Here is a 144,179-nt window from a genome sequence, read left to right as displayed (position 1 = left end):
GACCGCATGGGTCCAACTGTTGGAGGCTGGCACCTGGCCAGGTGGACCAACTCACTTGCCCTCGCACCCCCCCTCCCCGGCACGGACCCCATCCTCCTCCCCGGCACGGACACCCCCCCTCCATCCTCCTCCCCGGCACGGACCCCCCAATCCCCCCTCTCCGGCACAGACCCCATCCTCCTCCCCGGCACGGACCACCCCCCATCGTCCTCCCCGGCACGGACCCCCCCCATCCTCCTCCCCGGCACGGAGCCCCCCATCCTCCTCCCCGGCACCGACCCCCCCATCCCCCCTCCCCGGCACGGACCCCCCCATCCCCCCTCCCCGGCACGGCCCCCCCCATCCCCCCTCCCCGGCACGGACCCCCCCATCCCCCCTCCCCGGCACGGACCCCACCCTCCTCCCCGGCACGGACCCCCCATCCCTCCTCCCCGGCACGGACCCCCCCCCCCATCCTCCTCCCCGGCTCGGACCCCCCCATCCTCCTCCCCGGCACGGACCCCCCCATCCCCCCTCCCGGCACGGACCCCCCATCCTCCTCCCCGGCACGGACCCCCCCTTCCTCCTCCCCGGCACGGACCCCGGCACTCCCCCAGAGCCCAGCCCACTCTAACCCCCCCCCCCCGCCGCACACACACACACAAAACCCTACACACACCTCTCCCCCACCCATTCAGACTGCGGCCATGCCATCGTCTGTCCAGCGGCCAACCCCCCAGGCCGTCACTCACCTCCACGCTGGTCGGCGTAAATCTTGAGCACAGGTTGACGCCGATTGAAAGGAGGTTTGATTTACTCCGACGTGACCCGTCATCACATCGACGGGACTTCGGCCCATCCGGACGGGAGAATATCGACAGGCCCAAAATCGATTGCCTTGCGCCCACCCGTGCCATTCTCCGAGGTCTGCGGCGCCATTGACGCCCCGCCGACTTTTCTCCCTTCGGAGACTTCGGCGAGCGGCGGGGGCGGAATTCACGGCAGCCAACGGCCATTCTCCGACCCGCTGGGGGGTCGGAGAATCTCGCCCCTGCTTCCAAAAGCATTCAGTTTAGAATATTCAGCTTGATCAATGTTAAATAATACAAGATTCTCCAAGCACTTACCTTTTTGCAATCTGTCCTCCAGCTTCTCCTCATCCATTATGAGGAAAGTTGTATTCCAGCTATGGAGAACAGGTGGCACGATAGATATGCAGCAGACAGTATCAGGTCAGAGACCAAAAGCTCCAGGATATGTAACGTTGTGGACAACAGCACCACCTATCACTGAGCCAAAGCTAGGCGACCAGATTCTCCGTACCTGAGACTAAGTGCTGACGCCAGGGCAAGATTTTTTAATTTCTACGACAGCAAAACTGGACAGTAACTGGACAGATTCAATGACCATTGATGAGCTCGCCGTAGCCCCACGTGGAACACAATCAATTCCAATGAGAAACGGTGCCGGATTTTCCAGTCTGTGCATGGCACTCAGGAGGCTGACAAGCTGCAGCCGCATATACACCCTTCTCTCCCCCCACACACCATCTCAACCAACAAGATGGCAGCAAGGCGCGTGGCCGATGTTCACATCCCTTGCACCTCCTCTTCCTCGGCCTGTTGGGTGGCTGGCTCTTCATCCTTACTGGCTGCCTCCTGATCCTGTGGCAGGCTCCGCTGCTGCAGCTTTCTCCTCTTCCTCGAGCAGCTCCAGCTCGTTCAGCCACAGTGCACCCCCAGGTCTGCAGCGACTAGGAGGAAGACCATCATTGCTGGTTGTACGCCAATATCCATTGTCTGCAGAGGGTGGAAGCTGACATGTTAGCATGGAGCGCACCCCCATTCCCAACCAGGTCCAACTGCGGATCCTGCCTATGCATGTATCCCCCCTCCTCCCATTCCCCGCACCCCTGGCATGGTCAGTGCCCAGCCCTTTGGACCTGACGCACCTCCTCGCTGGCATCCTTGGACCTGTATGGCCAGTGGAACTCTGCAGAACCAGGGGCCAAGGTGGATGGTCATTGGGGTGTGTAGTGATATCATGGTTGTGTTGGAATTCACTGCATGACCACTAGGAGTCTCACTAATATATAAGTAAATGTTAGAGTCAGGTGACCTCTCAGACTAGCTCGAGGAAGCTGGAGAGAGGTTGTTTGTGCTTGACCTTGATTCATCTGTTTTGTATATAGTTTGCCCACAGTTAATGTTAATAAATCATTTATAGCTTTAGCCACAAGTGTTCTTGTAATATAAATCAGGCCATCCAACAAGATCATTCCATGGTACCAGGGTTGGATTGTATTAAACACACAGAAAAAAAAACTTAGCAGCTTGCCATGAGGTCCACAGAGATTTGAATATTTTGCAGACTGCAAGAATGAACTACATGGAGTCCTTGAAGCCACCAATGTGTCTCAGATGTTATGGTAATGTGGATGGCAACTGGCGTGTGTTTAAACGACAATTTAAGCTGTTTCTTACTGCAGTAAATTTAGAAGATCAATCAGATTCGCGTAAGGTAGCAACGCTCCTATCAGCGGCAGAGCCCAAAGCAATTGCTGTGTTTAATACGTTTAAATTTGCAGACGGTAAAGCTAAGACCTGTATATTTTTTATGATGATTCTTCCATGTTTCGGGACTAGAATGTGTTTGGTGTGAATGAAAATAAGCTGAGGGAACGGTTGCTGAGGTAATCGGAGCTGTCTTTGGAACAAACAGTTATGATTTGTCAGGCTCACGACCTAGCAGCACAGCATTCTAAAATGTTTCTCAGTAATGGCGGCATTTTCTTGGAGGAAAACACTCCGGTTGCCGCCCTTTTTCCAAAAAGACGTGAAACTTCAAAAAAAAGGGGTGAAAGTTCCTGCAGCTCTTCGCACACTAACAAACAGGTTAAAGAGCAGGATGAAGTATTTCTGTGTAAAAGATGTGGTCAAAGGCACAAATTAAGGCAGTGTATGAGTTGAGAGTGATGAGAAGAATAACTTACCCTGGCAGGACTGAGGAGATTGTTCATCCCCTGGATGGCTGTCCTCTTCTGCAGGTCATTGGCGCAGATCACCGCTGCCACCGCCTCCTGACTTTGCTCTTGACTTTGTCTGCCCTGAGCCCAGGGAGATTATGTCACGGCTTTGAGGAGTCTCTTGAGGGAAGCATTGGAGAATTTCGGGGCAGATTTCTTGGCAGCCATCACTTTCCAGTAATCTGCGGAATGTGGCTGATGTGCTCTGTGGCGCGCAATGATTGCAGCGCTGAGGTGCTTGGTTTGCTTTTTTAATGATCTTATTAAGGTGTATTGGTACTTTAAGTGATTTATGTATTTGAACTCCCAGATACGTTGCTCCTCTGCCCCTATTTTCCAAGACCTCCTTAATTTTTTTAACCAAGATCTAATACGTCGTACTTACTATATTGTAATTCACATGGGAAAATCTTTCACCAATTGGGACATTACTCAAATTCAGTATTTCAGTTTATCGAAATAGACCTACCTCACTTGAAAATTATTAATTTCACTGAGAAATTTATTTTTCAATGAGGACGTTTTGGAGTCAGTCATTACTGCGATGAATCAGCAAAGAGTTTTTTTTTCCTGCTGTTTAATGGTCAGCCATGAAGTATAACATACACTTTACTGGTTTATGTTCTTTTCCAGCAGTAGTTACTGACCAACAGTGGGTGCTGTTGCACTTTGTAAATCACCTTTGATCAGTTCCGTGCAATCCTCTTACTTCTGTTCATTCAATCCATTTAGAAATCTTAGATTAATACATGTGGAGGACAGTGTGAATTCTGATGTTTCTGGGTTTTAATTGTTTTGAATATGCAGTACTGTCTGAATTCAAATTTAGTGACGATGGCTGATATAGGTTTCCTCATCCACCGTGCATTCAATAAAGCTACCAAAAAAAAAGACTAATGAAGTTTCTTCCAAAGCAGTTTTGTGACTGGAGGTATATCAGATGGAATTTGACCTGCCACATCATTCACATCAAGAACTGCTAAGATCAGCTCTCATTAAACTTGGCTTGATTTCCATCAAAAGAGAAGAAAATGCTGGCGCTGCAGAGATGACCAACTGTTAAAAGAGGGCAGCAATAGCACTGCTGCCTACGACGCTGAGGACCTGGGTTCGAATCCCAGCCCCGGGTCACTGTCCATGTGGAGGTTGCACATTCTCCACATGTCTACGTAGGTCTCACCCCCACAACCCAAAGATGTACAGGTTAGGTGGATTGGCCACGCTAAATTGCCTCTTAATTGGAAAAAAATAATTGGCTACTCTAAATTTATTTTAAAAAACAGGGCAGCAAATCCCAAGATAAAGAAACTAGCTTCCATTTTTTCTCTTTAAATTTTTCCAATTCGGGGGCAATTTAGCATGACCAATTCACCTACCCTGCACATCTTTGGGTTGTGGGGGTGAAACCCACAGACACAAGGAGAATGTGCAAACTCCACACTGACCTGGGGCCAGGATCAAACCCGGGTCCTCGGTGCCGTGAGGCAGCAATGCTAACCACTGTGCTTAACTCCATCCACACGCCTTGCTTCTTTTCCTTTCATACTCTTGTCACTATGTCGTCCACTGCCAGTGATTGTAAACCTCGTCAGATTTTGTTCTGATTTTGCTCCTCTGATGATTGATATCACCTCTTATCACTCATAAATTCGGAGTTGACTCTTGTTGTTTTGGTGAAACAGACTCCATACTGTACAGAGCCACTTACCAAAGTCAACCAAGAAAGAAAACTGACTGACAAATGCATTACCTTTGTTCCTTCACTTCCACACACACACTTTCTTTATTGAAAACAGACACAAACAGATTAGAAAGAAGTGGAAATATTTGAAAGCAGAAGATAAAGGTAAATAAGAAAGGTGATTTTTGGGGGGGACATTTTTATAGTCTGGGGGTTTATGGGAGACCATTTCAGAATGTGACACCAAAATAGGTGAAGGCAGCGGCAAAAGTAAAGAATAAAGGTTAGAGAGTATGAATTCAGGCAATTAGATCTCAAGGAGGTTGCTGATGTGAGAGGAGCAAGACTACAGTAGGATTCATAAACAAGATAGATGATTTTGAAATTTATGGATGGAGGAAAACAAACAAATGAAACTCGGCAAGGGATGTGCGATAGTGAAGGCCGACTTATTGCAGGATATTGTTGACCTGTGTCTAGTAGCACGTCCTGTACTCTTGGCAGTGGTATTGAGTAAGAACCAAGTTGCATAAAGTTTCAATTTATTTAATTATAAATTTAAAGTACCCAATTCATTTTTTTTTCCAACTAAGGGGCAATTTAGCGTGGTCAATCCACCTACCCTGCACATCTTTGGGTTGTGGGGATGAGGCCCGTGCAGACACAGTGAGAATGTGCAAACTCAACACAGAGAGTGACCTGGGGCCGGGATTGAACCCGGATCCTCAGCGCCAGAAGGCAGCAGTGCTAAACCACTGCGCCACCGTGCCACCTCTAAAGATTCAATATAAACAATCACAATGCTTTACTAAAGTCAGCTTAATCACTAAATATCGCAATTACATCAATCAAATATCCCCTTCTTCTGTGCGTGACTTTACCCATCTGTCTTCAGGTTAATCAAGCCTGCAGCCAGGATACGGTCACAAAGTCCAACTTCAGATCTGTTTCTGAAGTGATGGTCCCGGGTTCTCCTGCTCCACTGGGTCTTCAGCTTTTCTTTTATCCCTCTTTCTTCATGCATGACCGCAGCCACTGGGATTGATCAGTGGTATTGTACTGTTGATTAACTCATCTCTTGTGCCCTTCCTGTGGGTTGATTATTAATTTATTATCTTACTCTTCACAACAGCGTACAATAGACTCCAGCTCACCATGAGGACATCTCCAGCTCCAAATGTGATCAGTTATGGTGGAATGATGTTAATGTACAATATCACAGAAAATACCCATCCTGTGGTTAAACAGTTTCCAGGTAAGCTTATTATGTGTGATAACCCTCACAGGGACCACGGGGAACCACTTATCGATCTTCCCGTGGTGCCCGTGGCATACGAGATCCCATGGTGACGGACGGAAGCCCATCCATCTGGGACTCATTTCCAAGTCTATTAAATGCCATCCCAGATCCGGACCAGGAATTCCGACCGGGCTGGGACACTTGTGCTGTACGCCATGGGTGCAGCTTTACTTTAGAGTTCAGGATAAACCTGTTTGAACCTTCCTCTTGGTGGCTCCTGGATTACTACATTAACATTCAGGAATGTGATCTGCAGTCTCTGGTCATGCCCATCTTTCTGCAGTTGTGGTTTTCTGACATATTCTTTTTAGATTAACCCTTTACCGGGTCTCACATAGCATCCAGGCAGTGAACGTTTAGAACAGTTGTAGGTTCTGATGAGCAGAACCTCAGAGATCAGAAAGAAAATAATCTCTCCCTCAATGTCAACAAAACGAAGGAGATTATCATCGACTTCAGGAAGCGTAATGGAGAACATGCTCCTGTCTACATCAATGGGAACGAAGTAGAAAGGGTCGAGAGCTTCAAGTTTTTAGGTGTACAGATCACCAACAACCTGTCCTGGTCCCCCCATGCCGACACTTTAGTTAAGAAAGCCCACCAACGACTCTACTTTCTCAGAAGACAAAGGAAATTTGGCATGTCAGCTACGACTCTCACCAACTTCTACAGATGTGCCATAGAAAGCATTGTTTCTGGTTGTGTCACAGCTTGGGATGGAGCCAGCTCTGCCCAAGACCGCAGGAAACTACAAAAGGTTGTGAATGTAGCCCAATCCATCACGCAAACCAGCCTCCCATCCATTGACTCGCTCTATAATTCCCGCTGCCTCAGAAAGGCAGGCAGCATAATTAAGGACCCTATGCACCCTGGACATACTCTCTTCCACCTTCTTCCGTCAGGAAAAAGATACCAAAGTTTGAGGTCACGTACCAACCGACTCAAGAACACCTTCTTCCCTGCTGCCATCAGACTTTTGAATGGACCTACCTCGTATTAAGTTGATGTTTTCTCTACACCTTACTATAACTGCAAGATTATATACTGCAATCTCTCCTTCCTTCCCTATTGTTGTGAGGGCCACGAAGAATCCAGCACGAGTTGAAGCATAGAAAGAAATAGCATTTATTTACAATAACACACATATATATATATACACAACAGCAGCAGCAACTCCCTTGCTGCTCACTCCTATCTAGCTGGTCCCATACTGGCCAGCTCGATTTATGCAGGTGACTCTGCTAATGATTTCTCCGCACCCCTCATTGGGGAAGCTCATACTCCCTAAGGATTGTGCGATTGCCATTAATCCCCAGCAGTGGTAAGCAGGCAGGTTATAACATCCCTGCCCCCCAAAGTCCACGGAATCCACCGAAGACCCTGGCGAAGGAGGGCGTCGGACTCGTTTTTCTGCAGGCCGGACCCCATTTGCACAAGGCGCTGGATCGGGCGGCATGTAATAAGACGGAGAACGGCGCTTCCATGATGAACGGCATAAAGACTGTACATCCACGGCCCGTGGGCCCGAGCACTCCCCCTCTGAGGAGTCCTGTGTCTCCATCTCGAGTCGGAGTCCACCGCCTCCGTCATCTCGGCGTCTCTATCTCCACGCGGTTCTGCAATGACCAGCACAGGCTTTGAGTGCGGCACCAGAGGAAGATTGTGAGGAATACTCTCCACTGTGTCTGGTCTCTGTGGCTGTAGAAATGAGCTCCAGGGGCAGGGAATCTTTGGAAGAGATGGTCTTCGGACCGAACGTCATCTACATGCTTGCGCTGAAGACGACCCTGGGCTTGCACCTGGTAAGAGATAGGGCTCGTTCAGCGAAAGATAACGGCAGGGACCCACTGGGCACCACCAGCAAAATTTTGAACGAACACTGGGTTACCGGGCGCAAACTGCTGAATCAGCCGATGCCAAGAAAAACCATGTCCCTGCCATTCTTGAGTGCGGCGTACTTATGCGTTGATGTCCGGGAAAACCATGCTAAGGCAGGTGCGAAGTCTCCAGCCAATTAGGAATTCCGCGGGAGCTACCCCAGTCACCGCATGTGGAGTGGTCCTGCATGAAAACAAAAAACGAGCCAGTCTCGTGTCCATAGACCTGGAAGACTGCTTCTTTAGGCCCCGTTTGAATGTCTGCACTGCGCGCTCCGCAAACCCATTGGAAGCTGGGTGGTATGGAGTGGTGCGGATATGGCATACGCCGTTCATCTTCATGAACCTTGCAAACTCCTCACTTGTTAATGAAGTGCCGTTGTCCGTGACCAGCACCTCGGAGAGGCCATGCGTACTGAAAGACAAACGCATCTTCTCAATTGTAGCGCAGGACATTGTGCCTACCATCTTATGCACCTCTAACCATTTAGACTGGGCATCGATTAATAGAAGGAACATGGATCCTTGAAAAGGGCCGGCGAAATTCTCATGCAAGCGCGCCCAAGGTCGTCCTGGCCATTCCCAGTGATGTAGGGGCACGGCCGGCGGAAGCTTCTGATGCTCCTGGCAAATGGAGTAGTTTTGGGCCACTTTGTCAAGGTCGGTGTCGAGGCCTGGCCACCAGACATAACCCCTGGCCAACATTTTCATTTTGCTCACACCCGGATGCCCATTGTGCAAGTCCCTTAGCATCAGCTCCTGTCCTTTTTCCAGGACAATCACATGCGTCCCCCACAAGAGGATACCGTCTTCAATGCTAAATTCTGACAGCTTAGAGGAAAATGCCCGCAACTCGCCTGACGGCTGTCTATGCTGTCCACTATACAGGACTATTTGCCGAACCTTTGACAGGACTGGCTCCTTTTGGGTCCACTCACGGATCTGTGATGCCGTGACAGGCAAGGAGTCCATAAAATTTAGGGTTGCAACCACCTCACCGGTCGTGGGGGTCGACATGGGGCCGGTCGATAAAGGCAATCGGCTCAGTGTGTCGGCATTCGCTATCTGGGTTCCAGAGAATACTTGCAGGCAGTGGGCAACAAAACCCAGTGCTGGATCCGTGCGGAAGCAATGGGCGGTAGTGGCTTATCCTCTCGGAAAAGTCCCAGCAGAGGCTTATGATCAGTCACGATAGTGAAGTGGCGGCCATATACATACTGGTGGAAGCGTTTCACCGCAAAGACCACCGGCAGGCCCTCCTTCTCGATCTGCGCGTACATCTTTTCCGCTGCAGTCAATGTGCAGGAGGCGAAAGCTATCAGCCGCTCGGCCCCGTTCTCCATCTTGTGGGACAGGACGGTCCCAATACCATATGGGGATGCATCACACGTAATGAGCAAAGGCTTTCCAGGATCATAGTGGGTTAGTAACCCAGATGACGACAATTGTTGTTTTACCCGCTGGAAAGCGTTTCTTGCGGATGACCCCAAACCCAGGTGTGATTCTTCTTTAGCAGAAGGTGCAACGGGGCCAGCGTAGTTGCCAGATTGGGGAGGAACTTCCCGTAATAGTTTACGAGGCCGAGAAAAGAACGAAGATGCGAAGTGTCAGTCGGGGCGGGGCTTGTTGAATTGCGCGCACCTTCTCTGCGACGGGGCACAAACCTTCACGGTCCACTCGATAACCCAGATATACGACTTCCTTCACCTGAAAGACGCATATTGTACGTCGTAAACGGACTCCAGCCTCTGAAAAGCATCTAAGGACAGCCTCCAAAGTTTCCAAATGTTGCTGCTCCGACGTCCCTGTGATCAAAACGTCGTCTAAGTAGACAGCGACACGTGGTATACCTCTCAGAATGCCCTCCATGACGCGTTGAAAGATAGCGCAGGCAGAGGATATCCCAAAGGGGTATTCATACAGGCTCCGGTGTGTATCAATAGTTACGTATGGCTGGGAGGCAGAGTCCAACTCCAATTGTAGGTAGGTGTGACTCATATCTAATTTCGTGAACGAGAGTCCACCTGCAAGCTTCGCTTAGAGATCCTCTATGTGAGGCATTCGATATCGGTCGAGCCGGGAAGCCGTATTCACTGTAAGTTTATAGTCAGCGCACAAGCGAACTGTGGCATCTGGCTTCATTACAGGTACAATTGGTGCTGCCCAGTCAGCAAAACGGACGGGACTGATAATACCCAAGGACTCCAAACGAGTGAGCTCCCTTTCTACCTTCTCAAGCAAGGCGTAAGGCACCGGGCGTGCTTGGAAATAGCGCGGCATGGTTCCTGGTTCAACTTGGATATGGGCTACGGCCCCTTTTATTTTCCCCAAACCGGGCTGGAATACATCTGGGTACCGTCCTAGTACCTCCGTCAACCCTCCAGAACCTGTTTGGAGGACGTGCTGCCACTGCAGCCACAAATGGCGCAACCAGTCCCAACCCAACAGGCTGGGCCCATGGCCGCGCACCACGATAAGTGAGAAACGCCCCTCCTGGCGTCCATGAACAACAGGGGACATCGTAGTTCCTGCAATGTCCAATGGTTCCCCCCTGTAGGTGGCCAACCTGGCCTGTGTGTCGGTTAATGTAAGGGTCTGTATACCCTGTTTGATGCAGTCGAATGTCCTCTGGGTGATCACGGAGACCGCTGCGCCAGTGTCCAACTCCATCTCAAGCGGGTGACCATTGACCCGTACTGTCACCTTAATGGGGGCCACACGGGGAGCTGCCACACAATGCAGCTGCAGGCAGTCGTCCTCCGTCTCCACGTCCTCAGGAGTAGTCTCCGCAGGTTCATCCACATGGAAGGTACAGCCCCTGGGCTGGCCCCAGTTTATGTCGGAACGACGGCGCATTTGGCACCCCCAGGAACGGCGTCCGCAATGGGGTCGGTGCCCACAAGTCCGACACTGACATGGCTCCTCATCCATTGGTTCTGGAGAAGGCTCCCTTTGGGGAGGAACGTCCGGTGGCCACTGGCGTAAATCCGACCGCCGCCCTGTCCAAGGTACCGCAGGTGTGCGGGGAGACACTTTTGGATGGAAGGGGTTGCACCCCAAGACATGCACCTCCATTCCCTGTAGCTCCTGCACTCCCTGTTCTGCGCTCTCTCGGGACAATGCTATTTGAATGGCCTGTTGAAAAGTCAATGTTGGCTCAGCTAATAACTTTCTCTGGGTGGCCGCATTGTTAATACCGCAAACCAAACGGTCGCGTAACATTTCTGACAAGTTCTCACCATAGTCACAGTACTCCGCAATCCTGCGTAGCCTGGATAGAAACTCTGCAAGGGATTCTCCTGGGGTCTTCTCAGCGGTATTAAACCGGTAACGCTGAACTATCGTGGATGGGGTTGGGTTAAAATGTTGCCCCACTAAGTTCACAAGTTCATCAAACGCCTTGGTGTCCGGCGCAGCTGGATACGTAAGGCTCCTAATCACCCCAAATGTATGCGGGCCGCAGACAGTGAGCAAAATGACCACCTGGTGCTCATTTTCGGTGATGTTCTTTGCCCGGAAATAGTAACGCATCCGTTGTGCGTACCGGTTCCAACTTTCCAGCGCAGCATCAAAGACATCCAAACGTCCATACAGAGGCAAGAAACAATACTTTTCACTGTATACTAATACATGTGACAATAATAAATCAAATCAAATCAAATCAAAAAGACCAAATTCAATCTATAAGTTCCAAATGTTCAGTGACAGTGGAGCATGATTGAGAGACATTTTAAAAAGGGCCTACACTGCAAAACATTTAAAGCATCCACCTGATTCAGGTGATGAGCCACTTCTGATTTGGAAATCAGGGTCCAATTACATACATTTATCATCATTCCTTCACTGTTACTGGGTCAAAGTTCTGGAACTCAACAGCACTGTGGATATACTTGCACCAGATTGCCAGAAGCAGTCTTAAGAAGGTGACTCACCACCATATTGTCAAGGGCAATCAGGAATGGGCAGCAAAAGAAAAGGACTGTAATTGCCCTTTGAAGTAGGATGGCACAGTCTCCAATCAGTTTCATGAGCAATGGAACAGTAAAGGCCCTTGAAAGGTCCCTCGCCAACAGCTACAACACTGGTATCTAACGCACAACGTGGAAAATAGCCTAGTATGTCTGCCCACTAAAAGCAAGAAAAATCCAACCTGACCAATTACTCCCCCAACAGTTTATTCTCAATCATCAGCGAAGTGATGGAAGACGATGTCAATAGTGCCATCAAGTGATACTTACACAGAAAGCCTGCACACTTATGCAACGCTTGGGTTCCATCAGGGACACTCAGTTCATGGCCCCGTTAGAGCCTTGCTTTCATTCATGCGCAAAACAGCTGAACTCAAGAAGTGACTTAAGACACATACCATCCTGAGTTGGAATTATATTGCCGTTCCTTGCTGTCACTGGGTCAAAATCCTGGAACTTCATTCCGAACAGCACTGTGGGTGTAGCCACATCACATGGACTGCAGCACTTCTGGAAGTTAGCTCACCACCACCTTCTCAAGTGCAGCTGGAGATGAGCATCAAATGCTGACCTAGCAGTGATATGCACAAGGTAAGTGTTCAATAAATGTTGTGGGCTTTAGAAAAAGAGGAATGCTACACTGAGAACCCATCGAACTAATTTGGGCCATTGACAGATCCCTCACCCCACCCCCCCCCCCCCCCCCCCAACAATAGTGACCCCAATCGCAACTTATCTGGCTGCCATTAAGTCCGACTCAGTTTGTATAGTTCAGTCTGGTGAACTGCGATCGGAGGACTGTTTGGTGCCATGCAGCTCAGCTGACAATTTAAATACGGCCAATTTCTTTTCATTTGTGCAGTATTTGACTTGTGAATAAATGTTATCAGTCATTATTCTTTACAATTACAGAATTTGACTAATCATTTTTAATTCCCAGTTTCAACGATCTCTCTGAGTTCTATATCATCTGTGGATTTGACAGGCCTCTGAATTCAATTTGCTTATTTAAATTAGAAACAAGGAAGGCCACTATAATGATGCCTCAATTTACCCCATTTCTGCTATCAAGTCCCCTCCTATGTTTTATAAATGGCAAGCAAAGGCATAATTAAAGACATTTCCTCAGACGTTCTCCCAATTAGCTATAATGACTTTGTCAGAAGATCAGTGTAAATGGGGTTCTGCCAATTTACCACCTGGCCCTTCACATTATCTGTCCCATTTCCTACATTTCTGCTTTTCCCTTCCTCTCAGAACCATAACAGGGTTTGTCTTGTCCTCACCTCCCATCCCACCAACCTCCAAGTTCAATGGTCCATCCTCTACTTATCAGCCATCTCCAAAGTAAAGCCACCACCAAACACATCTTCCATCCCTCTCTCCTTCTAAAGACCATTCCCTCTGTGAAACCCTGGTTCACTCTCCAACCACTCCCAAAATCCTCTTCCTTACTATAGAACCTTTCCATGCATGTGCAAGAAATACAATGAATGCCCTTTAACTTCTCCCTTCGCAATATCCAATGTTCCAAACACTCCTTTCAAGTGGAACAGTGATTTACTTGCATTCTTTTCAAATTGAGCACACTGCTGCATCTCAGCTTCGAGCAACTTGCCATCACAAAATTTTGGGATGAAGTCCCAATCCAGGACTTGAGCATAAAAATCAAGGCTGACACCCCAAACCAGTGCTGGGGTAGTTGTTGCATTGATAGGGGTGCTGCCCTCTTTGTGGAGGACGTTGGTTCAGTCTGCAGACATGACTCTGAGCTTCTGGTTTCCTGTCATATTAATTCTGCTCTCCACTCCTACTCTGACCTATCCACACTCGACCTCCTACATTGAGAGAAGCTCAGAGACTCCAGGAACAGCATTTTATTTTTTGATGAGGCTCTTTACAGCTCACGGACTCAACATTGATTTCAACTACCTAAGATCATAGCCACAGCTCCCATTTATTCAGACAACAGCCATTGGTGATGTCGCTATTTCTCGAGATTCATTTTTTTGAGTTTTAACTGATTTCATTAAAATCGCATCTTGCCTTTCATCATCATCCCTTTTATCATTTAATCTCCTACTTTGCACCCTATCAGTTCTTTCTACTCCTTTCCCAAACTTTCCCTACCTCTCTATATGCTGGAGATGTGGAATAAAAATAGAAAATGCTGGAATACTTCAGCAGGCCTGCAGCATCTCTCTGAGAGAGAATCAGAGGACTGGGCTCAGTACACGGAGCATCTGCGCCTTTTTTTAAGGTGAATGCTATCGTTGGGAATGATCGGCAGATGGTAATTCTTCTGACCGCTTGTGGGCCCCCATCTTCAATGTCATAAAGAGCCTAACATGCCCCGCAGCCCAAGACGGCAAGACATTCAAAGAGCTACTGGTGCTCATGACAAACCACTACGACCCCAAGCCATTGGTCATTGTGCAACTATACCGATTCAACATGGTCGAGAGAACCCCAGGAGAGTCCATTACCGCATTTCTGGCGCGGATGCCCAAACTGGCAGAGTATTGCAACTGTGGGCCATCCTTGCCCAAAATTCTATGCACCACCATTTGTGCGGGATAAATAATACTGCGACCCAGCTGAGCCATTGCTGGATCTAAAAAAGGCCTTCAAGATATCGCTCTCACTGGAGAGTACTGAGAAAGGAGTGCAGGAACTCAAGGGGATGTCAGGGATGGAGGCAAACAGCATTGGACACCGCCCATTCAGATACACAGCATCCCCTAGGTGTGGGACCCTGGAACCCCACCTTAGCCCGAACACTGCCAGGGTAAGTCCTGTTGGCAAAGGGCTGCTCACATCCCCAGAGTCGATAGCAGATGATCCATGGCCGTGCGGCACGGTGGCCGGTGAAGCCACAGAGATAAGGACCCTCCACCTAGAACAGCCTGATGAAGATGAATGCATGCAATGAAATTAAATTGCTGCATCATGGATTGCCCCATCCGAATAACTGTCCAGGTGAACGGCCAGCTGTTGGGTATGGAGCTGGACATGGGGGCCGTGATTTCAGTAATAGGGAGGCAGACAGTGGAGCAAATTAGGACAGGGTTCAACAGCTGGGTTTGCGGGACACTGACGCAAAACTAGCAACTACACGGGGGAACCCCTTGCTATAGCAGGCATACCTATAACCCCAGGCACCTATAGAAAGCAGTCCATTAGGCTACCATGTGGGGCCCCGGACTGAGCCTGCTGGCCCGCGATTGGCTACAACGCCTCCTGCTGGACTGGCAATGAATCTTCCAGATGGATACCTGAGGACTTTACGAAGTCTTGGGGAAGTACCGAGGTCAAGATGCATGTAGATCCTGAGGCCCAGCCAAAATTCTTCAGAGTCCGCCCGGTCCCCTATACAGTGCTGGTGAAAGTCTAGGATGATCTCAACTGATTGGAAAACCTTGGTATCATCTGGTCGGTACGTTTTGCTGATTGGGCAGCACCGGTACTAAAACCTGACAAAACTTATATGGGGATTATAAATTGACTGGAAAGATAGCGGGGAGCCATTCCTTTTCCGAACTTGATGTGAGTCACGCCTATCTCCAGTTGGAGTTGGACACCGATTCCAGACATTACGTGACCATCAATACCCATAGGAGCCTCTATGAATATACAAGGTTGCCATTTGCAGTGCCATCGAGAACATCCTCAGAGGGTTACTGCATATGGCTGTCTACTTGAACGTTATCATAGTCACCGGAGCCACGGAAAGCAGCACCTGAGCAACCTGGAGGCAGTCCTCCGCCAGTTTTCCAAGACGGACGTCCGCCTCAAAAAGGGGAATTGCATTTTCAATTGCAAGGAAGTTATGCACGTGAGGTATCAAGTTGTTCGTGACGGCCTACACCCAGTTGAGGAGATGTTGTGAGCAATAAGACAAGCCCCCACTCTGGAAAACGCAACAGAGTTTCAGTTGTTCTTTGGTCTCGTAAACTGCTGCGGGAAATTTATTCCTGGCCTGGCGACCTCCCTTTCACCGTGACACGAATTGCTGAAGAAGCACTAAGGGAGATAGTGGCAGCTTTGGACGGGAGATAGTGGCAGCTATGGACGCGGAGAAGGCCTTTGACCAAGTAGAGTGGGAGTATCTCTGGGAAGTGTTGCGGAGGTTTGGGTTTGGGGGAGGGTTTATTAGCTGGGTTAAGCTCCTATATAGAGCCCCGGTGGCGAGTGTGGTTACGAATCGGCAGAGGTTGGAGTACTTTCAGCTGTATCGAGGGACGAGGCAGGGGTGCCCCCTGTTGTTTGCATTAGCAATTGAACCTTTGGCCATGGCATTAAGGGAGTACAGGAAATGGAGGGGGTGGTCCGAGGGGGAGAGGAGCATCGAGTGTCGCTATACGCAGACCACCTGTTGCTGTATGTGGTGGATCCAGTGGAGGGGATGGCGGAGGTCATGCAGATTCTAAGGGAGTTTGGGGACTTTTCGGGCTATAAGCTTAATGTAGGGAAAAGCGAGCTCTTCGTGGTGCATCCAGGGGACCAGGGAAGAGGGATAGACGACCTACCATTGAGGAGGGCGGAAAGGAGCTTTCGATACTTGGGGATCCAGGTAGCTAGGAGCTGGGGGGCCCGGCACAAACTTAGTTTGATGCGGCTGGTGGAGCAGATGGAGGAGGACTTCAAGCAATGGGACATGTTGCTACTCTCGCTAGCGGGCAGAGTACAGTCGATTAAAATGGTGGTCCTCCCGAGGTTTCTTTTTGTATTCCAGTGCCTTCCAATTGTGATCACCAAGGCCTTTTTTAAGAGGGTAGGCAGGAGCATTATGGGTTTCGTGTGGGCAAGCAAGACCCTGAGGGTAAGGAGGGCATTCCTGGAGCGTAGTAGAGATAGAGGAGGGCTGGCTTTGCCGAATCTGGGTGGCTACTACTGGGCAGCCAATGTGGCGATGATCCGTAAGTGGGTGATGGAGGGAGAGGGGGCGGAATGGAAGAGGTTGGAGATGGCGTCCTGCAAAGGAACGAGCCTGGGGGCGCTGGTGATGGCACCGCTGCCGCTCTCGCCGACAAGGTACACCACGAGTCCGGTGGTGGCGGCAACGCTAAAGATCTGGGGGCAGTGGAAACGACACAGGGGTGCAATGGGAGCATCGGTGTGGTCCCCGATCAGAGATAACCATCGGTTTGTCCCAGGAAGGATTGACGGGGGGTTTCAGAGCTGGCATAGGGCAGGGATTAGAAGAATGGGGGACCTGTTCATTGATGGGACGTTTGCGAGTCTAGGGGCGCTGGAGGAGAAGTTTGGGCTACCCCCGGGAAACGCGTTCAAGTACATGCAAGTGAGGGCGTTTGTGAGGCGGCAGGTGAGGGAATTTCCGCTGCTCCCGGCACAAGGGATTCAAGACAGGGTGATTTTGGGCGTATGGGTAGGAGAGGGCAAGGTGTTGGCGATATACCAGGAGATGAAAGAAGAGGGGGAGGCTTTGGTAGAGGAGCTGAAGGGTAAATGGGAGGAGGAGCTGGGGGAGGAGATTGAAGAGGGTCTGTGGGCTGATGCCCTGAGTAGGGTTAATTCTTCTTCCTCGTGTGCCAGGCTTAGCCTGATACAGTTTAAGGTTATTCACAGAGCGCATATGACGGGGGCGAGGCTGAGTAGGTTCTTTGGGGTGGAGGACAGATGTCGGAGGTGCTCAGGAAGCCCGGCGAAACATGCCCATATGTTCTGGTCGTGCCCGGCACTGGATGGGTTCTGGAGGGGTGTTGCGAGAACTATATCTAAGGTTGTGAAAGTCCAGGTCAAGCCAAGTTGGGGGCTAGCACTATTTGGAGTGGCGGACGAGCCAGGAGTGCAGGAGGCGAAAGAGGCCGGCCTTCTGGCCTTTGCGTCCCTGGTAGCCCGGCGAAGGATCTTGTTAATGTGGAAAGATACAAAGCCCCCCAGTGTGGAAGCCTGGATAAATGATATGGCAGGGTTTATCAAGTTGGAGAGGATAAAGTTTGCCTTGAGAGGGTCTGTGCAGGGGTTCTCCAGGCGGTGGCAACCGTTCCTAGACTATCTCGCGGAGCGTTAGATGCAGTTCGGTCAGCAGCAGCAGCAACCTGGGGGGGGGGGGGGGGAGGGGAGGGGGGACATCTCTTTCGGGGGGGGGGAAGAAGGGTGGACGGGGGAGGTTTTTTTCCTGGGGGCACTTGAGCAAGAAAATACATAAATGTTCAGGAAAGCTGATATGTGCGGGAGGAATCCAATGTACAAAGTTCTGTATTATGTTGATTTGATATGTTTATGTCTTGCTATGCGACTTTTCTTTTCTTTTTGTTATGGGGGGGGGTTTGTATGGTTGAAAATATTTGTTGAAAAATTCTTAATGAACATATTTAAAAAAGCACTAAGAATGGGCGTAGAGAGAACCTCAAGAGGAAGCCTTCGCCAGGGTAAAGCTGCAGCTAACGTTGTCGGGGTTGTTGACCCATTACAACCCTGCCAAGCCCCTTTTGGTGACATATGACGCCTCACCTTTTGGCATCAGGACAGTATTATCCCACTACATGGAGGACTCATGGGAGAGGCTAATAGCATATATATCACGGACTTTGGCAGCGGCAGAACACAATTACATGCAAATCAAAAGTAAGGGCTGACTGTCGTCTTTGGGGTGAAGGAAGTTCATCAATATGTATATGGATGTCGATTCACCATTGTGATGGACGGCCATGGCTAGGACTTTATAAAGAGGACAAGGCGACCCCACCAATAGTGTCTGCCCAGATACAGTGATGGATCTATTGCCAGTGGCGTAAGAGTACGCATTCGAGCGTCGCCCAGGCACGCAGACCGCGAATGCAGATGCGCTGAGCTGCCTCCCATTAACAACACGCAACCCCCCCCCCCCCCACCTCCCATCCCCATCAAGGGAAGGTAGTTTCAACACAAAACTTTATGGACACATTGCCAGTCACCACCCCAGATACTGGACGCAAAAGGGCTCAGTATTGGCAAAAATACAACACATTGTCTTGCACAGGGGCCAGCAAGGGGAGAAGCCCAAAGAACTACAGGCCTTTAACACCACAATACACTTGCTCAGTGTGTAAAATGGCATCCTCCTGTGGGGGGCTCAAGTTGTGATTCCAAGCCAGGGCAGACAGACCATATTCCAGGACCTGCACAACAGACACCCAGGGGTGTTGAAAATTAAGATGCTGGCCAGAAGCTATGTGTGGTGGCCAGGTCTCAATGGCGAGATCAAATGACTGGCCCAACAATGTACCACATGTCAGAAGCATCAGAAGCTGCCGCCATTGGATGTCATCCAACACGTTGAAGTCCACCGTGGAGAAGTTACGGCTCTCCTTCAGCACCCACGGCATTCCGGAGGTGCTTGTTATGGACAATGCTACCTAGTTCACCAGCGATGAGTTTGCACACTTTATGAAGGCAAATAGGGTGAGACACATCCCACGGCCCCACACTCCTTCCTCAAATGGGCTGGCTGAACAAGTGGTGCAGACCCTCAAGGGAGGGATGAAGAAACCGATCACGGGATCTGTGGAAAGAGATTAGCACTATTTCTAACTAGTTACTGGACCATGCAACATACCACGACTGCCATAGCACTAGCTGAACTATTGATGGGCCAGAGGCTCAGTACCGCCTTAGCCACGGGTTCCCCGATATTGGCGGGAGAGTGCAACACAGTAAGAACCTGCAGATGCAAGGTCGAGATGGCAGCTACTGACCAGGAGTTAACAACTGAATACGCGGTGTACATCCAAAACTTCAGATTCCAGGGCCTGTGGTACAACAGCCCCGACCAGTCAAATACCAAGTAAAAACTCGTGAATGGACAGTGCAGAAGCACCTTGATCACCACAAGGGCAGGGAGACAATGTTAGAAAGGTACATAAGGGCGGCATGTGACGCGGTGGTTAACACTGGGACTGCGGCACTGAGGACCCGGGTTCAAATCCCGACCGAGGGCCACTGTCCGTGTGGAATTTGCACATTCTCCCTATGTCTGCATGAGCAAAGATGTGCAGGTTAGGTGAATTCGCCCCGCTAAATTGCCCCTTAATTGAAGAAAAAATAATTGGGTATTCTAAATTTAAAAAAAAAGAAAGGTATATATGGCATAAATTAGATGAAAAATCATATTAAAAACAGAAAATGGTGCGCTACCGTGCCACCCATGTATCTCTCTCCAAAGATGCTGCCAGACCTGCTGAGCTTTTCCAGCATTTTCTGTTTTTACCTTTGTATTCACTGAAACACTGTTTCATCTTTAATGTTTTTCCAATTTTAAATAAACATAATTGATCTGAAACACTGAACTGAATTATCTTCAGTGAATTCCGATCGGACAGTAGCTTCAATTCAGGAGCCTGTATGTGACCACGGCACGATGTTAGACAGAATCTTCCCGCAGGCACCTCTGGGAACCCCATCCAATTCGGGTCATCAGCCTCCTTCACAGTGTGAATGCTGTTGAGGGGCCATCGGTGGGAGCAGCAGCATAGAGATGCCTCCAGTAGGAAGACAGTAGCTGCCACCGCAGCAGGTACAACACGAGCAAATCCACATCAACCTCCATTAAATGGCTGCAATAACATGGGGCGCGATTCTCCCCCCCACACGCCGGGAGGATCGCTGGGGCACCGCGTGAATCGCGCTACGCCGCCCCGACCCCCGCACGCGATTCTCCCACCCCCCGAAACCAGCGGCGCGCGATTTGCGCCGGGCCGCTCGGAGAATCGCCGCAAACAGCGATTCTCCGGCCCGAATGGGCTGAGCGGCCGCTACGACACGACAGGTTCCCGCCGGCGCCGTCCACCCCTGGTCACTGTCGGCGGGAACTCTGTGGGAATGCTGGGGGGCGGCCTGTGGGGGGAAGAGGGGCGCTCCTTCACCGGGGGGGCCTCTGATGGGGTCTGGACCACGATCGGGGCCCACCAATTGGTGGGCCGGCCTCTCCCCCCCCCCCGGGCCTACCTCCTTCCGCGAGCGGCCCCAGAACACCGGCGCCATGTTGGTGAGGGCCCGGTGCACGTATGAAGTTCCCCGCGCATGCGCTGGATTGGGCTGCCTCAACTGCGCATGCGCGGGTTGGTGTGGCGCCCATTTGGCGCCACGTAAGGACGCTGGAGCGGCGTGAACTGCTCCAGCGCCGTGCTGGCCCCTTGTGAGGGCCAGAATAGGTCGTGCCCGGGCCCTGTTCGCGCCATCGTGAAACGCGACGGTGCGGGCACTTAGTCCCGGGAGCGAAGAATCCCGCCCATGCTTTCTGCCTTTGGGGACCTGAGCGATGTGATTCAAGACTGGAGGATTAATAAAAGGCCCCTTATGTTACGCCTCCTGGGCTTACCTCTGAGAATCCACCTCCTTTGTATTGGCAGGCTGCCCGTGGTGTGACTTCGGGAAAATATCAATCCAGTGCCAGAGAGCATGGTGCCAGTGTGCCACTGGGAAAATGTCGATCATTTGCCAGAATAGGAACTGATTGCCTTATGAAGTATTCTAATTGGATACCCAGACTTCCAGTGGAGCAGCTGTCTCCATTAGGAGCTCACTTCCAGCAAACGCCCATGGAGGCAGTCACATGTCACGGAGCTGACCCAACACATTACAATCAACATTTCCCCTAACACTCCACCCCCCCAAACCACCTCCATGGAACCAGGATAGTTCAGGCCACTACCTCTTTTTCTCTCTGCCTAACCCGCAAAGTATTTTCTCAACATTTTCTGTTTTTAATGTGGTTTTTCATCTAATTTATGCCACATATACCTTTCTAACAATAGGAACTGTACATCGACTTCTGGGGGTGGCATGTAGGTAGAGGGCGCACGTTATGTGGCTCCTGCTAGATGGTCTGTTTTTTGGACTTTATGCCCGGTTTAAGGGGTAGTTTTTGGATGAGTCGGTGTGGGAAGTCATAAGGAGGTTGGGGAATGTTGAAGCCCTAGAAGAAAGCGGCTGGAAAGAAGGGGGCAAGCGAAAGACCTCCGGCGAGTGCTGTGATGAGTCCCGCAGGAAGAAAGATGGCGGGTGTTAGACCGTCGGGGCCGCTCCCCTCATGGTGGAAACTCATACCGAGGTGATGTCGGTGGAGTTTGAAAGGCTGTTTGCCAGGCATTTGGAGGTGTTTCGGAGGGAGATGACGGCGTCGCTTTAAAAGTGGATGGAGGAAACGATTTTCCTGGTGAAGTCGGCAGTGATGAAGACGTACGTCGAGGTGCAGGAGCAAGAAGAGAGGTTGAAGGGGGTGGAGGAGGCACTTTTGCCACACAGCAACTATCTCGAGGGTGAGGAGCTGCGGAGGGTGTCGGGGTAAACAAAAGGCTCAGAGCTAAGGTGGAGAACCTGGAGAACAGGTCACGGAGACAAAATCTGAGTATTGTGGGCCTGCCTGAGGGAGTGGAGGGCCTGAGGCCGACTGAAAGCCTTGCAAATATGTTTGTTGAATTGATAGGGGAGGGGCAAGAACCCTCCCCCTATGAGTTTGACAGGGCACATCGGTCGCTCAGGCTAAAGCTGGGGTGTAGGATGGATGTGGAATTGTTGGCGAATTGAAGCTTCTGTGACAAGATATGGAAGGCGATTTCTGGCGTAAAATACTACCGTTCCCATGTCTGCGTGGGGACATAGCCCCAGAGTCGGAGAATACAGCCCGTGGGGTTTATTTGCACAGGCTGATCTCCTCGTTTGTTTGGACGGGGAAGGTGGTCAGGATTAGGAAGCTGATATTGCAGAGGGGATGCTAGGCCGGGGGGGGGGGGGGGGGGGGGGGGGGCTAGGCCTCCCAAATTTGATGTATTACTATTGGCCGGCAAATGCAGATAAGATTCAGGGATGGAATAGGGAGATGGGGGCTTTGTGGGTGAGGATGGAGGCGGGCTCCCGATGGCCCCAGGGAAGTATTCAGTGAGTGGTGGGCCTGGTGGTGGCCATGTTGAAGATTTGGAGGCTATTAGGCAGCATTTTAGGTTGGGAACTAGGTCGGAGGGATGCCGATTAGGGGGAATCATCGGTTTGAGCTGGGAAGATGGATGTGAGGTTTCGGGGTTGGGAAGAGAAGGGATCAAGGAAATTAAGGAGATGTTTTTGGGGGGTGATTTGTGAGTCTGGAGGAGGGGCGAGAAGTTTGGTCTATGTTTCAGGTATGTTCAGGTGGGGGACTTGGTGAGGAAGAACTTCCCAACCTTCCCAATAGTGCCTGACTCATCGTTGCTGGAGGGGGTGCTGTCAGCAGGAAGGTTGGAGAGGGGGGTCTTCTCAGTGATTTTCAGGAGGATTTTTGAGGAGGATGGGTTGCCATGGAGGGGATTAAGGCGAAGTGGGAGGAAGAGTTGGGGATGGTGCTGAGGGACGAATTGTGGTGTGAGTGCTACGGAGGGTAAATGCCTCAACTTTGTGCATGAGGCTAGGGTTGATACAGCTGAAGGTAGTGTACGGGGCACACCTTACAAAATGTAGAATGAGCCGGCTGTTCAAAGGGGTGGAGGATGTCTGTGAGCGATGTGGAAGGGGCCCTGCCGACCAAGTGCATTTTATTGGTCCTGCCCGAAGCTGGAAAGATTTTGGAGGATGGTGTTCAGCACCATTTTGAAGGGTCTTATATGTGGACATGGAGCCCGGTCCCCTAGAAGCCATATTTGTGCTTTTGGAAAGCTGCAGGTGGTTGGGGGTGGTTGGAGGTGGCAGATGTTTTAGCCTTCGCCTTGCTGATTGCTCGCAGGTGGGTCTCGTTGGGGTAGAGGTCAGCGTCTCCACCTTATGCCTCAGCATGGCGGGGGGACCTGCTAGAAGTTTTTGATCTTGGAAAAAGTGAAATTTGCTCCAAAGCGGGGGAAAGTGATGGGTTCTACAATTGTTGAGGTTTATTTATCTTGCATTTTGGGGAGTTGGTTACCATTGATTTCTGGGGTGGAGGCGAGGGGTTGGGGGGTTTGTGGGTTGTTGCAAATTGTAAAAATGTTGAAAATCTGTGGAATAAAAATACTTTTAAAAAATAGTAACTGTATGCCAAATAATTATTTTATGCAATTAAAGTTGAGACAGCAGACTGCCCATCGCTCTGGATTAGTCTCCAGATATATATTCAAATATTTCAAAACTTTTAACTGAGTTTGTACCGCAACTGGTACAGCTTTTTTTTTGATTGACCGTTGTCGAAAACTTTAACATAGATAAAATCTATAGAGGATAATTGTAGTTTAATCTAATCTTGCCCATCTGAAATATTCACTTGTAGAACTTTGCTAAGGAAGCGATAAATAATTATTATGATCAAGCAAAACAGTTGAACAGAAACAGATTTACATGTCCAAGCAGCCTTTCTTTCCCACTTGGCTGCAATTCCTTGTACATCACAATAGACACAATCTCCACCCACCCGAACCTGGCGGAGGCAGAAAATCCAGCCCACGTAGAGAAAGTGAACTGGAAAATTCCTCTAAGAGCACCTTAGGCAATCGAAGTTAGTGCAAGAATCACAATGACCATGATGTACATTTTAAGATAGCGACCTCTTCTGTGTGACAATCTCTATTCCAGCCAGATACAATCTTGCTTGCGACTGGAGGAATGCAGCACACCATCAGCATTCACCCCACAAGCTGGAAATCGGTTCCACAAGTCCACGACAACAACAACTTGAAATTATGCAGCACCTTTAATAGAATGAAACATCCCAAGGTGCTTCACAGAAGCATTTAAAAAAACCTTTAAAAAGAAATTTGGAGTACCCAATTTTTTTTTCAATTAGGTGGCCAATCCATCTGACATACACATCTTTGGGTTGTGGGAGTGAAACTCACGCAGACACGGGGAGAATGTGCAAACTCCACACAGACAGTGGCTCAGGGCCGGAATTCAAACCCGGGTCCTCCAGTGCTGCAGTGCTAGCCACTGTGCCACGTGCCGCCCTTCATTTAACAAAACTTGACAAGGAGCCACAGATGGGATATTAGGGTACGTGATCAAACATTTGGCTAATAATAATCTTTATTGTCACAAGTAGGCTTACATTACACTGCAATGAAGCTACTGTGAAAAGCCCCCAGTCGCCACATTCCCGCCGCCTGTTCGGGTAAAGGTGACTTAAAGGAGGAGAGTGGGGGAGGTTTAGGGACAGAATTATCATAGAATTTACAGTGCAGAAGGAGGCCATTCGGCCCATCGAGTCGGCACTGGCTCCTGGAAAGAGCAACCTACCCAACGCCCACACCTCCACCCTTTCCCCATAACCCAGTAACCTCACCCAACACTAAGGGCAATTTTGGACACTAAGGGCAATTTATCATGGCCAATCCACCTAACCTGCACATCTTTGGACTGTGGGAGGAAACCGGAGCACCCGGAGGAAACCCACGCACACACGGGGAGAATGTGCAGACTCTGCACAGACAGTGACCCAAGCCGGGAACCGAACCTGGGACCCTGGAGCTGTGAAGCTATTGTGCTAACCACTATGCTACCGTGCTGCCCGAGCTTAGGGCCTGTGCAGATGAAGACATGGTCACCAATTATTGGGGAAGCACAGGAGGTCAGAATTGGAGAAGCACAGAGGTTTTGGAAGGCTGTAGGGCTGGAGATGGTTACAGGTATATGGAGGGAGAGACCATAGAGAGATTTGAAAAAAGAGCTTTAAAATTTTGGTAATGCCAGATCAGAAACCAATACAGGTCAGCAAACAGAGGGCTGCTGGTCGAATGGGGTTTAGAAACATAGGATGATTTACGGCATGGAAGGAGACCATTTGACCCATTGTGTCCATGGTGGCAATTACAAATTCTGGGATCTTTAAACATTCCTCCAGCCCACTTGTTAACCTCTTCAGGATAGCATTGAAAAAGGAATGGTCATGCCCAGAAGAAACAACAGACTGAATGACGATTTCAACAGCAGACGAGGTGAGGCAGGGGCAGAAGTGTCGGCTGAAAATATCTCTGGGAAAAGAAGAACCACCTAACCCAGTTCTGCTTGTGCACAACTTGTAAGTGTAACCCCTCCTCCTCCCTAAGCCATTCAGTTCAAATAATTGAGACTTCAGTTCGCTGTGCCTGGGTGTAACATTTAACTAGTAAAATAAGACATTTCTTAACTGGGAAGTTTTGTTGAAACAACCTCCCGAGGCATTTTCGCATTTTTGTGAATACACTGTCTTTGCATGTAGTGATTTGTGTGCATAATTCAAGTATGCGGGTATGTGTGGGGAGGGGGGAGGTGATAGAGAGGGAAGGGAAATCTTACCTTCCATCTGGACTGCATTGGCAAACTGAAACACGAATATGCTTCAATTGCTTCTTTCCCCAAATATCTATCCCTCCTACTGTGTGAGAAACAAGAATTCAGTCAACATTAGTCCCGAAAATGTGTTTTCGTTCAACCATTAAACAGCCCTTCTCCGTCGGAGACTTGCTTTACTTTGGATTGAGAAGTGCATTTTTTTGTACACGCCACAATTTAAATCTTTGGTCAGCATAGCAAGGTTTCCACTTTGACCCTCACCCCATTCTGGTTCACAATGAATCTTTTTGGCTCTTGTGTGGGAAAATGTTGTATTTTTTAAACCAAAAATAAGTATAATCATCATTTGGCTCAAGTTCGTTTTCAGTGGGGCAGCACGGTGGCACAGTGGATAGCACTGCAGCCTCACGACACTGAGGTCCCAGGTTCAATCCTGGCTCTGGGTCACTGTCCGTGTGGAGTTTGCACATTCTCCCCGTGTTTGCGTGGGTTTCACCCCCACAACCCAAAGGTGTGCAGGGTAGGTGGATTGATCACGCTAAATTGCCCCTTAATTGGAAAAATGAATTGGGTACTCTAAATTTAATTTTTTAAAAGCTTGTTTTCAGCGAATCCACGTCAAGATTTTCAGCATCAGCATTCGGATTATTGTGTTGCTCTTTTATCTTTATTAATAATAACCACAAGATGCGATAACGTTCCATGTATTGGACAAATGACCACACAATCAGTATATTAGTTCAATTACTGTTTATTATTAGGTGAATGAAGAGGGATGTTCCAGAAACAAATATATAGACAAATTCAAAGCTGCCAGACAATGCTTGGAATGTGAGCATTAGCAGGTGATTAAATCTTTACAGATCCAGAGAATGGGTAACCCCAGGTTAAAGAGGTGTGAATTGTATCAAGCCTCAACCGGGACCTGGGATTCATGTCGCATTACATTCATCCCCCACCATCTGGCCTGCGAAATCCGACCAACTGTCCTGGCTTGACACAATTCAACTGAGGAAGGAGCAGCGCTCCAAAAGCTAGTGACATCGAAACAAACCTGTTGGACTTTAACCTGGTGTTGTAAGACTTTGTACTGTGCTCACCCCAGTCCAACGCCGGCATCTCCACATCATGTTTATTATTAAACATAGGCTTGGTTCTATGCGTAATAATCTACATGCGACTACACATTAAACTATACCTAACAGCTTAAATGACCTTAACTTTCAAGTGACCGGCTCTGTGCAGGTTAGCTAAAGCCTTTATCTGAATCCCCACGTGTGGCAGCTGGAAGTCGTCAGGTGCGGCTCGTCCTTCAGGTAGCGATCGCGGGTCCTTGAAGTTGGCTGGTCGATGTGCTGCAGTTGGTGGGGCAGAGGATGATCCCAAAAGAGACAGAATGTTGGTCGCGCAGTTCCTCTTATCCTCCAATTTTTCGCGCTCTTTTGGGCGATCCCAACTAAGGATCCAATAGATCGATAGGATTTTGATCACCCTAATCGATTCTGGCCAATTAGGGGCGGGTATCTTGATAGCTGGGCGGGTCCTAGTTGTTATGTCCAAGGCACGTATGCCCTCCCAAGTAAGGTGAATAGGCGCCCCTAAGTCCGTTACTACTATTATGTTTCAATCAGAGTCCCATTGTCCTGGGGTGATCGGTGATTGACCTTTAGCAGGTGCAAGTATCTGTGTAGGTCTCGTTTCCTCTGCACAATACACAGGGGCTGTGTATCATCTGTGTCCCAACCTGACCACAATTCCCATTATCCTTTGCGGGCGGCCATTTTAGATGGCCACAATTGGAAGGCTATATTGTTTTATTACTTACTACTTGAAAAAAATAATCCAGGGGCGGCACGGTTGTGCGGTGGTTAGCACTGCTGTCTCATGGTGCTGAGGACCCGGGTTCGATCCCAGCCCTGGATCGCTGCCCGTGTGCACATTCTCCCCATGTCTGTGTGGGTCGCACCCCCACAACCCAAAGATGTGCAGGGTAGGTGGAATGGCCACGCTAAATTGCCCCTTAATTGAAAAAACAAATTGGGTACTTTAAATATATTAAAAATAATAATCTGAAGCATCTTGAATTGCCAAGCTCTTTCTTTGGTAATTTTACTTACTTCATGATAACGTTACGTAGGTTCAGGAGGATTTTTGCAAACTTCTATTTTGCACCGTTAATGATGGTTAAGCACTATTCCTCAATGCAAAGCATCAGATATTTTTGTTGTTGCACTATTGGGTGAATTTTTATCAAGCCTGGGAATTGGAATGCTTTCCATTTTAGATGCTCATTGTAAGCATTGAGCACTTGCAAGTCAAAGTTTGCACAGCTTTACTCTTACCCATCAGTATTTCTTTAGACTCAAAAGAAAAGATAGCTCACCGCAGCTAGATACTATTTCCATACTTGGCTATCTCACAGGCTGCACACAGCAACCTGACATTGGCATCTGTGATTCTCCCCTACCCGGCAGGGGCGGGGGGTCCTGGCGGGATGGAGTGGCGTGAAACACTCCGGTGTCAGGCCGCCCCAAAGGTGCGGATTTCTCCACACCTTTAGGGGCCAAGCACTCACCGTGAGGGGCTAGGCCCATGCCGGAGTGGTTTCCGCTCCACTGGCTGGCGTGGAAGGCCTTTGGCGCCACGCTAGCCGGGGCCGAAAGGACTTTGCCGGGCGGCGGAAGTCCGCGCATGCGCGGGAGAGTCAGCAGCATGCGCAGGGGGGTGTCTCTTACATGTCAGCCATTGCGGAGGCTGTGGCCGAGGCGGAGGGAAAAGAGTGCCCCCTTGGCACAGGCCCGCCCGCGGATCGGTGGGCCCCGATTGCGGGCCAGGCCACCGTGGGGGCATCCCCCGGGGCCAGATCGCCCCGCGCCCCCCCCAGGAACCCGAAGCCCGCCCGCGCCGCCAGTCCCGCCGGGAAGGTAGGTGGTTTGATTCACGCCGGCGGGACAGGCATTCGAGCAGCGGAACCTCGGCCCATCGCGGGCCAGAGAATCGCCGGGGGGGGGGCCTGCCGACCGGCGCGATTCCCGCCCCCGCCGAATATCCGGTGCTGGAGAATTCAGCAACCAGCGGGGGCAGGGTTCACGCCAGCTCCTGGCGATTCTCCGACCCGGCGGGGGGTCGGAGAATCCAGCCCCTGATGTCTGCAATTCCTAATCAGGAGATCCATGTTATTTTGTATAATAATCAATTTGCATAATGCTAGCCCTGTTAAATGTTAGGAGAATGATGCATGTTCTCTCCGAGGATTCTGTTCAATATGGCGGCACGGTGGCGCACTGGTTAGCACTGCTGCATCACGGCTCTGAGGAACCGTGTTTGATCTTGCCCAGGGTCATTATCGATGTGGGGTTTGCACATTCTCTCTGTGCCTGCGTTGGTCTCACCCCCACAGCCCAAAGATGTGCAGGGTAGGTGGATTGGCCATGCTAAATTGCCCCTTGGAAAAATTAAAAAGATTTTTTTTTAAAAGGGATTCTGTTCAAAATCTTAGAAGTTCCCAGGAGGCTCGTAGGCTACTTGGTAATTTCTGAAAGTGAGGTTTTGCAACAGGTTGATGTTATACCCCATCAAAGTCTTGTAGAGGGTCTCACAACACTTTGAACCCTCACAAGCCTGGTTGGGACCAGATACATAATTTAAAAATAAAAAGCAGAACAGGGTGATGGATGGACGGCAATCTGTTCGACAGTGATAATTCACAGCAATCTATTTTTTGTTTCCAGCCATTTGAATCAAAATCAGATTGAAGGCTTGTGAAATTAACAGTGCAAGGATTGAGAGGAAGTATATATCAGAGTGGATGAATGTGATGTCAAATCAGATCCAGAAGGAGAATTAGTGAGAGAGAAAGACTATATTGAGAAAGCAAAAAGACAAAGGAAATGTAAAGAACATAATTCAAGTCACTGACAATTACAAACTAAAGGAATGAGAATGAAAGGTCCCAGAGAGGTTGACTAGCAACAATTAACATGCATCATGTAATTAATGGCGAAGGCAAGGACTGGGGGACACAACTTTAAGTTTTTGGGCATGGGAGATGTGAGGAAGAATCTTTAATTGTTCATGACCTGGAACTCGCTGCCCATGAGGGTGGTGGAAGAGGAGAGAGTGAATGATTTCAAAAGGAAACTGGATGGGCATTCGAGGGTAACATAGGGCTTAAAGGATAGAGCGAGGTAATGGTATTGTTGGATTGCTCTGCAGAGATACAGCAAAGACTTTGTCGGCTGAATGGCCTCCTCCTGTGCTATAATAGTTCTTTGACGATGATTAATCACAGGCAACTGAGTAGCTTATTGAGGTGTAAAATTTGGGCTGCATTGATCGGCACAGCAACACTGTGTGGAAGCACGTCCTGCACATGTGCAGATGCAGTCAGGGACACTATAGTCCTGCTTGGCTGAATTAGGAAACTGCAGAAATTCAAATTTTCCACTGTTAAAGTAATCAACGCGAGCAAACTTTTAAAAAAATATCTTCAGTTGTGTAGAGAATTGGCTACATTTGCATATAGTGTGGTTATTATGGATGTGGCTCTATGTTCAGTCTTGCAGATTTATGTTGGTGCTCTGCATTATAAACAATAGTTTGCACTTGGATCACTTACAACAGGGTCGGAGTCTGGAAGATACCTTTTGGTTAAAGTGCAACAGCAACTTACATTTATGAAGCACTTTTAATGCACTGCTGCCTCATGCCGCCGAGGACCCGGTTTCGATCCCCGCCCCGGGTCACTGTCCGTGTGGAGTTCGCACATTCTCCCAGTGTCTGCGTGGGTCTCACCCCCACAACCCAAAGATGTGCAGGGTACGTGGATTGGCCACGCTAAATTGCCCCTTAATTGGGGAAAAAAATAAAGCAACTTTAAAGTGGAAAAACATCTCAATGTACTTCAGAGAAAAATGCAAAAAGGCAAAAATGGACAATTAAGGAGCTATGAAGAGGGGTGAGCAAAAACCTTGGACTAAAGAGGGATTTAAAGAGAGGCTTAAAGGAGGAGTTAATAAATAATAGTCGTCAATCAGCAAAGGGCAGCACGGTAGCACAAGTGATTAGCACTGTGGCTTCACAGCGCCAGGGCCCCAGGTTCGATTCCCCGCTGGGTCACTGTCTGTGCGGAGTTTGCACGTTCTCCCCGTGTGTGCGTGGGTTTTCTCCGGGTGCTCCGGTTTCCTCCCACAGTCCAAAGACGTGCAGGTTAGGTGGATTGGCCATGCTAAATTACCCGTAGTGTCCATAAGGGTTGGGAGGGGTTATTGGGTTGCGGGGAAAAGGTGGAAGTGAGGGATTAATGTGGGTCGGTGCAGACTCGATGGGCCGAATGGCCTCCTTCTGCACTGTATGTTCTATGTAATCTATGTAATCATGGCACTCCTTAGTAATCATCCTTCAAGCAGCCAGTAGACTAATTATATAGTCTTTGTGTCAAAATGTTTGGCAGTTTAGCCTTGGGATGTGCAACTTTGGAGGGAAATGACTTCACAAAGATTGCAAAAAACAATGAGATGAGCTGTTTCACAGCTGAAAGCCAGAATGCAGTGTGCCTCCAGAAGTTGTAAGATGTATGGACATTAGTGACATATTTAATTTTGTAAAGGAGGCTTTAGGACCAAGTATCCATGCCTGTACTGCGCTGTAATGTTCTATGTTCTATGTTAAGAGGCTTTTACTTCTACATACGTAATGCTGTAAGATGGCATGGTTAGGTTGGACTAACAGTTATCTTGAGCACAGTTTGTCATGAAATACATTGCAACAACAGTGGTATCTGCAATTTTCTACTCACCTCCACAGGCTACAGGCACAGTGGAAACATCCATTAGGAAAGCTACTATGGGGAGGCGGTGGCATATTGGTATTGCTGGTAATCCGGAGACTCAGCATAATGCTCTGGAGACCTGGGTTCAAATTCCCTCCATTGCAGATGGTGAAATTTGAATTCACTAAAAATAGAGAATCAAAATAGGTCTAATAATGACCATGAAACTATTATAAACTGATGTTTAAAAATCCATCTGGTTCACTAATGCCCTTTAGGGAAAGAAACGTGCCATCCTGACTTGGTCTGGCTAGATCCACAACTTTTCACAGTAACTTCATCTGAAGCCTACTTGTGACAATAAACGATTTTCATTTCATTTCATTTCATTACATGTGGCTGACTCATAACTGCCCCTTCAAGGGCAACCAGGGATGGGCAATGATTTCAAACCCGGCCAGCAACTTCCACATCCCATAAACAAATTATTTAAAAGCTGATCATGTTTTTTTTTATTTGTTCGCGGGATATGGGCGCCACTGGTCGGGCCAAGATTTATTGCCCATTCTTTTCTTTTTAAATTTAGAGAACCCAATTTTTTTTTTCCCCAATTAAGGGGGCCAAATCCACCTAACATACACATCTTTGGGTTGTGGGGGTGAAACCCACGCAGGCATGGGGAGTTTATTGCCCATCCTGAAGTCATTTAAGAGACAACCACCGCCAAGGACCCGAGTTCAAGTCCGGCCCTGGGTCACTGTCCGTGTGGAGTTTGCACATTCTCCCCGTGTCTGCAGGAGTCTCACCCCCAAAGGTGTGCAGGTTAGGTGGATTGGCCCTGCTAAATTGCCCCTTAATTGAAAAAAATAAATAATTGGGTACTCTAAACTTATAGTTTTTAAAAGAGTCAACCATATTGCTGTGGGTCTGGAGTCACATGGAGGCCAAATCAGGTAAGGACGACAGATTTCCTTCCCTAAAGGCCACTAACGAACCAGATGGGTTTTTACAACAATCAACAAAGATTGACTTTTAATTCCAGATTTTCATTGAATTCAAATTTCACCATCTGCCATGGCAGGATTTGAACCCTGGGCCTCCAGGTGCATAACCCTGGGTCTCTGGATTATTAGTCCAGTGACAATACTTCTACACCACTGCCTCCCCAATGTAAGAAATTTCACTCCTCAACTGTGTCTCCAAATTGTTTGCCATTCCATCCAGAATCTTATCACTATGGTAGTCACGCTTTGACAAGGTAAGAGGAGATGACTGAAGCAGTTTGAAGACCCAATTTTGCTGAAATCAGTTGAGCCTTTTTTAAAAAAATAATTTTTATTAAGGTTTTCAGAAAATATTAATAACAAAATGAAAAAAGACCCCAACAGGGTGAAGTACAAAACACAGTCTAGAAAAGCAACCCTCCATACCCCCTCCCCCCTGCACATAAATAATAAATTAACATTAACACCCCGACTTAACACAACAGGTCATATACACCCCCTCAGACCCTTCAACAATAAACAACAACAATAACAAAAACAAAAATAAAGCAAACCCCCCCCCCCCCCCCCCCACCCCCCGAGCTGCTGCTGCCATTGACCAATGTCTACCGTTCTGCCAGGAAGTCGAAGAACGGTTGCCACCGCCTAAAGAACCCTTGTACCGACCCTCTCAAGGCGAATTTCACCCTCTCCAATTTAATAAACCCCGCCATATCGTTGATCCAGGATTCCACGCTTGGGGGCCTCGCATCCTTCCACTGAAGAAGAATCCTTTGGCAGGCTACCAGGGACGTAAAGGCCAGAATACCGGCCTCTTTCGCCTCCTGCACTCCCGGCTCCTCTGCCACCCCAAATATTGCGAGCCCCCAGCCCGGTTTGACCCTGGATCCTACCACCCTCGACACCATCCTCGCTACGACCTTCCAAAATTCCTCCAACGCTGGGCATGCCCAGAACATATGGGTGTGGTTTGCTGGGCTCCCTGAGCACCTAACACACCTGTCCTCACCCCAAAAACCAGCTCATCCTTGTCCCGGTCATGTGTGCCCTGTGCAGCACTTTAAACTGTATGAGGCTGAGCCTCGCGCACGATGAAGAAGAGTTCACCCTCCCTGGGGCATCTGCCCACGTCCCTTCCTCAATCTTCTCTCCCAACTCCTCCTCCCACTTACCTTTCACCTCCACCACCGAGGCCTCCACCTCCTCCTGCATCACCTGGTAAGTTTCCGAGATCTTCCCCACTCCCACCGACCCCCCCCGAGATTACCCTGTCCACTGTGTGTGGCAGTAGCCGCGGGAATTCCACCACCTGCCGTCTGGCAAACGCCCTTACCTGTAAGTACTTGAAGGTGTTCCCCGGGGGGAGCACATACTTCTCTTCCAGCTCACCCAGGCTCGCGAACTTCCCGTCCACAAACAGGTCCCCCAACTTTCGTATTCCTGCCCTGTGCCACCCCAAAAACCCTCCACCTGTTCTCCCTGGGGCGAACCGGTGGTTCCCCCGTATTCGGGTCCACGCCGAGGTCCCAACTTTCCCCCTATGCCGCCTCCACTGCCCCCACATTTTGAGGGCAGCTGCCACCACCGGGCTCATAGTACTGGAGGGAGCAGCAGCGGCGCCGTTGCCAGCGACCCCAGACTCGTACCCACACAAGACGCCGTCTCCAGCCTCTTCCAGGCAGCCCTCTCCTCCTCCATCACCCACTTACGCACCATCGTCGCATTGGCGGCCCAGTAGTACCCACAGAGATTGGGCAGCGCCAGCCCCCCCATCTCTACTCCGCTCCAGGAACACCCTTCTCACCCTCGGAGTCCCTCGCGCCCACACAAACCCCATTATACTCCTGTTAACCCGCCTAAAAAAAACCTTCGGGATAAACACGGGGAGGCACTGGAACAGGAACAAAAACCTTGGGAGCACCGTCATTTTTATTGACTGCAGCCTACCCGCCAGGAGGAGGTCCGAATACTTTCAGTTGCACCGAGGGACGAGGCAGGGGTGTCCCCTGTCCCCCCTGCTCTTCGCACTGGCGATTGAACCCCTGGCTATGGCACTGAAGGACAGCGGCAATGCGTCCCACCTTTTGAACTCCTCCTCCATTTGCTCCACCAGCCTTGTAAAATTAAGCCTAAGCAGGGCCCCCCAGCTCCTGGCCACCTGGACACCCAAATACCTGAAGCTCCTCTCCACCCTTTTTAGTGGGAGCTCGCCAATCCCCCTCTCCTGGTCCCTTGGGTGAACCACGAACAACTCGCTCTTCCCCATGTTGAGCTTGTACCCCAAAAAGTCCCCGAATTCCTTAAGAATACTCATTACCTCCGGCATTCTCCCCACCGGGTCCGCCACATACAGCAGCAGGTCGTCCACATAGAGCGACACCCTATGCTCCTCCCCACCCCGCACCAACCCCCTCCAGTTCCTTGACTCCCCCAGTGCCATAGCCAGGGGTTCAATCGCCAGTGCGAAGAGCAGGGGGGACAGGGGACACCCCTGCCTCGTCCCTCGGTGCAACTAAAAGTATTCGGACCTCCTCCTGTTTGTGGCCACACTCGCCATCGGGACCTCATACAACAGCCTAACCCACCTGACAAACCCCTCCCCATACCCGAACCTCTTCAGCACCTCCCACAGGTACCCCCACTCTACCCTATCGAAGGCTTTCTCAGTGTCCATCGTCACCACTATCTCAGCTTCCCCCTCCCTCGCCGGCATCATGATCACGTTAAAAAGCTTCTGCACATTCGCGTTCAACTGCCTCCCCTTCACAACATCCGTCTGGTCTTCATGGATGATCTGCGGCACACAATCCTCAATCCTCGTGGCTAAGACCTTTGCCAGCACCTTGGCATCTACATTTAGCAAGGAAATCGGTCCCCACACTGCAGGGGATCCTTGTCCCGCTTCAGGATCAAGGAGATCAGTGCCCGGGACATCGTCGGGGGCAAAGCCCCTCCCCTCCCTTGCCTCATTGAAGGTCCTGACGAGCAACGGGCCCAACAGGTCCATATATTTTTAATAGAATTCGACTCGGAATCCATCCGGCCCCGGTGCCTTCCCCGCCTGCATGCTTCCTATCCCTTTGGTGAGCTCCTCCAGCCCAATCGGGGCCCCCAATCCCGCCACCAGTCCCTCTTCCACCTTTGGAAACCTCAATTGGCCCAGGAAGCGGCCCATCCCTCCCTCCTCCCGTGGGGGCTTGGATCGGTACAATTCGTCGTAAAGATCCCTGAAGACCCCATTGATGCCAACCCCACTCCACACCACACTCCCTTCCCTGTCCTTAACTCCCCCGATCTCCCTAGCTGCGTCCCGCTTCCGAAGCTGATGCGCCAGCATCCGGCTTGTCTTTTCCCCATACTCGTAAATCGCCCCCTGGGCCTTCCTCCACTGCACCTCCGCCTTCCTGGTGGTCACCAGGTCGAATTCAGCCTGGAGGTTACGCCTCTTCCTCAAAAGTCCTTCCTCGGGCTCCTCCGCATACATCCTGTCTACACTCACCATCTCCCCCACCAGCCTCTCCCTCTCCCCCCGCTCCCTCCGCTCCTTGTGGGCCCGAATGGAGATCAGCTCTCCCCTCATCACCGCCTTCAGTGCCTCCCATACCATCCCCACTCGGACCTCCCCGTTGTCGTTGGTCTCCAAGTACCTCTCTATACTTCCTCGGACCCGCTCGCTCACCTCCTTGTCCGCCAACAGCCCCACCTCCAAGCGCCACAGCGGGCGCTGGTCCCTCTCCTCCCCCATCTCCAAGTCCACTCAATGCGGGGCGTGGTCCGAAATGTCTATTGCCGTTTGCTCAGTATCCTCTACTCTCGCTATCAGCGCCCTACTCAAAATGAAAAAGTTGATTTGGGAATAAGCTTTATGGACACGTGAGAAGAATGAAAATTCCCTAGCCCCGGGCCTTGCAAATCTCCAAGGTCCACCCCTCCCATCTGGTCTCTCAACCCCCTCAGCACTCTAGCCGCCGCCGGCTTCCTACCTGTCCTAGACCTGGAGCGATCCAGTGCAGGATCCAACACCGTGTTAAAGTCTCCCCCCCATTATCAGGCCTCCCACTTCCAAGTCTGGGATCCGACGCACCATACCCCGCATAAAACCCGCATCGTCCCAATTCGGGGCATACACATTGACCAGTACCACCCTCTCTCCCTGCAACTTACCACTTACCATTATGTACCTACCGCCATTATCTGCCACAATGCTCGACGCCTCGAATGACACCTTCTTTCCCACCAAGATCGCCACCCCTCGATTGTTGGCATCCAGCCCCGAGTGAAACACCTAACCTACCCACCCTTTCCTTAATCTTACCCCACACCCGGACCGTTCCCCACAGCGGCATACCCCCATCTCGACCGCCTCCCCCTTGACCATAGCAGCAGCAACTCGATTCCCCCCCCCGGCTAGGACCCACCCTAGCTGATTTACTCCCCCCATTGCACTTCTGCAAGTCAGCTGACTTCTGCTGACCCCGGCCACTCCCGCCTCTCCTTGACTCCTCCGATTGTGTGACACACCCTCCTCTCCCGTTCCCCATCCATAGGTTCTCCCCCTCCCCCTTCCATTCTAAGCGCGGGAAACAACCCTCGCTTCCCCCGCCCCGGCCCCGCCCCTCCAGTCTTCAGCGCGGGAAAAAGCCCGCGCCTTCCACCTACCCGGTCCCGCCACCTCTGACGCAGCTCCTTTTACAGGCCCAGTCCTCTCACCCCCGACTCAGGCCTCCCCCTCCCCCGTGGGGCCCTATCCCACCGCCGTCCACCACCCCTGTTCCGTTTACCTACCCCCCTCCAAGAGCCCCCCCGACCTACCCAACCAAATCAGTGCCCAACCCGCCCCAACCACCCTCACCGACCCGAAAGAGAAAAATACAGAGAAAAAGAAACCAGGAGCAAAGCAAAGGCCCCCCTCAAAAACAAAACAAAAACATATCAACCGCAGTCCCCAATCGCCCATCCCGACCCTTAATCTGCGTCCAACTTCTCGGCCTGAACAAAGCCCCATGCCTCCTCCGGAGACTCAAAATAATGGTGCCGGTCCTTGTAGGTGACCCACAGTTGCACCGGCTGTAACATGCCAAACTTCACCCCCTTCCTGTGCAGCACCGCCTTCGCTTGATTGTACCCGGCCCTCCTCTTCACCACCTCCACACTCCAGTCCAGGTATATTCGAACCTCCGCATTCTCCCACCTGCTGCTCCTCTACTTCTTGGTCCACCTGAGCACACACTCCCGATCGACGAACTGATGGAACCTCACCAGCACCGCCCGGGGAGGCTCGTTAGCCTTGGGCCTCCTCGCCAGCACTTTATGGGCCCCTTCCAGCTCCAGGGGCCCCTGGAAGGACCCCACTCCCATCAGCGAGTTCAACATGTTGACCACATAGGCCCCCACGTCCGGCCCTTCAGCCCCTCCGGGAGGCCCAGAATCCGCAGATTCTTCCGCCTCGACCGATTCTCCATCTCCTCGAACCGCTCCTGCCATTTCTTGTGGAGTGCCTCGCAGATCGCCACCCCCTGGGCCGTCTGTGTCTCCAACAGCTTATCAATAGAAGCCTTCATCGGCTCGAGCAGGTCCGCTTTAATCTCTCTGAAGCAGCGCTGGATACCCTCCTGCTGCTCCTCCATCCACTGCATCCACGCTGCCTGGTCTCTGCCCGCCGCCATTTTGTTCTTCTTCCCTCGCACCTTCTTTGGGTCCACCACCACCTTTTTAGTCGCCCCGCTCCTAGTAGAAGCCATATACTATCGGGGAGCTGTTATAATCTCCTTCCCACACTGGGAAACGTCGAAAAAGTGCCCTGAAAAGGGGACCCTGAAAAGAGCCCAAAAGTCCGTTTTTGCGGGAGCCGCCAAATGTGCGACTTAGCTCCGCATAGCCGCAACCGGAAGTCTCAGTTGAGCCTTTTAAGTGGGTCATATTGCCAAGCTGCCTAAAATAGCCAGGAACTTTCCAATTGTCTCTTACAGTGATTGTAAATGTGTTATATTGACACGAACACCATGACAACCGTTTGCAAACATCACAACAATGACAATGTGAATATGCAGCCTGAAGAGAACAGGATTGCCAGATCACCAAAACACACTAATAACACACCAAAAACACACTGACTTGGCACGTCAGGCAGCATCTGTGGAGAAAGAGCATTAACAATTCCAGTGAAAGGTCAGCTACCTGAAATATCCGGCAGGATTTGGTGGGCTTATTAGCCGTGCGTGCAAATCCTGTCAGGGCTGCAAAATATTATGAGGGGCAAAAACAGGATTTGTGCCAGCAAGATTTCCTGTTGCGATCTTCTCCGGCTATCCAAGAGTCTTAAACATAAAAGCCTGATAGCAGAGATATTGGGATGATGCAGCCTGAGTAAGAAGGGTGCCCATTAATCTTGCCTATCCCTGATGCAGAAAGTAACTGTGCCCTCTAACATTCCTTAGACTCATACCCATCAAACTAATTGTGGGCAGCACGGTAGCATTGTGGATAGCACAAATGCTTCACAGCTCCAGGGTCCCAGGTTCGATTCCGGCTTGGGTCACTGTCTGTGCGGAGTCTGCACATCCTCCCCGTGTGTGCGTGGGTTTCCTCCGGGTGCTCCGGTTTCCTCCCACAGTCCAAAGATGTGCAGGTTAGGTGGATTGGCCATGCTAAATTGCCCATAGTGTCCAAAAATTGCCCTTAGTGTTGGGTGGGGTTACTGGGTTACTGGGTTATGGGGTTAGGGTGGAGGTGTTGACCTTGGGTAGGGTGCTCTTTCCAAGAGCCGGTGCAGACTCGATGGGCCGAATGGCCTCCTTCTGCACTGTAAATTCTATGATTCTATGATAATTGGCCCTCATGAGTAGTTAACCCTTAACAATGTCAGCTGCCCACATTCTCAAAATCAAAGAGCCCTCGATATAAGCATGATAACTCATGGTTCAAGGATAAATGCTTGAGTGCACAGGACAGAGGGACTGTGGGCGTGATTTAACAAAAAACAGTCTTGCTGTCCTTGTGGTGTTTGCACATTCTCCCTGCGTTTGCTTGGGTTTCGCCCCCACAACCCAAAGATGTGCAGGGTAGGTGGATTGGCCACGCTAAATTGTCCCTTAATTGGAAATAATGAATTGGGTACTCTAAATTTATTTTTAAAAAGAATCTTTTTGGGGGCAAGAATGACCCTACTGTCAAATGGGATTTTGTGTCTTTTCTTGGGCCTCGGTGAGGAATGCCCCGCTGAGACTGTACTTATCTCAGCTCGTCAGAGCAGGAACTGATCGGGCTTCCATTTTTAAATGGTCTATTTTCCTGTCTGTCACGCCCAACCTTCCAAATCATGCAAGGTGAGATCGAAGCAGTGTAGCACATCCCCGGGGCCCAGCGGCGAAGTCCAGGAAAGTTGGAGTGAATGAGGCCAAGCCCCTTTTTTATAGTAATAGCTGTGGTAAACCCTGTTGAAAGGTCCATTGTAATTTAAAGGTCATTGATAGGCCAAGGAGAAGGTAAGTGGATAGGATTTGGGGATTGGGGGAAATTGGAGGTCAGGTGGGAAATCTAAAGTCATCAACTTGGAGGTCAGGAGGAATCAGAGGTTGGCGGAGATTGGAGGCTGGGGATCGGAGGTCAGTGGAGATCAGAAGTTGGGGTAGGATCAGAGGTCAGGTCACTTTGGGCCTGTGGGGGTGGTTGGGGAATGGTCTGGGGGGGAGGGGGGCGAGGGCATCATGTAGGATTGGGTTAGGTGTGGTGGAGTTAGGGGGAGGGAGCTAGGCAAGAGGTAAGGCCTTTGTGGGTAGGGGTGCCTGATCTCCAGGTCGGGTTCAGGACTTGGACAAGCTTGGGACGGGGTGAGGCAAAGCGAGGGAGGTGTGGTGGAGACGGTGTCAGGTCTCAGATTAGGGGATTGGGGATCTGTACAATAGCTACGCAGAAGTTAGATGTGTTTTAATTATTCTCTCCTTTCCAGGGTAACTATTAGTGCAACCCAGTCGGAACCATCTGAACGTTAAGATTTCAATCACATCTTCAGATGGTTTCCAGTGCAGTGTAATTACTCTGGGGAAGTTTATATTTCTGGGCAATTGCCATGCAAAACTCAAGTGGGAATGTCTGAAGGGGATTTCCCAGTACATCTTTGGGGTACCCAGCCCTCAATATGACACTGAGGAGCTCGGAGGTTAAGTGGCCATATTTCAGAAACGCTGTAAGGCCTTAGGAAGGGTACACAGAAGATTTACCAGGATGTTACTTGGGGGAAGGACTTTAATTATGAGGAGAGGCTGGAAAAAGTACTTAAAACTAATCACCTTGGAACAGAGAAGATTAAGAGCTAACATAATAGAGCTTTCCAAGGTGAAGAGAGATTTTAATAGAGTAAGTATTGTTTAAAAACATCCCTCTGATGAATAACTCAAGATCATGGATTTAAAATCATTAGAAAAAGATTTGGAGGAGATATCTTTCACTTTGAGTTGCCTGGATCGGGAACCCTCGACCTGAAAATGTGGTGGAAGCTGATTTCATAAACTGTGTTAAAAGAGAGTTGTACAGAACTTAATCATGAGGAACCTATAGATTTATGGCAAAGAAGCGGAGATTTGGAATTAGGTAATGACCACTCTTTCTAAGAGCCAGCATAGGTACGATGAGCTGAATGGCCTCTTTTTGTGCTGTAAGTTTCTATAATTGAATGAAATGGTGCACCAATCATCCAGGTTGACATGAAAGGCCTGTACCTCACTCTGCCCAGGTGTCTGGCTCTGAGGCAAACCTCGTTTGACAACATTCCTGCAAAGTGCCATTTTACAATGACAAAGGTGCTATGTAAATACGCATTGGTGCTGGGGATCTGTTGCATGCTTTTCTTCCAGTTTCATGCAATATTTTTGGCAATGGTCATAGGTCTCATATTCTTGGACAAAGCACCTCTTTGCACCATTTCTTAACCCAGTCCCGCCGGGAAGGTAGGTGGTTTGATTCACGTCGGCGGGACAGGCATTCCAGCAGCGGGACTTCGGCCCATTGCGGGCCGGAGAATCGCCGTGGGGGGGCCCGCCGACCGGTAGTGGCAGTTCAAAACCTTCTTTTCCCAAGCTCACTTATGACAGGTCAACAGAATGAAAAAAAAACCCTCACTTTATTAGTACTGTGAGGAATGCTGTGTGTGTTCCTTAATGATGAACTTTAACCCCTCCTAACATGTAATTGGCAATTTTCTTACTTCCAAGTCCTTGCTTCTACATTTGCTCAGAATAGCACTAAACAGCACTCCACCAAATCCAGCAAACATACTTTTTACTGCAATAATTGAACACAGGAATGTATTTATTTTTACAAACGGGTGTTACAGGTATCGTCTTCAAAAGGGCTTCTGACATAAAACATGATCTCATTCTTCTCCTTTTTCGGGTTCTCTTATTTCTAAAGCTAGCCTGGACTGGTTATGCCCTGAAAGTCAGTACTCTAATTTCCCTGTAATACTTTTCCTCATACCCTGTAAGATGTTTTTTGATGCAATAATTATCATTAAGGTGGACTTTATCTCATTTATCTTTTTGTAAGATTATCAACAAGTCCTAGTGTTGCTGTAAAAATACATAATTATTATTTTTCTTCCCTCTATTTTTCATTTTGTAATCTAATGTACACTATTGTCAATTCAAAGGACAGGGAGAACAAGCCAAGGGTTTCAGTCACCTGTCCTTAAACCAAATGCTTGAGCCTGCCTAAGGGGCAGCTGACAATACTTTCTTCCTCTCAGGTTTCTCGCTTGTCTTCCATTTGATGTCTTCCTTAAATGGTATGATTGCTAAAACTCACTCTGCAGGGGAAAATGGCTGGTGACAGCAAGCCAAATAGCAGCTAAGTCAGTGCATTGTACAATCATAATCGTAGGATTTTTAAAAAATGAAGACTATTGTGAAACCTTTGTGAAAATCACTACATCTGACAAACCAACTGAAAAACGAGACACAGTCAGACGAAAAATGGGATGAAGCAGAAATAAAACGGTAAAAAAGAAATCAAATGCTGGAAGTCTGAAAAAAACCAGAGCTCTGGAACTAAATAGCAGGTCAGTACCTGTCAAGAAAAGGGAATACACCTCGTGTAATTTTCTTTACAGTTGCTGACTGAACTGCAACTCTCTATCATTTGCTGGTTTTAAACTTTAAATAAGATAGTTTGCGATTTTATGGCTGAAGAGGAGTGAATTTTTAGGTAGTAAACTTTATTTTTGAGTAACTACAATATATGTAGGAATTTTTCCAAACGAGATGAAGATGTGGCTTAACTGCACGCATGGGGGTGACTGGGTTGTTATTGAACATTTTTTGATAAGTAACTGTGATCTGTCTTTTTACTTGTTTTATCAGATTACCTTTACAAGCTCCTCTTTGTTGTTAGCACTATTTAAAAGGTATCTAACCATTTTCCTTTAAAACCACCACTCCAATTCTTTATCTTTTTAGCGCACACAATTAACTGAGTGTTATTTAAGTGACCCATTTTAAGCCTGTTACTCTTAGGCCAAATGATATATGTCAGTATGGGGAATGGTTCCTGATATTTTTCCTCCTTCCCACCAGGAAGTGCTTTGCCTTTTTTTTTCTTGTTCCCTCCAGTAAAATACAAATTCACACAGGGTCATCAACTGCAAGCCCATAATTCCTGGGCTGCAAAACAAATGACTATCTATAGCATTTTTAACTACAATGTTTTCCACTTGACAAAACAGTATCAATTCAAATGAAAGACCCTTAGGGAGTGCAGTTAAGTAAATCATTGTGTGTCATTCACTTACCCTGAATAAAACACACCCATAAGGCGGAGCATAACAATGTGTTAAAACAACCTCAGATGTGCAGGAATTTTCAGACAAGATCTGCTGAATGAAAGGTAAACCGTTGAACTGTTTGTATGGAGCTTGACTTTGTGGTGTTAGCGTGTGAGTGTGGCCATGATAGTTACTTCTGTTGCTCAGTAGTATGTAAGACTAGGAATTGATTTTGCTTTTATAGCGAGGGAAAGCTTTCAATGTAATTATAGTCAAATTGTTATGAGATGGGCTGTTAAATAGATGGCTATCTACTCGTAGCCATTTCTACTTTTCAGTTAACAAATTAACATGAATTTACATTTAAAAAACCATTGAGGAGTGTAATTAGACCAAACCAGATAATCCACATAAAGCATTCCCATAACGAGATATAAAATTGACAGCCTCAGATCTGCAGGAGCTCTCCTTTCAGAGAAGATCCCCTGAATGTTGGTTGATAAAGGTAAGATCTGAAAACGTTTGAATTGTATGAATGTAGACTTAGACTTCAGTTGCTGACAGATCATACAGAAAAGCTAATTTTGTGTTGTTGAGAAGTAAACTTGTTTTATCACAATGCAGTGTTCATTGTAACTGCGGTCAAATCAACACTAATTTGAGATTTGACTGTGGTGGTGAGATCAACTGGTACAGATTGTCTCAAATCAGTTTAAAAAAATAAATTTAGAGTACCCAATTATTTTTTTTTCCAATTAAGGGGCAATTTAACGTGGCCAATCCACCTAACCTGCACATCTTTGGGTTGTGGGGGTGAAACCCACTCAGACATGGGGAAAATGTGCAAACTCCACACGGACAGTGACCCAGGGCCAGGATCGAACCCGGGTCCTCAGCGCCGTGGGCAGCAATGCTAACCACTGTGCCACCGTGCTGCCCTAACTAAGATACAAATATGATGAGTTGCTGGTTGTCTGTCCCATCTGTACGCTCAAACAGAACTTACAATGCAACTGGGATATTAGGCAACTAAAACTAGAAACATGCATGTTGACCAGTAAAATTACACAACTTTATTTAAACAGTTAAAATGTTACTGACTATAATATTAAGGTTGAGATTATTGAATTGGATATTCAGGAACAATTGAAGCCACCAATACATTTATGAACTGCAGTGGCCATCACCTTGAAGGCAATTGAGGATGAGCAGTAAATGCTGGTCTAGCCAATAACACTCATAAAGGAATGTCCTTTTCCCTATTTGCTTGTATGGAATAGACATGCAGAGGCAAAGGCAATAGTGATGTTCAGACATACCAGGGCTAAAAAGTGGCCAAAATACAGATTTGTGTAACTAGCAAACCCTATTTTAGGCAGGGCTTTTCGATATGTCTTGGAAGATAGCATGCAAGAAGATCTTTTTGCCTGCAAATTGATTTCCTCACTTTATTTGCACAATCAGATAAGGCAAATAGAAAATCCGTGAGTTAGGTTTCTAGGGAAGAAAGTTGTAAAAAGAATTGAAGTTACCAAAGCCGAAGGGGACAAAATAAACTTGTGAACTTGTTTTAAATTGCTGCAATTACTGTTTTATAAAGTCAGTGAAAAATGTTTTTTTAATGCGATTTCTGATTCTTTTGTAACTGGAGCCCTTGATTCCCTCTCAGTTTCCCTTCCCCTTGCTTGCCAATATTTTCTGCCAATTTGCTCCCCTCTACTCCCTGAAGGTTTTAACTCCTTCTCGATCTGACTGGTGCCAATCATCCTTTGGTTAAATGGTCATTATTCATGTGAAAGTCTTCACAGTGAACCATGAAGGGTGATTTGGTCATGGTGACAATCACAGCCAAACAGATTCTGTCCTGGAATTTACATCTGTGCTTCGAGCAGGTCTGATAGAAATGCACAGGAGTTGCAGCATGCATGCAGGCCATTCAGCACAATTTGTCCCCGTTGGTCGCCAGCAAAAAACTCCGAGTCACATTTATCTGCCATGCTCCCTTTATCTTAATTAATCTACCCAATTTAAATCCATAAGACCCACAGCAATGTGATTGACTAACTGTCCTCTGAAATATCCTAGCAAGCCACTCAGTTGTCAACAGGAACATACAAAATAGAAACAGGAGTAGGCCATTTGACCCCTCGAAGCTGCTCCGACATTCAATAAGAACATGGCTGACCTGTTTGTGTTTTTGAATTTCATTTTCTCATCTACCCCCGATAACATTGTCTAACAAGAATCTATCTACCTTGGCCTTTAAAATATTGAATAATTCCACCTCCACCGCCTTATGAGGCAGAGAGTTCCAAAGTTACACAACCTTCTGACAGAAAATAAATCCTCAGTTTTGCCCTAAAACGGCAACCAATAATTTTAAAACCGTGTTCCCCTAGTTCTGTGCTCACCCATCACCTTCTCAAGGGTATTTAGATTGGTAATTGATACTGCACTGATCCATGGCAGCATGATGGCGCAGTGGTTAGCATTGCTGCTTCACAGCTGTAAGGTCCCAGGTTCGATCCTGACTCTGGGTCACTGTCCGTGTGGCGTTTGCACATTCTCCCTGTGTTTGCGTGGGTTTCGCCCCTGCAACCCAAAGATGTGCAAAGTAGGTGGATTGGCCAAGCTAAATTGCCCCTTAATTGGAAAAAAAATCAACTGGGTACACTAAATTAAAAAAAAAAAAAATACTGCACTGATCAGAAATGTCCACCTCCTGTGATTTCATTTTAATGTCCTGAAAGCTGATCTTTCTGCCTCAAACATGAACCCTGGAAGTGAATTTCACAGCCTCAACTTTGCTTGCAAAGGGGTTTCTCTTGTTCTCTATGAAAATTCTCTTACATTAAATCTTCTTCCTATGGCACCTATAAAACTAAACTATTCCTATATACCTGATTCCAATTTTGAACTTTATCAACATATAACCCTATAATCTGGACTGTCCTAAGGGAAAGATCTCAAATTTACTCGTCTTTCGTCTAATGTGTAGGTTCTCACACCAGCATCCTAATAAATAAGGGCCACCCTCTCACACTAGTGACGGGTGAGTGGACTTGGTGTGAGTTTGTTCTTTTCATTTCTCCTCTGTAGTGATCTCTGTATGTGTTAATACATGTTCAGTTAATGTAAAGTCAGTACAGACAGATGATCACTTGATGGCAACACGAACAGGACCTATAAAAGGGGTTTCCCGCTCTTTCTTAGTGTGTGTGTGTGGGTGTGTGGAGAACAGCTAGAGTGAAGATGTGATCAGATCAGAGTGCAGGGGCAGCACGGTGGCACAGTGGTTAGCACTGCTGCCTCAGGGCTCCAAGGAACCAGGTTCGATCCCGGCTCTGGGTCACTGCCCGTGTAGAGTTTTCACATTCTCCCTGTGTCTGTGAAGGTTTCACCCCACAACCGAAAGATGTGCAGGGTAGGTGGATTGGCCACGCTAAATTGCCCCTTAATTGGAAAAATGAATTGGACACTCTAAATTAATAAAAACTTTTTAAAAAAGATCAGAGTGCAGTGTAATTTTATAATTGTTAATTTAATATACATTTACTTATTTGTTTTACTAGTTTAGTATTGAAGTGAAAGAACTCACTAGTTTATTATATATTACTCAATAAATAGTTTTGTCATCATCTGGAAGATTTCGACTATTTCTCATCAGAATTCAACACAATTCGGCAAGACAAAAATAGTAATATTTATATTACAATATAGTAATATAACATCCTCCATTTCAAAATTACAATTTCCAAACTTAACGCTATACTCCTAAAGCATACAAACCACAAAATTAGACATTGGTAACAATATGTTATGTCCATTGCTTCTAGAAGACATAAAACTGTGTCCCGCTATTTCCTGTTAATGGTGAGGGTTCTGCCAGCAACACATAGTTACTATTTGGCAAGTAAGTTTAATGCTTGCCTTAATGTTGGCAGGAGTTTGGTGCAAGTCTTGTACTGGGAATTTTCTCTCAGACAAAAAGAGCTAGCCAATTCACATGTTCTGGAAATGGTATTGCGTAAGATCGTGGACAAACAACCAGATCTGCCAGGTACAGCAACTGCCGTGCGTAGAATTTATTCCAGTGATCAACAGTTTTTCCTTTTTTGCCAATTCCCTTGATGACCTTATTAAAATTCTAAATGCACACAAGCACATGCTTAAGAAAAATGACCTAAAGCGCTTTGTAGCCAATTGATTCATGTTTAGGTGGCATGTGGTGCAGTGGTTAGCACTGGGACTACAGCGCTGAGGACCCGGGATTCGAATCCCGGCTCTGGATCACTGTCCGTGTGGAGTTTGCACATTCTCCCCGTGTCTGCGTGGGTTTCACCCCCACAACATAAAGATTGCTGGTTAGGTGGATTGACCACACTAAATTGCCCCTTAAATGGGGAGGGGGGAAAAATTGGGTGCTCTAAATTTATTTTAAAATTGTTTGAAGTGCAGGAACTGTTGCCTTGTGGGAAATATGCCAACTTGCGAACCGCATGCTCCCACAGACAGCGATGTGCTAATGACCTGATAGCTTGTTTTCTTTTAATGATTTTTATTGAGGGATAAATATTGGGAGGAGACAGGGGAGTGCACCCTTGCTTTTCTTCAGAATAGTGCAGTGGCATCTCTTCGGGCCACATGAAAGGGTGGACTGGGCATTGACTTTAATGTCTCATCTGAAAGCCAGCACTCTAAAAATGCAACATCCACGCCACTCCATTGTGGTATCAATTTAAGTTACGTGCATTCTGGAATAGGATTTGAACCCACAATCTCTCACTCAGAGAAATTAACGCTACCGACTGAACCACTTTATATATGACTTTATATGAGCAATTATACATTCTTCAAAATAAATTTAGAGTGCCCAATTCATTTTTTTAAATTAAGGGGCAATTTAGCGTGGCCAATCCATCTACCCTGCACATCTTTGGGTTTTGGGGGTGAGACCCACGAAAACACGGGGAGAATGTGCAAACTCCACAAGGACAGTGACCCAGAGCCAGGATCGAACGTGGGACCTCGGTGCCGTGCGACAGCAGTGCTAATCACTGCGCCACCGTGCTGCCCTAATAATTATACATTAGAGATAGCAATAACTAAGCTCATGAATTTAATCCTTGCTTTTTTTAATCCTATAATTATCAAGGAAATGTAGGAAACCATATATAGTAGTCAGCAACAGTTATTGTTAGCAGATCATTTTTGTTAACATTTGGATATTTAGGTTTACCAGATTTGCCATTTTGTTTTTGCATTCATCATCCCTTTCTCTATTTTCCTCATTTTTTCCTTATTCTTATAATTTCTTCTTTCCTTCTGCGTATTCTTGTCCTTGCCCCTTGAATAGTTTATGGTTAGTACTGTTGCCTCACCGCGCCAGGGACCCGGGTTTAATTCTGGTCTTGGGTGACTGTCTTTGTGGAGGCTGTATGCTCTCCCTGCCTGGTTTTCCTCCGGGTGCTCCTGCTTCCTTCCACAGTCCAAAGATGTGCAGGTTAGTGGATTGGCCATAATAAATTGTCCCTTAGTGTTCAAAGATGTGGGGTTACGGGGATAGGGCGGGGCAGTGGGCCTTGCGAGGATGTTCTTTCAGAGGGTTGGTGCAGACCTGATGGGCTGAAAGGCCTCCTTCTGCACTGTAGGGAATCTATGTATTTAGAGAATGCCATTCATGGAATTTCTTTGGTTTTGGACAATTCTGAAATTCTGTTATAAAACTTATAGCAGGGGCAGCACGGTGGCGCAGTGGTTAGCACTGCTGCTTCACGTCTCCGAGGTCCCAGGTTCAATCCCGGCTCTGGGTCACTAGCCGTGTGGAGTTTGCACATTCTCCCCAAGTTTGCGTGGATTTTGCCACCACAACCCAAAGATGTGCAGGGTAGCTGGATTGGACACACTAAATTGCCCCTTAATTGTAAAAAATGAATTGTGTAGTCTAAATTTATGTTAAAAAATGAAACTTATGGTAATCCATCTGTAATAAAGTCCCGCTGAGTGAAAGAAGGCCAAAATGTCCAGAATTCTATGGTTGTGGCTAAACCCTTGAAAATTATCCTTCTTGTGCAACATTCTGGCCGGGATTCTCCGCTATCCGGCGGGCACCTCCCGGCGGGTACTGGGGACGAGGAGTGGCATGAACCACTCCGGCGTTGGGCCGCCTGGGAGGTGCGAACCTCCGCACCTTCAGGGGCTAGTCCGGCGCCGGCAGGGTTGGCGCCGCACCAGCTGGCGCGGAAGAGCTTGGCGCCGCGCAACCGGCGCCGAAGGGCCTTCGCCGGGCGGCGTGAGTTGGCGCATGCGCGGAAGCGTCAGCGTGTTCTGGCGTGATCCCAGCGCATGCGCAGGGAGGTTCTTCTCCAGACCAGCCATGGCAGACCGGCCAGCACGGAGGGAATGAGTGCCCCCACGACACAGGCCCGCCCGCAGATCGGTTGGCCCCAATCATGGACCAGGCCACTGTGGGGTACCCCCCCTGGGGCCAGATCCACCCCCCCCCCGCCCCCCTTAGGACTCCGCAGGCTGTCCGCAGAGCCAGGTCCCGCCGGTAAGGATCTTATTTGATTAACGCCGGCAGGACTGACCAAAAACGGGCGGCCTCTCGGCCCATCGGGGAGAGGAGAATCGCCGGGGGGGGGGGGGCCACTGCCAACGTCCCCCGACAGGCGGGACGCGATTCCCGCCCCCGCCGAAAAACCTTGTTCAAATTAATCATCTTCAATGTTTTCCTCTTTTGAGAACAACCAAAATATTAATGACTATTATCATTATTGAATAATAAAAAGGGCACCTTGCAAATGCTGTTTTCAGGAACAGGCAAAATGATCACATTTGATAGATGGAATCTGTAATATCCCGCATGCGACCTAGCGGCTGGGAATGCTGCTCTTCTCCGTGCTCCTCGCAGAGCTCCCCCGCAGGGAGTGGGGGTATCTCGTTAATCACTGTATGTAAGGTCGGCCAGCAAGGCACCGACCAGAGGAGAACCCTATAGGCATCTACCGGGCATTGTACATATTGTTTTGGTAAATAAATGCTGTTTCTTATTCTACACTATGGTGTGGACTATCTTGTTCTTGTTAAAGAATCTAACCCTGTAAATAGACACGTCTCATCTCGGTTGTGCCTTGCATTCTTCTCCTGGTTATTTATAGCCATGTAGCAAACAGTCTAGAAGTCATTGCTATTAATTTAGCATTTGCCATGAACGTACAAATTACAAGCAGGAGTAGGCCACTCGGCCCCTCGAGCCTACTTCACCATTCAATAAGATCTGACTGTAATTTCAACCTCACATTCCTGCCCACCATTGATGATCTTTCTCCCTGCCCTTGTTAATCAAGAATCCTATTGAGCTCGGCCTTAAAAAATATTCAAAGACTCTGCTTCCACTGCTTTTTGAGGAAGGGAGTTCCAGAGACTCATGGCCCTCCGAGAAATAATTTCTCCTCACCTCTGTTTTAAATGAGTGCTCCCTTATTTTTAAAAAAGTGCTTGATTTAATCTCTACTCTTTTCACTCTGGCTGGTGACATGCATTACAAACACTGTCTCTTTAATCTGGCTTTCACAATTAATTATGGCAGATACAATGTAACAATTTACATACGTAGTCATGGGTTTGCTAGCAGTGCACCCACTATTTCCTGTCAGAGTGAGGGACCCCACCATGCAGTTTGCTATTTGGTAATCATAAACGAAGTTATACCTTGCTTAATGCTTTAAAATTTTTTTTAGAGTAGCCAATTATTTTTCTTTTCCAATTAAGGGGAAATTGAGCATGGCCAATCCACCTAACCAGCACATATTTGGGTTGTGGGGGTGAAACCCACGCAGACATGGGGAGAATGTGCAAACTCCACACAGACAGTGACCCAGGGCTGGGATTCGAACCCAGGTCCTTAGCATCGCAGTCCCAGTGCTAACCACTGCGCCACATGCTGCCCACCTACCTTAATGTTGGCAAGAGTTTGATATTTGAGTCTGTGCTGGAACATTTCGCTTATATAGGATGAGAAAATGTAGCTCGTTACTGTGATTTGCATATATTTGCAGAGTGGAGCAGGTCAGATTCTTTCATTGTCAATGCTGCTTCAAAAAAGATGTATCAAACCATACCTGCCCAAGAAAAAAAAGATAACACAGTCACTGATTAATGATTGAAAAGTGGAAATTGCAACAGAAATTTTCCTTGGGTCAAATACAATGGAGCATAGACTATCAGATTGTTTATAGAAAGTAGCTCATGCACCTCTCTCATGTAAAATGTTCCCAAACATGATGCCAAGGCTAAAAGCAATTGGCACTGTTGTTCTGTTTCCCGAGGCATTCAAATTATACCAGTTGAACTCAGAAGAAAACTGATGTTGGAAGGGCCTGATTTTTATTTTAGCTTTGGGTATTGTTAATTACCTGAGGGAGGGATGAATGATGTCATCCATCCAGTCCTTTCCTAGTTATTTTGTCCTCTGGCTCCAAACAGAAGAACATGTAACCAATGATTCAGAATTCTGAGGCCTCCTTGTGGAAATGATACAAACCTCTGGCGACAGATGCCACTGAGCACTCAAAAACATATGACCTGCTCTATCACCTCAGTCTTCAATCTACTGTCAGTATTCAGGCAATCTGTGGGTAACTTAAATGCGCGGCTGTCCTTGCTCCATGCCTAGATAGAAAATAAAAACTAGCATCTGCTGTAATTTAAAGACAGCCGTACTCAAAGAAGATCAAATTCTCCTTAAAAAAAAAAATCAAGCCTTGGCAGCACGGTGGCACAGTGGTTAGCACTGCTTCCTCACGATGCCGAGGTCTCAGGATCAATCCCGGCTCTGGGTGACTGTCCATGTGGAGTTTGCACACTCTCCCCGTGTTTGCGTGGGCTTTGCCCCCACAACCAAAAAGATGTGCAGGCTAGGCAGATTGGCCACGCTAAATTGCCCCTTAATTGAAAAAAATGAATTGGGAATTTAAAAAAACAATCGAGCTGTTTTCCCCTCCTGAAAATCCAAAGATGCAGAAAATTAACATCTGTGGCAACAGCAATCACACATGCAATGTGTGGATATCTCCCAAATCCGAAGTTTGTTAAGAGAATCAGCTGAAAATTGGTAAAAGCTTATTTTAGAAATCTAGGGCGAAATTCTCCCCCAACGGCGGGATGCCCGCCGACTGGCGCCAAAGCCGGCGCAAATCAGACGGGCATCGCGCCGGCAAAAAGGTGCGGAAGTCTCCGCATCTTTGGCGGCCTAGCCCCAACATTGAGGGGCTAGGCCGACGCCGGAGGGATTTCCGCCCCGCCAGCTGGCGGAAATGGCGTTTGTTGCCCCGCCAGCTGGCGCGGAAATGCGGCGCATGCGCGGGAGCGTCAGCGGCCGCTGTCAGTTTCCCAGCGCATGCGCGGGAGCGTCAGCGGCCGCTGTCAGTTTCCCGCGCATGCGCAGTGGGGAGAGTCACTTCCGCCTCCGCCATGGTGGAGACCGTGGCGGAGGCGGAAGGGAAAGAGTGCCCCCACGGCACAGGCCCGCCCGCGGATCGGTGGGCCCCGATCGTGGGCCAGGCGATCCCGGGACCCCGGAGCCCGCCCACGCCGCCTGGTCCCGCCGGTAAATACCAGGTTTGATTTACGCCGGCGGGACAGGCAATTCCTGGGCAGAACTTCGGCCCATCCGGGCCGGAGAATCCAGCGGGGGGGTCCCGCCAACCGGCGCGGCCGGATTCCCGCCCCCGCCCAATCTCCGGGAGCGGAGACTTCGGCAGGGGCGGGATTCACGGCGGCCAATGGCCATTCTCCGACCCGGCGGGGGGGTCGGAGAATGACGCCCCAAATCTCAAAACAGAAAGTATTAAATTATTCATAGAATTTGCAGTGCAGAAGGAGGCCACTCGGCCCATCAAGTCTGCACCAGATGATGGAAAGAGCACCCCATTTAAGTCCTCACCCCCACCCTATCCCGCTAACCCCACCTAATCCTTTTGGACACGAAGGACAATTTATCATGGCCAGTCCACCTAACCTGCACTATTTTGGATTGTGGGAGGAAACCGGAGCACCCGGAGGAACCCCAAGCAGACACTGGGAGATCGTGCAGACTCCACACACCAAAGCCGGGAATCGAACCTGGGACCCTGGAGCTGTCAAGAAACAGTGCTAACCACTGTGCTACCGTGCCGCCCGCACCAGGGGGGATTGGCGGAATCTGAGGAGAAGCAGAACGTTTTGCGTCCAGTATGACTCTTCTTAGTTTTTGCAGCACTTATTGTTTATATTTCGGATCTCCAGAATACGCATAACTTACTTTTATTTCAGAAGGCTCTGCACATAAATGCAAGGTAGCAGGAAGCCAAAGTATAAAATAGCAACACAGCAGAATAATCCTGATCTGACAACCAATGCTCCAATAGTCTTCACCTTTGGCATAATATTTTCTGTGTTCATGTTTAGGTGGTGCCTCTTAATTGGCTCTGAACACTAGCAATTATACCAAAACTATTTTCCCACAGATACTTTGTGTTTTCTTCCACAAGTGATTTGCCCAGTCTTTGGTATATCTTTCTTGCAATAGGTGGGAAATATTAATAATTAACGATTCTTCCAAAAATGGTCGAGGTTAAGGCATAGCATCCCATTTTACACTTTCTGAAATTAACTTCTTCCATGTACACTATGGTAATCGTCTCTTTAAGGGCAACACAGAAAATTAACGGTTCCCTTGCCTGGGGGGAATCAATTACTATTCAGAGTGCGTAATCACCCCATGGGTTGGAGCCCGCCTAGGCAAGAGAGACTTTAAGGGACTAGCTTCAGCCATGCGCCGGCTGAGCAATTCTTATCAACAAATACCTTTTTGTGTTCATTAATGGAGTCTGTGAAAGTGCATCTGGAGATGAGGATGAATTACCTTGATATGCTTCTGGCCCAACACCTGTGAGTATCTTGCTTTAATTTTTAAAATTAATTTACGGGTTGTGGGCGTCGCTGGCTAGACCAGCATTTATCCCCATCTCCAGTTGCCCTTGAGAAGGTGGTGAGCTGCCTTCTTCAATCACTGCTGTTCCTGAGGTGTGTGTCCACCCATAGTGCTGTCAGGAAGGGAATTCCAGGATTTTGATCCAGCGACAGTAAAATATTTCTAAATGAGGATGGTGACTGACTTGGATGAAAACCTCCATGTGGTGTTCTCAGGTATTTGCTGCTCTTGACATTCTAGATAATAGTGCTCGTGGTTTTGGAAGGTGCTGCCTAAGGAACCTCGGTGAGGTCCTGACATGCATCTTGTAGATGGTACACATGGATGCCACTGTGCATTGGTGGTAGGTGTTTGTGGAAGAGGGAGCAATTGAGTGGGCTACTTTGTCCTGGATGGTGTCAAGCTTCTTGAGGGTTGTTGGAACTGTACTCATCCAGGCAAGTGGAGAATATTCCATTATGCTCCTGACTTGTGCCTTTTTAAAAATAAATTTAGAGTACCAATTATTTTTTTTTCCAATTAAGGGGCAATTTAGCATGGCCAATCTACCCAACCTTGGGTTGTGGGGGTGAAACACACGCAGAATGTGGAGGATGTGCAAACTCCACACGGACAGTGACCCAGGGCCAGGATTCGAACCCGGGACCTCAGCGCCATAGTCCCAATGCTAACCACTGCGCCACATGCCACCTCTTGAGTTGTGCCTTGTTGATGGTGGACAGACTTTTGGGGGTCAGGAGGTGAGCTACCCGTTGCATGATTCCTAGCCTTTGACTTGCTCTGATAGCCAGATATTTATATGGCAAGCCCAGTTCAGTTTCTGATCAATGGTAACCCCCATGATGTTGATTCAGTGATGGTAATGACATTGAATATCATGGGGCGATGGTTAGATCCTCTTTTGTTGGAGATGGATATTGTCTGGCACTTGTGTGGTGCGAATGTCAGTTGTCACTCATCAGTCCAAGCCTGGATATTGGCCAGATTTTGCTGTATTTCGACATGGGCTGCTTCAGTATCTGCAGAGTTGTGAATGATGCTGAACATTATGTAGTCATCTAGGAACATCGCCGCTTCTGCCCTTACAATGGAATGGAAGTCTGAAGAACAAATACTTACCAGAATGCCTCTCTTTGGGCAAATAGACCCATTTGGGACATTGAAGTATTGATAGATCCTGAGCAATGTAGAATCAGAAAACATGGGCAGTTACAAGATGGGTGAGCAAAGAAGAGAACACGTCAAGACCTCATGGGACAGAATCCACTAAAAGTGTAAACAAAATGCAGAAATGTGCCTTCACTCACAGTGTAGACGAGGAGGTGGTACGAGAAGCTCAGTGCATTGGAGAGGCTGAGGGACAAATGCAGAAGAAACATGAATTGGCCGGCAGAGCTAAAGTTTAGAAAGAAATGTGGAGAGAAAAAAAAGAGAAAATAGCGCTGCGAAGCAAGAGCATTGGCTTTAAGCTTTTTTTAAAAAAAACGAAGTTAACAAAACAGAGAGTTGCTGCAAAGTTTCTTTTTTTTAAAAACAAGCGCACAGAAAGCAGTGCTTTAAGTAAAAGAACCATGCCGTAAGTGAGCTGCAGCGATGTCTCCCGAAGCTGAAATTGAGTGACGCGCTCCCGATTTACAATAAGCTTTATTATCTTTATTAATTATAATAATTAATAATCTGGCCAGGGGACCTGTCAGCGCCCTATGGCGATATTGGACACTTTCTGTACCCCGTCTCTCTCCCTCATCAGCCATTTTTGTTTCATTTAGAATACACAATTACTTAAATTTTTTTTCCAATTAAGGGGCAATTTTAGCGTGGCCACTCCACCTAACTTGCACATAGAACATAGAAAATACAGCACAGAACAGGCCCTTCGGCCCACGATGTTGTGCCGAACCTTTGTCCTAGATTAATCAGCTTTGGGTTGTGGGGGTGAAACCCACACAGACATGGGGAGAATGTGCAAACTCCACATGGACAGCGACCCAGGGCCGGGATTCAAACCCGGGTCCTCAGCGCCCTAGTCCCAGTGCTAATCACTGCGCCATGGAGCAGCACGGTGGCACAGTGGGTAAGCCCTGCTGCCTCACGGCGCCGAGATCCCAGGTTCGATCCTGGCTCTGGGTCACGGTCCATGTGGAGTTTGCACATTCTTCCTGTGTTTGCATGGGTTTCGCCCTCACAACCCAAAGATGTGCAGGCTAGGTGGATTGGCCACACTAAATTGCCCCTTAATTGGAAAAAATGAATTGGATACTCTAAAATAAAAGTTTTTTTTAAATCACTGCGCCACCATGCTGCCCTGCCTCATCAGCCATGATGCCTGTTTCCCGATTTTTGAAAGCACAAGTGAATCTCGCCATCGGGAATTCCGCCTGGTGAAGGAAGAGGATAGCATACGCTCTGGAGAATACCGGGTCAAGCCTGCTAATGATATGCCAATGGCATTTACTGTACGTGCAGAGTGGAATGCATTGATGCCGCGCATGCGCACAGCGGCAGCCTCCAGTGGCTACAATGAGTGCCATGGCACCCTCGGATCGTGGAGGCAACGTAGAATTGAGATTTGGCATAAATCCGGCACTGGCCCAATCGCCTGTCCTGAGTTCGGCGTCGGCCGACGGAGAATCCCACCCTTAATGTTCAGTTAGAATTTAGTATTGAATAACTTAGTTATTGAAGATTGTATAAAGGAGTTAAACAGGAAGGGTGTAGTGATTGCCCCTTTAAGGGTAACACAGCAGAGTAAGGGTCACCTCACCTGGGGACCACTTGGAACTCAGAGTAGGTAATCATACCAGGGGGTGGAGTCCTCCTCGGCAAAAGATACATGTCGGGTCTTGCTGTAGCGGCTGCTGAACAATTTTTATTAATAGACCATCTTTTGCGTTCATTAATGAGGTGTATGAAAGTGCATCTTTACACACACCATTTTTAAAGTGTAGTGATCTTTGAAATTATGCTTCAAAGGTTATTCTTCTGCTTGGCATTAAGACTTCAACTTTAGTAGTGAAGATGCAGACCTACTAAAACATGTGTCGAAGTCTTCTTCTGGAGATGAAAAATTTGTCATTTCCAGTTGTTCATTGATCAGCTGACAATATTAAGATAACTTTTAAAATAGAATAGTAAATAGAATTAATGAATACTAGAGATACATGTGGAGTGAAAAGGTAAAATAAAATATAAACAGGACCTCCAAAGTTAGGTGTAAAAGGCTTGGTTTTACTTTCTGAATACTGTATCCTTGTACACAGAGAACCATAGAACAGTTAGGTTGCAGACTAGGGCTATTCAGCCCATTGTGTCTGCACTGGCCAAAAACGAGAAAAAAATAAACAAGCCGCTCATTTTAATGCCACTTTCCAACACCTACTCCTTGCAACTTCCAGCACTTCAGATGCAGATCCTGGTGCCTTTTAAATGAGTTTAGTGTTTTAGCTTCAACCACCAACTTAGGCAGTGAATTCCAAATGCCCACTTGAAAAGACTTTTCCTCATGTCCCCCCTAAACTCCAAACACCTTAAATCTAGGCCCCTCAGTCCATGGCCGCCCTGGTGGGCGGTAGGGGAATCGGGCACCGGGTGGGGCCTTATGGGTGGCCGAGGGAGAGATCAGGCCAGACGGATCCTCGGGAGCGCGGCTGATCGGGGGGGGGGGGGGCTACATTTTCCACATGCCTCCGCGATCCGAGGATGCCATGGCGCTCATTGTAGCCGCTGGAGGCCGCCGCTGTGCGCATGCGCGGACTCGAAACCGGAAGTGCATGGGCCTGTATTCGCAGCTAAAGCTGCGCGAAGCACCCTGCTAGCCCCCTGAAGGTAAGTGAATCGGCTTGTATTTTTTTCTGGAAACTTGGGAGTGCAACGCCTGCATTTTTACGCCGGCGTGGAGACATTGCCCCATTTTGGGAGGATCCAGCCCATGGTGTCCGGCCTGCTAAGTGGATGCAAATATGTCTTAATGACTTATCCTCCTGCTGGTGTGGGTCATGAACCTTGACCCCGTCACCAGTGGGAAGCTGGAGCATTGGAAATGGATCTGCACCCCATTTTTTTCACTACCGTGGGATTCTCTGCCTCACCGGGAACTCCACTACCGGCGACACGAGAAGGAGAATTTCACCCAAGGTCCATTTCAAGAGGTCCAAAACAGAGACGGAGGTGAAAGTGAGCAGCCAATTTGTTTGTGTGATTAAACAGGACTTTCTAAAAGCTGTCAACATGTCTGGGTGATCAACAAGGAATTTTCAGTACATAGCAAGATGTTGAGCAAGAAATATATTTTATTTGTGCACCGATTTTATTTATTTTTAAAACTTCAACAAGTTCAGTTTTTTTACCATTTCTTGGGATAAGTAACAGATGTGCCTTAGACACACTTTGGGTGCTTGCATGGTGCAGTACGAGGGGTGATCAGATTGAGTCGGAAACTATGTGGAGAGGTGAGTGGTCAGATTGAGCTGAATAATTTCCACTGTGGGTTTCAAGGTAGCTACATTCCTCCACCACTTTGGTCATGTTACTCAACCTTCCTTTTATGGTGTCATTGGAGCATTTTTGGAGATGATCACAACATATTTGTGATCACTGTGCAAATGGCATGGTAGCACAGTGGTTAGCACTGTTGCTTCACAGTGCCAGGGTTCTAGGTTCGATTCCCGGTTTGGGTCACTGCCTGTGCGGCATCTGCACGTTCTCCCTGTGTCTGCACGGGTTTCCTCCGGGTGTTCCGGTTTCCTCCCATAAGTCCTGACATTCTGAATTCTCCCTCAGTGTACCCGAACAGGCACCAGTGTGTGGCGACTAGGGGATTTTCACAGTAACTTCATTGCAGTGTTAATGTAAGCCTACTTGCAACAATAATAAAGATTGTTGTTATTATTATTATATAAGGCATCAGGAAAGGAGTCCAGGTTGCCTGGTATGTCATTTAATCCTATCATCATATTTCCCAAAGGTATCTTGTCTGGCTATTTATTTTGGAAAATGTTGACTTTCACCAGAGCAGAGGAATGCATATTCTGAGTGCCAACAGTGAGAATTCTCTTTCTTGGAAAACGGCTAAGCAAATATCAGGCTGTGTCTCCGGGTTTATGAATTTAGATATGATCTTTGTATCTTCCCTTTGTAATTTAAATTTACCCGACAGCAGATTAGTATGTTACATGCTCCTTGTAACTTCAGTGTTTTTGTCACAATTTAATTATGTGTGCATTTTTTCTATTCTTTAAGTTATTCAATTTAATCGCTCTGATTGTCACACATCTTTAACTTCCGCCTGCCTGCCCTAGGCCAGCATCAGATAAGGCACAAACCTGGAAATAGTGTGATGTTCTTTGATTTCTTTTTAAAAAATTTAGAGTACCCAATTCATTTTTTCCAATTAAGGGGCAATTTGGCATGGCCAATCCACCTACCCTGCACATCTTTGGGTTGTGGGGGCGAAACCCACGCAAGCACGGGGACAATGTGCAAACTCCTCACGGACAGTGACCCAGAGCCGGGATCGAACCTGGGACCTTAGCCCCGTGAGGCATCAGGGCTAACCCACTGTGCCACCATGCTGCCCCTTGTTCTTTGATTTCTTAATGAGGATGGCTTCGAACTGTAGTGTCTCACGAAGAACATCACGCTATGTTTTGAACAAAACGAATTTATTTACTCTACAAAATAGATAGATTAGTCTTGGTTGCTAAGATATAAAAGATGTCTAAAACTATGATTGACTAAAATTATGATACTAACTACAGAGCTCCTGATAACACGACTATTCACTATCTCGCCTAACAACCTACTCCCCGAATCAAGAGTATCACATGATCCATGTATATGCGTTTAATCGCCATCTAGTGGTTGGATGTAGTTACAGTAAATTGTTAACTCTTCATTATTCTTGCAATACACATATTGTCACAAATAGCATCAGCGACGTGAAGCTGAATATTCAACTTGACAGGTTGGGCCTGGGAAGGAGATGATCCAGGTGGAGGTACATGCATAGTTTAGCAATAAATCTAAGTTTTCCATGGCTCCACACAGAGCACTCTTGGTCCTCCTGGTGTTACAAAGATAAAAATGAAACCTTTCTTTGATCATTTCTCATGAGCGACCTGTTAATGTTAAAATTGTGCTGCAATAGAGTACAGACTTTAAATAGGAAATTAAGAGCAGTTTGGCTCAACTGGGAAAAGATTAGGGGATCATCACAAGAGTATAAAAAACAGTTCACATTGGGTATTGGAGGAAATTAGATTCTGCGCCTTGACTTTGGAGTCCGGGAAATAAACCTGGCTTAGGGAAAAATATTTGGTTTAGATTCATTCCGTTCCTCAATATCTGCCATTCTCCAGAGATCTAATTAAGTGACATCCAGTGAGACCACTCATCGTCTGGTAGAAAATTTTAATCAGTGCTGGACCCTGATTTACATATTTAAGCTATGTTACATTTGAAACTAGGTTAAAACCAGGTTACTGCGGATGCTGGAATCTGAAACAAAAACAGAAAATACTGGACAATTTCAGCAGGTCTGACAGCATCTGTGGAGAGAGGAGAAGCAAACGTTTTGAGTCTGGATGTCTTTTTGTCCACAACATCTTTGTCAATTTCCACCTATTGCTGGTCCTCTCTCCCGCCCCACTGCTCCACGCACCCCCCACACAACAGTATAAATCTGACGCCATTCCCAGTTCTCCTAGCTTTGACAAAGAGTCATCCAGAGTCGAAACGTTAGCTCCCTCCACAGATGCTGTCAGACCTGCTGAGATTGTCCAGTATTTTCTGTTTTTGTTACATTTGAAATGGATGGGTGTGATTCTCGCGCATTTACAGGCTTGCCTGAAAGTTGCACGCAGGCCTTGGGCAGTAGTGGGCTGAATGAGTCTCTACTCTCCCTTCCTGCATATCATAACCTGCTAGCTTCATGATTTTCTGGTGTTACGACCATGCGAGGAATGGTGAAATGACTCCCACTTCACATTTAACCGACACAGGGGGCGGGATTCTCCGTGAATCAGCACGATGGCCCGAACCCGGCGCCAAAAATGGCGGGAATCACTCCGAAGTCGGGCCCCCTGAAACGTCGCGAACGCTCCGGCCGGGAATGGGCTAGAAGCGGCATGATGCCATTCATGATGGCGTCACCCGTTACGGAGCGTGCGGCGTCATTTCACGAAAGATGCCCCCCCCCCCAGAGACCCGGCAAAATGGCCGCCCGCCACGCAGCGCCAAATGAGACCCCCACTGCCTTTTCCCTTCCCCATCCCCCCTTCCCCCATATCTCACCCTTCCCCCATATCCCACCCTTCCCCCATATGCCCCCTTCCCCCATATCCCCCCTTCACCCATATCCCTGGGGATATGGGGGAAGGGGGGACAGACCCGGCCAATCAGGAATACGACGCCCCCAGGACATTCCAGGATGGCCACGAGCCAGCGACAGACCCGGAGCACCAGGCGGACGCCGCCCACATCTAGTGCGAGTGCGGCGACGCTGGCGGGCCACACCCAGCGACGAGAAGGGCAGCCATAGCAACAGGTCCCCGTCGCAGCCGACCCAGGACACTGATGCACAGGACACTGACGCACAGGACACCAACACACAGGACACCGATGCCCAGGACACTGATGCACACGACACCCACACACAGGGGACGGATGGAACAGGAATCACCATTCCAGGGGACCCCAGACTTCGGGTCGGATGAGGAGAACACCACTGCTATCTCCTACACCCTCCACCATCGCTGAGACACTCACCTTGGTTGGGCATTTTAGCGATGAGGCATCTGGGACACTAACTGGTGCGCACACACAGCCGTCCTGGTACAGCAGGTGGAGGCAGGAGCAGCCGAGGGGCCGGGCGGTCGGAGGGCAACCCAGCGTAGGCAACCATCTGCCGCCCAGTCGGGTCCCGGGTTCCTGAGTTACCACACCCACCCATAGACCCGATAGAGTGACGGACCAAGGGACGACCAAAGGAGGTGATGGCCGGCTTGCAACAGCTGCAGACGATGGTGGAGGAGTCCATGCGCGTGCATGAGCAGGTAGTGGTGCCGGCCATGCATGCCACCCAGGCTGACACCGCACGGGTGGCGTCCACGGTGGAGGCAATGGGTGCGACGGTGTCAGATATGGGTCGCAGTATGCAAGGTGTGGGGCTTTCCGTGCAGGCCAGGACATGGACTGCTCTCTCACAGGCAGCCATGAGCCAGAGCCAACAGCAGATCGCAGAGGCGCTCAACGCCGTGGCCCAGTCTTAGCAGGCAATGGCCCAGTCTCTGCAGGCCATCGCTGAGGGCATCGGTGCCATTGCCCAGGTGCTGGCTGGCGTCGCCCAGACACAGACAGGGATGGTCAACTCCTTGAGCTGCATGGCTGCAAACTTGTTGATACCAGGGAGGGCCTCCCAGACTGGCAGCGCCAGGTGTCATGGGGGCGTCAGGTGCTTGGTCCGTTCGCATCCCCCACCCATGTAGAGGCCTGGGGGCCATCGGGCACCCTGAGGGAGGAGGAGGTGCTGGGGCCCGTTCCGGTTCCGGACCTGTAAGAGAGGTCCCGGAACACCGCGACACCTCAGACTTCCCCCCCCCCCCCCCCCACCCCTTCCGTCCCAGGTGCATCTGGTGGGCAACGGGCAGGACAGGCTGGCAGCTCGCCGCCCCAGGAAATGGCCGCCAAAGGGGTCCCTAGACACAGGGCAGGAATCACAGGGGTCCACCTCCAGTTCTGCTGTACTGTCTGGGGAACCACCTAGACGTAGTCATAGGGCCCGTAAGGCCAAAAAATTAGATACTGAGTAAGTTGGCATGGGTGCAGGGCACAGATTAGTTCTGGGGCTAGGGCACGTGTATGAACTGTTTGTTATTAAAATCACTTCCACACGTACAGAAGCTGCCTTTGAGCTCTGTCCGATGCGTGCGGGGGTGTGGTGTGAGGTGAGCGCCAGTATGTGTGTGAGGGGTGATAGAACGTCGGCCTCAGGTGAGTGTGCCCCCCTCCCCCTGGGTCGCCCTCGCCATCCCCCCGGGCAGTCGACGGGACCGGACACTGCAGTGTCACGGCCGCATGCAGGGAAGGTCTGGGTGGAGGGTGGAACTGTGGCCATGAGTCAGACATTGTCCAACGATGTAGAGCCCAGAGCTCATCGCAGTGCGGATTGTCATCATCCTCCATGGCCTGCAATAGACACGCTTCCATCAGCGACCGTGTGAGCCCGGCCCATTGTGCCGCAGGTGTATGTGCAATGGAGGGGTGGTGTGCGTGCGGGTGGGGTGAGGGTGGTTGGTGTTGGGTGGGTGGGGTGAGGGTGGTAGGCTGGTGCCGTAGTGTGCAGTCTGTGCCCATTCTTGGCGATTCCCTTGCCTGTGAACCGGGCGGCTATCAGCCTGTCCCGTGCCCGTTGGCCCAGCCGGTAATGGTGGGCAGCCTCCTGTCCATGTCCAGCCCGTCTGTCCTGACCATTGCCCCCATCCTCCTCATCTGGGGAGGTCTGCGCCTCGTCTTGCTGCTCCTCCTCTTCCCCCTCCTCTGCCTGCAGCACATCGCCCCTCTGCTGGGCTACGTTGTGCAGGACGCAGCAGACCACAACTATGCGGCCGACCCTATCTGACGGGTACTAGAGGGCCCCTCCAGAGCGGCACCTGAACCGCATCTTCAGCAACCCAAAGCACCTCTCCCCAAAGCACCTCTCCCCAAAGCACCTCTCCCCAAAGCACCTCTCTATCAAACCCCTGGTCGCTGCATGGGAACGTTGTAGCGGTTCTCCATGTCAGTCCGTATAGGCGTCATCAGCCACGACCGCAACGGGTAACCCCTGTCACCCCTCAGCCGGAGGGCGTGGGGGGGGGGGGGGGGTTGGGGGGCGTCCGGCGTCCCTTGAACATGGTGGGGATGAAAGATTGCGCCAATACGAATGAGTCATGTACACTGCCCGGGTACCGGGCGCAGAGGTGCAGGATCCTCATGCATTGGTCACAGGCCATCTGCACGTTCATGGAATAGGTCCCCTTCCGATTCGTGAACACAGCCCTGTTATCCGCAGGTGGCCGCACAGCGACGTGCATCCCATCGATCGCCCCCTGGACCATGGGCATCCTGGCCACGGCAGCGAAGCCCACTGCCCGGGCATCCTGGCTCGCCCGGTCCACAGGGAACAGGGGTTGGTTTAGCACACTGGGCTAAATCGCTGGCTTTTAAAGCAGACCAAGGCAGGCCAGCAGCACGGTTCAATTCCCGTACCAGCCTCCCCGAACAGGCGCCGGAATGTGGCGACTAGGGGCTTTTCACAGTAACTTCATTGAAGCTACTGAAATGACAATAAGCGATTTTCATTTCATGGAGCGGTCTGCAATGGCACATAGGGCGTCTGTCATTGCACGGATGCACCGGTGCACCGATGCCTGCGAGATGCCAGACAGGTCCCCACTCGGCTCCTGGAATGACCCTGTGGCATAATATTTCAGGGTCACCGTAACCTTGACGGCCACGGGGAGAGGGTGTCCTCCCCCAGTGCCACGCGGTGCCAGGTGTGCCATCAGGTGGCAGATATGGGTGACGGTTTCCTGGCTCATCCGGGGTCTCCTCCTGCATGCCCGGTCCGTGAGGTCCTGGTATGACGAGTGGGGCCAGTACACATGGGGTCTCATCGAGCGTCTCCGTGGCACCACCACCACCTCCTCCTCGTCCTGTCGTGCGGGCGGCCCTCCAGCCTGGGCGGCTGCCACCTGCCTCCCTGCGGCACGCTCCTCTGCGGCAGCCAGCGCCACCTCCTGTTCCAACTCCCCCAGGGCAACATGTAGAAGTGCGGCTCCCGGCACGGCGGCCAACATCACTGGGTGATGACCAAGCAAAATGGCCTGTGGGGGGTGGGGGTGGGGGGATAGACGACATGTCATGATCGTCCATCCACCACCCCCCCCCCCCCCGCAGCCAGGTGCCATGGGCTGCATGGTCACGACTGTTGCCAGTTGGCACATGGCCAGGCGGACACCCCCCTCCCCGGCACACACCCTCCCAAACCCCCCGTCTCCTTTCCAACCCCCCCCCTCCTCCCCAGCACACGCCCTCCCCAACACCCCCCCCCCTCCTCCCCAGACCCATTGCAGCAGTCTGGACAGGGCTTTTTTCTGTTGAAAAATCTCATGGTCCCAGTTTTTAAAATAGTCAGCCAGAAAAAGAAAAATGAGAATTTCTATCTTCAAAAACCACATGCTCGTGACACAGGTATGAAACATGTAGCCAGGTGTTGAAAACCTGCATTTGGATCATAAATCTGTAACTTCCAGCAGGCGCACAAAATATTTTGCTTCAAATGATATATTACTGGGCATCTCATCTATGACAAGTTGTGAAAAACATAATTAGGTCCCGGTTCTGGATTAGCAGGTGTGTTAATGAATAACAAAATCAATAGTTGCTTGGAGCTGTTTTGAGCATGCCTGGATTTGAAACATCTCTTGAAGAAGCGCTGCCCCGGGATGGAAAAATGTTAGTTAAAAATCACTTTTGTTTAGGAGAGGAGAGTCGGAAGACCTTTTTGCATAGTTTCTGTCACAGTTTGATTTTAACTGAAGCACAGGCTGATTTAAATTTAAGGTCATTATTGGAAGTTAACATTTTAAAATTTCAAAACTTCTATTTTGGAATTAACGTCTGGAAATGTTGATTACCGTAACTCTCTCTAACTTTTATTTTAAATTGAGAGTACGCAATTCTTTTTTTTTGCCAATTAAGGGGCAATTTAGCGTGGCCAATCCACCTAGCCTGCACATCTTTGGGTTGTGGGGATCAGACTCACGCAGACACGGGGAGAATGTGCAAACTCCACACGGACAGTGACCCAGGGCTGGGATCGATCCCGGGTCCCTCAGCGCTGTGAGGCAGCAGTGCTAACCACTGCACCATCGTGCCGTCCACGATGTCCATCCCTGAGTTTCTTTGTTCTATGGTGGGTGAACCTTCAACTGCTTAGATCCCAAGTTCTGCAGTTCCTACCTTAAACTTACTTTGCATCCCCAGATTTCTTTCCTCAAAAGTTATCTTTTGATCTGCCTCCACATGTTGCCGAGAGTGTGTCAAATTTTGTTTTGGAATGTTCATACGAAGCGCTTAAGGGGCAAGATCAGGTTTGAAACCCTAGCTCTAGTACACGCCAGTTTTCAAAATATTCTTCATGAGGGGCAGCATGGTGGCGCAGTGGTTAGCACTGCAGCCTCACGGTGCCGAGGTCCCAGGTTCCATCCCGGCTCTGGGTCACTGTCCGTGTGGAGTTTGCACATTCTCCCCGTGTTTGCGTGGGTTTCGCCCCACAACCCAAAGATGTGCAAGCTAGGTGGATTGGCTATGCTAAATTGCCTGTAAATTGGAAAAAATGAATTGGGTACTCTAAATTTAAAAAAAATATATTCTTCCTGGCCACGATGAGTATTTTTTTTAAAAAAGCACTTTGCCTACGAATTTCATTGTAGTAATTATGTTTCCAGAAAAAATCCATGGCAGTGAGCAATGATGTGCCAGACTCAGCCATATTAGTGACACGTACTCATGCATCCTAAGATATTCTCTATGACTGTGATAAAGTAAACTTTTCTCTCTGTCCTTCTTGACCTGTTCCCAGCTTTTGACACCCCCCTCGAGATTGTTACGAACCTGGGTGAGGAGGGATGACCAGCTCTGTGTCTTTAGTCAACCGACCCCCTGTTGGAAGCAACAAAAGTTGAATGTAACGAGATTCCTTTTCCGGACTCAATGGCGACCCCCCCCCCCACCCCCTCCCCCACCCTCCATGGGTTCCCCAGCAGCAGGGGGTGCATGCAACAGGAAACCCTGTTGATAGCAATGGGACCATAAGATGCCACCACTGGCCAATGACAGGCCACCTCTGCTGTGGTGAAACATGCCACGGTGATGTGGAAAATCCCACCCAATAGTTATATTTAAAAAGTAGCCAATTTAACCAGTCTTTCTTGAGTTAAGATAAAGTCAGTTTATTAACTACTAAAAAGCTAAGTGGAAATGATGAAAACACATGCATCTACATTCATACGGATTAGAAATAAGAATTATTTTTTTATATATAAATTTAGAGTACCCAATTCATTTGTTTACAAGGGGCAATTTAGCGTGGCCAATCCACCTATTCTGCACATCTTTGGGTTGTGGGGGCGAAACCCACGCAAACACGGGGAGAATTTGCAAACTCCACACGGACAGTGACCCAGGGCCTGTTCCTGTGCTATACTGTTTTTGTTCCCCGGGGTAGCTTGCTGAAGCATTACTATCATCTGTATCAATATCACTGATAGGTACATGATGGATGGACTGCCCCACAGGTTCTGTGTGCGATTCATTTCTTCTCCGATGTTTCAGGTGTTTCTTCACCCTTTGACCTTGACATCTACCTCATACAACACGGGACCTGTTCCCGGGATCCAGTTCGGACCAGCATCAAAATTCTTTACACATACCAAGCAGTCCACCTCAAATGTTCCCTCAGCTTTTATAGAATCATGATGTCTCTTTTGCACATTCTGCTTTGCCTTCAACCTCTTCGCTGATTAGAAGCCTTGCAGATCAAAGGATCTGAGAGAGTTTAAAGCCTTGATATGTCGTTTTGGCTTTCTATGAATTTGCAGCTGCTGCTTTCCAGGCATCTGTCTGAGGAAGCAGTTTTAAGGGACAGTTGAGTGAAAAAGCAGTTATTTTTCTTCATTGTTTCTGCCTGGACTGCTCTTTAGCCTCCAGACCGGGGTGACTGATGGGGCGTCTCCATTATGTGGGGAGTTCTCTGAAATGGGCGGTTTTCTGATATGAGGGGTCTCTGGTGGGGGAGGGCAGGGTTTGATGGTGATGTTTGTGGGTGATGTTTGCAAGCCCTCCAATAAAATTTGGCACTTACATTTAATACTTACACCCTTGATCCACCGCGAGGTCCACTCCAGTGTCCAGCCCTTTAATTGGATGTAATATGGGTCATTTTGATCCATTTGCATTCTCCACCTCGATGCTTGGTGCACCTCTGCCAGCGGGGGTACCGAGCATCACAAACGGATCGGCACCGGGCACTGTTCTTTCCCCGATGCTCAATTCTCTGACACATCGGGAACTCCAGCCCATTAATCTGACACATTCTTTTGAGCTGGTTCTTCTTTAATGGCCCTAACTTCATCTTCCGTCACATGCAACCCTTGTGCATTTACTCTAAACCCGAAATAAGTCACTTAATTTGCCACAAAGGTGCATTTCTCTCTCTTTAATCTTATTCCAACTTCTTGAAACCTTTTTAAAACCTCCTCTAGGTTGGTTAGTTGTTCCTCTTCTGTGGCTCCCGTGATTAGCACATTATCCAAGTAAATACTACCTTCGGTAAATCTTGAAATAGGCTCTCCATTGTGAGTTGAAAGATTACATAAACCACTGATACTCAAATTGGCAGTCTGGTGTACTGGTATAGGCTCTTATGTGTGTTTTATAATGACAAACTGTCTGGCTGCTTCATCCAACTCCAGCTGCTGGAATGAATGACGCAGAGTAATTTAGACCTCCAACTAGCAAGACGTACACGTCCTCTATTTTAGATATCTGGGACGGGATTCTCCGACCCCCCCCCCCCGCCGGGTCGGAGCATCGCCAGGGTCTGGCGTGAATCCCGCCCCCGCCGGTTGCCGAATTCTCCGGCACCAGATATTCGGCGGGGGTGGGAATCGCACCGCGCCGGTTGGCGGGCCCCCCCCCCCGGCTATTCTCCGGCCCGCGATGGGCCGGAGTCCCGCTGCTGGAATGCCTGTCCCGCCGGCGAGAATCAAACCACCTCTCTTACCGGCGGGACAAGGCGGCGTGGGTGGGCTCCGGTGTCCTGGGGGGGGGGGGGGGCGCGGGGTGATCTGGCCCCGGGGGGTGCCCCCACGGTGGCCTGGCCCGCGATCGCGGCCCACCGATCCGCCGGCGGGCCTGTGCCGTGGGGGCACTCTTTTCCTTCCGCCTTCGCCATGGTCTCCACTATGGCAGTGGCGGAAGAGACCCCCTCCACTGCGCATGCGCGGGGATGCCGTGAGCGGCCGCTGACGCTCCCGCGCATGCGCCGCATGGCAAACTCATTTCCGCGCCAGCTGGTGGGGCACCAAAGGCCTTTTCCGCCTGCTGGCGGGGCGGAAATCAGTCCGGCACGGGCCTAGTCCCTCAAGGTGAGGGCTCGGCCTCTCAAGATGCGGAGAATTCCGCACCTTTGGGGCGGCACGATGCCGGACTGATTCGCACCGTTTTTGGCGCCGATCGGCGGACATCGCGCCCATTGCGGAGAATCCCGCCCAGGATACCTGTTCAATTTTGCCACTTTATTGATGGTTAATTTATAATCGTCACATATTAGCACAGTCTTATCTGGCTTAAGTATTGGCACAATGGGAGGTGCCCACTTCATGAAGTGCACGGGCTTGATAATACCCAAATCTTCTAATCTTGTAGGTTCAGTTTCCACCTTCTCAGGCAGGGAACTTGCAAGTGACACAATAGGTAGTTACTTTCTTAGTCCAATTATAGTTCAATGCTAAAAGAAAGAAAATAGTGAATTCGCTGTTTATGAATCCTTTGCTGTGGCTGAGGCAGATTTTTATCCACAGTCGTCTTGCAATTTCAGGAACTGAAACCCTAAAATGTTTGGCGATAGTCTCATTTTTAAAAATTAAATCCATCTTTGATGAATTTTGCACCTGAGGTTCCTTTCGCTGAAAAATTCTCTATCTCTGTGCCGGATTTTAAAGATAGGGCCTTGAACTTTAGGGAAAAGGGGAGAGAGAGAGAATGACTGCCCCACTGGCTAACTCCTTCCCAAGCCTGCTGCAATAAAGGACATTCAGAAAATGGTTAAACCATGCACAGGATTTCTCTCCCCATAATAATTTCAGTAGATATTTGCTTTTGTCATGTCTGAATACACTGTGGCTTTTGTCCCATGGCCCAATATTGTCCTGAATGATTCATTGTCCACCTTGATGAAATAGGCAAAACACCTTTCTATATAGCAATTGCGCTGGTAACCTTCTACCTCTGCCTGGGAGGCAGCCTTATAGAAAATCAAATGTGAGGTTCAGAACACTCAGTAAATCCTTTTGAAGTAGTTCTTGACATCAGCAGGTGGCAGCCATCTTAAGTCAACCGTTACCTGCTTTTTTAAAAGGACCTTTTAAACAATTCAATATATGTTTGATCAGTTGATGAAATTACAGATGAATATCATTCATGTACAAGTCACAACATTGTGGGATACTAGGTACAACAAAAGTATTGAGTTATCATTATTTCTGTAATTGTCTCACTATCTTAGCAGCCTATCTTCCACATTTTAATTATAATCTTACTCCTAATATGTTTATGGAAAGCAGTTTTATTGCTTACATTTTTTTTTGCCAGTTTCTCCCATGTTCCCTTTTAGCCTGTCTATTCTAGCATTGCATAATTTTTATATTTATTCTGGCTTGTTTTAATCTGGCCTATTTATTTTTACATTGCCTGAGGTGGTCGGCGAGGAATTTTCCAGAAATTATTTCCATTATTGGCCTTGGGATCTACTCTGATTTTGATTTTGCCTTTCCCAGGAGGTTTACATGGTTGTGTAAGGGGGGTGGTGGTGTGGGATGACATGTTGGCAGAAATTGTCTGGTCACAATGCTCCAGAAATCAGGAGTGTGGAGTACTTCTTCAAAAAACTTTTTTAAAAAATTCTTTTTAGAGTAACCAATTAATTTTTTTCCAATTAAGGGGTGGTTTAGAGTGGCCAATTGACCTAGCCTGCACATCTTTGTGTTGTGGGGGTGAAACCCCCGGTCCAAAGATGTGCAGGTTGGGTGGATTGGCCATGATAAATTGCCCTTAGTGACTTAAAAAAGGTTGGGAGGGGTTATTGAGTTACGGGGATAGGGTGGAAGTGAGGGCTTAAGTGGGTCGGTGCAGACTCGATGGGCCAAATGGCCTCCTTCTGCACTGTATGTTCTATGTTCCACACGGACATTAACCCAGAGCCGGGATCGAACCTGGCACCGAGGTGCCGTGAGGTGGCTGTGCTAACCACTGCGCCACGGTGCTGCCCAAGTGTGGAATAGTTTTGATGAACCAGCTGGTCTTTTCCTGCCCATCATTTTCATCTGATTCTTTGTTCTGCAAGCATCGAATAATGCTTCACGTGACCTCATCTCCTTTTTCATCCTTGGGGTTACGATCATTAATTGATAAAATAAATGGTTCAGTAATTACAGAACAAAATACTTTTTAAAAGACTGAACATGTGTTGTAACGACTGTGATTATTTAAAAAGTGTTTTCGAGAACCCAATTCTTTTTTTTCCCAATAAAGGGTAGATTTAGCGTGGCCTATCCACCTACCCTGCACAGCTTTGGGTTGTGGGGGATCGAATCCGGGACTCAGCGCCGTGAGGCAGCAGTGCTAACCACTGTATCACCGTGCTGCCCAACTGTGATTATTTAACATGAACAATGTTCTGCTGATATTAATAGTGAATACTTCGCTTTATTATGACTGCAATGAGCAAGGCGAGTTAAGTTGCCAATGGAAACTGATAAGCAAAAAAAACAACTAAAGAAATATTCTAAAATGTACTTTAACAATAAGCTGTAAGGTCTGTGAAAGCTGAAATGGACATTTGAAATTCAGTGATGTGCTGGGGCTGTAAGAGCACAGGAATTCCTGATAGTTTTTTAGTTGAACAGCTAGACCTTAAATATTTATGTCGGTGAGCGAACTATACTATATTCGTGACTATATTCTTATACTGTTAATACTTACATCACTGACGGGGAGCTGGTAGAAGGGCTGGGCGCCCCGATCGGGTTGGAAGAGATAGTGGAGGGTCTGAAGGCCCTGCAGGCAGGTAAAGCCCTGGCCGGACGGGTACCCAGTGGACCTTTTATAAAAGGTTCTCTGGGATATTGGGGCCAGTGTTGATGAGGATGTTCAATGAGGCAAGGGAAAGAGGCGTGCTGCCCCCGACGATGTCACAGGCCATGATTTCGCTGATTCTGAAGCGGGACAAGAACCCGGAGCTGTGTGGGTCCTACAGGCCGATATCCCTGTTGAATGTGGATGCCAACTTGCTGGCCAAAATCTTGTCCTCCAGGATTGAGGATTGTGTTCCGGACGTTATTGAGGAGGACCAGACAGGGTTTGTTAAGGGCAGGCAGTTTGTGGCCAATGTCAGAAGGTTGTTATAATGTGATCATGATGCCCCCGGAAGGTAGGAAGGTGGAGATAGTGATTGCAATGGATGCAGAAAAGGCTTTTGATCTGGTAGAATGGGATTATCTGTGGGAGGTACTGGGACGGTTCAGATTTGGGCGGGGCTTTATTGACTGGGTCAGGTTGCTGTATCAGGCTCCTGTGGCAAGTGTACGGACGAATAGGACAACATCGGACTATTTTAGACTGCATTGGGGGATGAGACAGGGATGCCCCCTCTCCCCATTCTTGTTCGTGCTAGCTATAGGGCTGTTGGCAATGGCTCTGAGAGCCTCAAGGGGCTGGAAGGGGCTAGTCCGGGGGAGAGGGAGGGTGGTGGAGCACAGAGTCTCGCTCTGTGCAGACGACCTGCTTCTGTACGTATCAGACCCATTAGAGGGGATGGAAGAAATCATGAGGATTCTAGGGGAATTTGGCCGGTTTTCGGAGTATAAGCTAAATATGTTTGCGGTCCAGGCGAGGGGACAGGAGAGGCGATTTGGGGAGCTGCCGTTTAGATTAGTAGGGGGAAGCATTAGGTACCTAGGCAGTCCAGTTGTGTGGGAATGGGACCGGCTGCATAAATTGAATCTGGCCCAACTAGTAGACCAAATGAAGGACGATTTTCGGAGATGGGACGCGCTACCGTTGTCTCTGGCGGGGAGGGTGCAGGCGGTGAAGATGACGGTCCTCCCAAGATTCCTTTTCGTGTTTCAATGTCTCCCCATCTTTATTCCGCGGTCCTTTTTTAAACTGGTCAACAAAGTGATCTCTGGCTTTGTTTGGGCGGGAAGACCCCGCGAGTAAGGAAGGTAATGCTTGCGTGGAGTTGTGGAGAGGGCGGGCTGGCGCTGCCAAATTTTAGCAACTATTACTGGGCAGCTAATATGGCCATGATCAGGAAGTGGGTGGTGGGGGAGGGGTCAACATGGGAGCGTATGGAGGCGGCTTCATGCAAGGGCACCAGTTTGGGGGCGTTGGTAACTGCACCTCTGCCATTCCCGCCGGCATGGTACTCCACCAGCCCCGTGGTGGTGGCGGCCCTGAGAGTCTGGGGGCAATGGAGGAGACATGTGGGAGCAGAGGGAGCATCGGTCTGGTCCCCAATCTGTAATAATCACCGGTTTGCCCCGGGAAGTATGGATGGGGGGTTCCGGATATGGCGGAGAGCAGTGATTGAGAGGATGGGGGATATGTATAGAGAGGGTAGCTTTCCGAGTATGTGGGCACTGGAGGCGAAGTTTGGGTTGGCGAGGGGAAACAAATTCAGGTATCTGCAGATGCGGGACTTCCTACGTAAACAGGTGTCAACCTTCCTGCTCCTACAGCTAAGGGAGATTCAGGACAGGGTAGTTTCCAGAGGGTGGGTAGGAGAAGGGAGCGTCTCGGACATTTACAAGGAACCTATGGGGTCCGAGGAAACGCAGACCGAGGAGCTGAAACGCAAGTGGGAGGAGGAGCTGGGAGGAGCGATAGAGGATGGTCTATGGGTGGACGCGTTGAGTAGAGTCAAAGCATCCGCAACATGTGCCAGGCTCAGCCTAATACAATTTAAGGTCGTTCACCGGGCTCACATGACAGTCCGGATGAGCAGATTCTTTGGGGTGGAGGACAGGTGTGCAAAATGTGCATGAGGACCAGCGAACCATGTCCACATGTTCTGGGCATGTCCAAAGTTTAGGGGATTTTGGCAGGGGTTTGCAGATGCCATGTCACAGTGTTAAAAACAAGGGTGGCGCTTGATGTGTTGGGTGCTCTGGATGCCAACACTTAAAATAGTACAACACTATTTTATTAAGCTAGAAACTATTGAACATACTTTCACTGTGGGTTAACACGATGTTAGATTAAACTAAAGACCTATGCCTGCCCTAACCAGTCTATGCACTCAGCACATGCTGAAGATCTGTACTGTAATCTGTAAGCTCTGTCCTTCTGAGAGGCTGTATCCCGAATGAGCGGGAAAACTGATGCCCTCTGTCTTCATAGTGAGTGTGTTCTAACTGGTGATTGGCTGCGGTGCTGTGTGTGTTGATTGGTCTTGCTGTGTGTCCATCAGTGTGTGTGTCTGCACCATGATATACTGCTGTATATTATGACAGCGCTGAGTCCAGAGGTGGCGATTTTCGGGATGTCGGAAGACCCGGGAATCCAGGAGGAGAAAGAGGCAGACGTTCTGGCCTTTGCTTCCATGGTAGTCCGGAGACGGATACTATTAGCTTGGAGGGACTCAAAGCCCCCGGTAGGAGACCTGGCTATCGGACATGGCTAGCTTTCTCTGTTTGGAGAAAATCAAGTTCGCCTTGTGAAGGTCACTGTTAGAGTTCGCCCGGAGGTGGCAACCGTTCATCAACCTCTTCGCGGAAAATTAATCATCAGCAGAAGGGGGGGGGGGTTAGTTTAGCTTAGAGTAGGGGGTTAATAAAGGTGGGATCTGTAAGGGAGGGAGACGGCTTTTGCAGTATGTTTACAGTTTCATGTACATTGTTTATTGTGTTGTTGTTATAATAACAAAAAATACCTCAATAACATGTTTATTAAAAAGAAAAATACTTACATCACTACTTGGCAGTATAAACAAATTGCAAATCAAACTTTCTCGTTTCAGGGAGAGGTTAATTAAATGATACCTGATTGGAAACTGCCTGCCATGAGTGTTGCAGTCATCCCCAGGATGTTGTTTGCAAGAAAATTGGTGCTTATATTCATATTACAAATGACAAGTGGCCAATACTTCAAGCAAGCAAAATCTCCAGTGCTTCCACACAACCCGTTTATTGCTGTGTGGAATGCCCCGACAGAACAGTGCAGGCTTAAGTACAAGGTGGATCTGGACCTCCGTGTTTTTGACATATTCGCAAACTCCAACGAGACGCTCAGTGGGTCAGCCATCACCATATTTTATCACAATCATCTGGGCAAGTACCCTTACTTCGACAAAAAAAAGATTGCCATAAATGGAGGAATTCCCCAGAACAATAGCCTTAAGGAACATCTGGACAAAGCCAGGGCCGATATCGAGAAATCCATTCCAGTCGAGGACTTCAGTGGTCTTGGCGTGATTGACTGGGAAGATTGGAGACCTCTGTGGGTCCGAAACTGGGGGCACAAACATATCTATCGGAAGAAGTCCATACAAGTTGTGAGAAAGCTTCACCCTGGCTGGACAGACAATCAAATTAAATTAGAAGCTCGGAGAGAATACGAAAATGCTGGGTGGAAATTTATGAATAAAACACTTGGGTTAGCAGAGGAGATTAGACCCAATGGCCTCTGGGGGTTCTATCTCTTTCCAGACTGCTACAATCATAATTATAAACAAAAACCAAAGAAATATAATGGCAAGTGTCCAGCAGTTGAATATAAACGTAACGACAAGTTACTCTGGCTATGGAAAGAAAGTGGTGCTCTCTATCCTTCCATCTACCTGGAACTTGAATTGAAATCCAGCCCAAATGCACTGAAATTTGTCCATTACCGACTGAAAGAAGCTATCAGATTAGCGTCCATTGCCAGAAAGGATTATGCACTCCCCGTCTTTGCATATGGACGGCCATTTTATTCATATACGTTTAAGCGCCTCTCTGAGGTAAGTAGGAACATGTTGTATTTGAAGATGAATGATTACGTTTGCTTTTGTTGAGTTTGCCGATTTTGGTTGGGCCGCTGTAGCAGGTTTAATGCTCCCGACTGCAATCCGATCACTCCCGCTGGAAATGTGCCAGTGAATGTGGGTATGTTAATGGCATTGGCTCAGCTGTGGTGTTCCCAAAATCACTTTGCCTGCTGGCAGTCATTGTCTAAGCTTCCAAAATGAGGGTGGCCAGGTGGGTGAGGTAATGGAGGGCTGTAGCACCAGTGAATCTGTAACCTGGGGATAGACACACAACAATAATGACAGAAAATCATAATTCAGCCTTTTTCATTAACAATGCAATTATCATCATGTATTGGGGGATTGTGACTTCAGCTAGGAGTTCTGCCAATGTTCACTTTTGGATATAGAAAAAGATGATGATCCAATTACACCCAATAGTGTATATCTGCTTTCAGGATTGACAGCTCCAGCCTACTGACTTACTTTTAGGTCCACCCTTCCTTCACTTGTCCAAGGCTTGCAATTTTTCATTTTGGAAAGGGTGGTCAGCCTGAAATAATCAGCTGGAGTAAGTCAGAAAACATCCACCACTGCAAAGCTTCTGAGCATACCGTACTTATTCATAAGCTGACTGATACGGTGGGTATTGAACATGCCTTTTCTTCTGTTCCCCATATCTCATAGTTGTAAAATACAGAGAAAGACTTCTTAAATGTCATCTAAGATTCACTGCTACTTTTCCTTTTGGCTTTCCCCTTTTACCTGGGGCCACCACAATGTTGATTAATCACCCTTCCCCATTTCCTCCCGTCAGTCACCCATTCTTCCAATCCCTTGAGTTTAAGACCCTCGTCAATACAGCTTTCCACCTGGTTTTTAGCATTCCTCTTCTTCTTCCCAGCACCCGCACCTCCAACACCTTGTTTCAGCACAATTCCTCTCTCTTTCTGCAAAAAATGATCACAGCATTTCAATCTCTTCTGGGCTACTATTTCTGATGCTCCCATAGTCTTCACTGACCCCCTAATGTGCTGGTTCCTGATTTTTGTCCATTCTCATCACTCCACTCCAGCCATTATGCCTCTCTTGTTGATGTTGCCCATGTTCTGCACTATATAGCAAGGCCAGGCCTTGTAGATTCTTCCTTTCAGTTGTAGCGATACATTCCTACCACGTAACACTTCACTGCACTTCTTCTAATTACTCCAATCAGAGCTAATGCAGTGCTTAATTTCCATACATGTGTATTTTCTGCCACCACTGATACCAGGCACTTGAAACTATTCACTCTCTTCCTGCCTTCACCCATAATCTTTTTTTTTTACAAATTGAGAGCACCCAATTATTTTTTCTCCAATTAAGGGGCAATTTAGCATTGCCAATCCACCTAACCTGCACATCTTTGGGTTGTGGGGTGAAACCCATGCAGACATAGGGAGAATGTGCAAACTCCACACAGACAGTGACCCAGGGCCGGGATTCGAACCGGGGCCCTCAGCGCCGCAGTCCCAGTGGCTAACCACTGCGCCACATACCGTCCCTTCACCCATAATCTTTACTCCATCACTCTGATCCTCTTCCCTAGGCCCAACCTGACAGCCTATACATTGGGTCCTGGTCTACTCATTCTCATACCCTTGTTTTATAGTGCTATTCTCCAGTTCTCCAGATACGCGATCATTTTCTCATCATCCCCACCACAGAGCTCAATGTCACCTGCAGACATCAGTGACTATGGCGCTTCCCATTTCAGCTGGAACATGCATGACACTCAGAAAGGCACTCAGTGCTGAATCTTGTAATCCTACTTTATCTTGAAAACGCTTGTCGATACTCGCTGGAGAGATCCCGTTTCCCGATATACCCCACACCTCGCTGGCAACGTCACCGAGGTTCACGTCCACAAAGGATGGCGAACCTCATTTGAATAGTTTTGCATCAATTTCTTTGTTATTGGCAGGACCCCACCACCTGATTTTCCCCTCACTAAATATTCATACTTCGCCGATTTGACTGGATGAGAAGCAGTCGAGGGAATCTCTCTGGGTTAAGTGTAGCCCTTGGGTGGTAGAGTGACTGGTACAGGTTGGCACTGCCAGGTTGCCACTGCCAGGCTGGCACTGTGTCAATCTGGCAGTGCCATTCTTTGCCACGGAGCAGTGCTAGGGGCGGTCCCTAGTGGGAGCCCCATAGGGGTTGGGAGGTGCATTTATGAGTGCTAGGTTGAGGGGGGAGAGAATGGACATTGAGGTTGGCGGTGTGCAGTGCCAACGATACCTCTGCAGTGTTGGTGGGGTTTTTAATGCCGGTCATGAATATTGCAGAGAGGGGTGGGGGTTGGAATGCAGGTGAATTTGTCAGGGGTGGGGTGGGGGTGGGGTGAAATGCCAGCGAGGGTTGTTGGTGGCATGGGCAGAGCCCCCGATACGTCCATGATGGGGGCTCGGGACCATTAGGCTGAAGTACTGTTTGGAGCGCCCTTTAAAAATGGCATCCCAATCTCTGTGGAGCTCATTGCTGGCTCTAACAGTACCACCCCCCCCCTCCCCCCTTCACCCCCCTCCCCTCCACCCACCAGAGAGATGGCATAAATCACGGCCACTCATTTATGTTTTCTGTAAGAGGCTCAATACCTGCGGAGAAAATAGGGGCTGGATTCTATGCTGCCGGGATTGGGGCTCTCCACAATAGGAAACCCATTGGATGGCTGGCGAGACAGAGAATCCCGGGGCGCGTCTCACCAGCAATCTGGTCAGCGGGACGGAGAATCCCGCCCCCAGTCTGTGAAACTGGAGAGAGCCTGACACTGCCAAATCCTGCTAAGATTCCGCCCAATGTTCATGTTGCATTGACTTTCTTGATATTTCTCCATCTCTTGTCCCAAAAGAAATCTGGTGCCTCTTCTGGGCTTGAATCAAACTGACCTTCATGGATTTCCATTATTTTTCTCAGTCCATGAATCTATCCCATATTTTGAAGTTATGTGGCCAGAATTTAATTCTTCAGTAGTTTTATTCAATCTTGAATACCTCCTTTTCTTTACATTCCTTTTTGCTCTTGTGTACTATTCTCTATCTTCTTTGTGCTCTGACTGTTTCCATTTCTTTAACAGTTCTTTCCTTTCGTTTGTTCTGTTGCATAATTCGCCCAAGTTTCTTTTCTAGCCTTTTTCCTCTCTGAATATCATTCAGACACTTCTTCTTCCTCAGTTTTCCTAATCTGCCCTACCACCGAATTCCACCTGTCTTCCACTGTGTCTGTCATAGCTTCTTTTATTTCTCTTTTTCTTTATTCTTTCATGGGATGGGAGCATCGCTGGTATTTGGTGCCCATCCCCAATAGCCTTTGAACTGAGTGGCTTTCTAAACAATTTCAGAGGGCAGTTAAGAGTCAACCCCATTGCTGTGGAGTCACGTGTGCGCCAGATCTGGTCAAGTAAGGATTATTGGGTGACATGTGGTTAGCACTGGGATGGCGGCGCTGAGGACCCGGGTTCGAATCCTGGCTCTGGGTCACTGTCCATGTGGAATTTGCACATTCTCCCCATGTCTGTGTGGGTTTCACCCCCACAACCCAAAGATGTGCAGGGTAGGTGGATTGGCCATGTTAAATTGCCCCTTAATTGGAAAAATAGACTAGCTTTTCAATTCCACATTTTTATTAATGAATTTAAATTCCACCAGCTAGGGTGGCATGTAGCGCAGTGGTCAGCACTGGGACTGCGGCGCTGAGGACCTGGGTTCGAATCCCGGCCCTGGGTCACTGTCTGTGTGGAGTTTGCACATTCTCCCCATGTCTGCATGGGTTTCACCCCCACAACCCAGAGATGTGCAGGTTAGGTGGATTGGCCACGTTAAACTGCCCCTTAATTGGAAAAAAAAAAATTGGGTACTCTAAATTTTTTAAAAAATAAATAAATTCCACCAGCTGCATGGGATTTGAACCCGTGTCCACAGAATATTAGCCTAGGCCTCTGGATTACTAGCCCATTAACATTACTATTACACCACCATCTCTCTTTGTTATAATCCCCCTGAGACTCACAGGGATGACCCGATTAATCTCCACGTGAGCCTCGGTGGAGTATGAGCTCCCCTGCCGAGGGGCGGTGGCCCATCAGTGGGCTCATTAATTCCACAGGATAATACCCAGCCCAGGTAGGAGACGAGGCTCTAGAATAGTCCCGGCTAGGACTTGGACTGTTGCTTGTACATACTTTTCATAAACCCAGGGTTGGAAATTAACCTTTTTTTGGTCTCTCCTTTCTGGATGTCTCCCTGACTACCATACTCTTCATCTGCGCTCTGAATTCTCCCTTTATTGCAGATCTTTGAGCTTCCACCATCTGATATTCTGTCTGGCACTGTTTTGTTTCTTTTGCGGTCAGCTATGTCATCAGCACTCAATGTTGGGTAGTCAGCTCCTCGCTTGGGAAGACTTTACAGTTCTTTGCTTCCTCTGCATGTTTTTTTTGCAACCAGGATATAGTCCAGTTCTGTTCTTTTGGTATTAGGTGTTTAATACGATACTGCAAACTCCATTTGCTTCTCCAAAACCGTGTTCCCCCATGGATAACCCTTTATCCTGCGCTCTCCCTCCCATATGCCCATTTAGGTCACCATTGGCCTGTTACTGCTTGGGATTGTTGGAATGGTATTGTCTATCTGTTCCTAGAATTCGTCTTTCTCTTCTGGTTGACACCCATTCTGTGATGCATAACTTTGTTACACTTAGTTACATTTGCCCCTAATTTCTAGGTTTACTTTGATGATTTTGTCACGGCTACTATCCACTTTCTCACTTATTCCAACACCATTTCTCCTCCCATCCTGTACATGGTCATAAAGAATATATCCGCTACCAATTCCTTTTTCTTTCCTGCCCTTCTACTTTGTTTGACAGGTTAAGGGATCAAGAAGAGATTTTAAGGAGTATCTAATAATAGATCATGTACTTAGGAAGCATGAAGCTACAATGCTTCTGCACAGTAAAACATTTAACACCTCCCAGTGCTTTGTATAAATGTTTGGTTATTATTTTATTGTGCATTACCAAACTTTAATAGAATCATAGAATCTTACTGCACTGAAGGAAGCTATGTGGCTTGTCACATCTGAGTCTTTGAGGGAGCTGCCCATTTAGTGCTTGATATTACCTTTCACACCATTATAGATTATCATTGAATATACAGTGCAGAAGGAGGCCATTCGGCCCATCGAGTCTGCACCGGCTCTTGGAAAGAGCACCCTACCCAAGGTCAACACTTCCACCCTATCCCCATAACCCAGTAACCCCACCCAACACTAAGGGCAATTTTGGACACTAAGGGCAATTTATCATGGCCAATCCACCTAACCTGCAAATCTTTGGACTGTGGGAGGAAACCGGAGCACCCGGAGGAAACCCACGCACACACGGGGAGGACGTGCAGACTCCGCACTGACAGTGACCCAAGCCGGAATCGAACCTGGGACCCTGGAGCTGTGAAGCAATTGTGCTATCCACAATGCTACCGTGCTGCCCTAAACCATAACCTCTTGAAACATATCCCATCGCCTTTTAAATGTTTCCTTGGAATCTGATTCCACCACATTTTTAGGTGGTGCATTGTAATTATTAGTAACACTTACAAAGAAATATCTCCATAATTTACCTCTGGTTCTTTTGCCAATCATTTGAAATCATGACCTCTTGTTACTGAAACATTTACCATAGGAAATAGTTTATCCCTCCTTACTCCATCAAAATTCCTCAATTGAACATCTCTGTTAGGTTTCCCCTTAACCTTCTCCGCTCTAAGAACAATCCCAGCCTCATCAATCTGGGTGAATCATAATGAAGCCCCTCATCCCTCGTTAAAGTCGTACTCAACAAAAATTATTGAAGAGCCTACATTGAGGTCACACCAACCAGTTTAATGCAGGGCTTTTCAAAGTGCGGGTTGCGACCTGCGGGCTGGTGTCGGGAGGGTTGTGGAGTGACCAGGTGGCCATTCCTGTGGGAGAAGCTCCCAACATTTGTGGGCAGCACGGTAGCATTGTAGATAGCCCAATTGCTTCACAGCTCCAGGGTCCCAGGTTCGATTCCGGCTTGGGTCACTGTCTGTGCGGAGTCTGCACATCCTCCCCGTGTGTGCGTGGGTTTCCTCCGGGTGCTCCGGTTTCCTCCCACAGTTCAAAGATGTGCAGGTTAGGTGGATTGGCCATGATAAATTGCCCTTAGTGTCCAAAATAGCCCTTAGTGTTGGGTGGGGTTACTGGGATATGGGGATAGGGTGGATGTGTTGACCTTGGGTAGGGTGCTCTTTCCAAGAGCCGGTGCAGACTCGATGGGCCGAATGGCCTCCGTCTGCACTGTAAATTCTATGATAGCTATCGGAATTTAAATTGAGAATGGCGAGCACTACAGACTTTAAAATGAGAATGAAATGAGGCTGTGTGCAGTCTTCAAACCATAAGTGGCAGCAGTGAGCAGGTCATGCACCTTGCATGTACACTTGACGTCAGGCACCTTGTTCATATGTGCTTTTGGCGCTTCTTCCATTTTCTAGTTGCTAGCAAGCAATGCAAAAGGACTGTGAAGATGGATTATTTGTTACAAGGAAGTGACAGCCAGAGATCCAAATAGGAAATGCATCTACTGGCCAGGATGTCACATCTGAATCTGCTGCAGAGAGCTGTTCAGGAGAATCCATGGCTAGTGCTAGGTTTAGCTCGGTGTATAGCTCCAGGGCCTTTCACAGATTACAAGCCATTTACAGTCTCCACCCATTTGATGGAGTACAAATTCTGACTATCATGCTAGGTACTCGTATAAGTTCAACCCTTAAAAATGAAGTAGAAGTTGCCCTTGGAGACGATTTGCAAAATTTAGAAGCTGGTTGGCTAACAATCAAGAATTGGCTATTACAATTTCGCCCCCCGAGGACCAATTGGTCTAAGATCACAGCTTGCTTTCAAAAAAAAGAATGAAGATATTCAGGATTTTGAGGAAAGATTTTTACGTACTTGGATGGAATATTCAGGGATGACACTCGACCAGGAAAATGACACATGGGATGCAAGCACTTTAAGTCCATTAAAAACGGCTTTTATAGCCGGTGTTAAACCTGGAGTTTCTGCTGCCTTGAATTTGGTTTTACCAGCTTGGGCCACAGCTGGCACATACCGAGACATAGTGATTAAAAGAAACTTTAATTTATGGGATCTTAACCTGTCGAACCACGCCAAGTTTGGGGGAAGCTTAGTTGATGAATCAAGTCCTGGCGCAATACGACAAGTTATAAGATTTTTACTATTTGTAGACTGTGTTAAGTTGTTCGATTCCTTGTATTATCCGACTGTGTATAGTTGAAGGAATTTATATCATCTCTGCTATTCGGTTATCAGTAGCACTTTGCGAATACTGGAACTCAGCAGAAATTTGCAGTATAAACTCCTCAGGTGCCAAAAAGAATTGTTTTATTTGTAGTCGCTTGATTACAATTTGAAAGTCATTTAAAAGGCAATTCGTAGACAATTCGAAGCTTTCAGAGAATTACAGACATTATCTTTCTTTGCTTAGGCAGACAGCTCGAAAGTAACTTTTAAACGGTCAAAGTCTGGCAATGAAACATGAAGAGAGAGAGAAAGCTAATCTTCAGCTAAACTCAAACTCAAAGTGAAAAGTGGACTAACATCACTGACACAGACTGTTAGACTGACAACCCCCAAAAGACATAAACTAAAATGGAGACTAGAATCAAAGGCAAAAACTGACTAAACTAACAGAAAGACAAAACTTAAGCTACAAAGACAATACTCACAAAGACAACAAAAACCCCAACCTAACCTAACCTAACCCAACCTAACCTAACCTAACCCAACCTAAAATGGCCGGGAGAAACTTTTTAGTAATACACTTTCATATCTGTCTTAAGTCGTCTAATTACACCCCAATATAATCCTAATTGGTTTGAGTTAGACTCAAACACATTTGATTTGATGGCAAGCCGTCCATCTTCAATGTGCAACATCAGCTTTTTTGGCCCAGCTGTTATCTGCATTGTGAACAATGGTGCTGTGTATTCAATCCCTTGACCTTGACAATTAGCACAAGACAGTGTCATTATCTTGAAAATATGCATTTGCCAGAACAACGGACTTCAGTAAAAGTGAATTATGCTGTATAAATGGGTATTAAAAACTGGGGCTCAACATTTATGCTTAAACAGCTATCTTTTACCTATACTAGTTGTATTTGAAATACTTGGCTTCTACACTAGTGAACAGCCTACAAAGAAAAAACTTAACTCGGGAACAAAGCGGTATAAAAATGATTTATTACGGTATGGTTTTGTCAATTATGCCAATGCAAATAAGGATGTAAGGCCCATGTGTGTTATATGCAGGAAAGTACTGGCAAATGAGAGGAAAAGTGTCAGATTTTGAAAGAGAAGTGATGGGTGAAAATTTATTTTGTGGCTGAGACCCCAGAGGCAGTTATTTTAAATCTTTTAATAATCATTTTTTTAGGTATTTTTGGTATAGTAACAACAACAAAATAAGCAATATACATTAAACCATAAACATAGTGCAAAAGCCATTTACCTCTCATATAGATCCCACCCTTATTGACTCCCTACTCTAATCTAAACTACTCCCCCCCGTCCCCCGTCTACTGACGATTAATTTCCTGCAAAGAAGTCGACGAACGGTTGCCACCTCTGGGTTAACCCTAACAGTGACCCTCTCAAGGCGAACTTGATTTTCTCCAAACAGAGAAAGCTAGCCATGTCCAATAGCCAGATCTCCGACTTTGGGGTATTTGAGTCCCTCCAAGCTAATAGTATCCGTCTCCGGTCTACCAGGGAAGCAAAGGCCAGAACGTCTGCCTCTTTCTCCTCCTGGATTCCCGCGTCTTCTGACACCCCGAAAATTGCCACCTCTGGACTCAGCGCCACCCTTGTTTTTAACACCGTGGACATTACGTCCGCAAACCCCTGCCAAAATCCCCTAAGCTTTGGACATGTCCAAAACATGTGGCCATGGTTCGCCGGTCCTCCCGCACATTTTGCGCACCAATCCTCCACCCCAAAGAATCTGCTCATCCAGGCCACTCATGTGAGCCCGGTGAACAACCTTAAATTGAATCAGGCTGAGCCTGGCACATGTTGCGGACGTGCTGACTCTACTCAACGTGTCTGCCCATAGACCATCCTCTATATCACCTCCCAGCTCCTCCTCCCACTTGCTCTTCAGATCCTTGGTCTGCATCTCCTCCGACCCCATAAGCTCCTTATAAATATCCGAGACGCTCCCTTCTCCTACCCACCCTCTGGAAACTACCCTGTCCTGAATCCCCCTTAGCGGTAGGAGCGGGAAGATTGACACCTGTTTATGAAGGAAGTCTCGCACCTGCAGATACCTGAATTTGTTTCCCCTCACCAACCCAAACATTTCCTCCAACGCCCTCATACTCGGAAAGCTCCTCTTTATGAACGTATCCCCCATCCTCTCAATCCCCACTCTCTGCCATAACCGGAACCTCCTGTCCATACTCCCTGGGGCAAACCGGTGATTATCACAGATTGGGGCCCAGGCCGATGCTCCCACATGCCGCCTCCACTGGCCCCAAACTCTCAGGGCTGCCACCACCACTGGACTGGTGGAGTACCGTGCCGGTGGGCATGGCAGAGGCGCAGTTACCAACGCCCCCAAACTGGTGCCCATACATGAAGTTGCCTCCATATGCACCCATGCCGACCTCTCCCCCACCACCCACTTCCTGATCATGGCTATATTAGCTGCCCAGTAATAGTTGCTAAAATTTGGCAGCGCCAGCTTGCCCTCTCCCCGACTACGCTCAAGCATTACCTTCCTTACTCGTGGGGTCTTGCCCGCCCAGACGAAGCCCGTGATCACTCTGTTGACCCGCTTAAAAAAGGACCACGGAATAAAAATGGGGAGACACTGAAATATAAATAGGAATTTCGGGAGGACCGTCATCTTCACCGTTTTCACCCTCCCAGCCAGAGACAACAGAGGCGCGTCCAATCTCCGAAAATCGTCCTCATTTGGTCCCCCCCCCCCCTCCCGGGACCAGTCCTCTCCAGCCCCTCGAGGCTCTCAGAGCAATTGCCAACGGCTCTACAGCCAGCGCAAACAACAGTGGGGAGAGGGAGCATCCCTGTCCCGTCCCCCAGGTGCAGTCTAAAATAGTCCGATGTTGTCCTATTTGTCCGTACACTTGCCACAGGAGCCTGATACAGTAACCTGACCCAGTCAATAAAGCCCCGCCCGAATCCCAACCGTCCCAGTATCTCCCACAGTAGTCCCATTCTACCTGATCAAAAGCCTTTTCTGCATCTATTGCAATCACTACCTCCACCTCCCTAGCTTCCGGGGGCATCATGATCACATTTAACAGCCTTCTTACATTGGCCACCAACTGCTTGCCCTTAACAAACTCCGTCTGGTCCTCCCCAATAACGTCCGGAACACAATCCTCGATCCTGGAGGACAAGATATTGGCCAGCAAGTTGGCATCTGCATTCAACAGGGAGATCGGCCTCTTCCCAAGCTGCTGTGCAAGCATTCTGCTGGCCTTCTCTCCATGTTCATAGATTGCCCCCTTCGCCTTTCTCAGCTGCTCCACCGCCCTCCCTGTTGTCAGCAAGCTAAACTCCACCTGTAGCCTCCGCCGTTCCCTTAGATGCCCTGCCTCTGGGGTCTCCGCATACCTCCTATCAATCTGTAGTATCTCCTTTACCAGTTGGTCCGTCTCTGCCCTGTCCACCTTCTCCCTATGGGCCCGTATCGAGATCAGCTCCACTCTGACCACCGCCTTCAGTGCTTCCCAGACCACCGCTGCTGAAATTTCCCCCGTGTCATTGACCCGCAGGTAGCTCTGAATACATTTCCTCAGCCGCTCGCACACCCCTTCATCCGCCAAAAGTCCCACATCCAACCTCCAGTGCGGGCGCTGGTTACTGTCTTTACTAACCTGCAGGTCAACCCAGTGTGGAGCATGGTCTGAGACTGTGATCGCCGAGTACCCCGTGTCCACCACCCCAGCCAGCAAGGCCCTGCTCAAAATAAAGAAATCAATCCGGGAATACACTGTATGCACGTGTGAGTAGAAGGAGAACTCCTGACTTCCGGTTGCGGCTATGCTGAGCTAAGTCGCACATTCGGCAGCTCCTGCCAGAAACAGACTTTTGGGCTCTTTTGAGGGGCCCCAGTGGCATTTGTTTGATGGTTCCCAGTGTGGGAAGGTGACAGTGCGATTTCCCCGGCACTGTATGGATTGGACCAGGAGTGGAGCGGTGAAAAAAGTAATTCTGGTGCAACGAAAAGTGCGAGGGAGGAAAGCCAAGATGGCGGCGGGTGGAGACCAGGCAGCGTGGGCGCAAGAGTAGCAGGAGTTTCTCAAGTGCTGTTTCACGGAATTGAAACCAGAGCTGCTGGAGCCGATGAAGGCTTCGATCAACAAGCTGGTCGAGACCCAGAAGGCCCAAGGGGCTGTGATCCGGGAGGTGCGGCTGAAGTCCTCGGAGAATGAGGACGAGATATTGGGCCTGGCGGTGAAGGTGGAGGCGCATGCGGCGCTGCATAAGAAATGGCAGGAGAAGTTCGAGGACAGGAGAATCGGTCGAGGAGGAAGAATCTGCGGATTCTGGGTCTCCCGGAGGGAGTGGAGGGGTCGGATGCTGGAGCATATGTGGTCACGATGCTGAACACGTTGATGGGCGCGGGTGCCTTCCAGAGGCCCATGGAGCTGGATGGGGCCCATCGAGTCCTGGCGAGGAAGCCCAAGTCTAACAAGCCGCTGCGGTCGGTATTGGTGCAGTTCCACTGCTTGGTGGACAGGGAGTGTGTCCTGAAAGGGGAAAAAAAGGAGCGGAGCAGCAGGTGGGAGAATGCAGAGATCCGTATATACCAGGACTGGAGCGCGGAGGTGGCCAAGAGGAGGGCCGGGTACAATCGGGCTAAGGCGGTTCTGCATCGGAAGGGGGTGAAATTCGGGATGCTGCAGCCGGTGCAACTGTGGATCACGTTTAAGGACCGGCACCATTACTTTGAGACGCCGGAGGAGGCGTGGACCTTTATTCAGGCTGAAAAGTTGGACACGGACTGAGGGTCGGTTGTGAGGGGAGGTCGCGGGGGCTACTGTGGTTACTGTGCTTTGAGGGATGTTGGGGGATGTTCTGTTCTGTATTGTTTCCTTGGGTTCTGGGTGGGGTAGGGTGAAATGGTTCGAAGTGGGGGTTTTGTGAGAGTGTGGGTGTTGGTGGTTGGAAGGACAGGGCCCCGTTGGGGTGAGGGGAGGTGGGAGGCCCGAGGTGGGGGAGCTGGGATTAGGCCGCAAAAGGGAGCTGCGCCAGAGAGGGCGGGGCCGGTCTGATGGAAAGCGCGGGCTTTTTCCCGTGCTAGGGAAGGAAGGGGGCAGGGCCGGGTGGAAGGGCAGTGTTGGAGAGGAGTGCCCGCTGATGGACACGAGGGGGATGGGGAGACTACCACACTGGTCGATGGAGTGGCGGGAGTGGCCCTACCCACTCCCAGCAGGAGTCAGCTGACTTACGGGAGTGCTATGGGGGGAGCAACGCAGCTAGGGGGGGGGAACCTAGCTGGAGGGGGGGGGCTGGGTTGCTGCTGCATTGGCCAAAGGTGAGCTGGAGATCGGAGAGAGAGTCGGGGTGGGGGTCTGCTGCTGGGGGGGAATGGTGAGTGCGGGAGGCGCGGGCACGTGGCTGGTCTAGAAAAGGGGATGGCTAATCGGCGGGGGGGAAGGGGGGGGGGGTGGGAAGCCCCCTGATCCGGCTGATAACGTGGAATGTGAGAGGCCTGAATGGGCCGGTCAAGAGGGACCGTGTGTTCGCGCACCTGAAGGGGCTGAAGGCAGATGTGGTTATGCTCCAGGAGACGCATGTGAGGGTGGCAGATCAGGTTAGGCTGAGAAAGGGTTGGGTAGGGCAGGTTTTCCACTCGGGGTTGGATGCAAAGAATCGAGAGGTGGCGATTTTGATGGGGAAGCGGGTGTCGTTTGAGGCGTTGAACATCGTGGCAGACAATGGAGGTAGGTATGTGATGGTGAGTGGTAAGTTGGAGGGGGTGCGGGTGGTATTAGTGAATGTATACGCCCCGAATTGGGACGATGCCGGATTTATGCGGCGCATGTTGGGCCGGATTCCGGACCTGGAGGCAGGGAGCTTGATAATGGGGGGGGGGGACTTCAACACGGTACTGGATCCAGCATTGGACCGCTCCAGGTCCAGGACGGGTAAGAGGCCGGCGGCGGCCAAGGTGCTTAGGGGGTTTATGGACCAGGTGGGGGGAGTGGACCCATGGAGGTTTATCAGGCCGGGAGCCAGGGAATTTTCTTTTTTTTCCCACGTCCATAAAACCTACTCCCGGTTAGACTTCTTGTTATGAGCAGGGCACTAATTCCGAGGGTGGAGGACACGGAGTATTCGGCCATAGCCATCTCAGACCATGCCCCGCATTGGGTGGAGCTGGAGCTAGGGGAGTTGAGGGACCAGCGCCCGCTGTAGCGCCTGGATGTGGGCTTGCTGGCGGATGAGGAGGTGAGCGGGCGGATCCGGGGGTGTATTGAAAGCTATTTAGAGGCTAACGATAATGGGGTGGTCTGGGAGGCGCTGAAGGTGGTGATTAGGGGAGAGCTAATCTCCACTAGGGCCCACAAGGAGAAGAAGGAGAGAAGAGAGAGGGAGAGATTGGTGGGGGAGATTTTAAGGGTGGATAGGAGGTATGCAGAGGTCCCCGAGGAGGGACTACTCAAGGAACGACGAAGCCTCCAGGCCGAGTTCGACCTGTTGACCACCAAGAAGGCAGAGGTGCAATGGAGGAAAGCGCAAGGGGCGGTGTATGAGTACGGGGAGAAGGCTAGCCAGATGTTGGCACACCAGCTTCGGAAGCGGAAGGCAGCGAGGGAGATTGGGGGAGTTAGGGATAAAGGGGGGAACATGGTGCGGAGTGCGGTGGGAATTAATGGGGTATTTAGAGACTTTTATGAGGGGCTGTATAGGTCTGAGCCCCAGACGGAGGAGGGGGGGAATGCGTCGACTTTTGGATCGACTGAGGTTCCTGAGGGTGGAGGAGGAGCAGGTGGCTGGTCTTGGGGCACTGGTAGGGCTGGAGGAGCTGACTAAGGGGCTGGGGAGTATGCAGGCGGGGAAGGCACCGGGGCCAGAGTGCGGAAAGGAATTTTTGGTACCTGCGGATCCAGGTGGCCAGGAGCTGGGGGGCTCTACACAAGCTGAACTTGACGAGGCTGGTGGAGCAGATGGAGGAGGAGTTTAAAAGGTGGGATGCGCTGCCACTCTCCTTGGCGGGTAGGGTACAGTCGGTGAAGATGACGGTGCTCCTGAGGTTCCTTTTAATATTCCAGTGCCTCCCCATCCTGATCCCTAAGGCCTTTTTTAAGCGGGTCAGTAGGAGCATCATGGGATTCGTGTGGGCGAAAAAGACACCAAGGGTGAGAAGGGTGTTTCTGGAACGGGGTAGGGACAGAGGAGGGTTAGCGTTACCTAATCTGTGTGGGTATTACTGGGCTGCCAATGTGGCGATGATACGCAAGTGGGTAATGGAGGGGGAGGGGGTGGCGTGGAAGAGGCTGGAGATGGTGCCCTGTGTGGGCACGAGTCTGGAAGCGCTGGTGACAGCACCGCTGCCGCTCCCGCCGACTAGGTACGAGTCCGGTGGTGGCGGCGACTTTGAAAATTTGGGGGCAGTGGAGGCGCCACAGGGGTGAGGTAGAGGCTTCGGTTTGGTCCCCGATCCGGGAGAACCATCAGTTCGTCCCGGGGAGAATGGATGGAGGGTTCCTGCGCTGGCACAGGGCAGGAATTAGAAGGATCGGGGACCTGTTTTTAGATGGGACGTTTGCGAGCCTTGGGGCGCTGGAGGAAGAATTTGGGCTTCCCCCGGAAATGCCTTCAGGTACAAGCAGGTAAGGGTGTTTGTAAGACGGCAGGTGAGGGAGTTCCCTCTGCTTCCAGCACTCAGGATCCAGGATAGGGTGCTCTCGGGGGGGTGGGTTGGAGAGGGCAGGGTCTCGGCGATCTACCAGGAGATGGAGGAGGAGGAGGAGGCCTCGGTGGAGGAGCTAAAGGGTAAATGGGAGGAGGAGCTTGGGGAGGAGATAGACGAGGGTACGTGGGCGCGCCCTGGGTAGGGTTAATTCTTCCTCCTCTTGCACCAGGCTTAGCCTGATACAATTTAAGGTTCTTCACAGAGCGCATATGACAGGGGCAAGGCTGAGCAGGTTCTTTAGGGTGGAAGACAGGTGTGTGAGGTGCTCGGGGAGCCCAGCAAATCGCGCCCATATGTTCTGGGCGTGCCCGGCGCTGGATGGGTTCTGGAGGGGCGTTGCGAGGACGGTGTCTAAGGTGGTGAACACCCGGGTTAAGCCGAGCTGGGGGTCAGCACTATTTGGGGTATCGGACGAGCCGGGAGTGCAGTAGGTGAAAGAGGCCGGTATTCTGGCCTTTGCGTCCCTGGTAGCCCGGCGGAGGATTCTGCTACAGTGGAAGGGTGCAAGGCCCCCGAGCGTGGAAGCCTGGAAGCCTGGTTCAGCGACATGACAGGATTCATTAAATCGGAGAGGGTAAAATTTGCCTTGAGAGGGTCTGTGCAAGGGTTCTTCAGGCGGTGGCAACCGTTCCTAGACTTTCTAGCGTGGCGTTAGGAGGTGGTCAGCAGCAGCAGCAACCCAGAGGGGGGTGTGGTGTACTTTGTGTTTTCTACTGTGTTTATTATTGCTTAATGGAGGGTTTGTATATTGGGGGAATTTGTGACGTAGTTGTAAGGGGGGGGTTTGTTGAAAATATGTAAAAATTTGAATAACAATATTTCTAAAAAAAAGAAGAACTCCTTCACCCTCGGCTGCCCAAATCTTCAAGTACCCCCCCCCCCCCATCAGCTCCATGAACCCTCTTAGTTCCTTTGCCATTGCTGGCACCCTGCCCGTTTTCGAGCTTGACCGGTCCAAGCCAGGGTCCATAACTGTGTGGAAGTCCCCTCCCATGACCAACCTGTGCGAATCCAGGTCCGGTATCTTCCCCAGCATCCTCTTTATAAACTCCACATCATCCCAATTTGGCGCATACACATTTACTAATACCACCTGCACCCCCTCTAGCTTCCCACTGACCGTAATGTACCGACCTCCCACGTCCGAGACTATTCTACCCGCCTCAAACACCACCCGCTTATTGATCAGGATCGCGATCCCTCTAGTCTTTGAATCTAGTCCTGAGTGAAAGACCTGACTGACCCAGCCTTTCCTCAGTCTAACCTGGTCCGTTACTCTAAGGTGCGTCACCTGCAACATTACCACGTCCGCCTTCAATCCCCTAAGATCCGCGAACACACGTGCCCTTTTGACCGGCCCATTTAACCCTCGAACATTCCAGGTGATCAGCCTAGTTGGGGGGGCTTACTGTTCCCCCCACCTCCGCCGATCAGCCATCCCCTTTTTTAGGCCTGCCTCCTGCCCGTGCTCCATGCTGCCACCGGTCCATTCCCAGGCAGCCCCGCCCCCAATCTCCTCTCTGTCCCTCGGCCCAAGTCCCTCCCTCGTCAGCGAAACATTCACTCCCCTCCCCTCCTAGTAACAACACCCTGTAACCCAACCCATTTACTAAACCAAACATATGCACACCCCCCCACTGCGCTTCCGAGAGTTAGCTCGCCCAGCTAGCTTGGTGGCCCCCATCCCCGGCACCAGATAATCTCCCACTTATTGTTCCCTCCCCACCCTCCCCCCCGCTCATACAAACAAACTTCAATATCAAACAATCCCCACACAATTGCCCAACAGAAAAACACCAAGATCAAAACAAGCACACCTCCATCCCCCAACAAAGCAAATGGAAACCTTAAGTCACTTAGCTCTATCGCTGGTTCCAAATCAATGCAGACGGCATCACAAACATCTTCCATGAAACGCAAAACAAGAAACCTTTTACAAAAACAGAGAAACAAAAAGAAAAAACAAAAAATGAATGTTGCAGCCAAGTTCAAAAGTTCTCAATCAATCACCGGCCCTTTCTTTTTCGCAAAGTCCAACGCATCCTCAGGCGACTCGAAGTAGAAGTGCTGATCCTCATGCGTGACCCAGAGACGGGCTGGGTATAACAGTCCAAACTTCACCTTTTTCTTAAAAAGGATCGACCTGATCTGGTTGATGCCTGCTCTCCTCCTGGCCACCTCTACACTCAGGTCCTGGTAGACCCGCAGGATGCCATTGTCCCATTTACAGCTCCATGTCTGCTTGGCCCACTGTAGAATGCGCTCCTTATCCGAGAACCTGTGGAATCTCACTACCATTGCCCTCGTGGGGTCTCCCATTCGCGGCTTCCTCGCGAATGCTCTGTGAGCCCTATCCACCTCCAAGGGCTGGGAGAATGCCCCATCCCCCAGCAGCTTCACAAACATGTCTGCGATGTATGCCCCAGCGTCCGTACTTTTGGATCCCTCCGGGAGCCCGACGATTCTTAAGTTCTGCCGGCGGGACCTATTCTCTAGGTCCTCCACCTTCTCCAGGAGCTTCTTCTGCTGGTCCCTCAGCATCCCCACCTCCAGCTCCACCGCAGTCTGACGCTCCTCCTGCTCAGCCAGCACCTTCTCCACCTTCGGGATCACCCGATCCTGGGCGTCCAATCTATGCTCCAACAACTCAATCGTCTCTTTTATCGGGTCCAAGCAGTCCCGTTTCTGCGTAGCAAAGCCTTCCTGAATGACTTGCATCACCTGCTCCATAGACTGCTGGGTCGACAAGCCAGAGGTCCGAACCTCCGCCATGCTGTCTTCTGTTGCAGCTACAGCCTTCTTTGTCCTTTTGTTTCTGCCCTTACGAACACTTCTAGTCCTTCTCTCCATGCACCGAAGTGGGTATTCAGGAAACAATTGCCACTAACATCCGTTTTACAATTCAAGTCTGGTAGAAAAAACGGGGTAAAGGTCCAAAAGTCCGACCAGAGCGTGAGCCACCAAATGTGCGACTTACTCCTTCATAGCCACCACCGGAAGTCCCCAGAGGCAGTTATTAACTTACAGATCACTCCAAATGAAAAGACTAAGCTGCAGTGCATGACCTGTGACAGCACATTTAAGACATGCCAAAACTCCATGAGGCTGTCAACCTTCTGGAATAGTGTCTCCCAGGAGTACCTAGTGCTGAGTAAAACAAGCACTTTGTTACTATTGCCCTTCACGATGACCTTAATATGCGAGGTTGGATTTTCCATCCTCACAAAGATGAAGATGTCACAAAGGAACTGGCTGATGTCTGCACCTAATATGCATATTGTCCTCTTCTCCTGTGAACCTGATTGGAGTGAGATCATGAGGGCCAAACAGGTTACCCTTTCGCATTAAAGGTAAGTGAACATGGTGTGTGTCACGAAGGTCAGCTGGTTGGCAAAAGAGGATCCGAGGGGAAAAATTTGAAAAACGCTGGTCTAATGTGCATTTCTTCCCTCTGTGAAATAAATTTGATATCTTTTTAATGAACCATTGTGATGCCATTCTCCACATGTTAAGCCAACCATTTATTCTTAAATGATGCAGTAATTTCAATCAAAAGACTTCAGGCATTTGCCAACATTGCTTTGAGACTATAGCATTAAGCAATGATCACTGTTACATAATCACATCTAAAACACTAAAATGGAAAATTATCATATATACCAATTAAAACAAATTTATCTGAAAACCGAAACATGAGATTCCCAAATTCTTGTTCCTGATGTGAAGGCTGCTGAATGAGCAAATTGGGAAATATTGGACACAGCTCCTACTATTGCATCTATTAGGGAAGTACAATCAGGAACTGTGTATGTTTGATTTGCTGATATGCATTCCCACCAGGCAAATCCTCATGTTAGAAGCTCAGAAGGAGCACGGTGGCACAGTGGTTAGCACTGCTGTCTCACAACTCCAGTGAACTGGGTTCAATTTCTGCCTTGGGTGACTGTGTGGCGTTTCCATTTTCTCCCTGTGACTTGAGAAATGATCATTTGACTGAGGAAAGTGGAACTTGCTGGTCTGCTATTTAACTACTAAATAACTCTGGCACATACAAATCCTCTTGTTGTATCTACCAGTTAATATCTAGTGGGGAATATTGGTGTTTTATGACCAGTTTCTTCTTGTCTTCATTATTAGCAATTTTTCCCCCTCTGGTGAATGGAGAATATTCTGGAAGGTGCTTTGCGCATAGGCACAACTAAATACAGAATAAAGTTGCCACAAAGTATTACATTTCTTCATCGCTTGTGTAAATGTGCTGTGATATCTTCTCACTCTACAGATTGACTTGGTTCATACAATTGGGGAGAGTGCTGCCATGGGAACGGCAGGGATCATTCTTTGGGGAAGCATCAATTATGCAAGATCAAAGGTATTACTATTTTAATTATTTCCCCCACCAAACCCTCTGCCTCCCCCAACTACTGCAGTCGATTTCACTTTCCTTCCTTTAGTTGAGAGTTACAGGATATACTGTGAACTCAACATTTATAACTCCAAGTAATTTTCTTACAATCAAATTTCACAGTTTTCCTTTACACCTAATAAGTGTCTCTACCTGCAATGTATCGGAATTTTAAAAGCAGTAAATGTTCAGCAAAGTTGTCCATTTCTTTATTACAAACAATAATTTATTGTTCCCCTTTTGTCGCCATCATAAAGTTTAAATATTCTTCGTAAAAGAGCATTATGCGGCATGGTGGCGCAATGGTTAGCACTGCTGCCTCACAGCGCCAAGGACCCGGGTTCGATCCCGGCTCTGGGTCACTGTCCGTGTGGAGTTCGCACATTCTTCCCGTGTCTGCGTGGGTTTCACTCCCACAACCCAAAGATGTGCTGGGTATGTGGATTGGACTCGCTTAATTGGAAAAATAAATGAATTGGGTACTTTAAATTTTTTAAATAAATAAAAGAGCATGTATCCTATTCTGATATCATCAACTGGAAACCAATTGAGGAATCTGAAATATTTAGTGCTGGATCATGTTGCGAACTTTGGTTGGCTCTTAATTCGTTGCCCGTTGGGTCTTTACTGAATTTGCTCTGTTTCAATAACCTTTGCTCTAGAGTCGCCAGGTATCTTTATGATACTGCCACGAGGTTCAAGTTCAAGTATTGATCAATAACTCGACACACCAATTAGTAAGATTCAAATCAAAACACGTTTATTGTACACAGTAAATCACTACTCATGCATAAAACTCTACTTACTAGACTATCTCTATCACTAAAAGGCCTATACTTAGCTTGGAACTGGCCTACCAGGTCAGGGGAACAAATGGCCTTTCGTTCGGGTTCTGAATCTGCAGGCTTCAAAGCTGGTACGGACTAGTAGCTAGGAGCGCCTATCTCGTAGCGTGCGTTGGCTGGAGACTTACTTGGTTGGTGCAGCAACTTAGGCAGTTCACTGTCAAGGGTTGGTTCGATCTGCTGAGTGACCCTGCCAAGAAGACCGATTTGAACTTGGGGGCTCTACTTTATAGTCCCCAGGGGCTTTGCACCGTTCGGGGCGCACCCCGTATCTGGTTCCAAGTGATTGGACTACGTTCCGATCACTTGGATCGATTTCTCCAATACTGGAGTTGTTCCCTGATCGCTGGGCGGTCCCTGAGTGTCCGTTGGCCTTCCTTTGTCTTGGTTCCTGCTGGCGCCGAGGAGTCTGGCTTGGTCTTATTCACCTTACATGTTTCAATTGTTCCCGGGGATCGCTCATTAATATGCAGATGGCTGCTGGTTTCAGTGCTGTCTGGGTTTCTGCAAAGTCTAATACACAGGAGACATTGCACCTGCTAATTTTTGCCTGTGTTGGCTGAATTTCCCTGTAGTCTTTGCGGATCTCCATTTTAAGTCGGGAAGTGGCCAACCCAGGTGGCTACAGCCCTCCTTGTGATCCCTAACGCGAAACGTGAAGGATCACATAACTGCGTTGTCTTCACTCCCTGACCCAGCGAGCACTCTTCCATGGCCTCTACACTGACCATAACTATGTATGAAAATTCTTAACTAACAATTCTAAGTGGCGCTATGTCACAACAGGGACATGCATTACAACATTAAAAAAACAGTACCCCTAACTATCCTCAATAAACTATCCTCACTCAAACAATCAAAAATAATCTACAACACTTTAAATGTACAAATAGCAGCAACACAAGTTTGTCTGGCTTGGCAGTCAAGCACAGAGGTTTACATTCTCTCAGTTGTCTTTATTCACAAAATGACGCCGAACGAATGTCCTTTATTGTAGATCAAGGGGTTCGGGGCCTGGTGAAAACCGAAAACAGGGGATCTCATCCTGTATACCGGGGTGCGAGAGCGGTAGGCTCTCCTTCGCCATTTTCTGAGTCTAAGTGTCTGCACGACACTGCAGAGGATCACCAGTACTAAGAGTGATTCTACAATGTACGATAGTGAATACCAGGTTATAAACGTATCACACCATGATGGTGTGTTGTTACTTGTCACTGGGCTCTGGGTGCTATGGGGAAGTGAATCATTGACGGCCGGTGGGGGTTGGGGTCAGTGGGTTCGCATTCGTGTGGAACCAGATACAAATGACAACAACGACAAAAAACACGTATGACGTCTTCATTGTTGTCTTCTTTTTCTTCTTCTTTTTCTTCCTCTGGAGTTCCTGGGGTTCCGGAGTTCTATGGACACAAGCATAATATCTGTTACTATCTTGTGTAATATCTTGAATGTTAGCATGTCTGTCTTTTAGTGCCAATTTCCCTTTATAATTGGTCACCATGTGTGACTCCCTCTTTTTTTTCAACCGAAAATTTGGACTAGACACCTAAGAGAATACTGCCGTACTGCGAGCCGTCTCGCAGCCTGTGTCATTTATCATCCTAGTGTTTGAGGATGTAAATAGCAGAGGGAAGCAACCATAGGTTGCCAAAACCAAACAAAAGAATTTTGAACATAATGAGCCAAAAATGGGGTGCGTATGGGTCACAGCGGGTAAGATTTGGATGGAATCCCTGGGTAGGACGGTGCTCTACCCAAGCGTAGTTGACCAGAGGGGGGTCCTCAGGCAGGGCGGAGATCAATGCCATTTCTCCACTGCCTGAGCAACTGGCAAGAACGGGCAAAAATGTAGTCATCGTGGGGGGTTGCTGTAAAGGTTCTACCGTCGAACCAGAAGAGCAGTTATGAACGGGGGCTGGCAAGCTCTCAGCGGTTTCTGCCGATAAGCATGCTGGCAAGTTTTCCCAGGTTTCGGCCGACAAATATGGCGGGTGGCCGTGGAACGTCTGAGTTTACAAACAACACTTAACGATAACATTAACCAACAAACATTGAACAACATGCTGCAGGTTCCATCAGAAAGGACACCATTTCTCCCAAGCGGTTCCTTTTTAAAACATCATCTGGACACCTCAGTTATCGGTTGCGAACAGGGTCGCAAAGGGGTTCTCGTTTTGGGAGTCAGACTCAAAGTCATCCTCTTTTCCTGGATGCCATACTCTGGAATGGATGAGGGTTGATAAAGCTGCATGGTGTGACTTAGGGTCCATCTCGTCGTTTCGGACGAGCCTGTATGAATTGTCACGGTGCCAAAAAGTTGTATATAATTCTGTGGGGTCGGGGTCGTCATCGTAGGGCGGTGGTCTTTAGTGAGGTTTGTTGAGGAATGTGATCAGGAAGGGATCACTAGGATCGTGTTCAGATTTGCTGGGTGCGGGTCCTGTTGCGTGGGGATAGTACGGAGGCGTGCTGTGGCTATTGTCCGAGTCACAGTCGCTGTCTCTTCTACTGCTGTCTGTGGGCGTTCCAGGGCAGAGTCTAGAGTTCGGGGGTGGAGTCGAGGGCGAGTCCGTGGATGGGGTGGACGTCTTGGGGGAGGGTGGGGATACGTTGGCTGTGGGCGGGGTGTGGTCTGCTACGTCGAGCATGACATGGTGTGTGTGGTTAGACTGCGTGCCATATGCCTTGAGCTGAGTTAATATGGAACCACGCGGTCTTCCCATTGGGGTACTTAATTTTATACACGGAGGGGCTTACATTGTCCGCAATGGAGTACGGACCCGAATACTTCGGGGACAGGAATGTGCTGGGGTTGTAAATGGAGAGCATGACCTGCTGTCCTACCTCAAACCCAGTCGCATGCACTGTCTTGTCGAAACAGGCCTTGCTCTGTTTCTTCCTCGTGCCTAATCTTACTGCGGCTGCTAGCTGAGCCGTTTTTACATTTTCAACCAATTGCTTGACTGCGTTCTCGTGTGTGAGGGCCGTCACTTCGGGGCTGGTCAAGTCAAGTCCTGATAAAAATTCTGTGCCTTTCATGGGGCATCCGGTCATGAGAGTGTGTGGGGTGTATCCTGTAGATGTCGAAACAGTGTTACGTAAAAACATTAATGCAAAAGGGAGGACTGAATCCCAAGTGGTGCTGTTTTGTTGGACCATTTTTCTGAGGGTTGATTTTAGGGTCCGATTCATTCGCTCCACGATACCACTTGACTGGGGGTGGTATGCGATGTGGAATTTTTGGGTAATGCCAAATATCGTGAGGACGTTCTTCATGACACGTCCCGTAAAATGGGAACCTTGGTCGGATTCAATGCTGCGGGGGAGTCCCCATCTCGTAAAGATGTGGTGGGTTAAAATCTCAGCGGTAGTCTTTGCCGTGTTCGTTCTAGATGGGAATGCTTCTACCCATTTTGTAAACGTGTCTATAATGACTAAGACATACTTGTAACCATTCCTGGAAGGGGCAATGGTCCTATAAAATCAATCTGGAGGTTAGTCCAGGGGCCATTAACGGGGCGGGTGTGGCTAAGCTGAGCTTTCGTTGTATATCTGTTCGGATTGTACTGGGCACAGATAAGGCAATTCTCAACGTAGTGCGTGACATCGTCCTTTAAATTCGGCCACCAACAGATCTGCCTGAGGTGGACTGTAGTGGGGTCAATCCCCTGATGCCCATGACTATCATGGAACAAACAAATGAGCTGATTCCTGTCCTGTTCAGGAACCACATAAAGGGTGTCTTTTAGGATCACACCGTCATGTGTGGTCAATGCATTTTTAAACCTATCGTATGGGGCTGGAAAGCTTCCTTTTAAAATCTCCCTGAGATTACTGTCTTGCTTCTGGGCCTGCACAAAATCCTCGATATTAGTCTGTGAGGCCTGAACTGCATTCACTGGGGCGCTTTCGGGGGGGGGTTCCAAACATGTCCATGTCTGGAACCTGCTTTAGCCAGTGCGTCGGCTTTTACATTTCCAGGTGGGGAGGAATGGTGGTGACTTCGAACTTTAACGATGCCAAATATCCTGTCCTGTGCTTTGTCTAAAATGTGCCAGAGCAATGGGGCTGAAGGGAGGGGTTTTCCGTCCGCGGAAACAAATCTTCTTGCTTTCCACAGGGGTAGGAATTCTGTGAGGCTGTTCCAGACATAGAGGCTGTCCGGGTATATGTCGGCTGGGTTGGAGAAGGAATCTGGGTGATCTATAATGTACGCAATGGCTGCTAGTTCTGCCGCCTGCGCGCCTAAGTGTCCTGGCAGTTTTAAGGAGATTTCTTCCAGGGCGCGTCCCTGCGCATCCTCGACATAGATGCCGCATCCTGTAATGCGCTTCCCGTCTAATACAGTGAAAGAACCATCCACATATATTCTCAAAGGTGCGCATGTGTCTGTGTGCTGGGGGCTCTGGGGTGAACTACCTATTTTTCTGGGGTGTGTTTTTGCGATAAAGGGGCCTGTGTTGTGGTGCGGTGAGATGATTTCACATTCGTGGGGGGTGCCTGGGTACTGAAGGTTGTCGGCTAGGAAAGTGTGGGTCTTGGTCCTTTTAACAGTGATGTCCCATCCCTGCAAAAGAAGGGTCCATCTGGCTGCTCAAATCTGCCTTACTGTACCGTCCTTAAGCCGTCCGTCTAGTAAAAGTTGGGTGGGGGTGTGTTCCGTGAGGATTGTGATGGGGTTTAGTCCGGTGATGTATGAGAAGTATTGAACTGCCCAGAAAACTGCGAGCAGGTGCCTTTCACAGGCCGAAAATCCCTGCTCCACAGGATCTAAAACTCTGGAGGCAGCACGGCAGAAAGGGTGCGGTCTGTGCTAGCTATCTCTATAGCATAGGGGGAAAGCGGGTCTGGAGCCTGTAGTGTGGGGGCTGCAAAGGGTGCGCGCTTTAAAACATCTACAGCATCCATGTGCTGCGGAAGCCATTCCCAAGGGGCTCCTTTCTTTAGGAGCTCCGAGAGGGGTGCTGCTTTGGTGGCGAAACCGTCAATATGGTTTCGGCAGTAGCCAACCAGTCCTAAAACAACCGGAGGGCTGAAACGTTCTAGGGAAGGGGCAATTTGACAATCGAATCAATTCTTTTATGCTCGATCTCACGTTTACCATGCGTGATAATCGTTCCCAAATATACCACTTTGTCTTGCAAAAGTTGGGCTTTCTTGGGGTTTACTTTGCATCCAATTTGCTGTAGGAGTTCCAGGAGTTCGGACAGAAGCTCGATGTGCTTTTCCTTGGTGTCTGTCTGCAGTAATAGGTCATCCACATACTGGACCAGACATTCGGGGTGAGAAAACTTTGATAATCCATTTGCCAGCTGTCGGTGGAAAATGGAGGGGGAGTTGTGGAATCCTTGTGGAAGGCATGTCCACGTGTACTGCTGACCTTTAAAAGTGAAGGTAAATTTGTACTGGCACGCCTTTGCCAATGGAATGGACCAGAATCCGTTACTGACGTCCAAAACCGTAAAGTATCGGGAATTGAGTCCCTGTTTGAGCATGGTCTTGGGACTTGTGGGGGCTGCTGGGGGGGTGACTTTGTTGAGTTCCCAGTAATCGATGGTCAGTCACCATGATCCATCGGGCTTTCTCACTGGCCAAACCGGGGCTTGATTAGTAGAGGCTACCGATCTAAGTATGCCTTGTTCTAATAAGCTGTCAATAACCTTTGCGATTTCTCCCTCTGCCTCTTGGGGAAATCCGTGCTGCTTCTGAGGTCTAGGGTCAGGTCCTATTATTTGAACCGAACCAGCCATTCTGCCGCAGTCATGTTTATGACTTGCAAATGCGGTCCTGTTTTTCTGAAGGACTGCCCTAACCTGTTTATCTGTGCTAATCGTGGTCGGGTCAAACCAAAAATCGCCGATTACGCTAATCTTGTTTGCATACTCACCTACTGTGAGCGTTGCAGGGGCTCTTGCTGACTTTGTCATCTTCCAGACACATTGATTTACTTGGTCAAATGAAAGGTTGTGGGTGTTCATGAAATCAATGCCCAAAATGTGTTCTGCTGTGTGGTCCAGATCGACCAAAACTATGGGGTGTTTTGTTGTAATATTGCCAATTTGAATGGGTACAGGGGCTGTGATGTGTCCCTGTTGTGAGTGGCCTGTGAAGCCGCTGAGGGTGATTGTGGCTGTAGTGGGCCACGTGTCTTTTTGGAACATGTTGGAGGAATTAATTGTGGTGCAGGACCCTCCTGTGTCCCAGAGAAATTTGATGGGCTGACCCTGTATTTTCGCTGCAACGACTGGTCGGCCAGACCTATCCCAAAGGGTGTCGCAGACCCAAATGGGGGAGCCCGAACACCGTCAGTCAGTTCCGTTCAGGTCTGTCTGGTCTGAACGAGCGCTTACACTATGTATGGGCTTTGTCCTGTTATTATTCAGAGTGCCTGCCTGCTGGGCTTTCTGTGGCTTTCGTGGGGCATTGCACTCTCGTGCAAAGTGACCTAATTGTCCACAGTTGTAACACTCCTGTGGTTTCTGTGGAGGGCTGTTCCTACCTTCGTTCACCCATGCGGGGTTCTGGTGTGCTTTAACTGCTTGGATATCTGCCTCTGCCTGCTGTTCTTCGGGTTTTCTAATTGCGGGTTTGTTGTGGACAGATTGCTCCCAGGTGCAGGACAACCTTTTTAAAACCCATTCTTCGTTGTGCGCTTTTTCCGAGGGGTCATAATTGGTACAGGCTTTTTGTCCTGCCTCTGTGGCATGGGAGATAAGGGAGCGGGTCCATTTGGCCATGTTGTCTGGGGACAAATGGGTGCGGTCTAAGTTGCCGAAAACGGCTGTAAAGCAAACGCTGTGGGGTGTTCTGTCTTTTTCTGCCTGCACTTAGTCAGGCCTTCTACGGGGTCACCTCTGTTATAGCCGATCGCATCTAGGATCGCCGTGTGCATCTCTGCAAGGGTGCCTCCTCCTACATTCTGTGGGTCGGGAAGGGCTGCTACAACTGAAGGGTATAAACTCAAAACTGTGAGCTTCACTTGCTCACGCTCATCCAGGCCGTACATGGTCGCCTGCTGCTTCACTCTAGCAAAGAAGTGGTGGGGGCCGGTGGTGGGGAGGAACGGTGTGATATTTTCGCATGCGTCCCGTAATTGGGTCACGGTTAAGGGGGTGGTGTAAAGGAATTCTGCGTCTCCATCCGATGTGACTGTGTGGTGGATAGTGACTGGATTCATGGGTGCCTGATCTATCTGCTCTGTGGGGGGTTGGGGTGCTTTTCTCTTTTGGGGCTTTCCTTGCGCACATGTTCCCTGAACATATCTCTGCGCGGTTTTGTTTAATTCTTGCCAATCGGAGCCGTCTTTCTCATCTAATTGAGATCCAAAGGTGCTCTGAAACCCATTTTGCACTGAAAGCAAAGACTGCAGTCCCACAATCTGCTTCCTGCATTTTGAATGATCCGCTGAGCTTTGTCTGTGCTCCATGGTGGCAGCATGGAGTGCTCTTAACACTGCTTTTAAATCGCTGCACTGCCTTTGCAATGCCTCTACCTGTCTCTCTGTCTCTTCTCTTATCAGGACTGCACATTGCGTGTCCTGATAGGCCTTCACATATTGGGTTTGGAAGCTGCTCAGATGCGCTAGACAAGACTGGTGTGCCCACTTGGCATCATCCACCTCTCCGTCCTTTGCTGCCAACTTCCTTCTTAAGTCTATATTCTCTCTCTCGATCTCACTAACATCGACCTTGCTCATTCGATGTCTCTCTTCGATCTCTTTGCGGAGTGTCCGAACAACCTCCACTGTGCCTCGCAATTGTGCCAGACAGGACATGATTGCCATCGGGTTGCGAGCTTTCCCTAAGCTTTTCTTATGGATCTCTGACAGGTTCTCCCACCAAGTATGTCCTATACTCCCGGGTCCTGTTTCCTCTTTATCACAGAATTCACTCCAAAGGGGCCATCCTTTCCTTTTGAGATATTTCCTGATCTCTTCTTCCCAAACGGGACACTGACCTACTCTGCTGCTGGTCGCTGTGACCACGAATTCTTGAGGGTTCATGAGGCGTTCCATTGCCTTCATTGCCATTTTTCCTATCTGAATGCTCTTTTAAAATTTGGAAGGAGGGGTACTAAGGCGGTGCTGTAAACACGGGTACGGCCGCTATTTTCCAGAATACAAACTCCCAACAGTTTTTCGCAACAAAAAATCTATCAGTTTTACCTTATAGCCCTGTTAGGTATGCATGCATTAACACGCTTCCGAATTATGAGGATTGATCAGAACTGCTTGAACATTTGTGGTTTTTTCTGTTCCCAATTGGATTCTCAATTCAAATTTTGGGTTCTCCCGGAGTGGTTAGGCCACTTCTAAGTGGGGTCCCATCAGAATGTCACCAGTAAATGTTGCTAACTTTTTGGTTGGCTCTTAATTCGTTGCCCGTTGGGTCTTTACTGAATTTTCTCTGTTCCTATAACCTTTGCTCTAGAGTCGCCAGGTATCTTTATGATACCGCCACGAGGTTCAAGTTCAAGTACTGATCAATAACTCAACACACCAATTAGTAAGATTCAAATCAAAACACATTTATTATACACAGTAAATCACTACTCATGCATAAAACTCTACTTACTAGGCTATCTCTATCACTAACAGGCCTATACTTAGCTTGGAGCTGGCCTGAGTGTCCGTTGGCCTTCCTTTGTCTTGGCTCCTGCTTGCGCCGAGGAGTCTGGCTTGGCCTTATTCACCTTACATGTTTCAATTGTTCCCAGGGATCGCTCTTTATTATGCAGATGGCTGCTGGTTCCAGTGCTGTCTGGGTTTCTGCAAAGTCTAATACACAGGAGACTTTGCACCTGCTAGTTTTTGGCTGTGTTGGCTGAATTTCCCTGTAGTCTTTGCAGATCTCCATTTTAAGTCGGGAAGTGGCCAACCCAGGTGGCTACAATCATCAGAAGGTTTTATTGATTTCTCTGAGGAATATAATCATTGTAATCACACAAAGGATTTGTATGGCATTTTTCCCCATTCAAAGTAACCTTCCTAACTTTAAATTTGATGAGTTGTTATAAGCTACTTAATATTCCGCACTATTAGACTTGTAAAAACAAGATGGCATGAATTCATGCGCCTTACTTTTCCTTCATGTGAGATTTACTTTTTCATATGGTCCAATTGTTTACATTTTCTAATGTCAGTGGATTTGAATACATGTCAAAGAACAACGGTTTTTCTGTAGGCGAAAAGCTTCAGCCTGGCTATGGTTTGTAAAGTTCCACAAAGTCAGCCACTCGCTTGAGTAAAGGCAGGAACCGAGACTTTGTAATTACTGCTGCACATATAATAATCCTTTCAATTTCTGCATCATCACATTTACCTGCAAGAAATATCGCAGCAGGCAAAACCATTCTACTGAAGAAATCTGGTAACTCAGAAGTGTACTTTTTACATAATCTATTCAGTCCAAGAGCTAGAAGATAGGCATTTCAATGAGTTAGTGTTTTTAAGGATCAAATTGAAGACAGTGCCTCTCTGATGAGTGTCAGTCATTTAATTTCATGCATGTATCATTTGGATTAAAATAACCTTAACCTTCCCTTACAGAAACATTGTTTAAAAGTGAAGCAGTATGTCGATGGTGCCCTGGGTCGCTATGTTGTCAACGTGACGTCTGCCGCCAAATTGTGCAGCAAGCATCTTTGCAAGAGGCATGGGAGGTGTGTGAGAAAGAACATTGACTCCAAAGTCTACCTCCACCTGGACTCAAACCATTTCAAAATCCAAACTAATCCTGAAGGAGTCCATCCCAGATTTTCTGTGAAAGGGATGATGAACGCAAGGGACATTAAAGTCATGCAGCAAAAGTTCACATGCCAGTGTTACGAAGGCTGGATTGGAATCTCCTGCGAAGTACCAGTTCTTGAGATTCCTTCAGTGGATAAAAGTGTCCAGATCACAATGGCTGGAACAAGTTCGGCAACAAAGCTACCATTTTCATTGGCCAATATTGTTGTCTTTCAGCTGGTCATTAAAACGCTTAATTTACAACGCTAAACGAAGTCTTGTTACTTTGGCAAATGGTTGACGGCACAAAGAGAATACATTATCTGATGTGTGCACAATGATCCCAGTTGGGGGACTTGGCTGGACAGTGGGATTTTTTTCAAAGTAAATTTAAAGACACCTCTGTATCTATCACATCTCTGCAGCATATTCTTGCAATATAACGGTTCCAAATCAGATCATTCATGATTATTTCAGGACACTCTGCCCAATAGGAAAGAAAATTTAGGAGAATTAATTTTTAACACTTTGTTTTTGTAAATATGTTTTCTTCCTTCATTAGTTCTCTACACACCATGTTCTGATAGAAGTGAACGGGTGCCATGTCTCCTGGTTACCAGGCCTAATAATTCTAGTCAGCTTGATGTTAATGTGACTGGGGCAACCATAGCAGCTCAGTGAGTTCAAACAGTGAGCATCTGGGCCATACTAGGATCTAAGGCTCAGTCCCCAATCTCTGGCCAGTTAACTAATCTCTATCAAGCTAATGGCTGGAATACTATAATTGGCCTCAGTGTAATTGGTGCGTGTGTGGGGGTTGGGGTTGGGGGGTGGGGGAAACTGCTGGAGATGCATAAGTTTGGATGTTGGGTTCTGACAATGCTTGGCTTCATACCATAAGACCATAAGACATAGGAGCAGAATTAGGCCAATCGGCCCATCGAGTCTGCTCCGCCATTCAATCATGGCTGATATTTTTCTCACCCCCATTCTCGTGCCTTCTCCCCATAACCCCGGATCCCCTTATTGATCAAAAACCTATCTATCTCTGTTTTAAAGACACTCATTTGGCCTCCACAGTCTTCTGTGGCAAAGATACTGATAAAGTAACTAGCCTACACTCACTGTAATGACTTGCGATTGAAGAGACACATTTGTGTGAGGAGCTGGAGTGCAATTAACACCGATGGAATAAACGTGTTCAGGAACCGGGGAAGAAAATTTCAAACATTTAAAATGTATCCAACATTTGATGGGCACATTTCATAAATTGGCAGCAACGTTGGAGATTCCAGAATGTAGAATAAAGTATTCCTTTAGATTGCAAATATATCTAGCCACACTGTATTTGGGAGAATAATTGGGATGATTTATTAACATATTTTTTATTATTATTGTGAATGTGACTTAAATCGCAGGTGTTCCTTTATTGCTGTTGGAGCAAAAATCACTAATGTTGCAATTCTAACCATATATATCGTCAGCTTGAAAAATAAAAAGTCAATAAATTCATGCAAAGTAACATTCTTGTCGTCATTTTAGTATGATTTATATGACTTCACACATTCATTCTGACACACTTGTGGCTTAAAGATGATACACTTGTTCATGTTTTTAAAAACAAAATTAGCGTGCTAATGACATAAATTTGGACTAATTGTCCCGTATTACGGCATATAACGGCAAGTTCAAGTTTTACAATTTTGTGCATGGCAAGTTGTTGAAAGTGCAAGCTTTATTTCCGGTTCATCTTTGTCCCTTTCCATAACTACCTAAAATTCTACTGAGTTATGGTCACTCATCAAAATGCTCGGTGTTAGCGGAGTTAAATGAGTCGAGTGCTTCAGACCATATGAAACTTTAACAAAACGTCTTTTAATGCCACCCGTATGCGGGAGAACTAAACTCGGCTGCTGTAACTGCAGCTTGGTCCAAATCACTCTGCCCCTATAAAACTGTCTCATACATCTTGGTACTTTTTGAATCGTACAGACCAATTCAAAGGAATACAAAGTGATTCAAAGTATTACAATACAACTGATTATCGATACCTGCAGTTTGATTAGGTTACAGTCACTTCCCTGATTGGATGACATGGATACATTGTCTGACATACTCTACTTCTAATTGTTGGGTAGACACATCTTGTCCGTCTGCTTTGCAATACAAAGGAACGTCCTTTAGACAATCAGCCCGTAATGAGGTGGTGAGTGCTGTTTCCCTGATGCATGAATATGGGTGGGTCCACAATGCCCCTTCCAGACATTCAGGAGCCCGGCTGAGCATTTTTGATTTTTAGGCTCGGAAATGTGTTACCTGAGATATGCCTGCGTTCAGTATGCTAATTTGCGCTTGTCCACATTTTGGGTTTTAGAGATTGTCAGGTTAACCTTTTCCAGGCATTCCTTTCTTTGCTGTCCCATGTGTACCTCACATTCTCCATTTTCCCTACTACTGAAACCTCTACGTATTGCCCGGTTTCATTCCCTAAAACTAATTCCGACACTGCCCCTCTCTTGTCGGACTTTCTACATATTGGCATTAAAAGCTCCCTTGGATGCTCTTTAAGAATTCCACCCTCGCTATCCCAGTTAATATCAGGGAAGTTGAATTCCCATACTATTATTACCATTATTCTTACCTTTCTCAGTGATTTGCCTTCTTCTGTGCTGTAAAATTCTATCATTCTATCGAGGGCTACGGAGATAGAGATGGGGAATGGGACTAGCTAGGTAACTCTTTCTGGAGCCGGTGCAGACACAATGGGCCGAATGGCTCCCTCTGTGCTGTAAATTTTTATGATTCCATATCTGCCCTTCTATCACTCCCTGACTATTGAGGGGCCTATCGTGCACTAAGATATCATCCCTCCTTACTATACTTCCCATAATTGACTCCTTGATCAATATTGTAGCACCACCTGCTCTGTTAGCCCCATCTCACCTGAAGATTCTATACCCTGGAATATTGAACCAGTCCTGCCCCTCCCTCAACAATGTCTCTGTGATAGCAATATTATCGTATTCCCATCTGTTAATCAACACCCTCAATTCATCTGCCTTACTTGCAAGACTTCTTGCATTAAAATAAATGCCATCCAGCCTTCACATACAACTCCCTTGTGCCTTAACTTGTCTATAATATCTCTGCTTTCCAGGCTGATTACCTCCACTCCATATCCCACCCCCCTGCCAAATTATTCTGCTAAGCCCGCCCCCCCCCCCCCCGCTCCAACAGCACTAACAAAACTCCCCACATGAATGTTAGTCCCGTTCTGTTTTAGGTGCAATCCATCCAATTTGTCCAGGTCCCACCTTCTCCAGAAATGGACCCAGTGATCTAGGAATCTAATGTCCTCCCTCCTACACCCTCTTCAGCCATGCATTAATCTGTTCTATCTTCCTACTCCAATACTCACTGGCACGTGGAACTGGGAGTAATCCAGAGAATACAACTTTTGATGGCTTGTTTTTCAATCTGTTACCTAGCTCCCTAAATTCTTGCTGCATGACCTCATCCTTCTTTCTACCTATGTCACTACTGGTGTCACTGCCAGGATGCTAGGCTGGCAGTGACAGGGTGCCGGATTTCAGGTTAGCAGTGTCAGGGGTCAGACACGGGGAACCTTGCCACGTGGATCGGGTTGGGGATCCCTGGGGTCCTTGCCAAGGATGAAGGGGGGTGGTCAAATAAACAAGGGGCGAGGCACCAAAAGGCTGGGGTGAAAAGATTGAGGCTGTTAGACAAAATTGCGCCCCGATCTGTGAGGAGCCTTTCCTGCTGTTGAGCTGAAGCTTGGCAGCAGGAAGTCCCTCTAAGTGTGGCCTTGGTGAGGAGAAACTCCCAAAGGCCAAAAGAAATAGCAAAGCACCATTGGATAGCTGCAGTCACCAAGAAACACTCTCCTAAACACACTGTTCAGCGGACTTCATCTTCAGTCTGCTGAATCGCACCCGTGGTCATCCAGACTGCAAGGAACGTCTACGACAGCTGGCGGGGCGGAAATTCATCTGGCGCCGGCCTAGCTCCTTAAGGTTGGGGCTCGGCCCCCAAAGATGCGGAGCATTCCGCACCTTTGGGGCGGCCCGACTGATTTGCGCTGTTTTGGGCGCCAGTCGGTGGACATCGCGCCGATACCGGAGAATTTCGCCCATGATTCCCCAAATATCAACAGCCCCCTTAACAATTGACCTTACTTCATGTGTATTCTCACTGGAATGTGTGTCTGAAAGTTCTTTAGCTATAGAGGGCATTACAAGTACACATGAACTGGATTCTCTGTTTGGGAGACTAAGTGCTGACACTAGCAGAGCATGTTTGGACTTTCGCGACCAAAAAATTGTCGCAAAAGCCCTCACCTATTCCGGTACTGGTGAGGGGCTAACACCGGCGCCAACTGAAAGCCCCGTGGACGGCGATGAAATTTGCTGGAGAATGGCCCGGTCTCGGGCCACGCATGCGCATGGCTGACGACCTGCACCGGTCACGCCGTACAACCAGCCGTGCGCGAACCCAACCCTCCAACACCACAGCCCAACCCCTGGCCACCCCCCCACCAGTCCCCTAGCAGAAGTCCCATCGGCCAGCGGGACGGATCCCGGCCAAGTGTGGCGGCTCTGGACACAGGCCGCAGCCGGAACGCCATGTTCCCACAAGCTCGGCACCACATGTGGCCTGCGCCGTCAGGTACTTGATCCATCGGGGACAGAGCATCATGGGTGGGCATGTCGTGCTAATGGTGTTGAACTGGCACACGGTGCACGTCATGATGATGTCAGTTTGGATGCGGCGAAGCATGATGGACCAGCGTCAAACCGGCGCCAGCCCCATTTCCGGCGTCCAAATCCATTCTCCGCCTGATTGCCGATTTTGGCGTTGGGCTACAGAGAATCGCTCCCCAGGATGCTTCCTTGAACAGAGATCCATCCACCACATGAAATTGGGCTAAAATAAAAAATAAAGGAGATTTTGATATGTGGATTATAGTAACAGTGAGAAAAGCAAGTGTTTATGTATGTGTCGAGGGGAAAACAATGGGGTATAGAAGAGGTAACTTCAAAGTGGAGCATTAAGGGAATTGGCATTTGTTAAAATGCCAGGTCCACATGATGTGTAACATCAAAGGGAGAGAATGATATAGCCATAGCATAACTGGAGAAAGGGACACAGCAGCAACAGCTACCATACAGGCATGCTCAGCTGCAGAGAACCGACTCCCCTGAAAACAAATTATTATTAAAAGAGCCGGTTACAATTAAACACTTAAATTGAGATTATGCTTTCATTGAAACTGAAGACGGTTTTCCTAAATGTGAACAAATAACCTGTGGGTGGTAATTATCTGCTGGATTTAGCACATAGTTATATAATATTGGATGTTGTTTGGAAACAAGAGGCATCTTAGAGTTCAGGAAACAAAGGTAGTTGGAAACAAAGTGGTATGTGTGTCTTAGCCATCAGTGTAGTTAAGTGTATTATAGCCCTTCTTGTCGTGCATTTTTCTTTAAGTTAACAAATATTCTTTATTAATTGATCATAAAACAACTGGAATATTCCTCCCAGGTTTGCATATCTTATCTCACATTAGACCAAATTGAAAATATACATCACTAAGAACTGTTACCCCTCCATGTTACCCCGCTAGGTTTTGGGATATCCTCACATTCAACATCAGCGGGTTTCTTAACACTCTTGATAACAATATTCATCATATTTTACTTTATTTTTTTCCTTACTTTGGTTAGTGCTATAAAAGGAGCTCTTTCTCATGTTCCGCTGAATGGTCTCTACCAGAATGTGATGCTGTTCCATCTTTTAAAATGTTGATAGAATTCTGCCTGGTTTCATTTGAATTAACAAGAATATATTGTGACTGCAAAGGTGCAAATGTAATACAAAAGGTAAGTAAGAATGAACATGGTGTTGATCCAAAGAAAAGTCGTTAACACTGCAAGTCTGACTCACACGAAAGAGAAAATGCTGGAAAATCTCAGCAAGTCTGGCAGCATCTGTAGTGAGAGAAAGGAGCTAACGTTTTGATCTGAAGACTCTTTGTCAAAGCTGACTCACAAACAGGGAGCTCACTGTGACATTATCATAAATGTAAAGAACTGTAAGGGTCAATGTAATGTCTAAATCAACCACTAGAGGGAGCTGGTTATACAACTACATAAGACATTGATGCTCAACCTTGTGGGTGAGAGGTTGAGGAGAAAGCTAGAGGACAGACTGAAGGAAACATAGTGTGAGTGATCATAGTTAATGTAATAGTGTAGAGATTAGTTGTAGATGAGTGTAGATTATATGTTTAGTATCAACTGTGTATTAAATAGAAGTAAGTGTCGAATCCAATTAAGTAGTGTTAATAAATTTATAGCGTTGTTCAAGTTTAAAGCTATTTGTGGTGCTTGTGAACACTACACCAAATATCCTTAAAATGAGTAACACAAAGAACACCACACTCACCAGCAGATGAAAGGAGGGCAGAGTAACTAACATCAGTGACATTAACCTATCTTTCCTCTTTAAACATTTTGCGTGACCTGTTCCCATTCCTGAATTTTCTGTTGTTTCAGATTTCCAGCATTTGCTGCCATTTTGTCTTTTTATTATAATCGTCTTTTTTCTTTTCAGGCAATGGGCTCAGCCTGCAGCATTTTCTGATTTTACACCATCTTGTGCTCAAGTTAATCTCGATGCAGCAGCAAATATTGTGAGCAGAAAATGACTTTTTACACAGAAGCCTGAGCACAGAAAACCTTTGGACCTTGTTCCATGTGTTAAATGTGGATGCCTCTTAGGTCTCGATACTACCTGGTTTGATTTTCACTCTTTTTATGCATCTTCTAAAAGTTATACAGTAGTCTTTGCACAAACTCCTATCACTGAGCAGGAACAGAAACTCAAGTCTTTCTGTCAGCCAATGTGCGATTTTTCCCAGGATTGATGTTACTGTTGTGAATTCAGAATGTCTAATTTACCTAACAGGCACGTCTTTTTGGATTTGTGGGAGGAAACCGGAGCACCCGGAGGAAACCCACGCAGACACAGGGAGAACATGGAGACTCCGCACAGACAGTGACCCAAGCTGAGAATTGAACCCGGGTCCTTGGCGCTGTAAAGCAACAGAGCTAACCACTGTGCTGCCCATATCCACATCCTGCTCCCTGCTGTATGCTCAGTTTCTCACTCCCTGACATATGCTCTGCCATTTCTTCTTCCCCATTTTCCATTCCATTATTTCCCACTTTCTCCTGCTTCCTGCCATCCAGTCCCCAACATCCCGCTCCCTCCAGCCCTCATTCTTGCTCCCTTTGCTGCTCCTACTGGCTCATTGTAAGGTGCGGGAGTGAACTGTGAATGGACCATGAGGAAGAAGCCATGGGATCAAGAACCAGGATGAAGGGGGAAGTGAGAGGGACTGGCAAAGGGTGGTGGTCAATCTGGGCGGGCGAACACGAAGAGAGCACGGAGAAGCAGGAAGGAGGGAAGAGTGTTGTTCTTTTTCTCTTTGTTTGATCTGCACTATCTTTGTTGCAGGCAACAAAGCTTGGGACATCACTGTCAATGATGGCATTGCAGCTGCAAGTGTAGAGTGTGAGCGCTCTGTAGTTTCAGAATCAGCAAATGCACCATTGAATGATGAAGCATCAATTAGCCCGTGTGCCAAAACCTCCCAAATTCTTTCAACTCTTAATGTGAAAAGAGTTTATTCTAATTGTCCCTGCTATGCACTGGTGGCCGGAGTCCTCTGGATGTTGCGATTCACTTTTCCCACCGGCAGTGCACCCCCGCCCACGGATTTCCCGGTGGCGTGGGGTGGTTTTAGTGGGAAATCCCATGAACAGGCGGCGGAAAAAAAGAATCCCGAAGCCAGCGAACGGCACGTTGTTGAGAACCACACGGCTGGGGGACCGGAGAATCCCGCCCACATCATTAAAATTGTGGGCGTGGATTTGACCGTGCATCATGTTATGTTGGATGGTTCATTGAGTTTCAGTAAAAGTGCAGAACACCAGCTGACACACAACGAATATAAAGTCTGGCTCGATAAAGAAGATTTAGACTCACCTGCTATGAACTGCACAACATGTAACCAAAAACAATTTCAAAGTTCCATTGAAATAAGAAAACACATAACAGGATCTAACAAAAATCATACCACCTTTGTTCATTAATCAACCACAACGATACCAGCAAGGCATTTGATTTGTTTATTTACTGTGCTGAGGCAGACAGCAGAACTGCTTTGAAGGACTAAATAACAAAATGAACTTTCCGTGTGCTCGGAAATCAATTTTTAATTTCAAAGACGGGCATGTACTCTCGTGGGGCTGCCAACTCAGGTTTGCCGCTTTTTCTGGTTTCATCACATGACCTCCTGCCTCAAACACCCATACAATCCTGCTATTGGTCCATCCTTCAGCCGTTCTTCCTTGCTTTGCCAACTGAAAAGGGAGCAAACCCTCTGCTGCCCCATCTTGACTTCGGCCAGAATTGTACGTGTAATTTTGGCCACATGCCCGACCGAGAAGCACGTAAAACCGCATGAGAAGACATCAGGCGGGCATCCCGATGTCATTGCGCCCTTGCACAACATTTTGGTCAGCGGGCAGGCGAGTGGCAACCACGCCCGCCGATAACCAAAAAGCCAAATTAAACAGCAATGAACTGGGATTTTATGTTGCCCATCAGCCTTTATGGTTGGCAGGTGGGCCGGCTGGCAAGGCGACCGTTGCGTTTATGTTGCAACCAGGGCAGGATGAATGATCAGTGCTCAAATAAAATTAACATATCTGGGGACTGAAACCTGTGGATGATTGTGCTACCCAGACACTCGTGGCACAATTTTTCCGCTGATATTTAGTTTTTACTGGTCCGCAGCTCCCTCTGGCAGCTTCCGCCTTCCCGTTTCTTGGTGCCTGCCCACATCTTACCCTGCCATCGCCCCGGCAGAGCTCAGACTTACACAGAGCACGTATCAAGCTGCATGGCCTAACATTGGCCAGCCAGCATAACACCGTATTAACAACGTGCTCTCGTCCATGCCAACCTTGGGCATGCCCTGAACATAAAATTCAGACCTTAATTGAACCTCAATATCTGTGTGACTAATAAATGGAAGTGGTCAAAGAAAATGAAAGGTGCACATTTTATTTAATGATGCTGAACTTTTTCCCCTTGGGTTGCATTGGTCTGGAGATAAATGGTGAATTCCTGGAAACTCCAGAACTGTTCTGGAATGGTGACAACCCTTTGATTTTGACAACATAATAAAGCCATCTCCACTGTCTCTGCTGATCACAATTGGCTTCCCAAGTTATAGCTGACATTAAAAGTGTTTTCTGGGCAAGTTTTGCTAGCTCTGGAGCAATCCATAGAACCATAGAAATCATACAGAACAGAAGGGGGCCATTCAACCCATCTTGTCCATGAATACTAGATCTCCTCTGAGCTCTAGATGCATAGCCACTCCTGCACCAGCATGAAAGTTTCCATTTTCTGTAGCATCTCTCGGTCAAATTACAAGCTTGTCCCAAATTACATGTCTTCCATTAGTTTCATACATACTTTATCAGCATCCCAAAGCTTTTGGGATGCAACAGTTTTCTTTGCAGTACAGCACTTAACCTGATCGGCAACGCTCAGGCACAAACCCTTAACATAGGCATATACAGGCTTGTCCCTGACTGAAAGAGCACAGGGAGGAATATGCACAACTGTACAGAGCATTGGTGAGACTGTACCCAGAGTACTGTGTCATTTTGGTCTCCTTACCTAAGGAGGGATATACTTGCATTGGAAACAGTTCAGAGAAGGTTCAGAGGGCGGCATGGCAGCACAGTGGTTAGCACTGTAGCTTCCCCGCTCCAGGGTCCCAAGTTCGATTCCCGGCTTGGGTCACTGTCTGTGCGGAGTCTGCATGTTCTCCCTGTGTCTGCGTGGGTTTCCCCCGGGTGGTCCAGTTTCCACCCACAGTCCAAAGATGTGCAGGTTAGGTGGATTGGCCTTGCTAAATTGACCTTCGTGTCCAAAAAGGTTAGGAGGGGTTATGGGGATAGGGTGGAAGTGTAGGTGGTCTTTCCAAGGGCCAGTGCAGACTCGATGGGCCAAATGGCTTCCTTCTGCACAGTAAATTCTATGTTCTATGTTCATTATGCTGATTCCTGGGATGAAAAGATTGCCTTTTTGGACAAAGGTTGGGCCTATACTCAATGGAGTTCAGAAGAATGACGTGATCTTCCTGAAACATTTATGACAAAAGGTAGATGCTGAGAGCATGTTTCCCCTTGTGGGTAATCTAGAACTGGGGGAATACCAGCAATCTCCCATTTAAGATGGTGATGAGGGGGAATTTCTTCCCCCAGAGGCTGGTTGATCTTTGGAATTCTATTCCTGAGAGAACAATGGAGCTGGATCAATGAATAATAATAATAATTTTTATTAGTGTCACAAGTAGGCTTACATTTACACTGCAATGAAGTTACTGTGACAATCCCCTAGTCGCCACATTCCGGCACCTGTTCGGATACACTGAGGGAGAATTCAGAATGTCCAATTCACCTAACAAGCACATCTTTCGGGACTTGTGTATTTAAGGCGTGACTTGGAAAGGTTTTGGATCCACGAGGAAGTCAGGGCAAGAAGGAAAGTGGAGTTAAGGCCACAAGCAGATCAGCTGTGATCATACTGAATGGCGGAGGAGGCACGATGGTCTACTACTGTTCTATTTTCTTACGATCCTATCATCCATAAAAGATTTTGTTTCACAGGTCCTCAAGTTATAAATGTGCACTCAAAGTGCAACAGAATCATTACTCTGTGACATAGGAACACATATTATTGTGCAGTTATCCATCGAGATTGATCACATTTTTGAATAATCCATAATCAGTTCAGTGGCAACTTTATTCAGTATATATCTGCACACTGACAAAATTCACCCATCTAAAACAAATGAGTCTTGAGTGACATGATCCACATAAATCAAACATGCAACATGTAAATTCGGGGTCAAGCACTCAAAAGGCTGAATTACCAGACTGACCAACCATTTGAAGTACAGAACATTCTGATATATCCAAGGACAAAACATTCACATTTGTACACTAACTGAACTATGCCATCAGATCACTCTTTAAGTATTCCCGATGAGAATCCAAGTTAAATTCTAGCTTATCATGAAGGAAGACAAAACATATTTAGTCAGAAAGGAATTGAGTGCATTTACCAAAAAAAACACATTTGATGCGTTATATAAAATACACTAAACATCAGGCCCAAATTGGAGGAAAGGTGACCATGCACAGAGCAAGCATGATTTTGGGAAGGAGTAGCTAAGGTTGAGTTAGCTGAAGTTGAATTAGTTGGATCAATTATGTTTGATTTAGTGGACAATTCTGTATTGGGATTTAAGTTGATGCAATTATAAGGCTCAATGCAAGCATCCAGTTCGGTTACATAGTTTACTACGTCATCGGCAGGCTCACAGTTTTGCCCTGTGTAGCACTGGCAAGTGAACTTTTCTGCCATGAAGACAATATCTTCAAAGGAAGCTCGTCCTATGACTGTGTATCCATCGTCTGATCGTCTTATTCTGAAGCTTGCAGGGTTCAAATGCAGGTAATGGGTGGAGTCCCAATTCTTCCGCACACACCTCCCTTTCTTCTGACACAGTATTTTACTGCAGAGCTTTGCAGCAGATGTCACGTTAACAATATAAGGATTCAGGATTTCCTTAACATAGTCAGCAATAGCCAAACACACGCTCTGTAAAACACAACACAGAATGAAAAGTGATTTCTTCCAGATCTAACTATGATAAACTATTGACGTACAATTTAACATTTAGTAAAAGTACAGACATATTCTTGTAATACTGCACAGTTATGATGCCCATCTTGTTAACATGACCTGCCTCAAAGGTGCAAGAATCAAGTTTATTTAAAATAGAAACACTGAGCACCTGCGAAGAGTGAGCCACGTCCAATATATTCTTCTTCAGAACTCTTCTCACTCTTCTGAGTTCTGCCAGATCGGCTCCATTCTTTCAGCACTTACTGATTTTATTTCAAATCCCCCAGCATCTGCAATATTTTGCTTTTAATTGAGGTTAATTTGTAGTTGCTCATTGATTCCTCAGATGATGGTGGCACAGTGTTTGGTACAGCTGCCTCATGGTGCCGAGGACCTGGGTTCGATCCCGGCCCTGGGTTCGATCCCGGCCCTGGGTTCGATCCCGGCTCTGAGTCACTGTCCGTGTGGAGCTTGCACATTCTCCCTGTGTCTGCGTGGGTTTTACCCCCACAACACAAAAATGTGCAGGGTAGGTGGATTGGCCACGCTAAATTGCCCCTTAATTGGGAAAAAAGAATTGGGTACTTTAAATTTTTATTTAAAACTCCACAGTTGAATTAAATATTATTAAATTGTTTGCAAATTTTAACCGCCAGGTTAGGGTTTCTTTGTCTTCTTTCAAATATTATTTTGTCTCTGCAACTAAGTGAAATGCCTGGACAATTTTGTCAATTATATAAAAATAATTTATCTAATAAATGGCTTGGTTAAATTTCTACTTACACCCCAGTTTTATTCTATCTCCAAATTTCTAACACTTGATTGGCTCTTATTCAAAAGTGTTCCAGCACTGAAAATTTATTTTGATGTGTTCATCTCCAAATACATTCATTGTATTTAGAAAACAGTGATTTAATCAATTGTGCAAAATGTAATACAAATTTAAAAAAAAAAAATTTTTTTTAATTGTTCACTTTGGCCCTCAGGCTGCAAAGACCAGTTATGTTTCAGCAATTTTAAGCATGAAAACTAGAAGGGCTCAATCAAATGATCTTGTTGCGCCCAACTCGGGGCCTCTTTCAAAAGTTGCGACTCTCGGGACGCCTCGCAAAATCTAATGAGACCTTGCCAGACGTCGCAACCTGGATCTCGCCCTCACTGGGTGGCATCCAGATTTACATATTTTAAGTGAGCAGTTAGGCTCACTTAAACATGTCTGCGCTGGATTCTCACGAGGTCCGGATCGAATGCATATGCCTGAGAGACCCCACCATGAACTGTTTAACACTGGTCCACACAAATGTGGACCAGGTCTAACGGCACCTGTGGGGGTCTTACAGGCCATTGGAGGGCCCCGGATGGTCGGGCCCTCGGAAGGGTGGTACCCTGGCACTCCTGTTGGCACCTGGGCACCCTGGCAGTGCCAGTGTGCCACTGGCAGTCTGGCAGAGGCACTGCCAGGATGCCAGTGCCAAGGTGCCTGGTGCCAGGTTGGCACTGCCAGGGATTGGGCCTGGTTGAATTACCCCTGCAAGTACTCGTGGCTCATATTCAGCTTCGAGAATGAGCAGCCTCCAGCCAACCTGGCATATAAATTTTAGACCTGGGACATCAGGCAGCAGTCCAGCCGTGAAGCTCTGTTCACGGTAAGTTTAAAACGGTTTGGCTTTGTGGGGATTTATCGGGCTTCATCACCGGCACGACAAGTGCGGACCATTCTGCGAACTGAACAGACTGGATAACCCCTAGATCCTGCAGGTGGTGCATCTTCGTGTAACATTTGGGAGCAGTGCGTATGGGACAGACCCAGCATGTCGTAGAGACTCCCGCTGCCCATCCGAAAGACCGCTTGCCAATCGAACGTGAGGACTCTCAGCCAGTCTCTACCTAACAAGTTGGGATCTGGACCTATTTGGACGATGCACTGGTTACCAGGCCCAAGGAGTGAATATAGCAAATCACCAGGAAGTGCTCTGTCGTTTTGCCCATGTGGATGCCAGACTGAAGCACAGTAAGTGTGTTTCTGTGCTAAGGTAGTGACCTATTTGGGTTACTGGATGGACAGTAACAGTCCGCACCTAGTGGAGGAAAATGTTTGTGTCCTAAAGGGGGATCCGATCTCGTGGAACACCGCTGAGCTGTCGTATTTTTTGGGTCTAGTCAATTATTATGGGGAAGTTTTATTGCCAACCTGGCCACTCTACTGGCTCCACTCCGTGAACTGTTGAGGAAGTACCGGGAGTGGGGCTGGGCCACTTATCAGAATGAGGCATTCGTTGCTCTCAAGAGGCATCTTTCTTTGAAACAACTTCTTTTTTTTTAATATAAATTTAGAGTGCCCAATTCATTTTTCCAATTAAGAGGCAATTTAGCGTGGTCACTCCACCTACCCTGCACATCTTTGGGTTGAGGGGGCGAAACCCACGCAAACACGTGGAGAATGTGCAAACTCCACATGATCAGTGACCCAGAGCCGGGATCGAACCAGCGACCTCGGCGCCGTGAGGCTGCAGGGCTACCACTACGCCACCATGCTGCCCTTGATGTTCCCCTTACGGTATCGGGTCAGTGCTGGCCCATGGGTGGTATGATGGCAATGAATGCCCAATTGCCTTCATCTTTAGGACCCTGGCGGCCACCGAACGCGTTATGCGTAAATAGGGAAAGAAGGTTTGGCTGTGATTTTCGGTGTTAAAACGTTTAATCAATACATGTATGTGCGCCATTTCTTTATCGTCACAGACCACAAGCCGTTGCTTGGCCTTTTCAGGATAAGGGTATCCCGCCAATCATATTGGTCAGGATCCAGCATTGGACGCTCCTCCTGGTTGTGTAAGAATACTCTTTTCAGCGCTGCTTGGGAACCACGATTGCCCATGCCGACGCCCTCAGCTGTTAACCATGAATGCCCTGTCCCTGCCTGCAGCAGACGAGGTGATTGTGATGCTAAATCTTATGGACATCTTGCCATTGACGGCTACTCAGGTGCGTGCGTGGACAGCTACTCAGGTGCGTGCGTGGACACAGCGAGACTTAGGAGTTGACGGAGGTGCAGCTCATGCTGCTGAGGGATGGTACAAAGGAAGCCCTCCCAGTGCCTCTTTGGCCTTTCGCTCAGAAGTTCTCCGTGCTTAGTTTGGGGGATGGTGTTATATTGTGGGGTGCTCGGGAGGTCATCCCCCTCCACAGTGTTGGGAGGCCCTGCTACAGGATACACTGTGGCCATTCGGGAGCGTTGAAGATGAAAATGTTGGCCCGGAGTCATGTTTGGTGGGCAGGAATCGAAGGGGATATCGAGAGTTGTGAAAAGATGCCTGGTGTGCCAGCCCATTCGGGACGCCGCACCCGATCCAGCATGAGGATCACGATTCGGGTTCCGACATGGACACAGACATGTCCGCACCAGCGGGCTACAGCGTGTCCAGCTCCAAGGTCCCGGTTATTGCTGTTCTGTGGTTGATCAGAAAGCAGCTGCTCAATACACTCCACCAGGCCCCGCCGCAGTCGCAGGCGAAGTGGCACAGAAGAATCCCTTCATTGGCGGCTGAAGGGGAGCTTTCAGACTTTGAGGTGCATTCGGACTTTGGGCCGGAGGGGTGTCATAACACAGGGAAACAATCATTGATCTCCCCCTGAAGCTTGTGGAGTACGAGCTCCCATGTAAGGGGCAGAGGCCAACCTCTTTGAGGTCATTCTGAGCCAAGATTAAAAGCAGGCCCCATTCAGCGCCTGGAGAGAGAAGCCCTCCCAGCTACGATTGCACTGGGAGAGAGATACTGCATTACGCAGACTCTCATAATAAATCTATATTATGTTTATTGTCAGCCTCTTCTGGGTCATTATACTCGCCGAGGCCAAAAAAAAAAGAGTCCCTTGGGAGAATTGGGCGCCGATATATTTAAATGCACCTTATTTAAATATGTATATTTGGATCTCGACCAGCAAGGATAAGATCCAGATCACGACATCTTGCAAAATCTTGTTAGATCTCTCAAGATTTTCCCAGCATCGCAAATTTCGCCAGAGGCCTCTCATGAGATTTAACGGCCTCGTTGTGTCTCGCGTCGGGCACGGCAAGGCAGTTTTATCGCACTCTATATGTCCTCATGGTGCAAGAGGAGCTTCAAAATTTCTTCCATATTTCATGGACACTCATCCATCACTATCCACATCCTTCAACAAACATAGGCCACTGACTTACAGCTCCCATACAAATGTGCACAGAATGACGGAATTTGATCCAAAGTCTTTCACGGTGGCACAGTGGTTAGCACTGCAGGCTTCGCAGTTTCTAGCTTTTTTTTGTGGGTAGTTTGATGCCTATTAAGTCATTCATGGCGAAAGATCTGTTCACAAAGATCATAAATACAACATTGAGGAATACGAACCCATCAAAATAGTTTGCTTAATTGTATAGTCAAATGTTAAAGGGATATTGATGTGTCTCTATTGGCTAAATAACTTCAAACTTGTTTTTCCTCTACTTTACAATGCACTAAAACCATTCTCAACTCACACAAAAAAACTCCCACAAAGATAATGACTGGAGAATTGATTTTAGGATGTTGATTGAGGCATAAACATTGGCCAGGACACAAGGGATAACTTCCTAATCTTCTTCAAAAATCATGCTGTGGAATATTTCATATTGAGGGTCCGAGCACTTCCTTGACACTGCCGGCACAATGCCTGGGAACTATACCGAGGCAGTGCTGGAGGGGGGAATGTCTGTTTGGGGGGGTGGGGGGACAACAGGTGATGGTGAACTCCTTTGTGCTGGGGCAGACTCTAAAGATGGTGCCCCAATCCTCTAATCACTAGGTCGCTGGCGGGGCAGGTGAATCAGAGGCTGCCCTGCCAGTGATAGGTTATGAGACCCACCCCTTGCACTATATGGCTGAGGAAGCCATTGTTGCTGTTGGTAGCTTCAACAACGCTTTTTTCACCCTCTATTGCCCTTTGCCACCTTCCCAGCATCTCTAATAGTGCAGCACTCCAATACAGCTTAGACTTTTGGAGTGGAACTTTAAACCTTTCAACCCAGAAGCAAGAGTGCTTGCAACTAATGCCACCACTGACGCACAAAGAGAAGGCACAACTTTATTTCATTTTTGAGTGCACATCTAAAATGATCACGGCGGGGCAGCAAGGTGGCGCAGTGGTTAGCACTGGTGCCTCATGTCATCGAGGTCCCAGATTCAATCCCGGTTCTGAGCCACTGTCTGTGTGGAGTTTGCACATTCTCCCCGTGTTTGCATGGGTTTTGCCCCCACAACCCAAAGATGTGCAGGCTAGGTGGATTGACCATGGTAAATTGTTCCTTAATTGGAAAAAATGAATTGGGTACTCTAAATTTTTTTTTAAATGATCACTGCGAGTTCCAGATCTGTAAACATCAATGTTAAATTTACATCCTATAATTTAACAAAGAAACACCATTGTCATATGCTCTCCTGGAAGCAATCATGAATAAAATGCAACATAACTACCTGCATAGTTGATGAAATAGATTACCCAGATCAGTGGGATACAATTGGGCAAATCTCTACTTAGAGCTATGACGTGGCAAGTGAGCCCGGGAGGGGGTGGGCATGGAAAATGTTTCCGGGACACCCTCAAAGCGTCCTTGAGGAAGTGCAACATCCCCACCGACACCTGGGAACCCGTGGCCCAAGACCGCCTGAAATGGAGGAAAAGCATCCGGGAAGGAGCTGACTACCTCGAGTCCAGCGAAAGGAACGTGCAGCAACCAGAGCCCGGAAAATGCTTTTCCCTCATTTCAGGCGGTCTTCGGCCATGGGTTCCCAGGGGTCGGTGGGGATGTTACACTTCTTCAAGGACGCTTTGAGGATGTCCCGGAAGCATTTTCCATGACCCGCCCCCTCCCCCACCCCGGGCTCAGGTTGCTGCACGTTCCTTTTGCTGGAACTCGAGGTGTTCAGCTCCTTCCTGTCATAATATCTATGTATATAATGGCATGCAGACAGGTAGTGATTGATACACAGGATGGCTAGTAAGCACACAGAACAGAGCAGCCAATCACCAGACAGTCACGACCACTATAAAGCCAGAGGGCACCAGTTTTCCCGCTCTCTCGGGACCCAGCCTCTGAGACAGCCAGGGTTAGTGAGCTGGGCAGTGCAAACACCATATGGTAGCTCGGAAGTCATGTTAGGCTAGTATCAGGTCTCCAGTCAAGTTAGCATAGTGTCAACCCACAGTTAAACATGTATAATAGTTTAGATGTTAAATAAAATCGTGTTGCATCTTATCAAGTGTTGGTCCACATCGACTCAGCCTACCCAACACATCACTTCCCAGATGCTTTTCCCCCATTTCAGGCGGTCTTGGGCCACGGGTTCCCAGGTGTCGGTGGGGATGTTGCCCCACCTGTGACAGAAGATGTAGGTCATGCATTTGGATTCTCAGTCACCACAGAACTTTAGTGTGGAAGACCCAGGAACTTGTGGAAGCAAGTTATCCTCGATTTTGAGGGACTGGCCAAGAAGAAGAATAACAGGTAATGTACTCGCAGGTCACAAAACACCTCTCCCCCATCCTGGTTTCAAATGGAAGGATTAAAAGATAATGAGTGCATTTGTTTTTAATCTATTTTAATCCCTCCAGATCTAAAGTTAATGGTTATAATGGATCCCAGTCACACAGACACCAGCAGCTGTAGCTTGCCCATTTGATGATTCACGTGAAACGTGAAAGAAATCGTGGACAGGTGGTCAAACTTCAGATTACCAAGGCCTGTGTACACTGGTTTCACCACAGCTAATGCACTAATTCACTGACGAATTAGAGAGAACAGGTTTTGACAATCCCAAACAACTGCAATGCGAACGATGCATCTATCACATAAACGAGTAAATGTCAATAATATTTACCTCTGTTTCAGTCATACTTAAACTACCCCAAATAACAAATCCAGCTGTTCCCAAAGCAGCACTTTCTCCAATTGTGTGAACAAGATCAGTCTGCAAAAAAAGAACAATACATTCCAAATTTTATCTGAAGAAATTAATTCCATCTCACCACAATACATTTGATGTTGCATTGCAAGATACACACCACCACCCCAGTTTTTATTTGTAGCAGCCCAAAACTACAGGAAATTGTGATGCTTTTGACCTACTTTGGCGAATAGCTAAAGGTTTGTTTTTCTTCCTGTACGCCCGAGTTAGCTTACCTCAGATAGGTATTCATCCTGAGCATTTGTGAATACTGGCCTGGTGTAAACGTACAGAGGTGGTGTATATTCCTGGCTGGAGAGTAATGCCACCCGCTTTGCTTCCTGAACACGGTGACGCACAAACTTAGCCGCAGCAACTGAATCCCGCAGTGTTGTCTGCAGGTAGATAGAGGGAAACAGCGCCGTGCTTTCATCCCACAGCCAGAGAAGCTCATTATTCCTTGCGATTTCAATGTCAGGACAACTCCCCGTGTAGTTAATAATGTTATCCTTGTAGTGGTAATTGTAACACTCTGGGTATAAGTAATATCCCCAGAGATGATTGGGTCTCAGTGACTTCCCTATTTTTAACGTTTTTAACATCAACTCTTTTGCCTGCTCTTCAAATTCACTCTTGGCAATCAGAGTCGCACCGCTCATATCTAACGACTGGTTCCGTTGCATAACCAGCTCGACAGATTTTATCCTGTAAATATCTTTTTGGTCCCAGTTTCGTATCCACTGAGGTCTCCAGTTTTCCCAGTTTATGATCGCAAGTCCAGGACCTGTTTTTGAAGGAATGTAGTACTGAAAATCTTTAGCTAGCTTCGTGTAGTGAAGGTCCAAGGGTGCCAGCTGGGGGATACCACCATTAAACGACTCTTTGGTTAACTCATCATAATATGGATAGTAGCCAAGCCGGTTGTGGTAGAATATCGTAATGGGCTGTCCTGTAGCAGTTTCTAATGGGCTTCCAATGATCTCAAAAAGGCTGAGGTCGACAATAATTCCAAATTTGCTGTCACATAGTTCAATGGGTGCATTCCACAGAGCGCTGAATGGGGAATTCCCTATCAGCGGATCCACAGTTTGATGTTGCACTTGATTAAAGCCAGTGGAAATAAGTAGGGCAAGCTGGATAATTGCCATGGAGACCGGGTTGCTGATGCAGCCATGCAGTCTCATTATCATCCTATAGCATCCGTTACCTGAGAGAACAAAAAGGCTTTCAATGTTTCGTGACTGTAGAAGAAAACTGTTCCGCTCGTCTTCAATGCTAAAAAGTGAAAAGAAAAGTACTGTTAAACTGACGAGGGCTTAACTTGTCAAATTTAAAGAAATGCACTGTGATAGAACACTAGTTTTGTAAGGCTTTTGTTTGGGAGATAAATCGGTCAGGGATACAGGCTGTGTTCCTTTGAATTTCACTACTCCAAATTCCGTTTTAATGTAAAACGTGTAGGCAGTCTGTCCATGGCGATATATGCAATTTGGTGCATTAGAGCAGTGGTTTTCAACCAGTGTGCCGCACAGTGAGAACTGTCCCAAGAGTTCCACGAAATTTTGTACAAAAGGTAACGAAAATCAATTTAAAACAAACATGCTGCTTCATCTTGAACAATATTCCCTCCCACCAAAATTACAACTCCTAAAAGTCATGAAAATTAATCATCAAATGCTTTAAATGTCGAATTTTCGATTCTAAAATGTGAACATTCTAAACGCAGGTGGTTGAAGGGTGAAATTGAGATGATGTGATAATCACCATGGAAACCAAGCAATGGCGTTCGCGCGTTTTTTTTATTGATAGCAAAACAAGACAACACAAGTTGGCAGACGCAGCAAAATTGATTGTATCCACATTTCTTTGCCGGATCTATTTTATATCCCCCGATCTAAGAGGAAATGGATAAGTTTGATTCTTCCACTTATTCAATCCTTAATTAAAATGTCTCCAGTTAAGGGGCAATTTAGCGTGGTCAATCCACCTACCCTGCGCACATCTTTGGGGTATGGGGGTATAGCCATCTGGGATGGCCATGTCCCGATTACAAAATGGACACGTTGCAAAGAATGCAGGGAAAATTGGACAATACTGAAAAAGCAAGCAGGTGCAAGGTCTGTCTTTTGATTAGAGCTATAGCTCTCAGACAGGACCGTACTGCAGAACCATCTACATACTAATAAGCCATCCCCGGGAACAAAAGGCAACATTTAGGTAAACAATGCTAAGACAGACATCCCGGTGCCAGAGGAGACTAAAACAAAGCAGACCAATGGCCACCTAGGGCACGCCCAGCAATCAGGGAACCCACCCCTCTATTGGAGGAAAATCGATAAGGACAATTGGGAAGCTGCCCAATTAATTGGGGCCAAGTTCAAGGCCCGCCCAAAAGCATGCGAAGCCCTTTGGGGTATAAAAAGGACTCCCCAAGAGAGGATCTCTCTCTTGGCCTTGGCTCTCAGCTAAAGCTACGCCAGACCAAGTAAGTTCCAAGTCAACACACGCTACGAGATAGAGGCTCTTAGTTGCTATCCTGTAAACAGCTCAACCCAGCAGCCTCAGAACCGAGCAACGGCCATTGTCCCTCTGACTGAGTGGGCACATGAAGCTAAGTATAGGCTTGTAGTAACAGTTAAGGTTGTAGAGTTTTATGCATGAGTATATTTGACTGTGTGTAAATAAATGAGCATTGCATTTGAACTTACTAACTGGTGTATCGAATCTTTGATCAGTATTCGGTTTTGAACCTTGTGGCGGTATCGAAAGATACTTTTTTCAAAAGTGACGTCAGAAGGAAGCTGTGATCTGATTGGTTGTTAGCAAATCTGCCCCAAATTGAAAAAAAACACAGCTAAACTCGTAAACTTAAATTAAACTAATTAATTAATTATGGATGGCTGGTCAGGTGATGTGCTTGAGCTGCTTGATGTGGGAGCTGGCAGATCCCATTGCGAGCTGCAGTGACCACATCTGCAGTAAATGTTGGCTGCTCAAAGAGCTCCGGCTCAAAGTTGATGAGCTGGAATCTGAGCTTCAAACACTGAGGCACATCCGGGAGGGGGAGACTTAACTGGACACTGTGTTCCAGGAGGCAGTCACGCCTGTCAGAGTAAGTAGTTTAAATCCTGCCAGTGGCCAGGGACAGCAGGGTGTGACTGCAAGTCAGGCAGGTAAAGGGAACCAGCAGTCAGGAACTCAGGCCTCAGCCCTTGACCCTGTCCAACAGGTATGAGGCACTTGTTCCCTGTGTGGATGGCGAACAGGGCTGCAGGAAGGATGAGTCAGCTGACCAAGGCACCATGGTTCAGCAGGCCATTCAAGGGGAGGGAGTAAATAGGCAAGTTGTAGTTGTAGGGGATTCTATTATCAGGGGGATAGATAGTATCCTTTTTGAGCAGGATAAAGAGTCCCGCATGGTATGTTGCCTGCCCAGTGCTAGGGTGCGGGACATCTCTGACCGGCTTGAAAGTATACTGGAGAGAGAGGGGGAAGGATCCAGTTGTTGTGGTCCATGTCGGTACCAACAACATAGGCAAGTCTAGGAAAGAGAACCTGTTTAGAGATTATAAAGAGCTAGGATTCAAATTAAAAAACAGGTCCTCATGGGTCATAATCTCCGGATTACTGCCCGAGCCACGTGCAAATTGGCATAGGGAGGCAAGAACAAGGGAAGTTAACACGTGGCTGAAAGAGTGGTGTGGGAAAGAGGGGTTCCTTTTCATGGGACACTGGTATCAGTTTTGGGACGGGGGGACCTATACCGTTGGGATGGTCTCCACCTGAACCGAGCTGGGACAAGTGTTCCGGCGAAAAGAGTAAATAGGGTGGTCAATAGGACTTTAAACTAGAGATTGGGGGGGAAGGGAAAGTCAGGGAACCAAGAGGTGAAGTAATCAGTGGGAATCGTTGCTGCTTAGGAATACAAAAAAGCACGAAAAGACAGAACTCAGGAGAGGTTACGATAGTCCCCATCCCACAAAATATGACACAGTGTATGGAAAGGCTCAGTAAACCAAGGTCCACCACACTAAGAAAACAAAAAGGGACGGTCAACAGAGAATTAAAGGTGCTATATTTAAATGCGCGCAGTGTACAGAACAAGGTAGATGAGCTTGTGGCCCAGTTTGTGACTGGCAGGTATGATGTGGTAGGCATCACAGAGACGTGGTTGCAGGGGGTTCAGGACTGGCATTTAAACATCCAGGGATTCACAACCTATCGAAAAGACAGGTGGGCAGAGGGGGCGGGGTTGCCTTGTTAATTAGGAATGAAATTAAATCAATAGCACTAAACGACATAGGGTCAGATGATGTGGAGTCTGTGTGGGTAGAGTTGAGGAACCACAAAGGCAAAAAAACCCATAATGGGAGTTATGTACAGGCCTCCTAACAGTGGTCAGGACCAGGGGCACAAAATGCACCACGAAATAGAAAGTGCATGTCAGAAAGGCAAGGTCACAGTGATCATGGGGGACTTCAATATACAGGTGGACTGGGTAAATAATGCTGCCAGTGGACCCAAGGACAGGGAATTCATTGAATGTTTACAGGAGGGCTTTTTGGAACAGGTTGTGATGGAGCCCACGAGGGAACAGGCCATTCTGGACTCAGTGTTATGTAATGAGCCAGACTTGATTAAAGATCTTAAAGTAAGGGAACACTTAGGAGGCAGTTATCATAATATGGTAGAATTCAATCTCCAATTTGAAAGAAAGAAGGTAGAATCAGATGTAAAGGTGTTACAGTTAAATAAAGGTAACTACAGGGGGATGAGGGAGGAATTGACGAAAATCGACTGGGAGCAGAGTCTAGTGGGAAAGACAGTAGAACAGCAAAGGCAGGAGTTTCTGGGAGTAATTGAGGACACAGTACAGAGGTTCATCCCAAAGAAAAGGAAGGTTATCAGAGGGGGGATTAGGCAGCCATGGCTGACAAAGGAAGTTAGGGAATGCATCAAAGCAAAAGAGAAAGCCTATAATGTGGCAAAGAGTAGTGGGAAGTCAGAAGATTGGGAAGGCTACAAAAACAAACAGAGGATAACAAAGAGAGAAATAAGGAATGAGAGGATCAAATATGAAGGTAGGCTAGCCAGTAACATTAGGAATGATAGTAAAAGTTTCTTGAAATACATTAAAAACAAACGTGAGGCAAAAGTTGACATTGGGCCGCTCCAAAATTGATGCTGGTAATCTAGTGATGGGAGACAAGGAAATAGCTGAGGAACTAAATAAGTACTTTGCGTCAGTCTTCACAGTCGAAGACATGAGTAATATCCCAACAATTCAGGAGAGTCAGGGGGCAGAGTTGAATATGGTAGCCATTACAAAGGAGAAAGTGCTAGAGAAACTAAAAGGCCTAAAAATTGATAAATCTCCGGGCCCAGAGGGGCTACATCCTAGAGTTCTAAAGGAGATAGCTGAAGAAATAGTGGAGGCGTTAGTTATGATCTTTCAAAAGTCACTGGAAAATCGCTGTTGTAACCCCCCTGTTCAAGAAGGGAACAAGAAAAAAGATGGAAAATTATAGGCCAATTAGCCTAACCTCGGTTGTTGGCAAGATTCTAGAATCCATTGTTAAGGATGAGATTTCTAAATTCTTGGAAGTGCAGGGTCGGATTAGGACAAGTCAGCATGGATTTAGTAAGGGGAGGTCGTCCCTGACAAACCTGTTAGAGTTCTTTGAAGATATAACAAATAGGTTAGACCAAGGAGAGCCAATGGATGTTATCTATCTTAACTTCCAAAAGGCCTTTGATAAGGTGCCTCATGGGAAACTGCTGAGTAAAATAAGGGCCCATGGTATTCGAGGCAAGGTACTAACATGGATTGACGATTGGCTGTCAGGCAGAAGGCAGAGAGTTGGGATAAAAGGTTCTTTTTCGGGATGGCAACCGGTGACGAGTGGTGTCCCGCAGGGTTCAGTGTTGGGGCCACAGCTGTTCTCTTTATATATTAACGATCTAGATGACGGGACTGGGGGCATTCTGGCTAAGTTTGCCAATGATACAAAGATAGGTGGAGGGGCAGGTAGTATGGAGGAGGTGGGGAGGCTGCAGAAAGATTTAGACAGTTTAGGAGAGTGGTCCAAGAAATGGCTGATGAAATTCAACGTGGGCAAGTGCGAGGTCTTGCACTTTGGAAAAAAGAATAGAGGCATGGACTATTTTCTAAACGGTGACAAAATTCATAATGCTGAAGTGCAAAGGGACTTGGGAGTCCTAGTCTCTAAAGGTAAACTTGCAGGTTGAGTCCGTAATTAAGAAAGCAAATGCAATGTTGTCATTTATCTCAAGAGGCTTGGAATATAAAAGCAGGGATGTACTTCTGAAGCTTTATAAAGCATTAGTTAGGCCCCATTTAGAATACTGTGAGCAATTTTGGGCCCCACACCTCAGGAAGGACATACTGGCACTGGAGCGGGTCCAGCGGAGATTCACACGGATGATCCCAGGAATGGTAGGCCTAACATACGATGAACGTCTGAGGATCCTGGGATTATATTCATTGGAGTTGAGGAGGTTGAGGGGAGATCTAATAGAAACTTACAAGATAATGAATGGCTTAGATAGGGTGGACGTAGGGAAGTTGTTTCCATTAGCAGGGGAGACTAGGACCCGGGGGCACAGCCTTAGAATAAAAGGGAGTCACTTTAGAACAGAGATGAGGAGAAATTTCTTCAGCCAGAGAGTGGTGGGTCTGTGGAATTCATTGCCACAGAGGGCGGTGGAGGCCGGGACGTTGAATGTCTTTAAGACAGAAGTTGATAAATTCTTGATTTCTCGAGGAATTAAGGGCTATGGAGAGAGAGCGGATAAATGGAGTTGAAATCAGCCATGATTGAATGGTGGAGTGGACTCGATGGGCCGAATGGCCTTACTTCCGCTCCTATGTCTTATACCTGGTGACTCTTGAGCAAACAAGAGTTTAACAGTAATTAAACAGAGCCAAATTAAGAGTCAACAGCAAGTTAGCAACAGGAGTGAGACCCACGCATACACTGGGAGAATGTGCAAACTCCACATGGTCAGTGACCCGGGTCCTCAGTGGCGTGAGGTAGCAGTGCTAACCACTGTGCCATGGTGCTGCCCCACACTTATTCAATCCTTGATGCAACATCGGAACCCCAAGAGAAAAAAAGTAAGAAGCGTTCAGAGACAGTACAATGAGGCCTCTTTGGCCTTTGGATTTTCATGGACAGGAGATGCCATTTGCCCCTTACCCGAATATCTCATCTGCAGAGAGAAGTTGGCAAACATGTTTAGGGTCACGAAAAGTTAGAAATAATCTCGTTGAGCAGATTTTGAAAACGTGCCTGAGTTCGCTGTCGGAGACCGTGCTTTCTGTGGTGGATTTGAAACACGAATACATTTGATCCTTATTTGTCAACATGACGTTTATGAGCAATCGATTCAGCTGACAAAGGTTGCTGTGCCATGGAATTGTTGTCTCATTGAACCATGCCGTGTTTCTGAAACGGTTTGGAACGACTGCATTAGAGGCTGGGCAACGTTAGGCATGTGTGCACCACACATCTGCTACGCAGGGATTTGTCAGCACAATGTTGGAAGTCTATGTATGTTGTATCAGGCCACAGGAAATACATGCGGGGCAGTTGCCTGTTTTGCTAGGACAGCGGCAAACTGGGTAATTGCCATGGAGACAGGTTTGCTGGGACAGTTTACAATTATATTGCACCTATAATTGGTGCAGCACAGGAGCATTATAGAGAAACTTTTTCTTGTCAAGGGGTTATGCAACTTTGGAACTTTCTGCCTAGAATGCAGGATTATTGGATATTTTTAAGGCGGTGGTAGATTGATTTTTTTGTTACCAAGGGAATCAAAGTTTATCAGGAATAGATGGGAATGTGAAACTTGAAACACAAACAAATCAGACACAATCTTACAAATGGCGGAGCAGGCTCAAGGGGCCTAATTCTGCTCCTAATTTACATGTAAAACAAAGTACGGCACCAAGTCGCATAGAGAGAAATTGTTTGTGGAGGTGGAGAATCAAGAGATCCTGTCGTGGCCGACAGAGTTTCCCATTCCATACACACCGCAGCGGGGGATTCACCGTCAGAGGCACATGGAAGATTCCGGCCATGAAGTCAGATTATCAAAAGTCGGGAGCGGCACGGTGGCGCAATGGTTAGAACTGCTGCCTCACGGCAGGAGGACCTGTGTCTGCGTGGGTCTGGCCCCCACAACCCAAATATGCGCAGGGTAGGTGGATTGGCCACGCTAAATTGCCCTTTAATTAGAAAAAGAGGAATTGGGTACTTCAAATTTATTTTTAAAAAAGATTATCAAAATCTAGCACTATTAGGCATGTTTGAAGGAGTGTTGTAAAGGAAGAAGTGAGTTAAAGAGGCAGACAGGAGCAGGGAGGAGATTTCAGAGCCGAGGGCCCAGGCAGCAGAAGGTCTGGTCACCAGCGCTGGAGTAATTAAAATGGGGGATGCTCAAAAGGCCAGAATTGGAAGATTTCAGATACCTCAAGAGGGTTGTGAGGCTGGACGAGATAGCAGAGATAGGGAGACACAAAGCCACGGAAGGATTTAAATACAAGGATGAGAATTTTAAGATCAAGACATTACTTGACTGGAGCCAGTCTAGGTTAGCGAGTACAGAGGTCAGAGGTGAATGCGATTTGATGTGAGGAGACAGAGGCAGCTGTGCTTGGGATGGCCTCAGGTTTTGGAGGGTAGAATGTGGGAGGTCAGTCGGGAATGCGTTGGAATAGACAAGTCTCGTGGTCACAAAGTCTGAACCAGCATTTCAGCAGAAGTTGAGCTGAGACAGTGTGGTGATACACCACTGTACTTCCCTAGCATTGTACATAGTTATATAATAGTTGTGTGTAATGTGGCCCTGTAATCCTGTGTATTGTACTGTAGCTCTGTAGAGGTTCGGTCACCTGTATGTAACCTGACCTGGCCACGGAGAGCTCCGCCTTGGCCACTCCCCCGAGAGTTAAGTATAAGACCCAGCTTCTGAGACCTGACCCATTTTGTCTGGGGTCGTCTGTGTCGGGTAAGCTTCCTATGTAGTGTATTAAAGCCTTGGTTAAAGTCGCACATGTCTTTGTGGTTCTTGACGCTTCGTGCATCAGACAGGGTGAACTTGGGAAAAGTAAAGGGGGTTGAAATAGACAGTATATCGTAATAATGCGAACATTTTGTTGGAAGCTCGTTTCGGAGTCAAATGTGACACCACGGTTCAAACTGTCTGTCTTAACTGACTAGAACCCCTTCAGAGTGGGACTAATTGGGTACTTCTTTCAAAAGGCCACCTTAGTATGATGGACCAAATCCCCTACTTCTATGATTATGTGGGAATGTAAAATGAGGAGCTTGATTTTCTGGCCCGTGTTGCGCCCAGTGCTAATCCTGCTATTCCCGATCATGATGCTCCCGACCCATGTCGTCCGACATAATTGGGATCATACCTGCAGTAATTTGCTTTGATCAAAGTATTGATGAAGATGCCAAAGCGTAAGGCGCAATTCTCCAGCCTCATGGTGCTCTCGCTTGAGCGAGACAAGGCCGGTGAATAAGGGGAGAGGCGGAAAATGAGAATCGCGCCAAGCGCCAAACCATTTGTGATACAACTGGGCCCCTCCCATAGGCAAATCGGGATCTCGCCATAGCGTGGTGAGAAACCAATTATATCAGTTAAGCCCTATTTCCATACAATTAATGAGAGCCACCCCATATCAATCGACCACCTGGAATTCATTGGCCTCGCCAGCAATTGGCTCCTTTTGAAAATGTGACGGGTTGCTGCGGGGACTCGAGGATTTGAGCAGTTTTGTGAGGGCCACGAAGAATCCAGCACGAGGTTCAAGGATACAAAGAAATAACATTTATTTACAATAACATATAATATACACAACAGCAGCAACCTCACTTGCTGCTTACTCCTTCCTGCTGGTTCCAAACTGGCCAGCTTTATTTATACAGGGAGTCTGCTAATAATTTCTCTGCCCCCTCATTGGGGAAGCTCATACTCCCACAGCATTGTGGGATTGTCATTAGTCCCCAGCCAATGGTAAGCAGGCAGGTTATAACAAGCAGCAAAAGACAAATAGCCTGGGAGCACTGGGCATACTGCCCCTGTGCTCGGTAGCAGGGTGGGTGGGGGGGGGGGGGGGAATGGGGGAGGCAGGGGCACAGGCCTCATCAGATGGGGAAACTCGGGAGAGCTGGTGGCCACCATCACTAGTCCATCGGAAGGACCTGGGATCTACCATGTGCCCCCCTCCTCCTGGTCGGTGCCCATAGGCCCCAGGGGTTCACCTCAGGCTGGAGGGGCAGCTGGATTGAGCCTGGCTGCTCCTGTGTCATCTAGCCCTGCCACCCTGATGGCAACCAATGTCTACTGTGTCAACACCCCTCAGTCGATGCCCCTCAGTGACTGGGCCATGCTCTGCAGTGCCTAGGCATTGCCCATCTGTGACTGGGAGAAGCTCTGCAGCACCTTGGCCGCGGGACAGGTCCAGCAGCACCTCATCAAAGTCAGCCTGGTACTGGGTGACAGCCTCCAGAGAGTCGGACATTCTGCCAAGGCCCTCAGTAATGATCATCACCGACTGGGCCACGCCTTGGACACCTTCACTCATGCTGCCACGTCATTGCTGTTGTCTCCCTAGCAGTGTTGACCACGGTGCCACATATTGCTGGCAACATCCTGTAGTCTGCATCCTTGAAGCGTGGGGCCGGTCATATCGGTGCCATGGCTGTGAACTGAGTAGGGTTGGCTGTGCAAGTCTGTTTTAAGTGCTGCTCGGCCTTATTTTATTTCAATTTAAAATAAATTTAGAGTACCCAATTGTTTTTTTCCCAATTAAGGGGCAATTTTGCGTGGTCAATCCACCTAACCTGCACATCTTTGGGTTGTGGGGGTGAAACCCACGCAGACATGGGGAGAATGTGCAAACTCCACACGGACAGTGACCCAGGGCCGGGATCGAACCTGGGAACTCGGCCTTATTAGTGGGGAAGGGGTGGGGCTGTCCAGCACAGTCCCAGCGAATCGGCTAGCTGCCTTCATTTGCGGTGTGAGCCCTTGGGTCTTCGGTAAGTGAACCAATTAACATTGAATACCGTGCTGGCCTCGCTGGGCCGGGCGCCGGGAAGCTCGCGGCAGTTCCCGCTCGTTTCCACACTTGGAAATATTTCCGGAGAATCGTGCCTACAGCGTTTGCCTGCGTTTTAGCAATACGGCGTATCTGGGGCTGGAATCTCCGCACCCCGGCGCTGAAATCACATTCAGCCGCGAGGCTGTGAATCCAGTTTCCCCCATGAAATTGGGACCGGCGCCAGTTCAGCAATTCTCCGCCCTCCCCCCTCCCCCCGAAAAGCGGCGTACTCGGGGAGTACGCTGTGCCGATTATCCGCCACCTGAGGCCATTGCCTGAGGCCTGCCCCGCTAATCTCTGCCCCGGACCAGCTGAATTCCCGACGGCGTGGACTACTCATGGTTCCTCCCGTTCGGGATACTTGCGAGGCAGCTGCGGACTCAGTCCGGGGCCGCAACAGTCAGGGGCGGGCCGATCCGAGCAGGGGGGGGGGGCTTCAGTCGGGACTGGGCTTTTATTGTGCGGGTGGTCTGGGTCAGGCGTGCGGCCGATCGGGGGCACTATTTCCGTGGTCCAGGTTGGCGGCCTGAGTCTGCCATGGAGCACAGAGCGGTCGCTGGAGGATGCCGCTGTGTGCATGCGCAGCCTCTGACCCGGAAGTGCGGGGGGCCGTATCGGCAACTGGAGCTACGAGCTCCATGACAGCTGCCTGCTAGCCCCCTGCAATGCTGCGAATCTGTGGCCTTTTGACGCCAGTGTTTCTGTCCCCGAATCCAGCGGCAGATACTTGGAACATGCTGGGAGCCTTCAATCTGAACAAACAGTTTATGCAGTGCCTAATCCAGAGGGATTTAGAACTACAATCACAAAAGAATGTTGAAATTGAAAGGGTATTTAAATTCAGTTTTATATCGGGATTTTAAATCAGTGGTGGTTAACATTGTGCAGTCACAGACACAGTACTGGAGAACTCATTGCTTTTTAAAAATATAAATGTAGAGTACCCAATTCATTTTTTCCAATTAAGGGGCAATTTAGCGTGGCCAATCCACCTACCCTGCACATCTTTGGGTTGTGGGGGTGAAACCCACGCAAACACAGAGAGAATGTGCAAATACCGCACAGACAGTGACCCAGAGCCGGGATTGAACCTGGGACCTCGGCGCCGTGATGCTATCCACTGTGCCACCGTGCTGCCCTGGAGGATATATTATTGATAGTTATACAACACAGATATGTAAATTGAAGCATTAGGATGACTATCAGCAAATTATTGGCTAGTTATAATGTAGTGAGGGATTTAAACTAGGTTTGGAAAATTCGAACACTATTCTTCTCCAATGATTTTCAATTTTACATTTATACGTGAAAAGTATTATTGCCTCTGAACTTGTACATGTCTCTCCTACTATTATAGTGTCAGAAACCGCCACTGCACATGTGTTGCAATTGTCTCATTGACTTTACTGTAAAATTCTTTATCACAGCATTAGGAATGAAGACTATTTCAGTCCCAAAAATTAAATAGAACTTTGCAACTTAAAAAGATATTTCAAGAATATTGAAATAAAATGTTTTCGATTAACATTTGGACAAATGTTTTAGAGCTGATTCGCTATTTTCAGACAACCTAATTAAAAAATTTACTTTTAAAATAATACTTTCCACCGATTTAAATTTAAAAGACAGCAAATTACATTACAGTTCACTGTTGAATTTCACGCATGAAAAGGAGAGCCTTATCTGTCGCAAAGTTGAAAGCTATCGTTTCTCAGAGCTTTTATATGAACATTCTTGTTTTACCGTGAACAGTATCTGTAATTACAGGTTAGTCTTTCAATATCACTTTCCTGGAATCACTTACATTCTTGATGGCTAACTCAGCAGGCTCTTGTTTCCAGGATGCAATCTCCTTTAGATGGGTGCTTCTTTCTTCAGGGTCCTGAGCTTCCGCCTCTCAGTTCAGCCAGTAAGGTCCCACTGCGAGTTTAAGGTACCGTGCAAGTTAACCGTGGGTGACTTTAAACAGAAATGAATGGAATTGCAGCAGTGACGCTAGGACAGATCCAGAAAGGTGTGTGAGACAAAAGTAATTCAGGGTCTTTCTGCCTCAGTAAACCACAACATTCCTGAACACCTTGTTTAATGTAGTGTCAACATATGGGCCCCTTGTGATTCTTGCCCCCAAGGTGCAAAGAATTCCCCTTAAAATCAATATAGCTCTTAAAACATCACCTGACTGAACAAAGCTGACATGACTGACCTATTCACAATGAGGCTTCTTGTCTGTGCAGTTACTTAGTTGATCATTTATCCCGGAAGGAGACAAACCAGTCGAGTTTAGCACCTCAGGTTACATCCTCAACAAAGTCACCCAATAGCTCTGGGGGGAGGGGGAGCGAAGGAGGAAAGAATCCTGAAAGAATAGGTGATTAACATTTTCCCTCCTGGGAAGAGGGAACGTTCTCCTGCACCAGGCATGGCACATTTAACAGGAAAATCAAATAAATTCTCACAGGTCATATTTTGTATTTCTTAAGATTAGGATGATATTAAATACAGGTGATGTGACAAATTAAAGTTGAGGCACATGCATATGTAAGAGGCAACATTATTGAAATCAACTAAGCAGAAACAAGGAAAGGACGCTGAACTATCAGTTTGTGAAAACACAAAATACAGTCTGTTTGCTTCTTCCAAATTAATTTACTTATATAACTTTCCACAGTATAAAAGTAGCCAGGCAGATTCAATACGTCTTTGGCAATTTTAAGTAGTTTTTAAAAAAATTATTTGAAGTGCCCAATTCTTTTTTTCTCCACTTAAGTGGCAATTTAACATGGCCAATCCATCTACCCTGCACATCTTTTGTGTTGTGGGGGTGAGATCCACGCAGACACGGGGAGAATTTGCAAACTCCACATGGACAGTGACCCAGGGCCGGGATCAAACCCGGGTCCTTGGTGCCGTGAGGCAGCAGTGCTAACCACCGTGCCGCCCTATTTTAAGTCGGTTTACTGGAAAACTGAAATGCTAGATTTGGGAGTTTGTTGGATGGGTTTTTGGAGTTCAACATTTGAATAAATCCTTTGTGTACATTTAAATTTATATGATTTGCTTTACACAGATACTGGAGTTGATGATAAATGTATTTCTCAGATCACCATGTGCTGCGGAATGATACATTGTCACTTTTTGTACACTTGTGCAATAGTGAGCGATATAGCTGTGGTAGTCACCACTGTTGAATTATATTGTATATATGGGTATTACGGCAAGGCCCCTTACTACAGGTACGGGGGTAGATCCCTGCCTGCTGGCTCTGCCCATGAGGCGGAGTATAAATGTGTCTGCTCTCCGAACAGCAGCCATTTCGTAAGCTGCTGTAGGAGGCCACACATCTCTGTGTAATAAAGCCTCGATTACATTCTACTCTTGTCTCGTCGTAATTGATGGTGCATCAATGGCATTCTGGATTATACATGTATACATTCTCAGAACATAGGTCCTAACTTTTCAAATAACGTAACAATATAACATGATCTGGCAGTACATGGAGAGGATACATTTTAAATGTTTATTCATAGCTCACAATACTCTCAAAAGGTGCAGACATCCAGTTGATAATTCAGCACATTGGAGAGGATGGAATTACTAACCCTCACCCTTTGTCCAGCTTAATATTCCAAACACTTTTCATGCTCGCATTTATTTAAAGACACCTTGCAAATAACACTTTTCATGACCACCCAACATCTCAAAGCACTTGGCAGGCGATGAAATACTTTAAGTCACTGTTGTAATGTAAAAAATGCATTGTTTCCTGCCATTCTCCAGAACTTATTCAAAGTCTGCAGTCAATACCCTAATTCACACCAGGTCCTGCTCAATCGTATTCACTGTATTCATCTGTATTTACTGGAACCAGATCTATCAATGCCTCAATTTCTAAGATTATCAACTGCTTTTCCAAATCCTTCTATCTCGTGCCCCTCCCCAGATTTGTCATCTGGGTTCGTTAACCCTGGAGATATTTGCACTGCTCCAATTCTTGCACATCCCTCCAGTACACTGGAAGCTGCGCCTTCATCTGCCTCGGACCTAGACTCTGGAATTCCCTTCCTAATTTCTCTGCACCTCTCTCCTGCATTAAAACACTTCTGAAAACTTCTTTGACCCAGTTTTTTGGTCATCTGCTCTACCACTCCCTTTCTGACTCGACAAATTCTGTTTGACTCCTGGGGATGTTTCCCCTTGTTAAGAGGGTTCTATAAATTCCAGTTGCTGTTGTTTCGACATTTTCAGTCGGGCCATGCAGAAGCACCATTGGATGCGGTGCAATTTGTTTGCTATATGAAATGATCTTGTACTTTCAACTAAAGTGGTTTGCAAAAGGAAAATAGGAGTAAAGCCATGGTTCCTTGAGCTAAGCTGGGATGAATTCCATGTTCATTGTCTGCCGGAGCTCGTAAACTTGCTTTCGGAGAGAGGGAATGCAATCGGTGAGGTGGTTTTGTCTCTTGTCTCCAGTTGCAAAGAAAGTAGTTTCTACATCCACTCTTTCTTCCTGGACCTGCTAATGGGATCAGATCTCAACCTATAATTATGGACCAGCACCTTGATTTTTGCATTTATAAAACCATCAAATTAGGTATAGTTCTTGGGGCTAACGGGATCAAGGGTTATGGGGAGGGGAATGCAGGATCAGGGTACTGAATTTGATGATCAGCCAGAATCATAATGAATGACGGAGCAGGCTCGAAGGGCCGAATGGCCTCCTCTATTTTCTATGCTTCTATGACTAGCGCATCTATTCAGCCCTTTTCCACTCCAGCTCTTTTGAAGAAGAATCCAGTTAGTCACGCTCCCTGGGTCTTTCCCCACATGCTGGCAAAATGTCTTCCTCCTTTAAGCATTCATCCATTTCCATTGTGAAAGCGAGGACTGAATCCTCAACCATCATCCTATCAGGCACTGCTTTCCAAATCAAAACCACGGGCGCGATTCTCTGAGCCCCGCGCCGGGCCAGAGAATCGCCGCAACAACGCCATGATGCCCCGAGTCCAGCGCGCAATTCTCCGAGGTGCGGAGAATTGGCGCTATTTGCACCGGCGCATTTGACTCACCGCCGGCCGCGGGCCGTTGGAGTCGGTGGGGCCGACGATTTTCCGGCCCGGATGGACCGAGCGGCCGCACCGAAACGGCAGAGTCCCGCCGGTGCCGTTCACCCCTGGTCGCTGCCGGCGGGAACTCTGAATGAAGGGTCGGGGAAGCGGCCTGTGGGGCAGGGAAAAGTGCTCCTTCACGGGGGGGTGCTTCGGGGGGTCTGGCCTGCGATCGGGGCCCACCAATCGGCGGGCCGGCCTCTCTCCCCCCTGGGCCTACTTGGTTGTGCAGCAGGCCCATGAACCCCCACGCTATGTTGCGTGGGGGACGGCATGCTGAAGAAGTCCCCCACGCATGCGCAGGTTGGCACGGCCTAACTGCATATGCGCAGGTTGGCACGCCGCCCATTTGGCGCCGGGAAGGGAGACTGGAGTGGAGTGAACCGCTCCAGCACCATGCTGGCCCCCTGTGGGGGACAGAATCGGTCGTCCACGTGCCCGTTTGGCACCGTCGTGAAACGCAGCGGCGTACATGATGGCGCGAACACTTAGTCTCCATTCTGGAGAATCGCCCCCCCACTTTGTTGCATTTGGACATTTTTCTTCATGTTACCTTCTGATTATTTTGACTATCATCTTAAACCTGTGGTTCAATCTTTGGAATCAAAACTTCAGTCATATGAAATGAAAATCGCTTATTGTCACAAATAGGCTTCAATGAAGTTACTGTGAAAAGCCCCTAGACGCCACATTCCGGCGCCTGTTCGGGGAGGCTGGTACCGGAATTGAACCGTGCTGCTGGCCAGCCTTGGTCTGCTTTAAAAGCCAGCGATTTAACCCAGTGTGCTAAACCAGCTCCATATTGGAAGTAGCTGATCATAATTTACTGTACCTAAATCCTCCATGATTTTAAACCCCCTCCATAACAATTTTCCACTCGACCTTACCCAAGAAAGAAAGGAGCAGGAGTTGACCATACGGCCAGTCAAGTCTACTACCACCATTCAATACAATCATGGCTAATGTTGGACTAAGCTCCACACTCCTGCCCACCACACAATTCCGTTTACTCCCCCCCACCCCCAAGAGAACAAAAATCTGTCCATCTTAAAGTGACTTTGTTTGAAAAAAAAACTTGTCTGGCTTAAAGTGACCTTGTTCCAAATAGGAACAAACATGAATACATCATATGCTCTCAACAAAGCCCCGTACACTTGTCGAAAGAGGTCTGTATTCTTGTTCCCCAATCCCCTTGCAATAAAGACCAGCTTTCCCAATTGCTTGCTGTACCTGTATTCTAACTTTCTGTTCCTTGAACAAATATATCCAAGTCTCTTTGAACATCAGCATTGACAATTTTCAAGCCTTTTGGGTTCCTATACCTGCCTTACTCGCAGTCACACATTCCTGTTCTTGACCATGGCCAGAATCAGAAGTACTTAACCGAAGGGGTGTGACTGCCCCCTGGAACCAAGTGTGCAGGTAACTTCCCCACCCCTAATATATTGCTGTGATCAAAGCGCAGGCTCCAGTTTGTCAACTCCGAGTTAAGGTTCCTTGCAGAGTAGACACTTACTGTAAACACAACCACACAGGTGTCCACCAAAACCCACATATTACAGCTCCAACACATCACCTACCATGCCAACTCTATTTTATTATTATTAGTGAAATAATAGTCTTATTTCACTAATTGGGTTTCAAGTTTGGAAATATCACACAACTCTATTAAGTAATTTAAATTGTTAAGCCATGAATTTAATGCTATACCTATAGCTCCCCAATCCCAGTTTAAACTACTGCCCTCATTTAGAGGTAATGGGGGTGATTTTGAGCCGTCAGTCAGAACGGCTGTGCGGGCGACTGTAAAGGTCCCATGAGAGGCCAGGCTGAATGGGTAGAGTGGGGGACTCTGACAAGGGTGTTTTAGAGTCTCATGAGGCCCAAAAACCCTCACACAGTGGGGAGGATGACAGCAGTGAGAATAAACCCCCACACAAGCAGCACTCTGAAGCCAGAGGGCACGAGCTGTATGGAAGTTCAAAACCACTTTGTGGAGGCCAGGCTGTCAGGGATTAGTGTCTGGGTGGCTGGCTGCTCCAGTTGGAAGGCTTATTTAATCCACAACCCATGGGAGCTTCAACGTGGGTGCTCTCTAAGAATGAAGTTGACATGCTAATTGCAGTCTTCATACAAACCAGGGGTGCCTCGCCTACCACAAGGGAAGCCAGTTTCCAGATCAGCTCCCTGATCCTTCCTTGATCAGCCAATTGTGCCAATTAAGTCAGCATTGGAATGCAAGAATGTGCCACTGATTGGGACCCAATGTTTAACCCTTTAGAAGCATTGCACCCAAGGCTCATATTCACGTCTACATAACAGAGAGGTGACACACTGCGGCACAAGGCACTGTGGTTAGCACTTCTGCCTCATGCCACTGTGGACCTGGGTTAATTCCAGACCTGGCTCACTGTCCATGTGAAGTTTGCACATTCTCTCAAGGGCACCACATCTCCTCGGATGCAACAAAGTGAAGGACGGCAACGAGGGTCAACACATGGAGCTATATTACAATGGTGACTGTGCCCATTAGATGCCTACAGTTTCTTACTCTTCCTCACTCTCCTGCTGTGTATAGGTATATCCCCAGGGTCTACCGCTGAGGTTGAGGTGAACTGCTGCCTTCCACTCCCTGTTGTCTGAGAGTATATATGATGTGGAGATGCCGGGTTCCGCACACTTATAGCCAAGTTCCGCATACATGAGTGCGGCCTCAACCGGGACCTGGGATTCATGTCGCATGACATTCATCCCCCACCACCTGGCCTGCGAAATCCTACCAACTGTCCTGGCTT

The 144,179-nt window shown here is 48.0% G+C and overlaps 2 protein-coding genes across 7 annotated transcripts; one reads left to right on the top strand and one right to left on the bottom strand.

Annotated features, from left to right (window-relative positions):
• Positions 1–42,654: 42,654 nt before the first annotated feature.
• hyal6 (hyaluronoglucosaminidase 6) lies at positions 42,655–107,903 on the top strand. 5 transcript variants are annotated; one of them, XM_072484453.1, is made up of 4 exons: positions 42,655–42,866; positions 75,383–76,363; positions 95,687–95,776; positions 106,202–107,903. In XM_072484453.1, the coding sequence occupies exons 2-4, from the start codon at positions 75,398–75,400 to the stop codon at positions 106,649–106,651; spliced, it is 1,506 nt and encodes a 501-aa protein (XP_072340554.1). In that variant the 5' UTR covers positions 42,655–42,866; positions 75,383–75,397; the 3' UTR covers positions 106,652–107,903. The 5 variants fall into 5 exon arrangements, with proteins under 5 accessions (XP_072340554.1, XP_072340555.1, XP_072340557.1 ...); XM_072484454.1 differs by lacking the exon at positions 42,655–42,866 and adding an exon at positions 43,618–43,690; XM_072484452.1 differs by lacking the exon at positions 42,655–42,866 and adding an exon at positions 43,729–44,073.
• Positions 107,904–115,521: 7,618 nt separating this feature from the next.
• LOC140396186 (hyaluronidase PH-20-like) lies at positions 115,522–138,491 on the bottom strand. 2 transcript variants are annotated; one of them, XM_072484450.1, is made up of 4 exons: positions 138,084–138,491; positions 125,373–126,411; positions 125,071–125,160; positions 115,522–118,150 (listed from the first exon to the last, which is right to left on the bottom strand). In XM_072484450.1, the coding sequence occupies exons 2-4, from the start codon at positions 126,324–126,326 to the stop codon at positions 117,608–117,610; spliced, it is 1,587 nt and encodes a 528-aa protein (XP_072340551.1). In that variant the 5' UTR covers positions 126,327–126,411; positions 138,084–138,491; the 3' UTR covers positions 115,522–117,607. The 2 variants fall into 2 exon arrangements, with proteins under 2 accessions (XP_072340551.1, XP_072340552.1); XM_072484451.1 differs by lacking the exon at positions 138,084–138,491 and adding an exon at positions 127,845–127,947.
• Positions 138,492–144,179: the final 5,688 nt, after the last annotated feature.

The sequence above is a fragment of the Scyliorhinus torazame genome, chromosome 19 (assembly GCF_047496885.1).
Source record: "Scyliorhinus torazame isolate Kashiwa2021f chromosome 19, sScyTor2.1, whole genome shotgun sequence".
NCBI classification, from domain to species: domain Eukaryota; kingdom Metazoa; phylum Chordata; class Chondrichthyes; order Carcharhiniformes; family Scyliorhinidae; genus Scyliorhinus; species Scyliorhinus torazame.
The sequence above is the reverse complement of the archived record's forward strand: the minus strand, read 5'-3'. Positions and strand labels throughout refer to the sequence as shown.

Bases quoted from the DNA above. Each gene is read 5' to 3' on its own strand.
- LOC140396186 (XM_072484450.1), bottom strand. From the start codon at position 126,326: ATGATAATGAGACTGCATGGCTGCATCAGCAACCCGGTCTCCATGGCA. The intron at 125,161-125,372 runs GTAAGCTAACTC...CTTTTTTTGCAG, and splicing joins AGGATGAATACCTATCTGAG to ACTGATCTTGTTCACACAAT. The intron at 118,151-125,070 runs GTAAATATTATT...TGTGTTTTACAG, and splicing joins TAAGTATGACTGAAACAGAG to AGCGTGTGTTTGGCTATTGC.
- hyal6 (XM_072484453.1), top strand. From the start codon at position 75,398: ATGATACCTGATTGGAAACTGCCTGCCATGAGTGTTGCAGTCATCCCC. The intron at 76,364-95,686 runs GTAAGTAGGAAC...CTCACTCTACAG, and splicing joins CGTTTAAGCGCCTCTCTGAG to ATTGACTTGGTTCATACAAT. The intron at 95,777-106,201 runs GTATTACTATTT...CTTCCCTTACAG, and splicing joins TCAATTATGCAAGATCAAAG to AAACATTGTTTAAAAGTGAA.